The 144,179-nt window shown below is 37.7% G+C and overlaps 4 protein-coding genes across 10 annotated transcripts; 3 read left to right on the top strand and 1 right to left on the bottom strand.

Annotated features, from left to right (window-relative positions):
* Positions 1–2,828: 2,828 nt before the first annotated feature.
* LOC115433897 (G-protein coupled receptor 183-like) lies at positions 2,829–10,264 on the top strand. Its single transcript, XM_030155454.1, has 3 exons — positions 2,829–3,005; positions 8,745–8,932; positions 9,018–10,264. The coding sequence occupies exons 1-3, from the start codon at positions 2,829–2,831 to the stop codon at positions 9,532–9,534; spliced, it is 882 nt and encodes a 293-aa protein (XP_030011314.1). The 3' UTR covers positions 9,535–10,264.
* An 18,139-nt stretch (positions 10,265–28,403) lies between these two features.
* On the top strand, positions 28,404–64,385 carry ppp1r1c (protein phosphatase 1, regulatory (inhibitor) subunit 1C). Of its 2 annotated transcripts, XM_030156217.1 has the most exons (6): positions 28,404–28,562; positions 32,011–32,068; positions 36,164–36,201; positions 45,051–45,105; positions 50,905–51,105; positions 55,633–56,016. In XM_030156217.1, exons 1-6 carry the CDS (start codon positions 28,482–28,484, stop codon positions 55,686–55,688), a joined length of 489 nt encoding a protein of 162 aa, XP_030012077.1. In that variant the 5' UTR covers positions 28,404–28,481; the 3' UTR covers positions 55,689–56,016. The 2 variants fall into 2 exon arrangements, with proteins under 2 accessions (XP_030012077.1, XP_030012078.1); XM_030156218.1 differs by lacking the exons at positions 50,905–51,105; positions 55,633–56,016 and adding an exon at positions 60,909–64,385 and having other exon boundaries at positions 28,405–28,562.
* A 5,244-nt stretch (positions 64,386–69,629) lies between these two features.
* On the bottom strand, positions 69,630–123,711 carry nckap1 (NCK-associated protein 1). Of its 5 annotated transcripts, none has more exons than XM_030155304.1 (33): positions 123,395–123,710; positions 117,666–117,683; positions 113,127–113,147; positions 109,416–109,526; positions 102,411–102,503; positions 102,264–102,320; positions 101,257–101,399; positions 101,060–101,150; positions 98,598–98,735; positions 95,356–95,404; positions 95,109–95,265; positions 94,912–94,968; positions 94,344–94,440; positions 92,980–93,086; positions 92,708–92,840; positions 92,112–92,193; positions 91,388–91,446; positions 89,572–89,717; positions 89,288–89,420; positions 89,041–89,160; positions 87,751–87,890; positions 87,517–87,648; positions 85,723–85,941; positions 81,309–81,439; positions 81,088–81,185; positions 79,556–79,649; positions 79,190–79,272; positions 78,978–79,058; positions 78,395–78,488; positions 78,138–78,254; positions 73,685–73,794; positions 72,737–72,826; positions 69,630–71,310 (listed from the first exon to the last, which is right to left on the bottom strand). In XM_030155304.1, exons 1-33 carry the CDS (start codon positions 123,500–123,502, stop codon positions 71,194–71,196), a joined length of 3,426 nt encoding a protein of 1,141 aa, XP_030011164.1. In that variant the 5' UTR covers positions 123,503–123,710; the 3' UTR covers positions 69,630–71,193. The 5 variants fall into 5 exon arrangements, with proteins under 5 accessions (XP_030011164.1, XP_030011165.1, XP_030011166.1 ...); XM_030155305.1 differs by having other exon boundaries at positions 102,411–102,497; positions 123,395–123,709; XM_030155306.1 differs by lacking the exon at positions 113,127–113,147 and having other exon boundaries at positions 71,194–71,310; positions 123,395–123,502.
* Positions 123,712–124,274: 563 nt separating this feature from the next.
* Positions 124,275–143,713, top strand: LOC115434654 (dual specificity protein phosphatase 19-like). 2 transcript variants are annotated; one of them, XM_030156709.1, is made up of 5 exons: positions 124,275–124,566; positions 124,932–125,162; positions 136,387–136,433; positions 138,944–139,096; positions 143,257–143,713. In XM_030156709.1, the coding sequence occupies exons 2-5, from the start codon at positions 124,934–124,936 to the stop codon at positions 143,437–143,439; spliced, it is 612 nt and encodes a 203-aa protein (XP_030012569.1). In that variant the 5' UTR covers positions 124,275–124,566; positions 124,932–124,933; the 3' UTR covers positions 143,440–143,713. The 2 variants fall into 2 exon arrangements, with proteins under 2 accessions (XP_030012569.1, XP_030012568.1); XM_030156708.1 differs by having other exon boundaries at positions 124,281–124,566; positions 124,908–125,162.
* The last annotated feature ends 466 nt before the right edge of the window (positions 143,714–144,179 follow it).

The following is a 144,179-nucleotide window of genomic DNA, read 5'->3' as shown; positions in this document are numbered from 1 at the left end:
TACGTGTTCTAAGTGTTATGTTGAAACTTCAGAAAAGCTCAACAGAAATCATATATATATATATATATATATATATATATATATATATATATATATATATATATATATATATATATATATATATATATGTCTATATATATATATATGTATAAGGCAGGATTTACAAAAATAGGACATGTAAATGAAAATAAACTATTTACAATGGTGTAATCAGTGTTCTGAGTGTCCCAGCTACGTATGTAGAGGGTGAGAGGGGAACTGTTTATTGTACTTTGAATGGATGAAAATGGTCTTGTACAAAGGTATGTATTCTCATAAATATTGGGCAAATTTGATTGCATTATTTTTAAATAGTTTTGATGCATACGCCGTCATTTTGAAAAATGTGTACAATGTATATATTTTATTTTTGTTTGTTAGAGTTTATAAAAATGAGTAAATAAAATAAGATGGAACACTCAAAATAAGTTTTCTGAGGTTTGAAAGGATTTTCTGCATCTTTTTTACATATACAATTTTGATGGATGCAGGTGTGACATCTCTATATTAAAACAATCTGTGTGAAAAAGATTTTTTTGTGTGTTTTATTACACTTTTTTAAAAGGAATTTATTTACTATGGACGTATTACATATACATGTTATTAAAACTGTGGATATAAGAGTAGTATTGATATATAGCAAATTAAAGTTCTTAAAAAAATGTCTCTACAGCTGTAAAACTGTAAACATTTACTCTGGCGGACTTGTATGGGTCGTATTATTTAAATACTAATACAGTCTAAATCAGCTTCAAGTGAAGACAGGAAAGAAAGGCTTACTTTCCCATTAGAAATTATTAAAAAAAGATGGTCAACTGAAGTAAGGTGCCTCCAACACAGGTCAACACTGAGTGAATTAGAAATTCAGAACAGTTAAGTTGAGCAATTTCCTGCCTGGTTATTGCTGAACAGCAGCAGATAACAGACAGTTTACACAGCATGTTACAGGAAACACTGATACTGAACCACTCAGTTTCATCTTAAGATACCATATTTAATGTAGAGTGGTGTTGCGTTTTTACCCTGGTTTATTCCTGTATTAGCAGTACTGTGGCCTAGATTGGCCAGAGTCATCTGGAGACCTGGCTTGTAACAAAGGGGTCACCGGTTTGATTCCCTGGACTGGCGATAAGTTTTTTGGCAGATGTGCCCTTGAGCAAAGCATTTAACTCACCCTATTTGCTCCCTGGACCCTGATATGGTGAGCCCACTGCTAATAGCATGCAGTTTGTGTGATGCATGATCTAGGGTTAAAGGCAGAAGACAAATTTCAGTGTGTGATACATGTTTACATGTTTGAACACCTACTGACAAAATAAAGATTCTATTCTATTCTGTGAATTAACCTTTTAAGAGAGCAGAGGCTCTCTTAAATTCTCTTAAATTGTCTTACTGCTGTATCTGCCTTTTATCATAAGGCTTTTGGAAGAGGAAGATGACGTTAGAATTAATTTTGATTACTTATTGCTTTTTTTCATTTTGAATATTTTTTTTTCCTTTGTCCTCTTGCCAATGTAGTTCTGTATGTTTCCATCAGGAAATGCATATCATACACATCATAAGTGTAAAGTTAAGCATAAGATGGGTCACTTGTTAATATCAAAGCCAGTGTGACCTTTTGCAACTAAAGTTTAATTTCATTCAGCTTTTATTGAACCAAGAAAGGACTTGTTGATTTGACATGGTTAACTTGCTTTATTATCCCCATAGGGAAAGTCGGCTTCTATATTTTACCCATCCTAATACACACACAGTATGAATCCTTGCATTATCCAGTCTTTTTGACGTTAAAGAAGAGAGAGGATACTTGCTGCATCGGTTAGAGTTAAATAAGTTGTTATAACCGCAACATTATTACTTACTGCAGTAATTGCCAATGGAAGGATCTGAACTATTTGCTTAGTTAAATCCAGGCAGGTACTTTTTTTTGGTCAGGCTATGTATTTAACTCTAACCAATGCAGCAAGTAGCCACTCATTTCTTTAACGTCAAAAAGACTGCACAATGCAAGGATGCAAAATAGATTACACAATGCAAAGATTCATTAGGGTCATCAGGCTTGAGACAGAGTGGTTCAGGGAGCATGAGACACGCAAAAAGATGTTACAGTGAATGTCTCCTGTTATCAAAACTAAAGGGGTTGCAGTGAAATATTGCATGTGTGACAACAACAACAACAACAACAACAACAAAAACAACAACAATAATAATAATAATAATAATAATAATAATAATAATAATAATAGTAATAATAATAATACTACTACTACTACTACTACTACTAATAATAATAATAACATTAGACAGGATTTATTCGTAATCTAAGTAAGAATGTTCATGTCTGCAGATGAGCACAGATAGATTGTTTTCTTTTTTTCTGCTGTCCACTGTAATGTACTTTCCCCATGCTGTGTTTGCTTTTATCTCCTCTGTTGCTCTCTTCCTCAGAAGCAGATGATGCTTATCATTGGGCTAATGATTCCATGTCATTACTCATTGTACATCAAACTGTTTGATGCACAGAGTCAAACATCATCTTTGGTTTTGGTAGGGAGTCATCTAGATTTTGTCTTTAAGGTAAAATGGTTTTTTTGTGCAATATTTACATGTTAAATAATTATGAAAATTGTATCATATATTGTATGTGGGAGTTATAATACCGTCAAAGTAATATACATTTTTTTTATTTTAGAGATGTTTTTAAACAAAGTTATGTACTTTGCAATTATGGGAAAAAACTTTATTTCTTGTAGCCTGCTGTCTCAAAACATCAGATATTACTTTGAAGAATGGAAGATTTCTACATTAACAACACATTTGAAGACTGCAATAATTATAGCTGCCCTACTCAAGGAGTTGAAGTGGTGACGCTAAGCATTGAAACTGCTTACAATATAGTGCAAGGGGTAATCATCTGTGTTGGGCTTCCGTTGACACTAGTGGCCATTCTTCTGCTTTGTTCTTTGGTGAGTACTTTACAAATTAGTCAATGTGTATACTGGATATTGATGTCAGATTACCCTCGATGGATGAGTGCATTTTATGCTCCATCCACACTTTTCTACATGTGAGCCTCTCATCCACACATTAAGAGAAGGATTTTAAAAACTCTGGTTTGTGTGTATCCACGTGGACAGAGATAAGAGAAACACTGGAAAACGAAACGTCCCTAATACCAGTGTAACAAGCCAAAGTATACCCCCAGGCTGGACTATACCTGGGTAGACTATACCTGGGGTATAAACTGGCCTAGGCCGCTTTAACCCAGGGTATATTCCAGTCAGGGGTATACTTTGGCCTACACTGTGATGCAGAGCTGGAGCGGGACAAAAATGCAGCCCTGGACTTTTTGGTCCAGACCGGCCCACCACAACCCGCATTTATCTCACATCATAAACAAATTTTCCATAGTCTTATATAGTTATGTATGTCATTTACACTCTGTTTCTCTAAATCTAAAACTCTTCTGTTTCTATGGATTTTTTTACATATTGCCATATAAGAGTGAACATACAGTAACATGCAAACAGAACTCAACCCAAGCAATATTGGAACCAAAGAAATTTTCTGAATAAATCAGTTGCTGTTGTGAATTCAGTTTTGTACAGCACATAAGAAAAAACAAAGCAAAGTACAGTGAAAAAGTGTGTGTGTGTGTGTGTGTGTGTGTGTGTGTGTGTGTGTGTGTGTGTGTGTGTGTGTGTGTGTGTGTGTTGATGAGGGAGAGCTAGTTGAGTGTGTATTTAGGGTCCATCTCTCCTCCGGGCTGGATCTGGCCGCAATACTTGATCCACATCGCATGCTATATCTTCTCTTGCCAAAAATTGAGGAAAGAACCTTCTTGTGTGGTGTATCCAACCTTGGATAGAGGCAGCATCAGTGTAACCACATGCTTCCTCCATTGCCTGGAGAAGTGGCAGGCAGGCATAGGGACGGCAATCATACACTTTCCAGCGCCATGTTGAAAAGAATTCCTCAATTGGGTTTAGGAAAGGTGAAGATGGAGGCAAGTTTACAACCGGAAAAATTGGATGGTTGACAAACCAATTTTGGACCAGCTGAGAGCGACGAAAGCTTACATTATCCCATATAACCATATATATACCTATTTATAGGCCAGTGTCAGGCAGTGTTTGGTTGGTGTTCAGTAAAGCAATTATTGCTTATACATGTGAGGGCAGAGTCTGAGGCACTAATGAATAAGTGTGGCATTTTGATTGGTTGTGTTTGAAATAGGAAATCAAGTTACTACTTCCTGATTCCTTCCTTTTGTGTGTTAGGTAGAGAATTGTGTGTATTGATATGCAAAAAATTAAAAGCTAAATTGAAAACTGTGTCAAGGCTGAGAATTAGCTTATGGTTTTGCTGATTTGATGTGGAGTTGTGAAGTTTGAGTGAAAGGTTTTAGAAATTGTGTACTACATAAGGGTTTTGTGTGTAAGCAATTGAAAAAAACTGTAAATATGAGTAGAAATTTGCTGAGGTCTTGGAGGGCAGTCTGAGGGAGATCACAGGTTCTGATCATTGGGAAGTTTCTGGGGTCCAGAAATGCCAAGTATACAGGGTGCCATGAGATAGAAGCCTACTGTGGATGACCTCACTTGCTGTGTCCATAAGTGATGTGGCATTCACGAATGAATCGAATCTTTTAACAGCTCTTTGAAATGAACGATGGGAACCAAGTCTTTGTAAAGAGCCGTTCATTTATTTTTATTTATTTTTTTTTTTTAAGGAGGAAGTGTCTGATTGCCTGTCAATTTAGCGTCAATGGGGAGGCATTGGGCAGGAGGAGAATGTTCGAGCAGAAAAAAAGAGTGCTTGTGCATGTCTCATGGCGAGAAGTTAGCAAAAAAACACAACAGTTTGAAGCATGAGGTGAGCATACTGGAGGAGGCGGAGCTGGAAGACTGGTCGAAACCAGAGAAAAGTCTGAGAAAGAGTGAGTGACCACCTGTGAGTAATGAGCCAAAGAAAAATGTTATTTCATAAGAAAATGTTTTATTTTCTTCTTCATTTTTAGGCTACAGACTAGTCCACATAATGTACCGTGATGTTTTTTGTCAAATTCCAGCATTTGCCTAATGCCACCTCTCATGTCATGTATTTAGCCCACACATTTTAGCTAACTATTCTTTTTTACGGTAAGATAATATTTACTACCGCGCCAATTAAACGCCTTTAAAATGTAATGTCAATCATCACATGTAGCCTATTTAGTCATTAAAACATTGGTGTTTCAAAATAATGCAAAAACCATAAAAGAGCCAGTCTTTTGAATGGCTCTTTTCAGTGAACAGCTCCTGATTGATGTTTATGTTTATGTTTATGTTTACGCATTTGGCAGACGCTTTTTTCCAAAGCGACTTACAGGGGATTCCTTCGTTCATTGATTCCTTCAAAAAGCCAAAAGTCCCATCACTAGTGTCCATGATCTGATTATGCACATATACTTCATATGTTCTCTCAGGGTTAGACAGGGTCTCATCATGAGCTATATCTCCAGACATATTTTTTTATCTTTCTACTCTGCTTCAGTGGCGGGGCAACTTTCACTATGATCTCTGTGTCTTTGTCCTGTTCATTGAATCCCTCATTTTCCCATTTCATAAATCCGTCTGCAGCTGCCTTGACTGCCTCAAAGTCTCTTGCCATCCCTTTAAAGCTGTCCTGTGTTGTCACAACCATTCTATGGGTCTGGAGGATGTCCATCCCTTTTGTCTGCAGGTATTTTGACAGTGGTGTTGTATGCTCAAATATCCTGAGAAATAGCTGAGCTGTCAGCATGGTCTCATACCTGACATACCTGGCTTTTATATAGCCTCTGGCTTTGACCCGCACTGTTGACTTCATGGTGTCCTCATCTTCTATGGCTGACAATGTGAGCACCACATCAATGAAGAGAGCTTTTTCAGTGTTGCCAAAGGATCCAAAGAATTTTTTCAGGGCTTCATGCTTCATGCACCACCGTGCCTCTCCAATTGGAGAGAGCCGTCTGTGTCGATAGTCTTGGCTTTCATTCTCCCACAGATTCATCCTTTTGTATGATGGAGGAGAGCAAACAGTGAGCTACTTTTAATTATGGTCTGGGTTGTGTCAACCACCACCAGATTCAGGACATGTGCATAGCAGCATACATGCACTTGGTTTGGGGACTACAACAACTGAGAAGAGAATCCGTTATATGGACCTTGCATATTAGATGCTCCATCTTTTGCATTTCCTATCCACCTTTCACCAATTTCAGTTTGTGAATAACCTATGTCAGCTAATCAACAAAGTAGTGTCCAGTAGACTCCTTGCACACAACAATAAGACTCTCATTATCAACATCAGTGACATATGTCAAAGTAACTGTACATTGATCCTGAGAGATAACATCCTGTGTTGTGTCAATCTGCACTGAGAACATGCCAGCTTCCTTAATGTCACTGGAAATGGATTCTTGATTGAAATTCTTAATTGTATCTATGACAGAATTAACTGTACTTTCAGACATAAATGTGACAAGGGTCCCTCTATCTTTTGCCCCAGACTGATGTATGTGATTGCTTGCTCCGCTCAGTGCAATTAGTCAGATGCTCTTTCAGGATGACATCATATTTGCCAAGGAGAAGAATGAGCTGTAAGAAGTTACCATGGTCTATACTTGTGTCTTCAAGCTTGTATGCAGCCTCATTCTCTACATACCTATAGCTAAGCCCCCCAGATATGCCTCTATTACATGATGGACCTCAATCTGTACAAAGGGGGCGGAGTGGTTATGCCTCTGTTATATGTTAGAACTTACACGGGGTCTTTACACGGGGGTACCACCCCTATTGAGAAACACTGTAATAGTCCAACCGCTTGCATTTTGACATCATGGGAATCTTCTGCATCTCCTTTGTACTAATAGCCAGTGAGTCCATGATTTTTCATGATTTTTTTCCCCTTCCCATCCAGTGTCTGCACCCCCTCAGTTGAGAACCACTGACCAACACCATCACTGTCACCAGCAAATGCAAAGCAGAAATGCAGCTCTGGTGGCACCTCCTCAACAACTGTATCGTCACTGTCTACAATGACCAACTGAGAACCCAGATGACATTAGTGGTTATTTGGATGCTGCCTTTTTTTGGGGGGGTTTCTATGGTTGTGGGTAGTTTTCAGCTAATTGACCTGCCAAGTTCACTAAGTTCCTCTGCTCTCAATAAACATCTTCAGAGGTTCATGAACTCCATCCAGTCATCATTGCTACAATTGTGGGTCCTCGAATCTTCAAGAAGATTGATCATCATTTATTCAAACAACCTTATCATGGTGAACATAATTAATATAGACATTCAGAGACTCGGCTTCACATGCAGAGGCTCTTCCATGCTGGTTCCTCCCATTAACTTCTGATCTCCTATGCTTCTGCATTCATACACTCAGTTTTAAATTGTTGAGGGACCACCTACACCACACTCAGGAATTGAAGTTCCTTCCTATCTTGTTTTTACCTCCGGTGCCCCACATTTATCTAGGTGTCATCAAAAATCTGATCGCTGAGTCACTATCTGTTCCTGCCTGATCTCATCCTCATCTCAGAGGATTGCATGGCATGTTCTCTAAAGTGCAGTGAAACTAACTAAACCAGCAGTACAATTAACCATACTCCCAATTAAATTCTCTCTTAAGTCTTTATGAGCCATTAAGTAAATAATTGTACTGAAACCGCAACATGCACCTCCTGTTGAACATCATCGAATCCAGCCGCATCACCACAAGAATCTGGTTTGTAGCACTTTTTCTTGCTATGTCCAGAATTTCTGCCAACTTCTTCTCCCGTCATTTCTTCCACATCAGAGCAGCAACTGCTTCAAGAAGAGGAGTCTGTCATGCGTCGTCGTTTGTGTTAATTTAGTTCTGGGTTTTTGTTTCTTCCAGTTTTATTTTGGTGATGGTAGTCTCCTTCCTGTTTAGTCTGCACTCTGTCAGTCTTGTCTTGTCTGCTCTTCCCCTTCATTGTCTGCACCTGGTGTCTCCCTCGTTATTGTCCACACCTGTTTTTGATCCCTGCCTCCCTTATATATTCTCCCTGCTCCCTTTGTCTCTTGTCAGTGCGTCGTTTCTGTGATCTTGTGAAGACCAACCTCTGTTAAGTATCTTGAACCTTGAATCTTGACCCTTTTGTTATCTTCCTCAGGCTTTAGTTTATACAGAGTACGTTGTACTTCTCTTTTTAGTTCATTTGGTTTTTTAGAGCACGTTGTGCTTCTCCTTTTGTTAACCTTTTTGTGATTTTGAGATTTTTTTGTAAAATAAATCTTTTTTTTGACCACTGATCCCTTCGTCTCGATGCATTTGGGTCCACACCTTGTGAAGTGTTGTAACAGAGTCCCAGGCCATCAAAACAAGGCTATGGGACGCTGGTCATCACACGCTTACCAGCTTTACATCCATCCCAACCTTCAAGATTTGGACAATGTTCAATCTTCACTATTTCCCTAAGAGTACCTTTAAGCCTTTATGGGGATTAACCAAGCTAACGAGCTACAGGGAACCCCTGAAGAGGCCTTACCCACAGTCGGCATCCTGATTCTTGCCAAAAATGAATACTAATTTCATCCATTTGAGGTTGTGGTCCTTGCTCATGAAGTATGAATTAAAGTTTGGTGATAAACTGCTTGTAATGTCAAAATAGAATAACATAATTTTGACTACATATGTGTGTTTTCCTGCAGGAGAAGAAAAATCACGCTACTCCGATTTATGTCATCAACCTCCTCATCTCTGACCTCCTGCAGCTCTGCAGTCTCATTGTTTGGCTGGTACCGCATGAGAGTGGGAAGCTGAATGATGTCTTCTTTTACGTTTACTTCCTGGGAGAGATGGCCAGTGTCGGCTTCATGGTGTGCGTCGCCTTAGAAAGGTATTTATGTGTCACTCTTTGTAGATACTTTAATGTGTAACCATTACAGTATAATCTAAAGTTTCGTGTCCATTTTGTGTCAAAGGTATTTGGTCATCACCCACCCACTGTGGTACCGCTTCAGCCGATCCATCAAGATTTCTGGAGTGGTTTGTGTTGTGGTCTGGCTCCTTCCTCTTATCTATCTCATTCCTTTCTTTCTTGGTGTTAAGCGTTTGATCAGAGAAATCATCCTCGGAGTCTACCACATGCTCCCACTCCCCCTTTTCATTTTCTTCCTAGGTGGGACACTGAAAGCTCTGCTTGCAGCTAGTCGCATCCCTGCTACTGAAAAACGAAGAATATTAGGAATTCTTGTCTTGGTGCTACTTAATTACTTATTTCTGTTCATGCCCTCTGTCATTTGGTCTCTGATAGAAACAACCAGAAAAAACAAAATTTTCAGCTACACATCTTATGTGTTACTTTACTGCAGTCCTCTTGCAGATGTGTTTCTTTATGTTTTCATAAGGAAAGGGGTTGTAGATAACCTTTTAGCATCTCTCTGTTGTTGCAAAATGGACAATGGCTCTGTAGAGGCAACCTCAGCTGCTACAGTGTGAATAGCTACATTTGCATGCCAACTAATATTCCAATTTGTCCTTAATTCTTGAAAATCAGTGTTCTGAATTAGCTGTTTACCTGGTCAATAATGGCCACTTATATTCTTCCTTACATGCAGCTGTATATATCCCAATAAAAGTGTTTTTCAGTTGTTCCACAGTATCAACTTAGCCTCCCTCTTTTGTTGCTTAAAACGTCCTTTGGAAAAGGTCAGCTTTTTGATATTTGCTCATATCTATGGACCTATTGATATCCTTTGTCATAATGTTTATCTGTAGGTCTGTTTGTCCTTCTGACCAGAATTGTTGACTTTTTTTTTGGAGCATCCATTCTGTACCAGAGAGGATCTTTGTCTTTGCTACAGCTAATCAAAATCAGGAGCTGTGTGATGCGACCTGCAATAAAACACCCAAAGTATAATGTTGAGAGACTCCTATTAATACCAGAATATTGGCTTCACAGGCCAGGAAAAATGTTGTTTACATGACACCTGTTAAATTCTAAAGATTGATAAATGTAAGTTCCAAATGGTGAGAATAATAGTTTGCATGTAAATGTACTTAATCTGCCAGCATGTGGAGATGAAATGTGTAGAGACAGACGAAGGAGAAATGTAGGTAAAAAGAAAGTTAAAAGTGTTCAAAACTTCCATAGAATATGCTTAACTACTGATTAAGAAGCATTTTATTTGGTGACTGCCTCACATATATACAGTCACAGCCTGTTTTTGGATGCTGATTTGAATAATAAAGTAAAGGGCATATTATTCATAGAAGTTTTGTATAAGTTGTCTTTGTGGTGCATGTGTACTGTGTGGGTCAGAACACATGGTTGTGTTTAGCTGGTTGTTTTGGGGCTAGTTTCCTCTGTAGAATACATTTCAGTGTTTGCATTTTTCTTCTGTAGAGAAGTTATAAAGATGTTTTTTTTTCTGTTACTATGAAGAACTAGTACAGCTTCATCTTATTAAGCTTGGAAATTCACTGTCCAATTGTTTTACCAGAAATGTAGTCTTTTAAAATTACACAAATTTTGCATTTTGAATATTTTGTGCTGATTTAATGAAGTTTGTACTAATTGTTTTATATCATCTTATATTGCATTCATTCATTTTCAAAACTCCATTAAAGACTTTACATGAACAGGAAGCCTTGTCTTTGTACTGTTGTTATAAAATGGATTTGTAGTTTTATATGGGGCTGAAATCCAGATAGACCAGTTTAAACTATGTCCCATTTCTGTCCCCTTTTGTCACAAGCACTGAGGTGTTATTGCAATGGCCTCTGTGTGATTCCACTCTGAGGCTATTTGCTGTATGTCATTCCCATTCTCTCTCCCACATTTCCTCTCTCTCTCTCTCCCTCTCCCTCTCTCTCTCTCTCCCTCTCCCTCTCTCTCTCTGCATTATAAATAAAATGTAGTATGCCCTGTGGCAGAAGCATTACCTACAGTAGGATAAAAATCAATCAATCAATCAATCAATCAATCAATCAAATTTTATTTATATAGCGCCAAATCATAACAAAAGTTATCTCAAGACACTTCACATACTGTATAGAGCTGGTCAAAACCAGACTCTTCAGCAAGAAATATGCCATTTCCAGCACTGGAAAGCTACTATGCAAGTGGCTCCTGGCTGATAGGTAAACGATGTTCCTGAGCAGGATTTAATAGGATATTAATTTGTTTTAAGGTAGTGAAATTTGCACTTTTGATTAACAGATTGTACTATTCAAAGTTAACTGATTAACCAAGCTGAAAATCCCCAAGCATCTCAATGACATGGTTCCTGTGCTGTGTGGTGTATTTTGATGGAGAATAACAGCTCCTCCAAGAATATTGTTTTAGTGGAGTCTCCTTGGAGGACCCGCTGTGGTGTCTGCAATCAGAGGAGACAGGTCTGGAGACAACACATGACTTTATAAGTAACTGTGTTCTGGCTAGCACATGGTTTATTATATAATGTGGAGTCCCAAGCCTCACATGAGGTAAGTTTATATTCACTTCAGTAATCATGATGTTGAACCTCAATTTTTAACATCATTGCAGTTGAAGAATTAATTAAATATCACAGTAGTAACAGTGCATCCATTAAACGTTGTACTGGCTGTACAATAGTTAGAATAAAGTGGTGCATACTGCTTTCTTTTAAGAACGATAAATGATTCTCTACATATAGGTTATTAAACTGTGCACTGCCTTGGAAATGGAGGAGATTGGCCACTAGCTCTTCCCATTCATTCAGCAGCAGGCAGTGTGTGATGGAATGGGCTAGTTTCAGATGTCCCTAAGGATCAATTTCCAGGTCACAAGCAAGTACCGGAGGAAACATACAGAGTAATGCATCATTGCTGTTCATAGCAATATACAGTATGTTTCTAGACTAACAAGTGTATAGCAAATGTCTGTTTAAAGTGATCCTTAATGTCTCTTAGTACTTTAAGTGGTTAGTGGGTTGGAAGTTTATGTAAAGTGTGCCACTGAGAGAATAAATGATGATGTAAATCAGATCAGAGTCTCTTGAGTCTCTTAATTGCAAATACATAGGTTATCAGAAGCCAAAAAGGCCACCACTCACAAATGATGAGCTCAGACAGAAAGCCAAACCTTCAGAGAAAACAATACAAAGAGAAATCATGTGGTTACATTAATTAGAACTCAGAGAACAGCTGGTGATGGTGCTGCTATGTCAATACTCCACAACAGATTATAATTCAAGTTACTAGGTTACCACCATCATGATACTCAACCACAATTTATAAATTGTGGTTGAGTATCAAAATATGACCCCTTTAATTAAATTAAATTAAAGGGGTCATATTTAAATTAAATTAAAGGGGTCATATTTTGCTGAACCCAATTTTATTAGTCTGTGGTACATTTATTTGTGTATTCGGAGACCCGAATAGTTAAAAAGGTCTGAATTTGAACCCCCCCTGGTGTTGCATAGCTATCTTTACATTAATTTTGGCAAAAATCAAGAGGATTTCTACAACCCATTTTAAGTCCTGCTTAATTTGTTATGTCTATAACTACTTACATCACAACATTTGTACATATAAGGTCAAGACATTTTTCTGAGTACACCATAATTATTTGTCAACAGCAGCGGTTGTTGTCCATATTGAAAATATGTCCAAACTTCAAGCCGATTACCTAAAATGTTCAGTTGTTGGTTGTATTAATGAACACAAGTGGCTGACTGGGACAGAGCAGTACAGCCAACAACCTGGAGAGGGTGGGGTGTGAAAGTGGCTCATTTGTATTTAAAGGGCCAGCACTCAAAACAACCTTTCGTGTGTCATTACTCAGAAGTAGGGTTGAAGATGGGCCTGTGGAGTTTAATTAATGACGAATTCAGACCCAAGCATAGCATTTTCAGTTTATGTTGACAACAGGGAAATGTTTAGTCACTCCTTTATTCCTACTCCATTCATTTTTAAGCAGTTAGTTTTTAAGATATTTTTGAAAACACATATAAACCACATCGTTCAGAAGCAGATGAGATACTTGTAATGTAACACAAGAATAATTTTCAGAGCAGGAAATGTCTACTTAATAAACCATGTGAGTAACATATTTTATTTTTACTGTAGTATACGAGGGAGCTTCAAAAAGTTTTTGGAAAAAGAACATAACTTTGACATGGTTTAAATCATATGGCCCTCAGTTCTACACAGATGGACTTCAAGGCTGGTATCAAGGCTTGCAGAAGTGTATTGACCAAGATGGAACATAAGTGTAAAAATAAACATCATAACTTAAACTGTTTTTTCCAACTGTCCTTTATCCACAAACTATTTGAAGCCCCCTTGTATTTTTGCATGTTATTTAATTGCAGAACAGATTATATTCCTTTTCATTTTCTCTTTCTCAGCTCTTTCCCTCCCAGCAGTAGATTGTTTTGACACTAGATGTTTTGTTTCTTTGATGCTTATAAGAAAAAGCAAAGTACAAGTTTTAGTGCTATTTTTAACAACTGCTATGTTCTCTTTAGTGTAATCTGCTGGTCATTCTGGTGGACCAACATGCACATTTTCAGGGCCTGATACTACAGCCCCTAAATGGAATGAAGATATTATTATTTTATATCTTCACAAGTTAAAATGTCTACCGTAAAAATGTATTTCCTTTGTTTCTCTTCCCAGCACCAATAAATATTAATCCAACATACAAAGTACTCACACTCCCACCAAGCATATCACTATGGATACAAGTATGAGTCAGAATGCTTTGTGACATTTAAATACATTTATTTTTACATACAAATAATAATAAATAAATAATTAGAAATTCACTTGATACAGTCAGATTTTTCATATTAGTGTCAGTTTCTAGCTAGTGTTACCTGCTTATTACCTTGTTTAAGTAGCAAACATGCTATTTTTTGCTGGAGTAACCATCAGTATGAAGGTATCATTCATACACAAATAATGTATGTGTGATATACATAATAAACAGTTTTATACTTTAGGTACTCATCTCCCCCCAGTTCATTGAATACTTTGCCAACATTTCCTCAGCTATATATCCTTTTATAATGAGAGTGAATTATTAACTGTGGGCTAAAGACCAGCAATGCAGATGAGGCTAATGCACTAATTGTGACCCAACTAGATCAACAAAGAAATGGATGATAATACTGCTTTTGGGAGGCAGTAAATCATACAGATACATTATGGCAGTACAGAGGAATATTTCTTGAACTGTTCCTGGGATATTGCATTTATACACTGTTGCCCAAAAAGTTATCATACATTTTTTTTTACCTCTTCTCATGAAATTATTGTGACAATCTGATTTATTCTTGATAGATGAAGTGTAATTGAGAGTCTGTATGTAATCATTCACCTGGTCAAAGATTATTACTGATGTGTAAAAATGGAAAAATAGGAATGTGTCTGAAAACGAAATTATTATAACTTTGTGGGCAACAGTGTAAATGTAAAGAGGACATGTAGACAAATGTTACAGATGTAACATGAACACAATTGTAAGAACGGATGAGTTGAGTTAACATAAAAAATTTGTAATGAGTAATGAAAACTTGCGTGTATTAAACTTAAATGCTTGATTTGAATGGAATTGCTATTTTAAGTACAACACACTAAATGCCAATTTAATTTCACTTAAAATTTGTTGCAATGTCAATTGCTTTGTACAGTCGTTAGACTTAATATTAGTGATGTGACGTTCATGAACAAATCAAATCTTTTGAACAGCTCTTTGAAATGAACGATGGGAACCGAGTCTTTGTAAAGAGCCGTTCTTTTTTTTAAATTTTTTTTTTTTTAAGGAGGGAGTGCCTGATTGCCTGTCAGTTTAGTGTCACTGGGGTGGCATTGGGCAGGAGGACAATGTTCGAGCAGAAAAAAAAGAGTGCTTGCACACTGCGTATGTCTCATGGCAAGATGGTTAGCAAAAAAACAACAGTTTGAAGCGTGAGGTGAGCATACTCGAGGAGGTGGAGCTGGAAGACTGGTCGAAACCAGAGAAAAGTTTGACAGTGAGTGAGTAATGAGCCAAAGAAAAAGGAATAGTATTTGGATGCACTGTTCAGAAAGAAAAGATGGGCATACAACTTGCAATATTTGCAAAAAAAAAAAAATCTTTCAAGTCTGGGTCAACGAATAATTTGCACCGCCATTTGAAAACTCACATTTATGGTTCTTGTTTTGAGGAGAGTAAAATGTTATTTCATAAGAAAATGTTTTATTTTCTTCTTCATTTTTAGGCTACAGAGTAGTCCACATAATGTACCGTGATGTTTTTTGTCAAATTCCAGCATTTTCCTAATGTCACCTCTCATGTCATGTATTTAGCCCACACATTTTAAATAAGTATTACTTTTTACGGTAAGATAATATTTACTGCTGTGCCAATTAAACACCTTCAAAATGTAATGTCAATCATCACATGTAGCCTATTTAGTCATGAAAACATTGGTGTTTCAAAATAATGCAAAAAACATAAAAGAGCCAATCTTTTGAACGGCTCTTTTCAGTGAACAGCTCTTGATTGAACGGCTCCCTTCAAAATGCCAAAGTCCCATCACCACTTAATATCACCTGTTCCTTGTACCTAATTTTAAGGTGATTGAAATTCAGATATTTCGCAGTATAACTTGCTTCAGCAAAGATCCAACTCACAATGGTACAGTATGGATGGAAGTTTTGCAATAACATAGTTCATCATAATTAGTGAGTACAGTTTAAACTTTTGATATGGCAGAGCTAGACAAAGTACACTGAACTTAGTGTTTGATGAACAGGAAAGCTATTTTTCGCCCTACGGTTCTCACTCATGGTGCAGCTCTACAAAAATACAAAAACAAACACAGAAAGGCCAATTAACATTGCCAGACACACATTAAGTCAAAATTAACACCAACACCACAACCCTGCTGAACCCCTCCACATAAAAATAACACATTTTAAACAACATGCCCAATACCCACAATGCAATGTGGAGATAAAAAGGCGCGGTCATGACTAAAACTTAGTGATTTAAATCCATTCAACTTCAGCTTTTACATACTTTTGACTATGTCTACAAATTAGTAGAATATACTTAACATTTTATAGTAATGCAATAAATCTTAAATCATTTAAGTACATTGTAATTAAAGCATTTTAGTAAATCCAAAGTCTGGACTTACAGTGCAGGTCTGAAAATCTGCAATCTACTTTTGTTATTTTTTCAACATTCCTGGCAACATTATTTTTCTTCCTCTTATTTTATTTTATTTTATTTTATTTTATTTTATTTTATTTTATTTTATTTTATTTTATTTTATTTTCAGAATAGGGAAAACCCCCCCATGTATTTGGTGAGGTAATACTCCTTTTTTGCCAGTAGACAGCAGTATTGGCTAATGATGCAGATAATCAACAGTGCTGCAAGATGCCAATGCTCACTTGTTACAACATTTTTATTATGTTAAAGTGTGCCAACAGCAATAAAAGTGTTTACCTTTCAAGTGTAACATCCAGTGACTGTCTTTTGAGTGATAATGCTCACAAACTGAGTTATGGAACTAATGATGTCTTTGAAGTAAAAGAACAGTCATGAAAATGCGTTTAATGTGTCTATGTCTCTTACTTTCTACAACTTTCTACCTCTGAAAATCTTTCCAGAAACAGAAAATTAGTTGCAGCCTCTAACTATTGACTGCAGTGGCCTCAAGAGAGGTATTCTGTCACTGGTGGTCAACAGCACTGGAAGATGTCCAGAGTGGATAACTTAACCATGGTGCAGGATCAGACACACCCAAGCCATTTTAAAATTTGACAAATGAGGATCAAGCATATCATACATTGCATTCTGTCATTTTCATACCATACTGTATACAATATATCTTTGCTGCCTCCACATAAAACCTGGTTGCTGACTGGAGAAGGGCAGTCCTTTTATCTGGGCTTCTGATGAATCTCACAGACCCCAGCATGGACAGTTCATCTGAAGCCTCCATGATGGCTTCCAGGGTCTTTTCTGAAGACTCTGCAGATACTTGTGCTTAACAAGACTCACACTTATTGAAAATTATTACATGTTATTTCAAACACATGTATTTTTAATGCAAGCCTGGAACTGGTACACCTTACACTTGGAGCTTTCTTGAAAAATAAATAAAATAAAATAAAATAAAATAATGGATGTTCTACTACTCCATAAACCAGGCTGAATATGGCCATGCAGCCCACCATGTTGTATTTTCCTGAATGAAACACCAATACACAGATGAACAAAAGCATGACATTCTGTTTATTATTCAATGTATGTCATATATTATCTAACAAATGTTTCCCTCAAAAGCCCCAGAAACTCTCTTGTGAATTTTTCCTCATCTATAGCCTCCTAGTGGGTACCCTCTGCATCCTGGCAGACAATATCTAATTTAGATCCTGGGTCACATTTTCATCTGACTGCTGTCAATGAACCTGTTTACTTGCACACCAATACTCCGATCATTATTTGATTTCTGAAGTTATCAGATTATTCATGTGACTATGTAAATGGGCTCAATGATAACAGTAATCCAGTTGGCAGGTGAGGAGACATTCTGGACTTTTGCTGAGCTGTAGGAAGAAGAATGGAATAAAGAACACTAATATGGATACAATGGTTTTATTGACACATAGTGAAAAGAATGTCTAAGTTGTAAATGTGAAGAGTCTACACACTCATTATCCTTTAAAATGTGGAAATGCAGGTGAGGATTGAGGAGAAGGTGTGAGTGTGGTAGGGACCATGGTGGGTGCAGTGTTCAACATGAAAGGCATCCATATGAGCATCTGCCACACTGCATAGTCCACACTACCATAGACTGTGTATAAAGATTTCTATAGTGGCCCTGTTTACTCTCACTGCATAAAAACAAAGATAAAATTTTGTGCTTGCAGGAGCTGACATGATGGTTATGTGATGTATTTGGAGCCAGATTCAGTGCAGTGGAGATGTCATGTGCTAGCTGCCTAATTGGTTCCAAGCAGCATGTCAGGACCATGGGATTTGGGACCATAGATAACAAACTGATTGGGAAATTACAGTGTGAACCCAAATCTACCTGTTGAAATTTGGACTAAAATGACTGGATGTGACTCCTTTTCATTGTTATAGTGCATCATGTTGCACTGATGGCTTCATTTTGAAAGCACAATTTATCACCATACTGGTAACATCTAAATGGATGCAGTTAACCCATTGTTAAATTAGCTGTATTTGTATCTCGCTTATCTATTTGGGTGCTTCTATGAAACTGGGTACATTTTGGTACCTGGCACTTTTCCAGCTTTTTAGGCCCAATAATAAAAGAAAAATTTAGACAGATATCCCCCCAGGATGTACCTAATGATGACCTCAGACAAACGCAAAAAAATTTATACTCTTGCTTGGAGCCATCCCAGAATTAATTTTTTGTCAAATATTTGGGGTAAAAATATGACCAAAACTGGGACATGAAAAGCTACCTAGGTGTCAGTGCATTTTATCTTGAAAACATAGATGTAAATGGTCTGATACCACTATAAATAAAGACAGTGTTAAATCTGATGATCTTAGTGGTTTTTCTAATCCAAACATGTGGGTTTTTCATGAATCGCCAGTCTCATTCCAGGTCTTGTATGTAACCCAGTGTATCCACTTGTATTACATGCAGAACCTGCCCAGTTAAACGCATATAAATCGCAAATGATTTTGCAACAGCAGTCATTTTTGTCAAACACTCTTACTTGCATAATTAGTTCAATTCCCCAAACGTACCTGTGAGAGAATACAGAGATTAAAAAAAAAAAAAATTGTAGCCTGTAATTTTTGTGTCCTTTTGACCGTATTACATACAGATTTTTGTATTAAATATAATGTAAAATAAAATAAAAATGTGTTTTACCCGAAAAATACTTTCTCTTTTATCTCAGTAAGTATTTATTTTTAAAATAGACCCAAAGTTCTTCCAAACTTGCTTCATAACATTAGTCTACATCTGGTTTTAATTTTCAGCCCCCATGTCCTGTTTTTAGGGTACAAGTCAGGGCCGGACTGAGACTCATTTTCAGCCCTGGAGTTTCATACCTCAGACTGGTCCACTTTAGATCACGACCGATTATTATTAAAATCATGCAATTATAACCTTACATGTTAGGTCTACACACTGTTCTGCAAAGCCTTGTAATTCAGTGTATTTTCTAAAATATTTCCAATTCAGCGCAAGTAAAGGTTGCTTCACAATGTGGATTTATTTCAAAAGTGAGTGCACATGGACATCTCCAACATTATTATTCGTCACAACACAACAATAACAGAATCTATATTTTTGTTGTTATAAGTGTTAACATTTTTCAAACCTTTAAAATGTTTGAAATGAAATGAAAGTATAAAAATATTAAAAATTAAAAAAAAAAAAATAAAGCTTGCTGCACTTTCTAATAACTATTATTTTTGTGTCCTCTGCAACAAAAGATTTCCATCACAACTTACTTGCGGTTTGTTCCATCGATGCTATTGAAAACTTTTGGTATAGTGATATTAGGGGTTTGATGAGGATGATATGAAAAAAATATGTGTATCCTGAAACTGAGGGTGAGCAAAGCAATCAAAGCTAACAACAGACTCATCTTCATCTGTCTCATTTGTGCCTAGGGGTTCAGGGTTGTGTTGCTGAGCTGCTCCTCTGTCATCAGTAGACTCTGCTCTCCCTTTCACACTTCCTCCAGTTTCCCTAGACTCACCTGCACCTGTATCACAATAAAAAATAATATCTACAGACATTTTGACTTACTTAACCAATTCAGATCTTTACACTGGCTAAATATGCAGGCTTATTTAATATTACTTTATACTATTGCCTTTCAGTTGTGGGCTTTGTGTATTTACTGTCTCACTTTTAATAATAAAAAATAAAATAGGCCAGTATTATCGTTTGGGTCTAGAAAGTGGTTTTATTGGAACTAATGCTTGTTCACACAGTCTGTTCCAACAGCTCACCTTTTCCTTCCATCCTGACAGGAACAATCCCCTCATCACTGCTGGCTCCTGGCTCTGCTTCTGACACTAAAGCACATTTTAAAAATGGTCATAATTCTCAGCGCAAATCTTCTATTTTGCAATTATTCATGTGGTGCTGAATCATGGAGCATCTCAGAGCACCTTTCATATTGAACAGGCCTACACCATACTCTTCATTGTAATCTATTTATTCTAACTAGAAGCACTCGGAGAGCGCAGACCTCCGCCAAGGCTGATCAGTGCCCCCCCCCCCCCCGTGGGCCCCCCCACCCCCGATCACCACCAAAATTTAATCATTTCTTCCTTATCCCATTTCCAACAAACCCTGAAAATTTAATCCAAATCTGTCCATAACTTTTTGAGTTATGTTGCACACTAACGGACAAACAAACAAACAAACAAACAAACAAACCCTGGCAAAAACATAACCTCCTTGGCAGAGGTAATAATCTTCCCTCTCTGAGCAGTCCTACCTGCCCACTCTGGACTTGTGGGCTCATGGCTGGTGTCTGCTGCTAGATCTGCTTTCTGAATCTGAGGAGCTACAAGACAAAGTTTCCCACTTACGTGGCATCACATCATACTATTATTTAAATTACATAACGTTATGTTCCACGTCACAATGCCACATAATTCACTGACTCGATAATTAACTAACTTGAAAGGTGGTTTACCCGGTTCATCGTCCTTATTAGTTGTTTCCAACCGGGAGGTCGTTTTTGTGAAAAAGTTGCAGATTTTGGCACATTTGGCTGCGTTTGCTTCCAGAGCTTTCCTCTTTTTAATTCTTGCCTTCTCCACACCACCCTTGCTCTTTCTATTATCCATGTCTCAAACAGCAAACACAGCTGAGTATCGACATAGCCTACAGAGCAGAGATCGTATATGCTCCACAGCTACAGTACAGAGCTACTAACCGTATGCAAGGAGATGTTACACCAGGTCACGGTGTGTCCGCAAAAAAAACAGGAAGAAAACAGTTTGCTAGTAGAGGGGGTGGGGCCCAGGAACAGCAGCAGCAGATTATGTGGTCAACTCAGTGCTATGACTCAACACCGGCCCCCAAAAAATAAATAAATAAAATATTAAATACATATTTAAAGTGAACTCCGGCCCTCGCGGCCCAAATATTATACCGGCCCACCGGGAATTGTCCCATTCCTCCCGATTAGCCAGTCCGGGCCTGGTACAAGTTTCATAGAAGCACCCATTTCAACATGCATGCAGCTAAGAGATCCTTTCAAACTTTGCCCTGATTTTGTCCTTTATGTTCCAGGTGCTGAATTTCAACATATCATCACTTAAATCCACTATTACAAAATTCGCACTAAGGATAATTGCTTTCTGTTGTTCTGGTTATACAGTACACAGGACACACCCTTTAAAAGAAAATTCAATATGTCTTTTTTTTGTTGTTGGGGGGGGGGCATGTTTAGAGAATCACTTTTTTCACATACTCTATCTACTAATAACCTGACTTTCTCTGAGCCACCAAGTGTCACTGTTGAGTTTTTGATATGGTGTGTCTTGAAGCACCGATAGTGACAGTTAAAGCTATACCGTATGATGTGGCATTTTTACACTTTTCTTTTGTCATCTTAAAATGCTCCTAATAAGCGTGTGTCAAACTAAAATGTAAAAGAAATCCACCAGGTATTGAAACTCAAAAATGTTTAATTCTCATATATTTCCAATAAAAGTCTGACCAATCATTTTAGTCGGTCCGACTGAAGTAATTGGCCGAACCTGACTGAGCCTCCTGTCAATCATCCATTACGGCCGTCCAGCATCCGATCCATTATCGCCGTCTCACATCCGATATGAGTACCACTGAATCTGACGCTTCACTCGCGCTGCTTCTCCTGTCACTGACCACAGTCTACTGTCTAGGATGTGTTTGGATAGAACTGACATGCACATGTGGAAGGGAAAAAACGGATTTATGAACAGAAACGACAACTGAGGGGCACAAACGGGAGTCTGATGAATGAAGGATGGAGATAAAAGTCTGGAAGTCAGCTGTACTGGACTGAACAGGTCTGCATAAAGCTCAGCTTTTATGACGGTGGGACTCATACAGGTACATGTACATGGTGTCACACATGTAAGATGATGTAGGATGATAATTGTATGGACTATGAAACCTCAAAATTCCACGGAAAATTCGCGGAGGCCGCGCGTTCACAGTGCGCGCGCCCATCCCCTGGGCACTGCAGTGAAGACCCTGACCCAGTACTGCACAGACCAGGTCTACTGATGGAACAGGAGCTGCGGGCCCGCGGCAGGTGGATGATGCATCTGATTACTGAGGGAGGGGTCCGCGGACACGCCAAAACGGACCGGACCTCCACCTCTGCTTCCTCCTCTGCTTCCATCACGCATCAGGAGAGGAGGAGAGAGGAGGAGAGAGGAGGAGGGGCCTCAGAGCTCAGGCAGCGGGAAGGGGGCGGGGCTTTGGAGGGAGGCGGGTTGTTCATGTTCAAACTTTTACTCAGTGCTGTGAGAAATGCCACATCGGTAGGTATAGCTTTAAGTGTCAGTTTTGGAGAATGCATTTTTCATTTAAGATTTTGTTTTCATATTACAATGATTCAGTGATTACATTATCATTACTAACATTACTATCTATGTAATAATGGTTATACTGGATATGATTTTGACCTGACACTAAAGGCTAAACAAAGTTGTTTAGCCATTGTTCATCGCTCACCTATAGTGACATTTATTTACTTGACCTGAGACAAGATCATTCACATTGTATCTTTTGTATCACATCTGTGGGATGTGCTGTTGGTCTAAATAACACTATACACCAACATACATCCATTCATTGTTGCAGGGGCAGCAGTTTAGCACCCCTCTACTCTGCTACCACTTTCAGCTCATTTCTGCTGCTTGTGTGTATAATCACATTCTTTAGATGACTATCCATTGCTCATGACCATAGGTGAGGGTGGGAATTGTAGATTGACCAGTGAATTGAGTGCTTCTGCTTTTTGACCTGGCTTCCTTTTCAGGATAACAGACCAGTACAGCATCTGCATCACTGTTGACACCGCACCAATCTTCCTGCTTCATCCTTCCCACTTTCATGAACAAGACCCCAAAATGCAACTCCTCAACCTGGGGCAGTAACTCTTCCTCCAACCCAGAGGGGGCACTCCATCCATATCCATCTAAGAACCATAGCCTCAAACTTTTTATCACTCACCAGACAGTAAACACCACAAAAGGCCAGTATTGCCAAAGGGAAGATGAAGAGCATAACCAGTGGTGACCAATATTATAGGTATTATAATTGTAGCCATTCTGCTGCATCTCATGTGTCTTTCAATGTTGAGGTTAATATCTATATTACATCAGTAATATAATTGCTTAGGGACTGTTATTAGTTGCATGTTGCAAGATAAAAATTCATCTTTGAATACTGTATCTGGACATTTATCTAGAAACTAGAATATGTTTCCTCTCAAACGGAGTCTAATACATACGTTTTTGGCCATACACTGATTTTGTTGTACGACTAAGCCTAACCCTGGTTTAACATTAAGCCTTCTTATTGCTCCTTAAAACATTAAAACATTTACTCCACTGTATCAAGTGTTTAAGGATCCCAAAAAGGTCAACTTCTGTAAATGCAGCTGATATTGTTTTAATTCAGACTCTCCAGGTTGTAAACTGGACACAGACACCCTCATTCAGTGCCTGATAACACTGTGCTTCAAATAATATTAAAATAAAGCAACAAAGCAATCAAGAACAAAATCAGTCTTACAAATATAACCTCTAACCACAGCAGCTGTGCAACAACTCCAGTCCTCTCAGGTGCAGAGGTTACCCCTCCAAAGGGAGGACAGATACCAGCAAACCGAATATGGAATTAAAAGTTTGAACATCTCCAAACCTTCCAAACAGTAGTACAGGGGTAATGGATGAAAACTTTTTTTTTTTTTTTTTTTTTTTTTTCCGATACAACATCTGAATGGAAACATGTATTCTCTGAAGATCAAAGTGTAAGATGTGGGGCAAAGGATCAAAATACTGTGCATTCCCTCATACAGCAGGACATCTTGTCCTTCTAGCCCCACAACAGCCCCCTGTGTTCCACTCCCCTCCTACTCCATACACTCCACACACTCATTGACCCCAGACACATCTGTGTGCACTTCCTCTGCAAACATGCTGGCATTGTTACCAAATGCACTGTGCTGACACATATTGGAATCATTAGAGCAGTGGGCTCAGGTAACAACACCTACTGAGTCATTTTAATATGTGAGAAGCATGATAAAAACTCTGAATACGGGTAATGAGTGTTTGAGATTGCACAATACTTTCTTGTATTTAGCTGTTTTATTTGAATCTTTTCCCTCCCAACTTTCATAAATATTCGTATGTCAGTTTTTCCCATAGAGTTTGCATGTGTTTGTGGCACCCCATTATTACTTAATTGAGGTATTTTTACAGACAGTGTTGCATCATGGGATGGTATTAGCATTCATGTTGCTAGACTAATGAGTGTATTTAAGTTCAGTTTATAGTTTTGTAGTGTGTTAACAGAAACTGTTCTAAATGACTTTAAGTATTGTTACAGAAGTATTACAGCTATAAAGCATGTATGTATGCATTCATAGTTGTCATCACTTTCATCAAGCAGCAGTTTTGTCAGCCATGTGTTATCATACTGGTTCATCTGAACTAATGTAATAATCACAGTAACTGACATAACACTCATGTTTCTGAATGGGGTAATGCTAATAGCTTGACCCTCGCTGTCCAAAAAGCAGATCAGGTTTGGCAGACTCCCACTGAAGGTTAGGTGGGCCACACACAACTTTTTTATACAGATTTTATGATTCAGACTAGGGGTTTCCAAACTTTTTTTACCTTTTCATTTTGGACCCAAAGGAGAACATCTGGTGTCTCCTTGTGACCCAAAATACCATAGATCTACATTTTTACTGACACTACCACTATCAAACATTGATTCTAAAAGCGTCTTTTCATATTGTGTCATCATCTTTTTTTCCCCCATTTTGTTCTTTTTTTTGTCTTTCTTGTTCTTGTTGATTTTTGACTTATTTGTCTATCTCGTTTCATCATTTTCATCTTATTACGTCATTCAGATCATTTTTGGCTTTTCCCAGCCAGCATGTCCATGTGGGCCCTGAGGGTTACAATTGGGCTGCATATAAGGGTCCCATGTGGGTTTGTCCACAGTTTCCATTGTGGCCCCACATGTGTTTGCCCATATCAGAATCAAAATCAGAATCAGAATCTCTTTATTGTCATTGTGCCAAGTACAATGACATTGAGGCAAAGCTCTCAGATTCTGTGCAGGAATTTACAGACAGACAATAAATATCAGTAAAACAACAACACATATCAGCAAAAGGCACAGATATTTACATTAAAAAATAAAAAGTATTGCAAACTAAGATATTTCTAAAACATAGAATTTAAGTAATGAAAATAACATGAGAAGTAGTGCAAATGATGAGAAGGATAAATATCGTGGGATAAATAGTGTGAAGAATAAATAATATGATATTTTCAGATCTCTGATTCTGATTCTGATATGGGCAAACACCTGTGGGGCCACCATGGAAACTGCGGACAAACCCAAATGGGACCCTTAGATGCAGCCCAAATGTAACCCTTCTGGGGCCCACATGGACATGCTAGTTGGGTGTCTCTTACAATTAATGTCTGTCCTCTGGATTTCATGAGTTTGCTGAGGTCATTGTTTCTTCCAATCTTCCAGCAAAAACTTCTGTTTTAATTAGAAAAATCATATCATACTTTTGCTATACATTTTCCTGTGCTGATTTGAGGCCTAAGTGAAACAACTGGCACGTGGAGCCATTCTGAAAGCAAATTTTTGTAAATTTGCAGATTTTTACTTACACCATCCCTGTGGTTCAGTCTTGTAATGTAGTTCACAGCACAAAAAACACATTTTGGTGCTAGTATCTTTTTAAAGTGGATCTCTAGAGGAGCCATTTCTAACCTACTCATTGAATCACTGAACAATTAATTTTAAAGTTCGAGGGGTTTTGAATTACACCAGGGATGACAGTACGTAACTGGCAGTGATTATTGGTTTAACAGACCAATCAGATTGACAAATGAACCACTTCAATAAACTGGACGCTGATTCATCCATCATATTACAGGGGAAAGAAACATTGCTTACTGTAGAGTATCTGCACCTACAAACCTCATGTCATGTCAGAGGAAGCAGATCACTGCAGCCCCTGTTATGTGCAACTACAACAGGTGCTTCTCTGTTTTCTATCTCATTTTCCCTGAACAGAGACTGACAGTTTCCAAATACATGAAAAAAAAAAAAAAAAAAAGAAAAACAAGAGCTTCTTTGTATGATGCAGGCAGTTTGTTCCACCTACAGTAGCTACTAAGCCTCACCAGATGTCTCCACGGGGACAAAGTGTTTCCACTACGATTGCCAACACACTCACATACAGGTTTTTGTGTACTATGAGGAGACTGAAGTACTTTCAGTTACCAAATCCTTATTCTATCATTATAATGTGATACACAGTGGAGGTGGAATTTGGCTTTCAGGACAAGTCTGAAACAAAGCCATGTGAGTGTGAAGCAGTTTTTCAGAAGGGAAAAAATAAGATCTAAGATAATTAGGCAAACATCTTAGGTTATATTGTTCAACTCCTCAGTTTACTGTATGTTTCTGTATGAAATATGTCTCCAAATCTATCTACTGCTTATCTTGATGAATTTATACTATTAACATTGTTGTAATGGATGGAAATGTGCCTAAATTTGCATGTCATTTGCTGATTTCTTTTTTAATTTGGTCAAAATTGAGGCAATATTTATAGGGAAATGCAGTGAAGTGCAGTTACTGTACTTACTATCATCACATACTGTGTCCTTCTCATGCCTTGTGTTCTACAAACAGTGAACATTTTCAGTTATGCAAAACCTCTGTATTATTGTACGCAGCAGCAGAGAAGTATGTGTAGGTAATTCAGAGGTCTGTGATAAAGCATGGAACACACAAAGCGTGATGATGTCATTGATGATGTCATTGACTGGAAAAAGATGCAAGTTTCTGGGTTGGGGGTGGAAAATGCAAATGGTTGTTGTAAAGAGACTAAGGCCCTGTTCAGGCCTGATATCAACACCCATCGTGAGATAGCTGACCGGTCTAAGAGGGTCTGTTCACATCTAGCATCAAAATGTGTCCCCTAGTATGTCACTTTGTGATCACATGCAACTAGATCTGTCTTCCTCACTTTATATGCAAATAAAGTAAATAAATAATCACATATCTGCCTTAACCACAGAGTAATTTCATTTTATTCTCAAGAGATTGGACTTGTAGTGTGTCTCTGTTAATGTGATTCACAGTGCTGTTCCATCTCTATAGCTGTTAGTGGCTGCAGCTATTAAATGAGTGTTTCCTTGGCTGTTACTCATTACATGAGGTAATACTGTGACAGTCATTACACCTTAAATATCAGTACCTAGCTTTTCAAACATCTTTATGAATTCCTAGTAGATCATGTGAAGTATAGGTATTCTATTATCTTGAGGAGTAAAAAGCTGCAGAGGTTCAGAAACACCTAATCCATCTATTTTCAACAGTTTGTCATTCTAATCATTTACCTGAAGCATTGTCTAATCTCAGTCACTGCAAGTGTGTGTGTGTGTGTGTGTGTGTGTGTGTGTGTGTTTTATGTAAAGTGGTGACAAAAAGGCAATGTTTATACAATAAAAGCCCTGTTAAGGAATTAATAGAATCTAAACACTGAAATACCTGAGGGATTTTATTTTGTAATGGTTAAGAAATTATATTTATTTCTATTATATTGTAATGATAAAAAAAGTTTTAATCTACACAAGTGCGTTAAATTTCTTTAAGAATTTTTTTTTTCCACTTTTTGTTTCACTTTTCTCATCAATCACATCACATAACATGACATATATTCCAAAAAGATTCACTTTAAGTCAAACATACTGTATTTATTTGCACAAAAATATCAGGATTTGGACATGAATCAATGCGAAATACCTACATAGCTTTGGTTGCAGCAGAAAAAAATGGTTTGGAGGTTAAGTTACACTTAAATGATGAAGCTATAAACACTTATATGACCTCATCTAAGAAATAATGTCCATATAACTGATATTATGACCCTTTCACCTTCTACACAGAGTATGTTTTGGAAAATGCTGCAGTGGTGAGTCTCACTCTCTCTCTCTCTCTTTCTCTCTCTCTCCCTAAGTCTGTCAATTAGTGATAATGGACCCACTGGGTGAGTGAAAACCGCTCCCTCCCTTTCTACTCCCTCCCTTCTTGACACACACACACACACACACACACACACACACACACACACACACGCTCTGTCTCTCTCTCTTTCCATCTGTCTTTCTTTCTACCTCTCAGTCAGTAATAATGGAGCCCAGCAGTCCGAAGAAGATCCAGTTTGCTGTTCCTCCGTTGCAGGGACAGCTGGACCCACAGGCCGCCGAACATGTGAGTGGATCTGAACCATATGTGTGTGGGTTCATGCATGTCAGATTTGAATAGGGGGCTTTCTATCTGTGATCTTGTAAATCTTGTCAGGAATTTTCTGTGTAGGGGTGCACAGCAGTGAGTGTAAATATGTGTGTGTGCAGCGGTTGCTGCTGTTTGTGCACCAGGCTGACAGAGTGTGTGTTTAATGGAGAAATGAAGCACTTGGGTATTTGGTGTATTTTACAGTTAGTTTTGTTGGTTTACATGTAATTTAGTGCCATAATATTCTTGTTGTTTGTTTAGGTAGCACATGTTTAAAGAAAATGCTACTTTGTAAAGCCCTAAAAACTGTTTTTACATAAAATGCACTTCAATTAAAACCAACTTCTGCATTTGTGAAGTAATTCAAGCATAATCTAGTGTTTAAAATGTTGTAAAATATCATAAAGTTAGTCATTCCTTTTTCCTCTTTCACTAATGATGAATATTTTCACCCGTCCATACTTCCATGTTTACTTGACAAATGGCTTGTCAAATGACGTAATTTGAGCTACTTGTGTCACAGACGATTGACGTTTAAAGTTCACGCCCATCCTCTTGGGGGTGTAAAACGTATTACTGAGAAAGTCTTACATATCAGTGAATAGCTGGGCTTTCTTTTATGAATGTGGAAAGATCAAGACTCATTTCTCTTAATTCCTTAAATGTACAGAACATTTCCTTTACCAGATTCTAAATGCCACCACTGAAAAGAAACAGAAGCTGGTCTTTCACACAAGTTTACAAATTTCAATAAAAGTTTTTACTGCTGCTCAGTTTGACGTCTTTATGAACTGTTTGGTCTTTGGAAAGCGGAAGTCATTTCTCTCCCGGGGAGTCACTAATGAACAGTGACAGATTAGGGCCTCAGTGTGACTGTTTGGGGAGTACTGTTATGGAAAATGTTGGCATTTCCAAGAGTCTGAAATAAATTTCAGTAATGATTTTATGTGATGCCACTTTGTAAACCCAGTGGGAACAGGGTGATAATGAACATTTACATTCCTTCAATGTGGTGAAGAGGTTCCTTTGTTTTGTTTTGTTTTTTAAAGTAATACAATACTTGTTCAGTATGTTAAAGTTTGCCCTCGTGGTTATTTTTAGGAGGAGGTGCAGTGAGATGAAACCTGTGGAAACATAACATGCCACATGCCACCAAGCAATCATTAAAAAGTAGTCCTCTTTCATTCATGTCCTCAAATTCATTGGTTTCCATTACACATGGATTTAAATGTCCAATGTGTGTGATTTAGGGTGATTTAATGGGATCTTACTAGAACTTATGGGAAGTTACGGGAACTTACTAATGTTTCCCAAGAATGAGCCATTTATATTTACAGTGTTGCTACAGTAGGTCAAAATGACAGACTTCTTTTTTTTTTCCATTTTATTGCAGGTGGCATTTGGCATTAGGGCCCATGATCTCTTAAAGCCCAGTTTGAACAAAGCAATACTCGCTCTAACAAGGGCACCTTCAACTCTAGATGCACTAGATGTCACTTAATAAGATAAAGAACAAAAAAACAAAAAACAAACTCTTGGATTCCATTGGATAGCTAGAAAAGCACTCGGAGAGCACAGACCTCTGCCAAGGCAGATCAGTGTCCCTCCCCCTGATCATCACCAAAATTTAATCATTTGTTCCTTTGTGCCAGTATCGACATTTCCTGAAATTTTCATCCAAATCCGTCCATAACTTTTTGAATTATCTTGCACACAGACAGACAGACAGACAGACAGACAGACAGACAGACAAACCAACGCCGGCAAAAACATAACCTCCTTGGTGGAGGTAATTACTGTAGTGATGAATATGTTGTAGCTCAAACAAGTTCTTCAACTCTAACTGATGCAGTGAGTAACTTCCCATTTCTTAAACAACCATCAGATTGATAGAGAGCATAAAGATTGGACTGTTTCAATGGAAAACGGTCCTGTTGTATGATGAGTCCAGATTGACCCTACTCCAGAGTGATGGGTGGATTAGGGTCAGAAGAGAGGTGGATGAAGTGATTACCTATCATGTCTAGTGCCTACAGTGCAAACCTATGGGGACAGTGTTATGATCTGGGGTTTCTTCAGTTGGCCAGGTCTAGGTTCAGTAACGTTAAGTGTTCATAAAATGAGGTCAGCTGAACCTGAATGTAGTGAATGACCAGGTCTGAACATCAATGGATATTTTCTTCCCTGATGACACAGACATATATTTGAAGATGACAAATAAGTATGAATTATTATTATTATTATTATTATTATTATTATTATTATTGTTCAAATCAAATCAAATTTTGTTTATATAGCACCAAATCATTACAAAAGTTATCTCATGACACGTTACATATAGAGCCAGTTGAAACCAGACTCTGAAGTCAATTTACAGAAACCCAGCAGAATCCTCCAGGAGCAAACACTTGTGACGGGTGACAGTGGCGAGGAAAAACTTCCTTTTAACAGGCAGAAACCTCGAGTAGACCCTTACTCCTGGAGAATGGCTGTCTGCCTTGACCAGTTTGGGTTGTTGCTATAATAATAATAATAATAATAATAATAATAATAATTATTATTATTATTATTATTATTATTATTGTATTACTATTTCCACAAATGGATTGGCCAGACCTGAACCCCATTGAAAACCTATGGGATTTGATGGATAAAACTCTATGCAGTGGTCCATCATCAGTACAAGATTTTGGTCAAAAACTATTGTAACTCTTGACAGAAATATTTGTTGTGTCATCCATTGACATTGCTATAAGATTTACATAATGATATCAAAACTGAAGCCCAATGAAATATTGAGTATGTGACTTTCTTTGACTGGGCAGTTTATGACATAATTAAACTTCAAAAATCAAACAACGAACACTGCCCCCCTGGGGCCTCCATGTTTCCTTCTGTATGACAGCACTCTGCAAATTGTGGTCCTTTCTTGCACATTGTTCTTTTGGCTTCAAAGAAATACTAGACGGTACTAGAAGTTTAACACAATGTTATGGAAATTATTGTAACTTAATATCTATGACAGTTATTTCAAGTAGGTGTTTTAAATAAGCTTTTAGTGGTCAGTGATGTTGACTGACGTATCACATTTTTATCATCATGGTGATATAAACATGCGGTATTTGGAGAAAAAAAAATTATTTCACATACATGTATCATGCTTCACGTGCTAAGTGTTAATTTGGTGGAAAATAGGAGGATAGCTTGCTTATTTATTTCAAATCATTGCGTCCTCTAAACAAAGAAATATGCCGTCCTCATGCTGTGTAGGCCCAGTGGACAAGCCCGGTTTCTCATTGTGTTATAATTATTGGGAAATGAAAGTGTTTCCACATCTTTGGTTTCAGATCAGAGGGATGAGGGAAAGTCTAATTCAATGTAACAGGTTAAAAAAAATAACTGTATTTTTATGTATTTATCTCAGATTCGTCGCAGAAGACCAACTCCTGCTACTCTACAGATCTACAGACAACCAGGCGCAGGTAAAGAAACACAGAAACAAAAGTATCTACAATTATGACCACATTTTTAGAAAACCAAATGTATCCACTAGTGTTATGAGAGGTATTTTGTTAAAAAACAAACTTGAAGCTGGTTTAGTTTTTGGCCCCTGAACAAAACCTCTGATCTGCATCCAGCTGTCAAAGCCTTTGTCAACATTTGTTTCTGAAGTTCTTCATAAGACATCATTTCATTGCTGTTTTCATCTAACATGTTATTTCTGGTATTATTTAGTGAATACTGCAATCTATTTATTGGTCCACACATTCACACACTTTTTCAGGATACATCAAATTTTACACCTTCTTCTAAGATAATTTTTTAATTGCAATATTTTACATTTCTTTGCACATTTTTGCTGGTTCCTCTCAGTTTTTTTATGGTCAAATTGAAAATGTGAATAAAACTAGCTGGATGTGAACTCACTACAGAGACAGAGAGACAGAGCTGAGAAGAGGCAGCTATAATGGAAGCTTTATTAGATTTGTGCTGCAGCTTTGGTAAGTGATCTCAGTATTCAGTCTGGACTGATGGATGCTTAACGTGTGTGTGCATGTGCTCTCAGCCCATATAAATCCCTCCACACAGGAAACTGATTGAATAATCGGCCTGATTCAACTGTGTGAGCTCAGCTCAGTCAGTTTGGTTCCAGTGTAACTGTGTAGATCCCTGTGGGCATCTCCTCCTGTGTCTCATACAAACAGTCATTTATGTGTCTTTTTAAGACACATAAATGTTGATAACAAACAGCAGAAAGACTGTGTGCTGTGTGTGTGGTTTTATTTATTTATTTATTTTTTGCAATAAATATTTTGGATGGGGCAATAAGGCCAATTTATATATTTGTTTTTTTTAATCACTTCAAAGCATCATTTTACAGTAATGTTACAAGATTTTTGTGATTTTATGAGGAAAATATTGCAACTTTAATGCTTATGCTGCATACACTATCTTTAATGACACCAAATTAATGAATCCAATTAAAATAAGTGCCATCTGGATTTTGATTCAACTTGTCTTTTCAGCAGTATTAAGGAAAAATCCAAAGGGCTGTGATATAAATGTACTTTGGGATCCTTTCCATGGCTTTAAAGTATGATAACAATGACGATGATGAATAGACCCAGAGCTAGTTTGTATTTAGTTTATTTCTCAAAATAAATAAATAGAAAAATAAGTAGATGGATTATTAAAATGTAACTTTTCTTGATGTCATACAGTCTTTTCCCACAGGAACTGAAGCTTTGAATTGCCCCTAAACATTAACTAAGTACAGTTTTGCAGCCAGTGCTATTCTGTTTGTGTTTTAATGTGTTATTTCAGATACAAACCAAGAAACAAATGTAACTGCAAAATGACCCATTTGAGTGGGGTGTTTCTAAATACTGCAATAAAACAGCTTCATTTTGACTTCTTGGAGAATGAATGTTTGGCAGAATCTGACTGAAGGATGTGTGGACTGAACACCTCTGACTACAGGTGTGTAGTAGTATAGTTTTTTTAATGCAGATTTCAGAACATAGAGTTGAACTAACATGACAAAAAATATGGCTCTGTGTCATGAGATGGCTCACAACAGGTGATGGTGAGTTGAGCTGTTTTTACATGCTGATTCAGATTTTTTACATATTTGTCAGTTTTAATGTGTATTATCACCTGTACTGATATGTTTCATTTCAACTGAGTCATTTAGAAGTTAAAGAAAAAAAAGAAGCTTTATTAGACATATCAGACATATTCATTAGGCATAATAGACATTATATTAAAATCTAAGCCCACCTCTCCATGGTGGTAACATGCCCCACATTGTTGCACATGGACATGCTCTTTGCCCTGCATTTGGTGTGTTAGGATCTGGTCACCCTTTCCAGATCGTTATCTGTGTTAGATGAAAGGTTATGGCTTTTTAAGAATGAGTGTCTTTGTGATAGCTGCAAAGCTCCTCATCAAAGCCAATGTGTGTGCCAAATGCTTAATTTCTCAGTATCATATCACAAACAGAGCCCTGAGAAAAGAACTCAGATGGCAGCTGTGAAAACAAAAAGCGGCCACATGCTCTAAGCTTCAATAAAGGAAACATTTTACTCTCTAGACCAGTGCTTTTGAACCCACATTGTACCCTGGTCGTTAAGTCATGAAACACTTAAGGAGTATAGAAAATATAAATCAAGCTAAGATAATTTTTCAACAACAGGAAAGCAAAAACAGCTCCATATAGTTTTATTCCTGCATTCAGAACGTTTCACTCTGATAATAAACTGAGGAAACATCATATTTGGCTCCTGTACATCAGAACTGTGCAACTGTGTTTGTAAACAAAATATATTAATCTCATAAAATTGCCTATGTTTTTCATGGAGGCTGTTCTGATTCTAAGTGATATTTAAGTTTTGGTGGTTTCATGTGCTTTCACTTCTTTCCAGATCTCACACTGGACTTTCATTGTCAGTGTGTGTGAATACAGATACTAAAACCCCCACAGCCATGGGGAGAACATGCAGACTCAACACTCAAACCTGGGGTCTTGTTGCTCTTGTGGGGTGAAAACCACTGCACCACTACTGTTTGACTATGATACTGTATATAATATACAATAATATTGTATGTTTAGAGTAAACCACTGCGGGCTAAGATGTGAAGTCCTTCTGTTTGTGTCCTATGTGATGTTACTTCTGAAAACGTATATATAGTGTCTACGGCCTCACAACACAGTCAGATTTGTAGTAATATTCAGCTGTTTTAAACACTTTCACTCACGCTTGAAGGACAGGGTGAAATGTGTTGCTTTGACAGCCTTTATGGTGTTAAGAGAGACAGAAATGCAATGATGTTTTATGTCACTACAAAAAACTGTGTCAAATTAAAGACACTTTTGTAAAAATGGAAAATGTCACACGTCATTATTGTCATTAATCAAAAGGGACAAAAATATTTTTCTCATGCCATGGTCTGTTAGACATATTTTTTTTCCAAAAGGGGCCCACTAAAACTACACTTTTCTATTATAGCATTATAATGGGTTATTTCCTGTAAATGCAAATCATCACTGAGATGAGCTGTATTGGTCCTTGTTTTGTGAAGTCTTTGCTATTGGTTCATACACTTTATGGGCAAAAGTATTGGGACAAGTTGAATTCAGGTAATATATACTATAAAGTTGGAATAACATTCCTCTTTTTATTCCTATATTTATACATTTTTGATCAGGTACAATGATTACATAGCTAGTCCCAGTTACATTTTATCTATCAAAAATAAATTACATCATCACAATCAACTATTTCGTGACAAGAGGTAAAACTATTTTATTCCAACTTATATAGATCAATTTTGTTACCTCCACCAGGAGGTATTGTGATCACTTTGCTTTGTGCGTTTATTTGTTTGTTTGTTAGCAAGATAACTCAAAAAGTTATGGATGGATTTTCATGAAATTTTCAGGAAATGTTGGCGGAGGTCTGCGCTCTCCGAGTGCTTTCTTGTTTACTTTGTCATCTAAAACACTTACAACATGCTTCAGAGTTTGGTTTCATTTAATTTTTATTACATTGTTTTAAAAAATTGTTTTAAATCTTTTCCCTCTAGACTTCTGGAATATTTGTCAAGTTCTGACAAAAATCCAAACACAAGTACTTCTGCTCTCACTCAGGATGAGAAGTTAATCTTAAAACATAAGAAAAAAAAAAAGAAAAAAAAAAAAAAAGACTTGATAATTACTGACAGCTGCCATGACCATTTTTATCATGATAAATACTTAAAATCAACAGGAATGGGAAGCTGTAGGTGTGATGCAACTCAAAATTTTAAAACCTGAATATGCAGGAATCCTCAGCTCCTCTTGTTACTACTAAGCCTCTGTTTTAAAAGAATCGCAATCACCTGCAGGTGTTGATACTGTTATTACCCAACAGTGACTATGTTATTTGGCAAATCTTGGAAGTCCTGCAGAAGTGCTACACTTTTTCCATCATGTGCTGTTTTATCCAAGATGTGTTTGGTTCCAGTGCAAAAAAGTGAGTTAGTGATAAATCAGAGGAGAACAAACACTGACTGCTGCTGCGTCATTTCTCTTGCAGATGTTGGAGATCAACACATGGCCAGTGGAGAGACACAGGTTTGTATAAATGCTGTGTACACAAATACAGACATAAACAAATGGAAACACAGCCGCATGTAAATACATATCTATGAAGGGAACTTCCAAGACTGTGCTGTTAGAGTCAGAGAATAAACATCAAGTTTTAGGTCACAGCTACATCTAACCTGATACTATAGAAATAATGCTGCGTTCCAGGCAGCCCGTAACTCGTGTATTTCCAACCTTCTATCGGTGAAAATGCACTGGAATGGCAATCAAACCCGTGACTTCCCACCCATGAACTTGCACTAGATCGATGTACTCCCAGTTCTGAGCTCTGACGTCACGTAGCCTGTGAAACAACAATGGCGGCCCCCATGAATGTGGTGTTTATGCCTAATTGTTTATTAATTAAAATATGGTATTATTCTAACATAATTTATGCGCAAATGTTCTGCATAATCAGCAGCCACTGTAGTGTTAGCTAATTTTGTGTTCATTAAGGACAAGGATAAATTTTTACCAAATACGTATACAAATATACAAATAACACAACATAAAAGTTAGACCAGCTTCTCATGCTTTTAACACCGTTTTCACCCCTTTGTTTCCCTAAAATAAGCAATGAGCAAACACCACTGTGATAGAAATGACTGTAAATGAGCATAAGCCCTGTATGGTCTGCCATGCCAGTTTGTTTACTTATAACTACCACAATTCCTGGTGCTCAGGCAGTTTGGCGTAACTAAACTGAACTAAAACTCATTACTTGTTATTTTGACAGCTCGTCAAAATAATACCATATCTCAGGGGCGATTCTAGGATCAGAGGTTTAGGGGTGCCGAGCACCCAGAGTGCTGGCTGACCAGGCAAGAGAAATTTCACGGTTTTGAACATTTTAACACAATTTCGGACCATCATTCCCACATTTGTGAAAGAAAAGCGAAACATTTTTTGGGTATGAGAAACTCTGTGACCAAACCATCAAATCTGATAAAAGTTATTTAAATGGTGAGCCACAGTAAAAGAGGAATGGACTGGAATCATAAAAGAAATAAACCCTAACCCTAATTTCTGGAGGAAGACAATCCTCCATTTTGATACTGCAACTCCTCAGCATATACTTATAAACAGTATATGTATGTTTCTGGAATGAAATAGCCCCTAAAGCGAGTACCAAAAATACTAAAAATGGACCTTGGACTTATTTTATGTTCTTTTATTTCAAATGCAATGCAGAATTTGTAAAACACATTAACAGAAATTGACTTTCAATGTTCACTGCATTTTTCCTTATTATATTATCCTTATATAATACAAATATATAAATAAAAATAAATAACCTTCAAAAAAAGAAAAGTGCTTGAAATCTACAAAATAATAATAACAAATAATAATAAAATAATAAAAGACAGGCAACCCCTAACTAAGGTACAATGTATGTAATAAACTTTGTATGAACACTGTAGATGATTCCATTTACTTTAATCTGTGTTGCCTCACCTTAAGGGTGTCAAATCTGTTGATTACATTCTGGTGTTCAACTTTCTCAAGCATCTCTTTCTCAACTGACGTCACAGCCAGATGCTGGAGTCTGCTTTGACCCACAGTCCTCCTCAGCCAGGTATGGAGCTGACGCAAGGCACTAAAAGACCTCTCACTCCTACAGCTGCTAAGTGGTACTGTCAAGGCAACCTGAAGAACAGCTGTCAGTGAAGGGAACATCTCATAATCCAGGAGATTGTACACTATCAACATGTCTTGAATGTCACCAGCCTCACTTTTGTGCTTCAGAAAGTTTTTGGCAACCATCACTTCCTCTGATTTAAGGTCAATATGGTAATGCACTGCCAGTGCTGACAAATAAGGCTCAGACAAAAAGTGGTCTGAGGAATGACTGCATGCCTGAATTCCATTAAGCAAGTCCTGATTCACACTAGAAAAATGATTCTCAAGTTCAGAGATCATTCTGTCCAGACAGGAAACAACAATTTCCTTTTGAGTTCTTCTGACTCAGAAGAACCACAGACTTCACTACCTGCCCCACAAGTTGACTCAACAACAAATCCATCCATTCTCTTTGTCTTCTGCCTCTGTCCAGAAGACAGTTCCCAGACTGCTATCTGGTTTGCCTCACATATAGCCTTTGCTCTTGCATGAAGATCTGCAGCAGTGGCATCACTACGTTTCTGCTTCAGAGTCTTAGTCACTGCATCTTTGTATGTTGGAGCTTGGATAATATCTATGGTCTCCTTCTGTAAATATCTGTGCAAACCTGCTGTTACAGACAGGAGATCCTGGAAAACAAACAGCAAATACACAAAGGAGAATTTACTGAGTTTTGCCTTCAATCCCACTGCCACAGGTGTGTTGACAGTGCAGAGGCACTCAATGATGGCAGTGAAATTTTCAAGCACTGCAGTCACTGAACGAAGCTGGCATGCCCAGCGTGTGTTTGACAACTGCACAAGTTCTCTTTGCTCTAATCCTAACTTCTTCTAAATGTCCACGAACTTATGATAGTTCACAAGTGAAACACTGAAGAAAGAATGGACACTTTCCAGCATGTTGAAGAGCTCTGTGGCTTCAGAAACAGCTCTACAGGTATGCCATAGGACTAGATTCAACTCATGTGGATAGCAATGCACATATATCACCTCAGGGTGCTGCTTTTGAAAATGGGCTTGGACTCCTCCAACTGCCCCTCTCATGACAGCTGCCCCATCATAGGTCTGTGCCACACATTTCAACTGATCAATTCCCTTCTCTTGCAGCTGATTCACAATTGCAGCAGTTATTGATGCAGCATCAAACTGTTGCATTTCTGTAAGGGCTAGGAACCTCTCTTTTACTTCACAGACATATACCTCACACACAGTGCCATCTGTTCTGTCTTTCCATCTCTGGCTTCATCAGCCATAATGGCATACATCTTAGATTCCCTCATCTCACTAACAATAGTTGCAGTTACCTCTTGTGAACAACATTCAATCATCTCATTCTGACTGCTACACGAGAGGTACGTGGTGTTTGATGGGAGCATATACTTCTGCAAGAATGGATCAAGCTTTTCCAAAAGTGTCATGCACTCTCGGAAATTCCCTTTATTGTTACGCTCTCCTGTTTCATAATGACCTCAAAATGCTATTCCTTGCTTACCCAAAAAGCAGGTCACTGCTACAATACATTTCAGGTATTCCCGTATTTCACTAATTTCAGTGGCACTTGCTGCCTCTATCTGTTCTACAACATTGCCTTGTGACAGACTTGCTTTGTAGCTCTTCCAACAAACTACACTGTCCTTGTGTGACTGAGTGGTTTCATGTTTTTGAAACTTGCTTAGGGCCTTTTGCCAGTTACCGACTCCATCATTCACTAATGCATCATACTTGAGACTTTTGCCAAAGACCCAACAAGCAAAGCAGAAAGCAGCATTTTTTCTAAAAGAATATTCCAACCATTCAAAGCTTTTGAACCAGTTTTCTTGAAAGGCTCTTTTTTGTGTCCCAAACTGAGTGAGTGGGTACTGGGACAGTTTTAACTGTTTAGGACCAGTAGTCTTATCCCCTAAATCAAAAGAAATATCTTGAGATCCTGCTGCTTTGGCTTGGTGGCTGGTATGCTGCTCTCTCGGTGTCTCTTCATCTCTTTCCCTGGTCTGCTCTCTCGGTGTCTCTTCATCTCTTTCCCTGCTCTGCTCTCTCGGTGTCTCTTCATCTCTTTCCCTGCTCTGCTCTCTCGGTGTCTCTTCATCTCTTTCCCTGGTCTGCTCTCTCTCATCTCCCACAGTCTCTGCCTGTTCTTCTCCTCCTTCATAGGGAAAGCAAACAGTAAAGCATATAGTTAATTAGGAAAATGTAATGAATATGTTCTGTTTAGAATGAAGTCCACTGATAACACTTGTGTATAAGTAAAATGCTTCCAGAATAAAAATAGTGAAATTTAACATGAGTCACCGATAAAGAAATTTCAAGTCAAAAATGCTGGTTGGCTGGGATTTCACAGATACAGTCTTGGGTCAAAATGTAAACATGGTTTTTTCATACATCCTGTGATGATATTTCTTGGGCACATCATCAGTGATAGTACCTGGGGTCACAGGGGGTTTTGGGTCTTTCAACTTCAGACCCCCTCACCAAGGCGACCCGACCGGGAGTGATCAGTTCCCGGCCTGTGCCCAAGAAGCGCTCGCCCACTCCTTGTCCCTCCTGATCCACAGCCATTGTGAGACTCTCTCTGCAGCCTCAGAAGCTGCTCCGATGGCTCTTCTGTTCTGTGCTCCTGTGATGCCCAGGAGGCTGTAGGCTTTGCAGAGTGATTTCCCTGCAAAGCCCCTTCCCCTGACTTTGATGGGCAAGCACCGTGCACGCCACCCCTGCCTGCAGCACTCCTCCACCAGCCCCGCATATTTTTCCCTCTTCCTTTCCCTGGCTTCCTCCATCCTCTCCTCCCAGGGCACCGTCAGCTCCATCAAGATGACCGGCTTGGATGACTCTGAGAACAGGACGATGTCTGGTCTGGAGGCTGGTTTCAGTGATGCTCTCAGGGAACCTTAGTTGCTTTCCCAGGTCCACCCTTAGCTGCCAGTCCTTTGCTGTTCCCAGGAGGCCTGTTTGGGCTTTTGGCCAGGAAGGTGGATGCTCTCCCACTCCCACAAAGGGGATTTCACGCCTCGATGGTAGCAAGCGCTTGTTGTGGTTGATCACACTGTTGATGGACTCAGCAACCGCCTTCAGCACCTGGTCATGGCACCAGCGATAGCAGCCTTCTCCAAGTGCTTTAGGACAGCTGCTGAGGATGTGCTCCAGGTTTCCTCTACCTTGGCACAAGGGACATGCTGGAGTTTCAACCTTGCTCCAACAGAAGAGGTAGAATTAATGAGAGAATGGGTTTAACTCCAAAGGAATATTAGTCTCAGAGCTACCAGATCTACTTCAAACACTGTCTGCACAGGACAATACATTCACTGTACAGGTTCAATCAGTGGAACATTTATAAATCTATTGTATAAATGTACATAAACCAATATATATATGTGTAATGACACTTTATCACATACCTTCAAAACATCAGCAAACCAGCACTTTGCTCATTTGTTTTCCATTTAATCTTATTAATATGCATAACATTTAACACATTTAATCTCTGAGGCTGATAATTTAAAAATAAATTGAAGACCAGTGTATACAGTACAGGCCAAAAGTTTGGACACACCTTCTCATTCTTTGCATTTTCTTTGTTTTCATGACTATTTACATTGTAGATTCTCACTGAAGGCATCAAAACTATGAATGAACGCATGTGGAATTATGTACTTAACAAAAAAGTGTGAAATAACTGAAAACATATCTTATATTCTAGTTTCTTCAAAGTAGCCACCCTTAGCTCTGATGACTGCTTTGCACACTCTTGGCATTCTCTTGATGAGCTTCAAGAGGTAGTCACCTGAAATGGTTTCCTAACAGTCTTGAAGAAGTTCCCAGAGATGCTTAGCACTTGTTAGCCCTTTTGCCTTCACTCTGCGGTCCAGCTCACCCCAAACCATCTCGATTGGGTTCAGGTCCGGTGACTGTGGAGGCCAGGTCATCTGGCGCAGCACTCCATCACTCTCCTTCTTGGTCAAATATCCCTCACACAGCCTGGAGGTGTGTTTGGGGTCATTGTCCTGTTGAAACATAAATGATGGTCCAACTAAACGCAAACCGGATGGAATGGCATGTCACTTCAGGATGCTGTGGTAGCCATGCTGATTCAGGTTGCCTTCAATCTTGAATAAATCCCCAACAGCGTCACCAGCAAAGCACCCCCACACCATCACACCTCCCCCTCCATGCTTCACGGTGGGAACCAGGCATGTAGCATCCATCCGTTCACCTTTTCTGCGTCGCACAAAGACAGGGTGGTTGGATCCAAAGATCTCAAATTGGACTCATCAGACCAAAGCACAGATTTCCACTGGTCTAATGTCCATTCCTTGGGTTTCTTGGCCCAAATAAATCTCTTCTGTTTGTTGCCTCTCCTGAGCAGTGGTTTCCTAGCAGCTATTTGACCATGAAGGCCTGATTCACGCAGATTCCTCTTAACAGTTGTTGTAGAGATGTGTCTGCTGCTAGAGCTCCGTGTGGTATTCATCTGGTCTCTAATCTGAGCTGCTGTTAATTTGCGATTTCTGAGGCTGGTGACTCAGATGAACTTATCTTCAGCATCAGAGGTGACTCTTGGTCTTCCTTTCCTGGGGCGGTCCTCATATGAGCCAGTTTTGTTGGAGCGCTTGATGGTTTTTGCGACTGCACTTGGGGACACATTCAAAGTTTTTGAAATTTTCTAGACTGACTGACCTTCATTTCTTAAAGTAATGATGGCCACTCGTTTGTCTTTACTTAGCTGATTGGTTCTCGCCATAATATGCATTCTAACAGTTGTCCAATAGGGCTGTCAGCTGTGCATCAACCTGACTTCTGCACAACACAACTGATGGTCCCAACCCCATCAATAAGGCAAGAAATTCCACTAAGTAACCCTGACAAGGCACAGCTATGAAGTGAAAACCATTTCAGGTGACTACCTCTTGATGCTCATCAAGAGAATGCCAAGGGTGTGCAAGGCAGTCATCAGAGCTAAGGGTGGCTACTTTGAAGAAACTAGAATATAAGAGATGTTTTCAGTTATTTCACACTTTTTTGTTAAGTACATAATTCCACATGTGTTCATTCATAGTTTTGATGCCTTCAGTGAGAATCTACAATGTAAATAGTCATGAAAATAAAGAAAATGCGAAGAATGAGAAGGTGTGTCCAAACTTTTGACCTGTACTGTATGTTAAATGTCTCTTTGCTCCCCTCCCTCTCTTTCTGCTTTAACCATAAGGCAAATAACCAAACAATGTGTTTTATATCTAATAAGAAATATAAACTGGTACATTTATCCAACTTACAACATCATTGGCTCCACCTGTACTGCTACCTTGTCGTGGTGGGGAGGCTTCAGTGCCTCAAGGACCCTGTAGGCTTTACCGGCGGGGGCTTTTAAAGCCCCTGGCAGGTTCAACCATGCCGGGCAGGTTACAGGTGAGAGGTCAGACAAAAGGCAGTACCTGGCCCTCCAGGTTGGGGGTTAGGCTCAGGGTTGACAGCCCTGTAGAAGCCCAGAGCCCAGTCCTGTAGAAAACTTTTGTCACAGAAACAGCAGCTGCCCTACATGCCGAGACTAGCATTAAGGGCAGTATAGTAAGTAATTAAGTGGTTGAAGTAAACAAATGTGTCATATACAGTATCCTAGTTTAAACCAGGTACTTACATTACTGCTGTATCCCAAGTCTGGAAAGCAGCGCTACCACTCCCTGCTTCACACAGGTAAGAGCACTCTGAGTCTGAGTTGAGGAAAGGGGGGAGAGATGGGGTGGATCAAAGCATTTTTGAGATAAGGTGGTGGTGGTGGTGGTGGGGGGGTGTATTTTTGTTGTTAAAATATTACGTTTCAACCATGTACTGTATAAGGTTTTGACATTTTTCTAGCATGTTAAGAATGTACACAAAATAAACAAGAAACAAACAAACAAAAAAATCAGCAACCTTAAAATATTTTAGGGGTGCTGGGAATCAATTTAGGGGTGCTTCAGCACCCCCAAAAATGGTCTAAAAACGCCCATGCCATATCTTATCATCTTCACGTGCTGCATCAGCTGATAGTTTACATTACAGCTCTGTTAGCTTAGCTTTGTTTTAAGACAGAAAATAACCACCGTAAAAGTACAAATCAGCTCCGATTTCTGGACAGTTTGTGTCATCAATAGCTGCACTAATGATATGTTTGGAATCATCCAAACAAGGCCAGAACTATCATAGTTTAGTCTGAACTGTGGATCAGCAAACAGCAAACATAACAAAGATAATAACATCTCATAATAACTTTATATGTTCATAAGTCTTACAATCAAACTCACCTGTTTAGAAGAAATCTTCAAATTCAGCTGTGTTCAGTGATGAAAACAACAGCAGTGACTCTAGTTTTATCACTTTGTTACTTTCTTTCATTTTATAAGTTGTTTCTTTGTGGTTCTTATCCAATCTCACTTCTTGATGCTTTGGTGAAAGAGCTGTAGCATTAGCTTTCCTCACCATGAAGACTGGCAGATTGACTCTCTCTCTCTCTCTCTCTCTCCCTCTAGTGGTCACAAAAATCATTTGGCCCTTTAGTGTGGACATTCTCAGTGTACAACTCTACAATCCAATCTATTGGCGTCTTTGGCAGAACGTCAGAGCTCTTTATTCTGAACACTATATTAATGATTTTAGGTTATTACCTCCACCAAGGAGGCTATGTTTTTGTTGGCGTTAGTTTGTCTGTCTGTCTGTCCATGTGCAAGATAACTCAAAATGTTACGGATTTGGACGGATTTGGATGAAAATTTCAGGAAATGTTGATACTGGCACAAGGAACAAATGATTAAATTTTGGTGGTGGTGGTGGTGGTGGTGGTGGGGGGGGGGGCGGCGGGGGGGCTTGGGGCCACTGATCTGCCTTGGCGGAGGTCTGCGCTCTCCGAGTGCTTTTCTAGTTTTTTAATTGATTTTTAAAATTTGCCAATTATAAATACAATAAATAGCCTCTTTAATGGAAAGACAATGAATCATTTCACTGATGAGAGTAAGAACACTTTAAAATCTTTATAAAATCAGAAGAGGTGTATTTCATACTGATAATAATACTTCATACTTTAATTTATTTCTATTTTTACCATGTGCTTATAATGTCTTGGCAGAAGATTCTAAATAAGTTGCAAACGTCGCATCAGTGATCAAAATTTAACACAATCACTAAACTGTGGCTTATCCTTTAAATGTGTGGCTGTATGCATTAAGTTCAATGTGTTTTTTTTTCCCATAGGCCTCAGAAGGTTCTCAAAGGAAGCAGAGTGCCTATGCCCCGCCCACCATGAAAGGTAAACATCGGGCAGTTTTAAGCCTCGTGTCTCATTACAGCAAAAAATGTGCACAATGTCCTAACAGTGAAAAGATGCTCTGTGCAAGGATAGGGTTAGAAACGAATGTCCCCTGTAGGGAAATGAATATGTGGAGGATTTAAATCTGGAATTGCTCTGCAATTTGTGTTAACACTTAAGCCTTTGTTAGAATTAATCACTTTAAATTTAACTTAAACTGGAAAACTGGTGGTAAGGGAAATACAATGAGGAGAGCTAATACACATCACCAAACAGTAAATAACACCAATAACAACAATTTAAGTAGCTAAAGAAGACATGAAGCAGCTCAGAGGAGTGTTCATGTCGAGTGCTTTGAGTGCCACTGACTAGTTTGATTTGATTTCATTGGCGTCTGCCGAAACTCAATACTTGACTTTAATGCAGACATGAACAGAATATTTTGTTCCTCAGGAATTAGTCAGCTTCAAAGTCATTTCAGAGCATGACCAGACCAACATAGTCTGTTCAGAAATATTTAGAGAGCTATATGTTAAAGAATCTATGTTAAATTTATGGAGAGGTTCATAGTTCAAGAGTTGCTCCTATGACAAAATTCTATGAAAATTCTTAGATTTCTGCAAATTTCCCCATTTTCCCAAGCTGAGACAAGATCCTGGAAAAGGCAGTTATTATTCACCAAGCATCTTAACCACTGAAGCTCTTAAGGTGAAAAATCCTTCAGGCTTTCGAGTTCATTTAACAGAAGAGAAAGACAAAAAGACAGAAGGAATATTCTTCAGCGAATGACAGTGGGTTAATGAAATGCCATAGATTAAATTGTGCAGTGATAATCTGTTTTATTTCATTATTTGCTCACATTTCACTCCAGCACAATCATCCATAACATGCCAGCAATGAAAATGATCACATGTAGAAAAATGCAAAAGCAAAGATGAGGTGTGTGTGTGTATCACATGAGGAGAGCAAACACACAACTACAGCAGTTGTACAGTTTTATAATGTGATGCTTTTCATATAATTTCTCACAACTTCACAGGTTTGTATTATTAATTTCATTCATATCAAAGAGATCAAGTACTAAAGTTACCAACATGGTATAAAAGTAGAAGCAAATAAATCTAGATAACTACAGAATATACTGTAAGACCAGCTGAAGAAACAGAGGGGAAACTACTTAAGATAACATATTAAACTGAATAGACTCATTTTAATCTGGAAATTAGCTTTTTAAAAGTAGAGGATATCTAGTTATATGTAAAATTGAATTAGTACCCAGACTTCATTATTTTTTTTGGACACTTTTAGTTTTACAAAACAAGAACATGAACGTGAGGTCTAGGGATGACATTTACAACATATACATGCGTATAACATCAGTCATTTTTTTTAAAATTAGTACTGTCACCATTTGTAAAGTCTGTCCATTTCCTCCCACGCCTTTCTCCCAGCTCCTCCTGGAGCTGCAGGGTGAAAGTCATGCTTTCCATCAGTCTAATGTTTTCTACAATAGAAATAAAAAGGCCCATTGTGGGTGTCTCCTTCTGTAGCCAACATTTTGCTATGGCTTTTTTGGCTGATGTCAACAGTATCTTGAGGAGGTAAAACATCACCTGAGTCCAGTTCATCTGGGAAGTAACCAAGATACAATACTGTAAAAGAGCAGCTGATGTTAAAGCCCAGTGTTTTTGTTATTACTTTGGTTACCACTAACCAGAAGGTTTGAATGAGTGGGCACAACCAAAAAATCTGCTCATGATCTGCTGTAGCCTCTCCACACTCTCCGCACTGAATTTTGACTTTTGTTTGTTTGTTTACAGGGTGGGGAAGCAAAATTTACAAGATTTTGAGGCAGGGATTGAAAGACAGTGTATGACCAATTAGTTTATTGAAAGTCATGAGAATTTATTAGCCATAAGAAAATTTACACAATAGAAAATGTTTTTTATTCTATGTGTCCTCCTTCTTTCTCAATAACTGCCTTCACACGCTTCCTGAAACTTGTGCAAGTGTTCCTCAAATATTCAGGTGACAACTTCTCCCATTCTTCTTTAATAGTATCTTTAAGAAAGTCGACATTGCTGTGTGATGTTCTATTGGTAGCATGTTCTAAAACGCCCCAAATAGCATAATCCAGAGGGTTTAGATTTGGGCTAGAAGGCGGCCATAAACATGATTCCCAAAAATTGCTAAAGTTGGATTTGTTGCTGTTGTCAACAAGTGTTTTGGTGTTCTTGTGTAAGATTTTAACTTCAAATCATATTTTACTGCATTTCTAACGGTCTTGTTGTCTACCTCAAGTTCAATTGCCATTCTTCTCATGGATTTGGTTGGATCCTTTAGGATTTTGGATTTGAGAGCTTTAATAAAAGCTTTGGTACGTTTTTTGTTGCTTCCTCCACTTCCAGACTTTCTCGTAATAGTTTTGCTCATAGTCATTCTCTTCTTTACATTATAAACAGTCTTTATGGACACTCCAACTATTTTTGAAATCTCCTTTGGTGTGACGAGTGCATTCAGCAAATCACACACTCTTTGACGTTTGCTTTCCTGATTACTCATATGGGCAAAAGTTTGAAAAGGTATGGATAATAGTGTTAGGTATGATTATGACATCAATATATGTTTGGTTTCAAAACAACTGACATAGTGCCTGCTGAGAAAAAACGACTAAATGTTCATTGTAAATTTTGCTTCCCCACCCTGTATATATACATATATAAATATACAAACAGATTAGGTTTTTCCAACCAAAGTCATGCCATGTATTAAAGTTTGTTGATGAAAAATGTGCTCCCCATGCCTTTGTCTACATGTCCTCTGTGACTACAATTTAGACTTTAGACTAGCAGATTTGTGTTTCTTTAAGCTATTCTCTGAATATTTTAATAAAACAAATGCAAAATTATGCCCAAAAAAGAAAAGAAAAAATCTAGTTTTTTGGACAATAACTAAAAAAAAAACGCATCGCATTAAAGTCAACCTAACTGAGGGAACACTCTGAATTAACTAGTGTTTTTTCATCTTTTACGTTTCAGGTCCTCCTTTCTCTTCAGAAAGATTAAATAGAGAGCAAAATTCATAGAGAAACTGTAAAGTAGTACTGGGTCTTTATGAGTTAGATATTACAGACATAACCTTAAAGTGTGAATAGATACATATTTGCATTTGCTGTATGTTTTTAGACTCTGTAATTGGGTATGACCATCTACATATATATCTATTGTCTCTAATTTCACACATTTGGCTAGTTTGGTTCAGCTGTGTACACATCTGTCTACCTCCTCAGTTTCACATTATCTTTCTGTTTTCTTTAAGAGCCAAAGCTGTGTGTTTTCTTTGACTGCATGCTGTTTGTCTTCTTTTGTCATTTCTGGCTCCATCCCCTCTTCTGTTTTCTTGGTTGTCATTGCTCAGATATGGCAGAGGTGATAAGAGAAGAATATAGTTGTGGTGGTATTTTCTCAAAGTTTGGCTGAGACCTCCTGACTTCTTCCAGTTTGGCAGAACCATTAATGAATAAAATATCATCATTTCAGGAGCTTAGAGGCTCCTGAACTGATCAGTAGCATGAATAAAATAATTTAAAAAAGCAAAACAAAGCATGTTATTTTATCTCTGAGTAGCATCATTGGTAACTCACAGATTAAAATTTTAGTTCAGACGCACTGTATGTTTTGACGATCTATCGAAAGAGTATCTGACTGCTGGCTGACGTCCCTTGAATATTTTGTTGTTGTCATTTTGTGCTGAATAATTTATAAAACTACAGCAGGGCTACAACATAGAGATGAGCCCTTAATGGCAGTGCTGACACTGGATTTCTGTTTAGTGCAACAATTAAAAAGGCTGAATATGAAAGTACCTCATGTCTGGTGCAGCAAAAATGTAAAGTTTTTATGTGAGTGACTGACTTTGCTCTAAAGCATTTAGGAATAAACCAACGACATCTGTGAGGCTCTGCAGGACTCTATCAGTGTGTGCAGCCATGACTTGGTTCCAGGAAGTGGAGACAGTAAAAGCTTTTCTTTATTGATTCAGTCAGAGAGTGTGTGTTGATGTTTGTGTGTTTTTACAGGCTGATTCCCTAATAGCCTTGGGTGTATATACTCATGTAACTGCTTATGATTATATAACACAATAAATACAAAAAGTATTTATTTGAATATGCTTCACCCTAAAACTGTGAATTTTCAGTATTTTATGACTTTAAATAAATAAATAAATGAATGAATAAACACTTCCTTAAACTCTTATGTGTAAAAGCCGCCACACTAAGATACATTAATGTAAACTGCAGTACTAAAAATTGACTAACAATCAAATAATACTTAACTGATGTGTCTAGCAATAATTTGCTAAAGGTGTTCATCTTAACTGAGGCATTATTTTTTGAGTTGCTTTATAGTTTATAAAGATGCTATTATTCAACACAATATACCTTCAATGAAATGGCTCAGTAGTGAAATTCATACTTTCATTATGCATTTACTAATACAAGCTAGTGCCTAAATTTATATGTGTAACCTTAACAAATCTCAAAACCTGATAATAGTAACTTCATTCTTATTATTTTGTTATAGAGATATAAAGCTTTAAATTAATTTCTTTTTATTGCATTATTGCTCATTCTAAGAGTTAAAATGCAGTTGGACAAAAAATGTAGGCATTATGTGATACAAGATGCCAGGGAAAGCTGCTGAGCAGTTTTTGGTTCTTCAGTGAGAATTTGTTTCATCTAGTTGTCATTCAGATCTAGCTGCCAATAAAGTTGGAATAAAATATATATATATATATTTTTACACCTCTTCTCAAGAAATGATTGTAACAATATAATTAATTCTTGAGATATAAATTGTAATTGGAACTCAGTATGTAATCATTGCACCTGATCAAAGGTCATTACTGATGTGTATAATTAGGTAAAAAAAAAAAAGAAAGAAAGAAAGAAAGAAAGAGAAAGAAAGAAAGAAAGAAAGAAAGAAAGAAAGAAGGAAAGGAAGAAAGAAAGAAAGAAAGAAAGAAGAGGATTACACCTGACAACAAAAATATTACAACTCTGTGGGCAACAGAATAATCAACTGTCACTCAGTTTCTTTTCTTTTATTACCCCGATTCCTGAAGGGGAGGCAAGGGGTATTGTTTTTGGTTCGGTTTGTTTGTTTGTTTCTTTGTTTGTTAACACTTGTTAACACAGCAAAACTATTGGTTGTATTCATACCAAATTGGGATTATAGATTGCCAGTGACCTAGAATAGATCTGATGACAGTTTGGGAACAGTAGGTCAAAGTTCAAAAATTTTTTTATGAATTTTTAAAATCTGTTTTCCCCTTTTACTTATAATGGGCAAATTTTCAAATGTCTGTAGCAGCAAAACTATTGTTTGAATTCATACCAAACTGGGTTTATAGATTGCCAGTGACCCAGAACAGACGTAGTTACATTTTGTGAAAAGTAGATCAAAGTTAAAATTTTTATGAATTTTCAAAATCGTTTTTCTCCTTCCATTTACTTATAATGGGCAAAATTTCAAATGTCTATGAAAACATCAATTTTGTTTCAATTTACTTCAAACTTGGCACATATATAGACGCAATCGATATTCTGACATCACTACACACATAGACATGATGACATCAGCTGGATTGATGCCAAAACAAGCAACAATATATGCAAGGGGTGGGGTTTGTTGTGCCTGGCACCACTTGTTTGGTCTTGTTTTTTTTTCAAAATTGTATTATTTGTGATATGTCTGTAGTGCAGCTTTCTCTCCACTAGAGGTGCTCTTCTCTCTTCAGAGTTACAGCTCGGGGTGGAGCAGCACCTTCTAGGGGCAGGGCTCTGTGAGACAGACAGCCAGTTGAGTCCAGTCACAGCACAGCTCTATGCTGCCTCCCTGTGGGCTAATCACAATGGGCCAGAGGAGACCAATGGGAATGAGGCGGGTCTGCTGTTAGCCAATCAAGAGAGAGGACTGGCTGAGAGCAACAGTTCAGGGGGTAAATGTTACATCTAAGTTGCAGTTTAATTACAATACCATATTTCCTCAAATGATGTCTGGGACTTTTTTTGTCCTCAAGTGTAGAACATATCAGGTTCTGACTGGAAGCAGGCTTGTATTGGAGTTAGACACATATTTTAGCATAAGTCTAATTTGTTCTGCTGTGCGCTACCGTTTGCCACTGTTGTTTGCCACTGCTAGTGCTGTTAAAACCTGTAGCCCCTTTTACACAGCACTTCTGTTTCAGGAATATTTCGCCTTTATTCCAGAGCGATGTCTGTGTAAATGAAATGGTGGGATCATCTGGTCCCACCTTTATCACGGCTCTGTAACTCCTCTGGAGGTAGTAACAGAGCCGTGATGAAGGTGGAATCATGATTCCGGAATGCTATGTAAAAGGAACACCTCTTGTTGTGACATTTTGATGACGGTGACCCCGGCACTGGAGAGACAGTGGACGCATATGAAGATGCTGGCATGGATTTGTGCCACTGGTGCCACCGCGGTTGGCCCTTTCGTCAACGGTCGTTATGTTCCAGGTCTCATCTACGCATGCACATTACGTATCTGTCAGACTCGCTTATCTACGCATGCGCATTGCATGCGTACCTGTCAGAATGATGCTTGCGCATTCCATGCGTACCTGTCAGAATAGCGTACGTATGCGTATCCTTTTTTCTGTCACCGGTGGGCTAGCATCAGCAAAATGTTATCCTTGGAAGAATTAATGAAATTGGCACTGAGAAGAATGAAGAATGGAGAATGAAGAATACAGGAAAGTTGACAAGAATGGAGATTTACATAAATCCGTGGTTGAACATTTGCCGGAGGATTCTACCTACGAGAATCTAAACGTGTTCAGGACGGAATCCACTATGAAGCTAACCGCAACAACACGAGACATTTCCAGGACGAGCCTGGATATATGGCTCATTGAATTTCAAACAATTAACAATATGACCCTTTGTTTGGTTAATCGAAAGAAAGAAACAAGGGGCTACATTCTCCAAAACTACTACAGGTAGGTATATTCTTTGTCACATCTTCTCACCTGTCTGTTGAATTATGAATCTGTTATTCATGACAATTTATCAAAACTTATTGTCCTGTTCGAGTTTTTATAAGCTTTAAATTTAAATTCCTAGTATTATTATCATACATATAAAATATTCACTTTTTTTACTTTCATATTCAGAGTTGATAAGAAAATCACAATAGTTATAAACACACAAAAAAAATGTATTTTCCATGTGATTTCCCTTTATGGTATTTCTATTGTATTCCATTTACTTACACTTTAATTCATAGGGTCCTATGTCAGAGAATGTGCTGGTTTGTGGAAAAATGAAAATATCTAAATAAAAAGTTTTAAAAAATAAATAAATAAATTAAGTCAAATACCTTACTCAACATCATTATTATCGCAGAATAAAATTATTTAACAATAAGGACCTACCACAACCCTAGTGAAGATAAAGTGGGTTCAGATGATGAATGAATGAATGAATAAGGGTCCTAGAAAATGTTTGCATATTTTATGCAATTTTTATGTTTTTCTAACAGATGTCAACACAATACACGAAACTGGAGCCCAAGCAAGGACCCTCAAAAAACCCATGCATATTAAACATTTTGCAATACTTGTTAATCGATGCTAAATGACCTGCTTCATCAGTCCTGTGCTGCAGAGTTACAGATGCTGATTGAATTGGGAAAGCCCAGGAAATTCCCTGATTGACATCTACTCCCCCTTGGCTTGACTTGCACTGATTGCTTATATGACAGGCTATATGATCGCTGGGTTCAAAATATTTCAATTGATAAAAGTTATAATATGAAAGAATACAATGAATGTTCACTTACCGCTACTGTTTTCATGAATATATTCCATCCTGTTTGTTTTTTCTGCTTCGTATTAGCCGCCATTCTGACAGGTACGCATGCAATGCAGATGCATAGATAAGCGAGTCTGACAGATACGCAATGCGCATGCGTAGATGAGACCTGGAACAAATGGACCGTTGACAAAAGGGCCAACCACGGTGCCACGGCGGCTATGCCAGGGTACCGCGTCTACATGCCAGGATGCTGTGGTTTTGTGCCAGCTGGTTGCCGCCGCGGCTTCATGCCAGGGGTGCCATGGCTTTGTGCCATTTTCACCGAGGGTGGCTGCCGCAGAATCCATGCCAGTGCCTTCATATGCGTCTGCTGTCTCTGCCATGCCAGGGGGATTTAAAAAATGAGCGCGGGCCGTGTCAGAAAAGATGTTGAACTGGGGATATGCTGAGATTTGCAAGCTGTTGTCACTTTGGGCAGAGGACTCTATCCATACCAGCATTTTGTGGAACGATGAAAGACTCTGGAGACTCATGCTCAAGGTATTTCCAGCGCGCAAGTGATGCATCGGACTATACACTGTGCTGCATCACCACACTTTTGATTCCGGAACACAGGTCCGCTGTGTAAAAGTCCAGCCTGTCTCACCTCTGTTACTCCTTTGGCTTGGCTGTAGAAATTGGCCAGTGGTGGAAAAAAGGTGGGATCACCATCTCTCCTTTTTTCCGGGATCTCTGTGTAAAAGTGGCTCATGACTGTACATAAAGATGGACCAGTGGTGACATTACCTCTCCATGTAAAAACAAAACAAAAAAAAAAGAGTCAGAGTCTGGAGAGTCAAGGCCAGACACACATCTGATGAATTCAAGACTTGTCATTACATTCATCAATCACCCTTTTTTTTTTTTTTTAAACACCAAATAACTGATTAAAATACACTGATCAGAAAGATGGTTGCACCTGATGAAACCTACCTAAAAGAAATCTGAAATTGTCTGCATGTGTTTTTTTTTTTGTTTGTTTTGTTGTTTGGATGTGATTTTCTCATGGCCATGTCTATCTCTGTACATGGTTTAGAGTTAATGCTTCCTGTTATGTATCAATCATGACTTCTGACATTAATTGACTTGCAGTCTTTATTTGAGGAAATATGGTAAATCCTGCTTGCTTGTGATGTGTTATCTTTAATATATAGGAATAGTAAAATTAAATCTTACAGTCACTGCTTCTTCAGTCTCAGTAAAAGTGTCCACCCCAGTGGGAAGATCATGCCAACAATCTTCAAAACAGAAAATAAAACTAAAACTCATACATAAACAGTATATATGAAAAAGCAGCTTGTCTTCATCTTATTAGTAAAAGATGACTAAGGCAGTGCTTTTGTTTGGTCCCACTATACAGGACCGTTACAACCAAGGATTGTTACAGCCCAACAACAAAGGACTGAAAATAGTTGAATTAGACTGACTGACTGATTGATTGATTGATTGACTGATTGATTGATTGTTGATTGATTGATTGATTAAGTTCAGCTTTCATTCATTCCTGTGAACCTCCACACTGGGTATTATTAGACACCCAGCTTATAACTGACTCCCAGTTTTTTAATAATAACTGTAATTGTCCTGTAATCTCCTCTAGTCTGAGGGCCATTACAACCAATCGATAGTGTAATTATTACAGTTATTTCATTTTCTCTTCATCAAAGAGGAGGGAAATAGGGTAAATGTTAATATTTGTGTATTTTTTGTGGAAAAAGTATGACATTAAGGCCTAAAAATGTATTAATTAAATAAGACAAACCTAAAAACACATCAGTAAATTAAAACACAACAAGAACAAAATCTGCAAATACAGATACTGTCCACATTACGAATGATTTATTACACATACTCATATTAACCCTTTCATGTATGAATTATGAGAACCTTAATCAAGATTTTTTTTTTCTGAGTGTTTTCGTTCCTCTTTATGTGTGAAAAAACACAATGTGACTGAAAATTTTCCTATGAACCTATTTTTCATGGAGTTGCAAAAATGTCCATCCAGCTGGGCACCATGCATTTAATTTTTGAAGCAAAGAAACATTTTTATTTTATTTTATTTTTCCTTTAACGTGTATTTACTGGTATATTGGGTGAAAACTATGAAATAAAAACATTTTTAATGCTCCTAATAGGATGTTTTCTCACATTTTAACATACTATAATACTAGTCACTACTGTCTTCATGGAGATAATAGGCAAAAAAACCCTTTGTGTTTAAAAAAAAAACCCTGTTAACTACAGCCTAATAACAATAACAATTAATTGATTTACACTCAAACATGTTAGTGCAGATCAGGTTTATCAAGAACAGCAAAGTTACAATAATTGTATGAATGTCACTGTATGGGGATGATACATAAGTGTCCACTGTGTTGGCTGATATGGGACTAAAGCAACAAAACCCATGAATATACAAGAGAACAGCTGGAGAAGAACTGTCCACTGGAGTGACCACTGTGCATGAAAGGGTTAACAGTGTGTGTATTGTGTGTTACTGTCTTGATGAAAAACTACTAACAATACTAACTCCCTCTCTCTTTTTTCTTCTCTCCTCTTTGGATTTTGTTTACACTTTAACTCCACTTCTATGTTTCCTGTTTTCCTCCTCCACCCTCCCCCTCTTGTCTGCCCATCTTTCTCAGACTTGTCATATGACCACAAAAAGGAAGCATCCAGCCCTGACTCTGTTTCCCGATAGCCATCTTTGGTCGTGTTTAACTCTTTGTTCCCCAACATCTAAACAACTTTTTGGTCCTCTTTCTCACTTTTTCTTCTTCTTCTTCTTCTTCTTCTTCTTCCTCTTCTTCTTCTTCTCATCACACTGCTTTAACTTGTCCTTTAATATACTAACAAATACTGTAGGATTTCAATTTACCTGCTTCTTTCATGCTCTGACACATACACATAGGGATTTTGGTTCAATACACTAAGTAGATTATAATTAAAACACTGAAGGTCATGTTGGTACAAGGTGTTGCCTCTGCAGAAATGGCTGTGAATAAAGATGTATTATATTCAAACATTTACTGAATGTCTGACTGTTGTTTATTGTCCTAGTCTGTGTCAGGTTAACTATGCAGACTGTTTCTAATATTTCAGTCTTTTGTGCATATTAAGAGATTTGTGCATATGGGAAACTGCAGAGAACAAACCCCCTCAAATTATCATGTCTTTAATGAGCAGAGACGCACACTTACAGAGCAACTTTCATGTCTTGTCCTTTTTTGTTTCTGTTCGTTTTATTGTCTAAAGTATAATTATTGATGTCTGTCAAAAGCTATTAATGGGACTCCAGGAGGTCAGAAACATGTTGCATGGGTTAGGGTTAGGCCTTGAATCTTAGGCCCTGTCCACAAACAGATGAAAACAATCCATTCATTTTTCATTTTAAAAATGTTTTCAATAAACACAGCATTGTCACAAGAAATGTGTGTCCACACAAACCACTGAAAATGCTGTAATACATAAGCCAGGCCTGTATGGAAGGAGTGCTGTAACACTGACTGAATTAAAAAACGGAGAAGACTTGAAGCATGAAGATAAAGCTTGTCCAATATACACAAACACAATGGGAAAAGAAATGTCATTGTAGCTGTTGTTGGGTTACATTCAGATTCAGATTTCTTTATTGTCATTTAAACAAAATGAAGTTACGTTGCATTGGCCACAATAAAAACACATAGATGAAACACTAGTAACCAGAGAAAATAATTTGTAGAAAAAAATATTGAAATATTCATAAGTAAATATTGCACATAATAAGATCTGTGATAAAAATTATACTAAGTTCAGTCTTGAATTTTATGTTGCTGTATTGCAATGAGTATGGTACAAATATTGTACAGTCTAGTTTAAAGTCCATATTGCACAATGTTGCTAGGATCCACTCAGCATGTTATTCAGTTATTCACTCAGCAATATTTTAAATTATATATTGTGTTATATGGTGTTTGATTTCTGATGTTTGTTCAGCAGCCTGATGGCAGTTAAAGCAATGGTATCATTGTCTCAGAAAAGATGTGTATGGCTTGTAAACATGAAAATGCAAGGGTCGCAATTTGAAATTTGTTAACTCTGGGATCCGGTTACAAAAATGAGCACACCGAAGCTCCCAAAATGCTGGTTCTTTGTGGACGAATCACCCTTACAATAAAAAAGCTTCTGTGGATATGCCTAAACCTGTCTCTGTGTTGACAGCCCCTTAAAATAAAATAATGTTGTTTGAGTGTCATTGAAACAGAAATGTTAAAACTGATGTTGTGTTTGTTTCTCATCTGCTGAGGCATCAAACATCGGATGAAATATTAAGTGCATCTCCAAACTAAATAAAAAGCTGTGTGCATTTACAGACAGTACAGCAGCGCTAATATAAACATCACATCAGTAATTTGCAAGTAGCTGCAAGTCTGAGATAAGCCACAGACACACCTAATCCTGTCCTAATGCCTTACTGAAGATCTCAGCCTTGGCGTCAAAAACCATTAATATAATGCGATTCAAGCCTCAAAAATTCAGATTTGAAGAAAAAGAGTTAGTGAGTTAAGCTAGAGCTTGTTTTCAATTTATTTCACTTTATGCATGTTCATTACACTATACATATATGCAAGTACTAATTTCCACCAGTATTTTGTGAATTACAGTTCTTGTAAGCTTTTTCAAAGATAGACCAATTTTCACCCAATGTAGGAGTATTCTGTTATTCAATTCCATTCAGATGAAACAGGTGCACCATGATTCTATTTGCTTGTTAATGGTTTTCACATTAGCCCTGTATTTCTACGCTGGGGCAGAACCGTTGGAAGAATTTGAGGATCTGCTCGTTTTTTTGTTTTTTTCATCTTTATGGAATAAAAACACTTAATTGCAATGGCATTAACAATATAATAAGAATAACATAATGACAGCACGTGAGGGTTACTCCTTATACTGAAAAACACAACAAATGAGACATGTAAGCCAAACACGAAGCAGAGCACTGGGGGAACCAATAAGAGATTAAAACATTAATTGAACAAGATTAAAGAAAAAATTGTTTTTTTTTGAAAGAAAATTGTGGTATGTTTTGTGTGACATTTAGGCAGCAAGAAATAGCATTATATGCTTACCTTTGTCACATCTGTGTGACCCCGCTTTTTAGAGATCATTATGTATTAACAGCTAAATTTTATGTGTTTATCAAAGTGGGTGTGGGTGTGGTTGTGTTATCACATGGGGCTGAAAGTTAAAAATATTGATACATGGTATGTACAAGACACAAGAAAATACATGGAGATAGAATTTCAGACGTCTGATGGTACAGTTCCAAAATCTAAGCTAATCTTTATGAAGAATCTTTGTCAGTATATTATACATGTGAACATCTCTACCTTCAACCCATCATTACCTGAACATGTAGAAACCCAACACACACTGCAGACTAGGAGCGGTGGGCTGAACAAATGGTTTAAGTGCCTTGCTTAAGGGCAAATCAGTCAACAATGTTTCCACCAATGCTCTGAACTGATCTGGTCACAAGCTGCTTTTCCAATTTTCTAGGTCACGTCTGCCCCACCATAACCCATCTATTACGTAATATTACTTACAATATTATCTTGTGTATTTTCCCTGATGATGTTTTTAATTTTTCTCTACTCAAGATCAATTTCACTTTTGTAATCTTCTTTAAAGTCTTGTGGGGATTTCTGGTTTCTGTTGCTGCAGTGTTTAACATGCAGTAGGAAACAAAAAGATTTCTTATTACGGTTTTGCTGACAATAATTAATATTGGGTTACTAATGTGGCATTTAAATTTTCCAGCTTTGTTTTTTCATTTGAAAAAGATGTAAATGCATAACACAACACCATACTTAATCAAATATATTTAAATTCTCTTTATAGTTACACGTAAGGTTTCTGTTGTGACTAACTGCTATTACTACTGTCTTCTAAACTTGTACATCTATTCAGTTTTTTGTTTTGTTGTGTTTTTTTTCTTATACTGGCTGTGATGTTATCAAACAGAAAATACAATACGATATTTACAGAAAATCAACAGAAATGCAAACAATTTGTTTCTAAACATGCTAGACTGACATAGGCCTACACTACGTGCAAAAGTACTGGAGCTGACAGGGGGCTGTGGGGGCTACAAAATGATAACGACAAACATAGGTAATTTGCATAGTTAGACTTGCAATAATGAATATTATTGCAATAACTTTTTTGGGGTTAATTTTGTTTGTATTATCATCTACACCTACAAAACACTACGTAGTTAATTTTTACTTTGTACTTTTTCCAATGATACTGATTTGATATTTATTGTGCCTATTACTGACCACTGACATGGACATTTTTATCATGATCAACAGGATGGGAAGTCCTATAAGCTGCAGGGATCCAAATAATTTCATCCATGGAGCGACAGATGTTAATTTAAAAGTTAAATCTTTAGTATTAATGTACACCAATCAGCCATAACATTCTGATCACTGACAGGTAATGTGGTATTAATTTTGATTATCACATTACAGTGTAACCTGTCAGTGGGTGGGATATATGAGCCAATAAGTGAACATTAAATTCGCAAAGTTGATATGCTAGAAATGGAAAAATTGGCAAGAGTAGGGAACTGAGCAACTTTGACAAGGGAGAAATTATGATGGTCAAATAACAGGGTCAGACCATCCTCAGATCCTGTTGGTACTTAGTGCCAAAAGTGGTTTAAGAACAACAACCGGATCTCAATCAATCAAGCATCTATGGGAGCATAACATTATTACCACCTGTCTGGTATTGTGTAGGCTCCTCTTTTTCCACAAAAACAGCACTGACCGTAGGATTAGACTCCACTAGACCTCTGAAGGTGTGCTGTGGTATCTGGAACAAGCCGTTAGCAGCAGATCCCTGAAGCCCTGAAAGTGGAGAGGTGGTATCCAACATCTCCCACAGATGCTCAATTGTCCTGAGATTGGGATGTCCTTCCTTAGTCTATTTTTGGTTGGTACTAACCACTGCAGACCAGGAACACTCAACAAGACCTGCAGTTGTGGAGATGCACTGACCCAGTCATCACCTGTTACAATATGGACCTGGTCAAAGTCACTCAGTTCCTTATGTTATTCATTCTGTTGCCTCAAAACAGCTTCAAGGGCTAAATGTTAACTTATTGCCTAATATACACAACCAAGTGAAAGGTGCCATTGTAAGGAAATAATCTATATTATTTCAACTTCTCCTGTCAGTGGGTAGATGTTATAGCTGATTGGCACATGCTTCTAATTTTGGTGTTTTGGTATTTTCAGATTGGCCTTGTGAAAATCCCTCTACATCACTGACCCATTATACACTGTGGCTCAAGAAAATCTCCTTGTAAACTGCAGTCCACTGATCTTTGATGTGTTATGTAGAAAAAAATGAAAAATTCAACAGGTAGTGAGGAACCTGTTTTACTCTCAGCACTGTGCAAAATGACCAAAAATGTCTTTGTTATTGAATGTAATGTATTATTTTCACTGAATTTTAGGTTTTCTTTCACAATCATTACCTCTGCCAAGAAAGGGCAGCGGTTATGTTTTCATCTGGGTTTGTTTGTCTGTTTGTTTGTTTGTTGGAGGTCTGCGCTCTCCGAGTTCTTTTCTATTTTTTATGTGATCAAGGTGGCAATCATAGAATAGAAAAGGAGATGACATTTAACTGTAGGATCAGCAGAAGTGACCATAAATTCTATAGGCTTTAAAGTAAATCATATGCTGATGTCAAACAATAAAAGAAAAGTACACACAGCTTTTGAGAAGTGTTTGCCAAAGGAGGGAAAAGGATAGTTTATGATTTAATAAAGATAAATACACAGGGTGAATTGTGTCATGTGTTTTACGGACACTGGGTTGGACCAGATGTACCCATGTTGCTATAATTCAAGCTGTGTGTGTTTGTGCAGGTAAGCTGGAAACTTCAGTACCTGAAGAGGATGAAGAAGCCAACTCTCAGGGGGATTGAACATGGGGAAAACATTACCAGTGGCCATATCATCTCTGATATTCTGGACAAACCATGGCAGACTCTGGCATCCATCTAAAGTCAAGCAGCTACACGACAGGACATTGATTCTCCACTCTCGGAGGAGTCTACTTCCGTACAGTTCATTATGAGACTGGGGTCAGCAGTAAACGTTTTAATGGGTTAATGTTGTGACATGTAGAACCAGATTCCTTGATTCAGTTGCCCATTCTCTGGAAACAGGAGTCACTTCAATTTAACATCCTCTTCTGTATTTCACTTTAGAATATTAATCGAATATGTTAAAAACATTTAGGGCTAATTTATGTTCTTGAAGTAATACTGTAATTTTATCAAAAGCACCATAAGCATCATGAACCTCCACAGTCAACATGTTGATATTTGGGGTAGAAAACATACGGAATAGCTTGTTAAATAGCTGTAAACTAACAAATGTCATCATATTTATTTTGTGGTTTCAACATTAACACGCAGATAAAAATGCAGGCTAATTGTAGTTAAGTTGGATCAACCAAGTGCATAATTGTACTGGCTTATTATTATGTTAAACTAATTATTAATAGCTATTAGTTCCTTGTTTCAATCTAATCAATTGCACCTTGTGAAAATTAAATAGAAGTAAAGCTAACATTAGTTAACCTCTTCATAGTATCTGTTAAAAAAACAAAACTAGGTAACTAATGGTACTTTTCCACTAGTGCTATCAGCTCAACTCACCTCAGCTTGGGATAGCTTTTTTTTGTTGCCATTTCCAATGTATGAGAGGACCACCAGGTACTATCACATGATACTTCTAGTATTATCTTTGCAGACAAGCCAAAGCAACACTTAATATGACATAATATACAGATGACAGATTGAGGGACACTCAGCCAACTTGGCAAGAAATCTTTGAAAACATCCAAGCACATTTTCAGCTAGGCTCTATCTGGATCAATGGCAAGTTTTTAAAATTATATTCTCACTTGAAAAAAAAACTTGTCCTCTGTCAAAAATTTAAGATACACTTTTAAGTTTCATCCTCCACCTCCATTCTTGCCTCATTCTACTAGACACAGTATTGAGTGGTATTAGTTTTGATGATTTCATTACAGTGGGACCAGTCAGTGGGTGGGATATATTAGTCAAAAAGTCAACATTTAGCCCTCAAAGTTGATGTGTTAGAAATAGCAAAATGGGCAAAGTCAGTCAGTTCTTACGTTATTCATTCAGTTGCTTCTAACACATCAGCCTCAAGGACTAAATGTTCACATTCTGCCTAATAATTCCAACCCAGTGAAAGGTCCCATTGTAAGGAAATAATCAACAGCATTACCACTTCTCCTGCCAGTGGGTAGATGTTACGGCTGATCAGTGTGACTGCAGTGTCAAATATGTTATGCTGGTGCCACATCTGAGCCTAGTTTTAAGTCAAGGTTGGTTATACTTGATACCTTTAGTGGAAAAGTGTCTTGACTTTCTTGCTACAATCAGCATTGTCATAAGTAAAACTGGTTTTGCAACAGAAGTCCGTCACTCAAGACTGATAATTTGTGAATTAGCATGAGGATTACCACAACTTTGTATCCCTCCCCAAACTCTCAAAATGTTAAAGCAACACCACAGAACTTTTGATCGTGGGGTCCCCCTAAAGTCAAGAAACGGTATTGTCTGTAACAACTGTCGTAAAATTTCTCGCGCATTTGTTGTCAAGCCATTGATGCCAGCAAACTTCCTGAGGCAAGACAGGACACATACTGAAAGAAATTTGTTAGGGACTTCCTCAGTGAGACATGATTAAAACCACCCAATATAAAGTTCAAAGCCTCCGGCAAGATAGTCTGCGATCTCTGTATAACATCAAATACAGAGGCAGAATTGGCATTTCCCTCTCCAAAGTGAAAGTGAAACTTAAGACGTGTCACTAGTTCCTCTACGTCTCCCGCTGTTGTGAAGCTCATTTACCTTTTCCCTACCTCCTGAAACTTTGCAGACTTTAATTTGAGGGGGCAGGACATTTGTTTTTTCCAGTTCTAGGGGGGGCAAACCCCCCTAGAACCGGCTCCGGAGGGAGCTGCCAGTTCAAGGGGGGCAACAACACCAACAAAAGTTCAACGTCGGGTGTTCAGATTTATTCTCTGATAATAACGGAGCTGCAGTATTGTTCATTAATATACACATAGCCCACCTCCCTGTGTTTTGATCATTGTTTCAGTATTGTGGTCCAGCTGGAAAGGGGTACTGAAGCCATCAATGGCGAGATCGGAGTTGTGGTCCTGTTCAGTGAGCCATGTCTCGGTGAAAGCCATGGCACAACAGTCCTTAAAATCCTTTTGGAAGCGAACATTCCCCTGGAACTTGTCTCCTTTATTTCTTAAAAATAAACATAAAAGCTCAAAAGTCGGGACGCCAAACTCCTAACTACCAGTCACTGCCTGCGCATGTACCTGTCAATTATGTTGACGTATGCTGTAAAGCAGTAACATTTTGTTGTTCTTTTTGTGTAGGGGTATGCACCCGAAGACAAAAGTTGCATAGTGCCAGTGCAGGCAAGACAGACACTCTGGAGGGATGACAAAAGTGTAATTAAACCTATTGCGAGTTGTTGTTCCACCAAAATGGCCTTGAAAATATAGTTTGAAGGCTGAAAATGTCTGTTGTGTTGCTTTAATTATGAGAAAAAGAATCATAGTGCAAAAAACTATGTATCAGTCATGTAATGAGTAGCCTATTTTTGTTAAGGTGGCAGTTTACAATTCACCAGCACTGTAGAGGTATTTCATTGTATATGTTTTGAAATGTGTCAAGGAGGTCAGTGTAAATACTACCATATGTGGTAGCAGTGCTAGTAGATCTTCAACCAGACATAAGTCTGTCTAATGCTTTGACTTGTTCTATTAGGAAAAGCTCATTTGTTGTTGATAATATTAATGAGGACTTAGTTCCATTAGACTTTTCCAGAGACATTGGACAAAAGAAAACCCTTTACAGACATACAACTGCCATTTTCTTCTGATGTCATGCTCACGGTAGGAAACTCAGTATGAACTTCACATCCTGAAAATGATATCAGAGGAAATGGAGCCATGTCAATGTGGTCTACCCAACTATTTTTAATATTATTTATACTTCAGTATTTCATACCTTCACAGGTCAAATGTCTATGCTAAAAAAAGGTCCATTGTCACTATAAATGGCTGCCATGTCAATATGGTCAATGTTACTGTTTGTTACACCTCTGCAAGTCACAGTCATTTTGATCCATTGTATAATGTCAGAGATATCTAACTATTTACCGTTAAAACAGTGGAATTTCCAAATGTTACTTTTTTCCCTTTTGGAGAGTTGTACTACTCTATCGAGATACTGCAACTATGCAAATTTTGACTGGTTTTTAAATAAACTGGATGTGGTCTGATTCTTTTTATATGCTTTTATGGGGGGGTTCTTCATAACAATAATATATATGCACTTCATGGGTTTTTCCAGTTGCATGCTGTTAGTGACTATTAGTGACAGCTCACAGCTTCCCTCTTGTGGATGAAGCTTTTAGCTACAGGGCTTTTTGTTTTAGTGCCCAACGCTGTAGATTATCAGATGAAAACTTCACTGTAAACTATTTCCAGAGTCGGGGCATGAGGGCTTTCATGGAGAGCTGTGCAGGTATTTCTGTTTTGTATTACTATACCTTCATTATCATGCTTTGGTCTGGTCAGGATGTTGCAATATAAGGTCAGACTGAATTATACCATATGAAAAATGGTGTTTTACAAGCAAAAAACCAAATGTACAAACTCATATTTTAAGGCAAAATTTCTGCTTTCAAATATGAAAAAATATACTTCTCATAGAATGGATTAGACTAGTAGATTCTGCTAGATATCGCCTCATTCTGCCCTTTCTACAGACAGCGTTGCTACATGTCATCACTTTAAATTTTAGGGGCTAGATTTACTAACACTTTGCACCAGGTCAAATCCTTGTTATCCATTAAAAAGTACTGTTGATATTCACTAAAGAGATGCAGCAGTAAATCTTTATATTTAGTCTTAAGACAGGCCCATAAATGTATTTGTTGTTCTTTTACTTTGGGGAAGAGAGAATTCAGAGGCACACAACATGATTTAAGTATTCAAATGTCAACTGACTGCTAGTTGCACCATTATTTAACACAAAAAAAATATTAACCCATTTGTGCCTAGTATGACTGTGGCATTTATATACAAAGGAGGGGCCGCTGAGAACAGAGAACCAGAGGCAGAAGTCAATTTAATGCACTCATATTAATTTATTTGGAAATGACAGAGGACGGCCAAATCAGAACACATAAATTACAAAATAATTTCCACCTGCATTATTCCTCATTCGAAATCATGATTGTTAAGTGTGCACTGATGCACAGTATGTATAATTTTACTGATTAGCAATAAATAATTGTCCAGGAGGGTCAACAATGCAGAGGCATATTCCTGCCATGTCAGAAAATAAAAATATGATCACCATCTTTTCACAATAAGAAAAGTTTCACATTATAAAACTTCACTGATCGTCAGTCATTCAGTGTATTCAGGTTCAGCTGACCTGATTTTATGGACACATAACATTACTGAACCTAGACCTGACCAACTGAAACAACCTAAGATTATAACACTGCCCCTACAAACTTGTACTGTAGGCACTAGGCATGCTGGGTCATCGCTTTATCCACCTCTCATTCTGGACTCATACACGTGTGTGTGTGTGTATAGTGTCATCTATATATATGTCAGTGTAGCTTAACTTACATCTTAGGTGGTGATTTCATTAAAGATGAGCTTGATTTACCATTTTTACCCAGCACCATATAAATGTTTCTTGCTAGTGTCAAACTTACTCTGTGAATCAAATCAAATGACTGTAGAAAGTTTCATTCTTATTATATAGAGCAAACACGGTGTGGTTGTTGCATGTACCAACAGGTTGGTCATGAAGGTGATTCTTTTACCCTGTACATGTGTTTCAGATTAGTGCTCTTTGGGGTACCTCTGGTGGCATTTGTTGGTGCGACTATTAGACCGAGATGAAAATTTCATCACTGCTGCAGATGTCATATTGTTGAAGTGTAACTAGATGAGCCATGGCTAGATATAGAGCAAGCACTGTGTAATGATCTAGTAATCTCTGACTTACCATTCATTAGTTCAACTATTAAGCATCATAAATGTTATAAAAGTGTGAACATCAGCTCCACTCTGACAGCCTGGTGGGAATTTCTTAAAATAAACAAATGTTCACTCATTCCATGTAAGCGGACACCCATCTGGAACAACCCTGACATCCTGCAAAATAAAAGAATGATAAACTTTACTCAATGGAAGAACAGAGGAATGACACATTTAGAAACGAGAAAAGCACTCGGAGAGCGCAGACATCCACCAAGACAGATCTGCCTCCCTCCGCCCCCGATCACCACCAAAATTTAATCATTTCTTCCTTGTGCCAGTATCAACATTTCCTGAAAATTTCATGAAAATCTGTCCATAACTTTTTGAGTTATCTTGCTAACAAACAAACACGCATGCAAACACACAAAGCAAAGCGATCACAATACCTCCTGGCGGAGGTAAATATAGTGGATGGAAACTATGTACCATTTGACATGCTCACTTCGCAACACGGGATTAGCAGCACCAAAGTTTTAGAATATCACTGGGTTCCCGGGGCGCTTGGCCGTGGCATCGCGGTGCACACTGGTCCACAGCGGGTGGCTGTCTGGGCCGGCCTGGCTGCCCGGTGTGCTGGGTGGGACCCCTGCCCGGGGGGACGGGTGGCTCCTGGCCTCGTGGGGCTTGGGGACTGGCTTCTTGCTTGCCCCTGGGTGGCCACCCCCCGGTGGGGGTGTGGCGGCTGGCATCCCTGGGGCCTGTGCTCTGCTGCTGTGGGGCCTCTGGCGGGGGCCTCCTTTGACCATCTTCGGGGTGGGCGCACTGTCACCTCTCAGGTGGGTGGGCTGGATCCCCCCTCTCTGTGGTGTCTGCTGGTTGGCCCCTGGTCCTTGGAGGGAGTGCGGTTGCATGTCTGTTCTGCACCTCAGTCTCTTTGCTTTACTCTGATGCAGTCACTCTGTCACAGCAGATTCATGTGAACAACTGATGTTGTATGGATTTGTTACTGGTATTATTTGGGCGGATGTGGTGTATGATATTCTGTTCATGCTTTCTTTTCTTATATCAATCATTTAATTGGTCTTATGTATTTAATTTTATGGTAGGTTTTTTTTCTCTCTCCCTCTTCTGCCCAATTTACTCAGATCTGGTTGTAGTTATTTCCATTATAATTATCACCATGGTTGTTACCGTTTGTATTGTTCATACTTTCTTGTGAAGGTCTTCGCCACCTTCTTCTTTCTTGCCCCCCCCCCCCCCCCCCGGTCAAATCCGGCATCCGGCTTCTCCCAGTTTACTCAGTTCTGGTTGTAGTTATTGTCACCATTATAATTGTCTCCAGGGTTGTTACTGTTTGTATTGTTGATACTTTCTTGAGAGGGTCTTCACCATCTTCTTCTCTCTTGTTCTCTCCCCTTCTTCTACCCCCCACCCCCCATGTCAGGTCCGGCATCGAAATGTGGTTCAACAAAACTCATAATAAAGACAGTAGAATACCAAGGGGAGCTTCATATACTTTATGAAGTTTCCCTTGGCGAAGAAAATTTGTTCAGCACCAAAAGGAACCAGACTACCATTGTGCTGTTATGATACTGGACAAGACAAGTTAGGGGAAAAAAAAAAAAAAAAAAGTGTAATTTGTGAAGATGCATTTTATATATTTATATTGTTGGCGATAATCAATTCTGAATATGCACAGTGCACCAAGAGCTCATTTTTGTTTAGCTCAGTGAAGTCTAATAATTCACAGGAGAAAGGTTCATGGTAATATTGAAGTTTAAAAAGGTCTTTAAGTTTTTAAAAGTGCATGGTGACCAAATTTGAATACAAAATGTGCATTTGAGGGGGAAATGTTACGTGGCCCCTATGAGAAAAGACACCAAGTATTTTACCTTAGGATCAAAATACTAAAATATGCTTGTCATCTCTGTTCTATTTTCCCCACATACTTTATCAAAACAGGACTTCGTGGTTTTCACCACATCACAGCTTATGTCTGACACAGCCCTAAAGTTTATTTTATTCATGTCATTTAAGTTACATGGTGGAATCAAACACAAAAAAAAAAAGTTAGAAAGAAAACAACCATTCCACATTAAATGGTCAAATGTTTCCACATTTCTGTCCCAGCAGGCCTATAATGCATACTACTAATTTACACAGTAGTAGATCTGTCATCTACTGTCAATGCTTCATCTGCTAGATTTTAGTATCCTCCTGCTACATGTTGTAAATGCAACTCATCTAGTTATTCAGTGTAAGTGTTTTCTCTGTTAACAGTACAATGCTGAGTAGTATGCAGTACAGCCTTTCAGAGTCCTGGTATTAAGAATACATTAACTTAGCAGAGGGCTGGCATTAGGGGAGCATGGTTTATGTCTCTCTATATGTAGCCCTTGCAATGCCTTAGATAGAGGAAAAAACTAAGAAAAAAAGGTTGGACTGCATTTTCTAAAAGTCTGCCTGGAGCCTGTCTTGTGTTAAAAAAATGGAAAATCCAGTAGCTTCCCCACTAACTGCAGATTTAAACCATATATAATCACCCTTAAGACTGTAGACATTTCTTCTCTTTTCACTTGTAGCTCTAAGTTTTCAGGCTCTCCCCAGACTTTGCGTTGTTTGACACTCATTAGGAAATGACCATTTCATCCGGTGACCAGTTTCCTCTGATAGCTCGCCTAGGGCAGGAAGGGTTCACGTCATGGAAAAACAAGGAACATGACAAACTGTCATATCACTGCTTACCAATTCATTAGCAACTGAAAAGACAACATATAGTGAAAATCTACAACCCCATTGGCACATTAAATAACACATTTTAGAACCATTAAGTACAGTCAGACAACATGTGTTTCTTTTCAACCATTTTTTTTTAGCTAATATTACCATAAATTATTTATGAGCATCTACATATCAATTCAAGTCTTAAAGTTAAGCACTTTGAATGTAATCAAATCTGGTATGAATTCCAGTCTTGTAGTCTTTTCACTTCACAAATTTTCTTCACTTAAGCAATTTTGTGTGAGATAATTGGAATGGATATTTCTGTATAGAGCACGAAACCATTTAGCCAAGTAAAACTGTAGCAAAACATATATTTCTTTATTAATTTACACTCCTGTTATTGCTACACGTAACATAATGGTTGCATAATGGTTAAATAATGTTGGCAAGGAACTTATGGAATGCTAACATTAGCATGTCTTACACAAAAATGTTCATGAATCAGGTGAAAAGACAGGAAGACACTTAAATTTACACCAAGAGTTTGATCCCATCCACTGTGTTTTGCTTTAAGTCTTAGATAAACATATACATATATACTTAAGAATCAATTCATGCCCTCCGTATGATATAATTTCTCAGTATCAGACAGTAATGTGAGCTAGGGATAATCTGAATGCTAATGTTGAATCTCAAATATGTTTTATAAGACCAGATGTCCGCCTGGATTTTCACTGTCCACTGTCTTTTCAGTTGCTAATCAACAATATGGACATGAGGACCTCCTGTATTTATATAACTTTAACACAGTGATATGACATTATCCTATGTACTGTATTTCCCCTCCTGAGCATGATGTCCGAGGAAAATTGCAGCTGAATAAATTTGGTCTATTTGTTAAATTTGCTATTTGCTATTTAAGTAAGAGCAAGCTCTTCTAATCACAGAGTGTAGACGGTGATAAGATGGACTGTTAACTCTCCAGCTGCTTCAGTAAGGCCTAATGTAAAAAAAAAAAGTTAAAATGACGACAATAAGGAAAAAGAAGTGCTGAAAACAAGCAAAACCGACCTCAATACAAGCTGGAAAGTTGCACTTCATATAAAATGCACAATATACTGGCTTGATTGGTTTACTTTACAAGACTGGAGAAAAACAGCAGCAACTACTGGACCTTTAATTGACTGAAGAACTAAAACTAGAGCTGAAGTGTATTCAGGTGTAGTTAAGATTTCTTTTTAAAAGTTGTTCCCACTGTAGAGGTTTTTCCTTTCTCTTAAGAGAGCTGCCATAGAGTCAGACAAATCATTTTTAGGAATTGTCCAAACCCATCCAAACACTTAAAGCGGCGTTTCACCCTTTAATACCCAAACACTCCACTTCTAAGCCCTGATACACAATGTTTTTGTTTTTAGTGTCAATACATTTGGCAAATCATCGTCGTCATAAAAATAACAAAACATAAACATTAAAAACAGACGAGTTCAGTTCACATCAAAGCAGAATACAGATATTATATCTTTACCCACAAAAAGTTCATGTTACGACTAGCTAGAAAAAAAGAAAGAAAACATCACCATGTTATACAAGTGTGTGTTTGTGTGGCTTCACTATGAAATGTTGCAACATTAGTGTGTATGTAGTTATATATCTGCTTGGGATGTCTGTTACTGTGTGTATATATGCATAAACGTACATTAACAAGCAACACGTCTTTCAGTATCAACACAGGAATCATCAGCCACTGTCCTCAGTGAAATCAAAAACCCACATCACATCATTTGCATTCCCAAAGAAAATCATCCAAATTCATCACCACATACAAGTTGTCAGCTGGCCACTAAAAATCTCAAATCTTTCATCAAAAGGAAAAAAAAAGGAAAAAGAATATTTTAGTGTCAACTATATATATACTATATATTTATATTTTTGTTCTTTTATACCAACCAAACATATGGTATATTGTGTGTTGCTATGGTTATGGTCCCTGGCAACATCATGAAAAAGTACAATGATTTAAATAAAGACACTGATCCCCCAACATCATCCAGCTAGTGTGTGTTTCTGTACAGGCTGTTCACGTTTGTCTAATTTCAGTGTGGTTTTATTTGGTTATTTTTGAGCATGGAATTTTTGTATTCTGTATTCTTTTAGGCGTTCAGTGTGTTTGTTCAGTTTGAATGCTACGTGTTTAGTGTGTTACAGTTGTGTGCATCATTATGTTGAGGCTTTGTAGGCATAGTTTTAGTGTATTAACTTTGTATTTAGTGTATGCTGTTAGTGTGTAATCGTGTCTATGTACGAGCAAAGACGCTCTTGATGGTAAACAGACTTGGCCTCGTGTTACTGTGTGTATGTTTAGGCGTTAGCGCTGATGCTCTGTTTATAGACAGCGTGGTAGGCGTTTCGCAGCAGGACGTATGGGAAACAAGACTCCAGCAGGTCCATGGTCAGGAATGGAGACTCCTGCACAATCTGGAACATAGGGCACAAATGTGTTTATAGTATTACCATACTCAGAAGAAGTACAAACACCGCCACGAGAATACAAATACTTCTTTACTGTGCTAAAAGTATAGAAGTATGAGCAGTAAGACGTACTCAAAATAAATAAGCCTTTGATATACCTCAAATCATATTAACGCAAAGTGAAAATTGGTACAAAATTCTAACAAAAATAAAATAAAAAAATGCTACTCCGACCGAGTCTTCCGTGTTGCAGTCCGATACATTACTGAGTGACCTAAATGTTCGCTGTGTCTCAGTCTGACCTATTCGCTATCTGATTGCCTTGGTAGTTTTTTGGGATGTACGTTACCAGTCTAGACATGATATAACAAGGGTGCTGATTGGATCTGTGGTAACAGACAAACCGATATTTTGTGCCACAGTACTGTATCAATAGCCACTTCAATCAAAAATACAATAGACTGAAAACTGATGTGCACATTCGAGTGAAGTTCACATCCATCATTTTCAAAGTCTGCTACAAAACTTGAAACATTATGGTGCATTTCTCTAAGGTCTTGTTTAAATCTGGCTACTATATTTTCTTTTTGATGAATATGACCTGAGACTGCACTGTATGCAAGGATTCAAGAATACTGAATCAAAATAATAATAATTAACATCAAACAAAATGCACAAAACTGTGTCATTTTCATCATCATCACATCCGTTATGTCCTTTTCATCTCAGTGCAACTTTTACATCGTTTTCACCTTGTTTTGTCTTTGGCGTTTACATCTTATTTCATAATTCATGTCTTCCTCATATTGTTATTTTGAACGTTATCACCTGGTTTGTGTTCTACGTCATTTAGCATCTTGTTTCCTATCTCTTTTTCATCTCATCACGTGACATATGACATTCAGTGATGATACATGAAGTACTCATCTTTTCTATGTGTTATTTCATCCATTTGGATCAAAAATGGTCTTAATGATCGGAAAGTTCACAGTTATATCTAATAATAATAATAATAATAATAATAATAATAATAATAAGAAGAAGAAGAAGAAGAAGAAGAAGAAGAACTTCTCAAATGCACTGAATATAAAATCACAAGTCTATTTTGAAAATGTATGGAGATATTTATCTTAAAATGCAAGGAGTAAAAGGAAAAAAGTTGCAAATTGCATTTGTTCTTGGCTACTCCCTACTTTATATAGATGCTTTTTACTCTTTATTGCAAGTCCTGTTAGACAAGAGAGTCAGGGGAGAGAGTGCGGATGACATGCTGAGTAAAATGATTAAGTTGTTTTTAGGAGTAAATAAAGCTGATAAATAATCATGTAAATGTGAATTTGACAAAACAGCACTGTATCTGAATCTAAATGAATATCAATGTGTGACTGGTTAACATAGATATTAAGTGGAAAGGCAATGTGTTCTTCCTCACCATGTCCAGCAGTAGGTAGACAGATTCTCTGTTACGCGTTGTCATTTTGTCCGTCTCCTGGCCAATCTTCAGCAGACTAGATGAGGCCAGCTACATACATGAACAAAAAAAACAAGTTTTTTCATTTAGTCTTAAGGTAAGCCATAAATGTCAGCAGAATTAAATTCAAATCAGTTTTTACCCAAATATCCACTTTTTATGCAAACGTATTCAAAAAGATGCAACAAGATTATATAAGCAGCAGTAACTCTGATACATCATGGCTGGCATTTCTTTGCTACTTCCCCCTAAGAGGGCATTTGTGCATTATGTTTTACCCAGTGGGGGTTTTTAAGCAGCTACTATGGTGAAAGAGTGAAGTGAAGACCTTTAAAACTGGAACAAGACCTCTGAATTGTTTTCGATGATACTGTGCTCTTCAGATGAATAGATTGGATACTGTGGTCACCACACTACCGCTGCCTTTACTTTTTTGAAGGTAAAACATTATATAGGTCAGTGTGGCACTTTTGATATTTTGTTTGGGCCTCAAAACAAAAGCTGGGTGGAAATGCAACCAATAGAGTAGAGTGACCAGATCCAAACCAATCGAATGTGGGGCAATGAATGTGTTTGCGACAGTATGTTTCCATTGCTAAAAGGTAAATTAAAGTTTTGGCCCAATGCTTTTTTTAACTGAAATTTTGTTTATTTTAATCGGTTTATTTACCAGGGACACTGTACATTAATTCACGTTGCTGTAAATGCACCAGAGTTAGTACAACAACTATTTTTCATCTATGGCTATTTTTAACTGAAAGATGAACCTAAATCAGACTATGCTGATTACAGGCCAAGTCTATAACATATGAAGGATGCAACAAATACATTTACTTGAATAACACATTTTCCAAACGTTCCGGCCATCACCAGCCCAAACAAAAAGCAGCTATTACGAAAGGATCTTACTGCCAGGAACTCTTTGAGGCGGTCCTCTATGCTCCCCTTATGGATGGTGAAGAGAGCAGCTGCGATCTGGTTGATGGCTTTGGCCAGGCAGTGGATGTTGTTACAGTGGCCTGTAGGGGGCAGCAAACATACACCATTAAGAGCAACACCACAAGACATGAGAAAAATCAATTAACTTGGGTTTAATGTCCGACATGCGTGCAGTGGAGAAATCCTCTCATCTCAGGGAAGGAACACATTAAATGACAACATGTGGATTTTATTTTCATGCAGACAAGAGCCATTATCTGTATGAGACACACATGAGAAGTATTTGAATTTCACATGTGTGGAATTGTTAAGTTCATGAAAAGGTTGATGTGTCTGTGGCGGTGTCATGTATTGAGATGTGCTGTCTGAAAACCAATTGCCGGCCAATATGCAGTCTGCATACTAACAATGGGAGAGCCATTACAGCTCATTATCCTTTTCAAATGTCCCTTATTAACAATGGCGCCTTTCATTTCAAGGTTGTTAAGAGGCAGTGTCTTGATAATTCATCCTTGAGTGACCAGTCTCTAATACCATATCAATAGACTCTGTGTATCTGTAGTTCACCAACACATCAAGAAGATCTAACTGAATAAAAACCAAAAATGTTCAAACAAATAGGTTCAAAAGGTCCCAGTGTATAAACCAACCTTCAAAAATGACAGAAAGACATAATGAGGATGATGACGCGCATATGAGCTAATCAATCTAAGGCTCAAGGGTCGGCCTCATTTACATGCAGTGCCTGTTCCATAGCATCAATGCAGTAAATTTATGTTCTCCGGTATGTACTCTTTCTTCCCGCAACGCTCTCTGGCTCTGCACTGTTGCCCCTGCCTCAGCACACGGGGGCTCTTTATTTTCATTTTACATTTTAAAGTTCAGGTCACTACAAGTACGGATGGGAAAAAGATTTATGAAGACATCTTAATGAAAATCTGATTTACCATTTGATACACAAACTATCCCGTGGACTCCACAGCTCTATTGTGTTCTCACTTCTCTGTATGTAAACAGTCAAATACGAATCATTTGGATTTCTTTTTTGTTGTTTTTTAGTGTTGTCAAAAACATTTGCAATTCATTTGAAACATCACATTTCCTAAAACAGCTTCCAGGCTCTTTATTTCTCTCACCTCAAGAAGATACCAGGCCTTTATTTGAAGGAGGCTTCCATCAGTGGCATGTCTTAATTTTTAATTTCCTCTGTGTAATAAGTAGAAATGCTGTATATAGTGAGAAACCTTGTTTTGACCAGTTCATGTTTGTGATGCTTTTATTCGTTTGTATTAACCTTGAAACTGGCGAAATTGTAAACCCAGCTTGTAACTGATTTGTGGTTTTATTTTGAGGCAACAATATGGAACTTAACTTTTTTGCTTGGTTTGATACACCAATTTTTACATTTTCCCAAGCATAAAAAACTTGTGACAATATTTTGAGTTCTATGTGGAGTTGGAATGTTCTCCCTCTGGGTGGGTTCCCTATGGTTCTCATCCAAAGACATGCACCTTAATAGGTTAGTTGGTCGATATAAGCTGCCCGTTGGTGTGAACAGGAGTGAATGGTTGTTCATTTGTATGTCAACCCTGTGATGAACTGGTGACACGTCCAGTGTACTCTGCCTTCACCTGTTGGTAGCTGGGAAAGGAGTAAACACCCCCGCAACCCTCTTGAGGATTAAGCAGATCACAAAATGAATAAGCTGAAACAATTAAGCCATTAATCGACTCAAATGAATCCACGGTTGTGTTTCACACGGATGCTTGTTGTGATGCACACGACACCAGGTTCAACACAAAGTTGTATGCTAGTTCCATCTTAAGTTGTTAGTAAGTTGTATGCAAATTTGTTGAAGACTGCAGTGCACATATTGCTTGTAGATGTCATTTGACTTGTTTGTTGTTTATATATGCTGATATTTTTATTTATACTTTTGTGCCCTTGTTGTTGCTATTTCTATTTACAGATATTTTCATATATCTTTTAACTTTTATACTTTTTGTGGTTGTTGCTTCAGCTGGTTCTGTAATAAAGGACAAGGTGTCATTTTCAGACATTTTTCTGTTCAAATGGTTGTTCAGTTGAATCAAAGAAAATAATTTAAAAATTAATCGATTGTTAAAATAATCAATAGCTGCAGCTCTAAAATGAATGAATGAATGACTGATTCATTCAGGGGTTTTTGTAATGCACAAATTGGAAATGCAAACCATAACAGCTGGATGGAAATGCACCTATGGATGTAGGCAACAATTAGAAATGCAGTAAGCTACTGTCAGCAGAAAACAGACTCTCACAAATTTCACATAAGCACGAAGGCACCCATGAAAGCCCTATGTATTGTGGAGCTGTTGATTACAGTTTCTCAGTCCCTTTGGTACATTTCTCGTATCATCCTTGACATTTGCAAAACCGAAAGTGCATTTCTCAAAACAATTCGTACAAACAGCAAAACACCATGTATTGCAAAAGCCAGTCTCTTACTTAAAATCCTTAATTCATCCCTAAAAAGTAAATATCTGTGTCAATGAACATATCAGTGCCATCAGAATGACAAGTCCTTGTGTTATTGTGCACGGATAAGACAGTCCAACTGCTTAGTCATGTTGTCAATGTAACAGTGCAGTGTTTTTCAACCTTGGGGTTGGGACCCCATGTGGGGTCGCCTGAAATTTCTTGTAATAGATAAAAAAAAACAAAACAACAAACTTACTAATTAAAAATATATGGTGAGTTGATAGAGACAATCACAATACATAAAAGACATGACAAACTCTGAAGCTGAAACTGAAGCACTGTGGTCGTGTTTATCTTTCAAATGTTCACTGTGGTCGGTTTCAGATGCTGCAGCTCTTTCATAATTCATAGTTTGAGTTCTTGTTTGTTCAGTATTAATTGGCAGCCTTGTAAATCTAAGCTGGACTGACTGTACAGTACATATCCTGACCAAGGAAAATAAAATTCTCACTTTGTGCAGTAATCTACACCTGGCTTTTCTGCCTCTGAGCATAATAGTATAATTATATAGTTTAATAAAAATGTTTATTTGCAACATAGTATACCAAACTATTACATGATCAAAAATTAATTTTAGCAAAAAAAAAAAAATCTCTGTTTTGAATGTATGGGGTCACCACAAATTTGTGATGTTAAAATGGGGTCATGAGCCAAAAAAGGCTGGGAACCACTGTAAGTGTATTCTGAAGGGATGTTCTGACGTAAACTATGGCTAAAGTTTTAATCACTATTGTAAACTGTAAGTTACACCTTGGTGTATGTGGGAGATCGATTTCAAGAGACTGGACAAGATTCACATTTACGCTCTTACTGTTTGTACTGTAATTTGTTGACAGACCATGACATTGCGATACAGAAAGGAAAAGATAGTACTGCATAGCACAAAGAAAAAAACAAAAGTAGAAATGTGAACATAGGACAATCTCCTTAGGGAAAACTGTACATGCAGTGCTGTAGGAATTACAGTGGAGTCTTTCTACACCTCCTGATGTTCCTGTCTGTTGGGCCACAAATTCTCATCCACATTACAACAAATATCTTCTCTTGTAATGCAGTGTGGAAAGATCTTTTAGAAAACTGGCTGATCATTGGTTGATCTAATGCTTCACACATTTCCCTTCGTTAGAGAAAGTCAAGATTCACCAGGGAGCGATTTACCAATTCAGGACAGATTTAGAAAAAAAGCCTAATGGAAATGTATAGAAATATGCTTGACATATTACCACAACGTGAATGTAAAGACTTCTGCAATGAACTACTGCCTAAATGTTGTGGGGGATGAGACTATTCAACAGAGACTATTATAATACATTTTGATCAACATGACATAAGCAACTGATAATGTAGGAAACAGCAGAGAATTGTACATAATCATTTGTATGGATGTATCAAAGCATTTGCAATTTGTTCAAAGAAATGAGAAACTGCTTTTTTGATATGCACAAGTGACACAATGATGCGAGGATTCAAAAGTAGTTTTGAAAATTTCAATTCTGATCTGAGAAATGTTCCAAAGCGACTGAGAAACACTGCAACGTTGAAGATAAGACTCACCATTTTATTTTAATTTAATGTTAATACATTATAATGCTGAATAACAGAGCCTGAAGATAAAATGTGCAACTAGCCAAATACTTATACCTGAGTTGTAAATCTTTTTCTTCTTGACTTTAGTTTGCAAATTAAATTACAGCAGAAAAGTGAGGACAGGTACAGAATGAAACAAAAGATGCTGAAACCAATCAGTCATTGAACTTTTCTAAAATATCTGCTTTAGGACATTTATTTGACAGTGGGCAGAAGGAAACAGGTTAAGGGATTAAATGAAACCCAGGAATCCTTAGGTTCATCATATTATCAGGTGTTTACACACAGACGACAACAGACTGGCATGTCATCTTACCTTCAATGGCAGGGCTGTACTGTGACATCACGTTGCTGGCCAGTGTTGGCAAAGAGACTGCCACAAACACCATGAGCAGGCAGGCGATCTTGTACTCCTCCTCTGGACTGATGTTTTCTGCACACACACACACACACACACACACACACACACACACACACATACACACATATATATATATATACACACAAGGTGATGAGACTGAGGAACGGGGTTGGGTTTGTGTTGGATGATGTGTGTATGTTAGCATGTCTCACCGCTCTTTTGTGAGGACAGGGCGACCACCAGAGCTGGGTCGATCTCACAGGGTAAACCTGCTGCTGAGGACAGCTCATACACATTCATGGCCACCTGTACAAAAGACAGAAGAATAGGGAGAGAGAAAGCACACATTTAAAGTTAGTTTATAATTTGTCACCTAACCTTCCAGTTTGTGGGTGAGCATACTATGCACACTTGGCACTTCATGTTTATAACACATAAAGGTCATATTATTTAGCACAACTTGTGTTAAAATTGAATTCAAACATTTTCAAAACTTTATTGCATGATTTTTTAAAATTATGATGATCACTAAAATCTGCACATTGTAAACAATGGAGAATTACTATACTAGCACCCTTCACCAAAGTGAGTAAAAAACATTCATTTACACATTTTAGTACTTAATATTTGACCAAAAAAAAAAAGCTCTATATTAACCAATGTTGCTGTTAATCCAATTAACAGCTATTGAAAACATTACTTTTATATACTCCTTTTCAAGCCATATTTTCAGATGTTATAATGTTACAATGTATATTGTTATACTCTGCATTATAAGGTGAGACTGCTTCTTACCTTCATGTCTGTCTCTCTGGGGATGTGGTCCTTAAAATCCTCCACTGAACTAACCAGGAAAGGAATATGACAGGACAACACCTGTGCACAAAAACACAGAAAAACAGAGATTTAGTGTTGCTGCATGAAGGTAAATCTTGCAGAGATACTATGCAACATCTTTAAAATGGCTTTTCTTTTTTCACCACAAGATACCAATGTGTTCATCTTACATCTCTCAGAGCTTCCTGAGCCAAGGAGCGGAAGGACAATATAACCCCGATGATGGTCATTCTCTTCAAAACACTGTCCACAGCTACAAAAACAAAACAAAACAAAAAAAAAAACAATCATTACTTCAGTTCAGCAAATACATGCATGTTGAACTAATCTTTAATAAAAGACACGCACAGTTTGAATCAGCACATAAACATGAGACATCAGAAACACAAGAAAGAGAATCCATTTTAAGGAAATAGATTAAGTTGACCTGAATAAATATGAGGCACGTTCAGGTCTGAGTTCAATCTACTTCAGATATGGAATCTCTTCAGTTTCTTTACACATGTATGTGTTGTAGAGACAGTGTTAATTATTACAGGTGAGTTTCTTGAAGAGGGCGGCCATGTGATCGGGTTTGTCGAAACTTGTCCTCATCTGTGTCAGCACTTCCATGTTCTCCACAACCAGTTTCTATAAAACACAAAAAATGTTTAATGTGCATGTATTTTCTCATACTCAAGGATATCTACAGATTTCCAGTTTTCCTTTCTTGTCTGAATTACAGCGTCTAAGGACAGAGGGGGTCATATACTGTAGCATCTGTAAAGACCTGATTTGTAAAATGCGATTCAACACTAAAAATGAAAATATTAATTGAAACCTTATTGTCAGCATGAATGCAAGCAAACTGATGCTGTGCAGTGATTGTTTGTACCTCAAGAAAAGTAAGTACATTTCTAACTTTGAATCAAAACCTTAACATTAACTGACATGGTCTTACAATGAACCGTTGTTAACAGTAAACCACGTTGCTAAAAAAACAAATTAATGAGGACAAACTTGGATCATGGTGTTAGCATTACAATGTACAACCATGAAAATGAACTAATAACAAACAACACTGTAAAATGTATAATTGAACCAGACTCTAAAGCAACAGCCTTCACAGCTGCAACAGAGAAAGGAACCCAGCTCTGAGAAAAGATGAACTTTAATGTTAACGGCAACATTACTGTCTTTTGTCATTTATTTGTTAACTGTATTATTGTATGTCAGTATCTTATATTTAGTTTTACAGTGAACAGCGCAGCTTCTGGACAGCTAGCAAACATCCGGTAATAAAAGAAATGTTCAATGGTTATAAAGCGTAAACACAAATCCAAAAATCTGACATCAGATAACCAGCAAACAACTTATATGACCAAGATGCTCTGCATTAATGAGAATCTGAATATAATAAAAATCCCCATAGAGTTTCTTCAATAAACGCAACAACGTTCATTTTCTCAAAGGGGGGACACAACTTCAGGGCTTCAGCAAAAAATTAATGTAAGAATTAAAATATAAATAAACAAGTGAAAAAGTAATCAGAGCTTACTAATACCCCTGTCCTGCCGCACAACTTTGCCCCTCCTTCTCACTGATACCCTGACTACCCAGGGATTAATTTTGAATTTTAAATTAAAGATAACTGTAAACTAGATTAAACTGAATAACTGTCTTTTTTGGGTAGTTCCGTCAAACCAAGACAAACATTATTCGGCCCAAGTCTTAGCTTACAATCTGATAGCACTTTGTCTGCTGAACTGAGTGAATAGTCTTTGAAAAATAATTGGTTGGACAAATTTTCTAAATTCATATTTTCAGAAATGTTTAAAAAAAAAAAAAAATTCCAAAAGGTGAAATTCAGCTGTCTAACTGTCCTCCTAGTGGTAAAAAAAGAGTGTCAAATTTGGAAAGAATTGGGTAAAAAGTGTTTGAGAAATTGGATGGACAAAAATCTCAGACGGATGAAAAAAATTCCTGCTAATACTATGTAGATATATAGCAAAAGTAAAAGTCAAATGTTAAATTAATGGTCTTATAGAGAGTGAAAGTCTGGTTTAAAAGGGCATGTATGTGTGTTTACCTTCAGCTCAGCAACCTGCGATGAGATGTGCCACATCAGACTTTCACTGAGGAACTTCATACCGTAGGGCCCCAACAGCTCAGACAGAGAACGCATCTCTGCAAAAAGACACACAAATCAAGTCCAAAGCAAACACAGTGGGGTCCAGTCTTGTCAGATTTATTAATTTTATCCTGAGACAGCGAGTATTCATGCATGTTTATACATCCGTGCGCTTGTACCCGAGATGTCAGAATATTCCTCAGCGTTGAAAGTCAGCTCATTTTCTGTAGGCAGGTTGACAAAGGCTTTCATGGCAGGGAAGTAGGCGATGTGTCCATTACTGACCTGACGCAGCAAAGTCTCCAAGTACCTGCAGTCAAACACAGTACATATGTTAAAACCACAATGGTGAATTTCATAATGAGGTTTGATTCTACACTATATAACAAGGTGACTAATGCCAGTGAGAGCCTGTTCAATACAACATGTGCTTTTCAAAATCATCTTTAATGGAATCTAAAAATAACTTCCATCAGCTACTGTGACAAAAAAAGAATAACTTAAATGTGCACTTAGGGGCTTAAAGGCAAAGTAGAACAGTCCTGCCATTTCCCAAGTAAACCCTGTCTAGCGATGAATGACAATACGAAAACCGATTGTTACGTCTGACACATGGGAAATGGAAAGGCTCTCTGCATTTCAGAAGCTGCACAATAACAGCAGCTGGATTTGTTATGTGCAGAATGCACTAAAAGGATGCCTGAAACACATTCACAGGGTTTTTCCTGCAGAGAAAATGGTGAAGCGGCCACCTCGGTCAAATGTATTGGAATCGACACAGCAAAAGATTCTGCCAAAACAGCCAAAGACAAATAAAAGATCTGCAACTGTCCTCAAGTAATTTCCTTCTAAGAGCATCCATTTGTTCATGGATGTATTAAAAGAACACACAAAGCGCTAAATCAATATATTTTTCTCCCCACCTACAATACAAATGTGTCTGGTAGCAATCTCATATTTCTGCTCCCACAGGTGAATAATCATAATGTTGTCAAATGCCAGTATAACCTCAAGTTAGTTAAACCTGCATCATCAGCTAAAATGGAAAAACAATCTTTGTATGGCAGCCTTAAAAAGCACATAAAGCCTGGCCAAAAGAGAAAAGTCTACACCAGGATTTAAGTCAGCAAATAGTTCTGATTCTTTATTGAATAAGTACTGCACTGATTAATGCTCCAGCTACAGCAGGTTTTTAACTCTGAGGCAGTAAACAGCTTCTCAATTCTTAAAAAAACATTGGTTTGATAGAGAGCATAAAGATTGGACTGAAGTGGAAAAAGGTCAAGTGGTCTGATGAGTCCAGACTGACTGTCCAGAGTGACAGGGACATTAAGATGATGAAGCAATTACCCATCATGCCTAGTGCCTCCAGTACAAGCCTGAGGGGGCTGTATTATGATATGGGGTTGCATCAGATGGTCAGATCAAGGTTCAGGAACGTTATGAGTCTAAAAATGATTGAAATAAATGCGGGGTCCTTGCATAAGCGTATCCAAATGGTGCATGCTGTAATAAAAGATAAAGGTGGTCCAAGGTCCAACTTTTTTTTGCTCGTTTGTTGTTCACATTTAAGGCATCTATAGTAGGGATGTGAACCCCCACCACTGAGGCCGATACAACGATAGAGTGAAGCCCATTAGATTTGTTTTTAATCTCGTTCTCAACTTATACAACACATTTATTTAGGAAATTTCTTTTTAGCCTCTTAATAAAAAAATATAAAAAAAAGTGGTGCCAGGCACAACAAACCCCACCCCTCGCACATATTGTAGCTTATTTTGGCATCGATCATGTCTATAGAGGGTATACACGTGAAGTCACCGCAGTTATGCCCACTGAGTGGCAGAAAGAGGGAGATGAGTAGCGGCTTTGGCTTGAATACTGCGAAAACTTTAGAACAATCTAAAAAAATTGGGAAGAGCTGTTGTTCCATTGATTGCACAAATAGTTTTAAAAAGCACTCGGAGCTATCGTTTTAACGGCTACCTAAAGCCAAAGACAGAAGAAGCAGATGGATCGGTGCAATTCGTAGAAATCACTGGAATCCAGGCAACAAAACCTGGATTTGTGGTTGCCATTTCGTGTCAGGTAATGTTAATTTATGCTGTATTCTTGTGTAAAATCATACCTTAAATTACATATCGTTTTGGCTAACGTTACTTCTTAGTAAAGCTCTTAATGTTAGCATCTGTCATTTAGTTATTATTACTTATTATTATTATATTATTTATTTCATAAGTGAAACGTTTTTGTCTTCAATTGTATGATTATGAACCTTGTGCTCTACATAATTTGTAAACTAGCTTAAACTGAGGCTAACCTAGTTTTCCAAATGAGGGGGTACTCTAGCACAAAGTTGTTGTAGCCGAGTTGTATCAAGTATTTGATGTTAACTATACTTAAAAAATCAAAAGTACCAGTAGATCATACACTCACTTGGGTCAATACTAAGGGTTAAACTCCAGTAAATCAGTACCGAACTGTGAGCACTACTGCTGGGCCTTTAGCTTGGCAATCACCACCAAGAAAATACGTCTTCACTGACATAAAACCTCAAAAACAATAGTATGTTGAATTGAAAGCACTCACTGGCTGTAATCCTCTAATTAACGCTGACGAGGATGTCAACAACTCTTTGGCTTTTGTATATTTTCAGGCTTTGCATTGTGTATTTTCCCAGCATTGAAATCAGGTTCATATAAATGTCAGGATACGTGATTTCCGGCCACATATCAATGTTCGTAGACCACTTGTTGTTTGGTAGTTGTATGGATCCATGTCGAGTCCAATTGTCTTTAATTTCATGTTATATTCCACATTTTTCCTGGTCTCGCTGTAGTTACTGCTATGCTCCGCCATGTTGAGCCAGTTTGTTTTTGCCACTCGGTCTGACTTAGAGGGGCGTGGCCCGGGGGGAAGTGACGTATGTGCATTCCCTCTATGTGTCCTGATGTCAGCATAGACATATTTTGGCCATTATCAAGTATATGAGAACAAAAAAAAAAAAAAAAAAAAAAAAAAAAAAAAGATTTCAAAAATTCATAAAATTTGAACTTTGACCTACTTTTCCCAAAATATAATCACATTTATTCTGGGTCACTGGCAATCTATAAACCCAATTTGGTATGAATTCAACCAATAGTTTTGCTGCTAGAATGTTAACAAACAGAGAAACACACAAACAAACTGAACCAAAAACAATACCCCTTGCCTCCCCTGCAGGGAGCGGGGTACAAACACATGGGCCATTCACAAACAGTCCTTTTACTAATAGCGTTCTCTGTCTGTAATTTTACAATATCTTACAAAATACTTATAAACCCAAACTAATAAGCATTTCCCAGCATCAACAAGCAATGGCAGTGGAAGATCCCCCTGATTTTTCCACCACTAGAACACATCACCATTCAGAGCTAAACAATCCCTCCCCCTGTACTTGCAAATCACAAAACTTTTGACTTGTGTGTCTTCAGAGGTACGCTGAATATCTCTTCTTCACCTTTTGTCTTGCCTCCCTCCATGTTTGCTGCTTACTAATGGCAGCTGTGCCACCCGGCTCCCATGTTTTAATGACAAAACGCCAAAAGACAGTGATGGTGCGTTCAAGGTGCCTTGAAAACACAGGTGCAGAAGAGATAAACTAGGTAATAATTGATGTAACCAAGGGTTTTACTGATGCAGACAAGGTAAGAAAGATGCCTTGTGCATTTGTATTTGGCAGTTGTATCTGATGCACATTGAAGCTACCGGTGCAATCATATCATAAACGTGTGTCTCGCACCACCGATTCAAACCTGTGAATCTCTCCATCCCTAATCTACAGAGCCATATCAATATTAGCAATACTGATGAAGTTTTATAAAATGTAAGTAAAATATTCACTTTCTCTCTCAACCTCTGCAGCACATGTTTGATCTTCTAATCACAACTTTCATAAAAAAAAGCTCTAGACACATACAGTGTGACTAAATGTTTACCTACTCATAGTGTTCATGGGAGGTTTTAGAGCAGTTTTTGTTAGTTTGTTATATTGTGGACAAACCCAATTGATTAACTGTATCAATAACAGCAAAAAGGGCAGCTTTAGCCAAGATGGCTAGTATCCTGCTGTAGACTCTGGCCTGATGACAATAGGTACCCTAAAAAAACCAATATATTACAACACATTGATTAAAAAGAGTTAAGACAGCTAAGAGACAAGATAAATCGATAAAGAGAAAAAAGATAAAAGAGAACAGTGAAGCATCAGTACAATCATACAGAGACAGTACATACAAGTTTTCTCCTTTGGCTAAAAGCAACAGTTGTCAAGCTGAGGATGTTTCACAATCACAGTAAATTGACGTTTCCTTCAGCCTCCTCTATATTATTTGAGGAAGCAGAGAAGGTAAGTAGTTGAAGTAAGAACAGGACCATATTATTATAAAATACAGTGCGAAAAATGGGCTTTGTCAGGTTTTTCATTTTGCCTCACAAACAATGGAAGTGCTCAAGTCAAACTGATTTGACAGATATTATATAGAATGATACACCCACATTGCTGCTGTGGCAAAAGTCAACCTAACTTTCTCATAAAGATGAAGCCAAACGTACCAGTTTGTGTACAGACTGGTAATGGTGGGCTCCCCATGGCTGTCCAGGTGCTGTGTCTGCTGCAGGAGGACATTGTTAAAGACCCGGGTGATGTCAATAGTGACGTAGTTCTCTATGGACTGCAGCACAGTCATGTAGGCCCGGACGCTTGTCAGCAGCTCACTGGGCTTGGCTATCTCCTGGGTAGCCTGGTTATACATGGTCATTCCCACTATAGACCTGTAAAAAAGGAGGAGACATTTAAGAAAACGTGACAGAAAAAAAAAAATCCAACATTCCCAAAAATATCTGAATCCAAATACAACAGTACTCTCTCTTTTTAGTCTGACAAATGTACTATATGCAACGTCAATGCACTGCTTATATTCTTCCCTTACTAATTGTAGCTGTTGGGAAAATTATCTACCAATTAATTTGAGTACTAAGCATTTCAAACACTGGAATTCAATTGTAGAAAGAAACATAACGTGCTGTGCGCTTTTAATACCCCTCAGCCAAATATAGTGTAAGATTCTGTTGAAAGTTACTGCCTTACAATTTAGATTAGATTGTCTTTGTGTAAAACTTATTACATACATATTTATTGACCGCTGCCACATGATGTCAGGGGTCATGTGATTATGTTTACGCAGCCATATTGGAAGGCAATCCACAGACTAGAAAGAGGAGTGCCAGGCTTGTTAGAGATATAATTGTACTTAATAATTGTAGTCATGGTTAACTTTTGCGCAGTAATAGGCTGCTCAAACAGAGTGGGACATGGGGAAAAGAAGTCTTTCGAAAGGATCCCCTCTGTTTTAACTAACCAGGGAGAAAAACATAAGGAACTCAGTGCCCAGAGACAGAGTACCGAGTATGGTAGTAGACATACGGTCACTTGTCGGCTGTATATTATGTATAACAATTTAAAGTGGTGAACAATAGGGATTGTCAGGTCATCCATGGTTTGGTACATATTGCGATTCTTGGGTTGCAGTTCTGGTGCGAGGGCCGACTGGGATCAGACTCGGAGCCCAATCTGTGTGCCGAGCCCCGGAGCTCAAGCAGGGCTGGGTGCAGCGCACAGCCCCGGTCGGCATCCTGGCTTGAGAGGACACAGCATCGGCTGGCCTCTGCGTCTGGGCAGTGCCATGAACCATGACTCAAGAGCTGCAACAGGGGACCATGGGTCTACTCTGTGTAGTGGTTGTGATATGTTATTAATTTTAGGTGTTCCTGCTCCCACTCAGCACATGTCTTTGTAAGGGTCAAACCCATCAATCACAGCCAGTATCTCAGCATACCATTGCTTTTCAGCAGGGTTCAGAGTTTGAAAATCATCTACCATATATAAATGATAAACTGTCACTAATAACCTGCACTAATAATCCATTTAAGATATCTTATCACTGATAAAGCAGCTGCTTAACACAAAGTCTGTCACTCTGTTGCCTAAACTCTTGTCTTCCAATGTGGCGGCGTATCTGTTTACTTCTGGTATTGATGACTTAAATGGCAGCAGTCTATATTTGAAAGTAGTCAGATATTACAACTGCACATGTCATTTGACCTTGAAAAATTAGGTCAAGGTGACCTATTTTCAATAGGCTTCTGCTTCATGACAAGATGCATCCACAGTATAAATTTGGTGCAGATATCTCAATGCATTCTCCAGATAGTCCAATTATATTGTTGCACAGACAGACAGACAGACACACAAAAAGACGACCTCAGCCAAGGGGTAAATACAACCAAGGTATGAACTAGAAAAAAAAAAAAAAAGCTTCCTGCATGTCTCTTTGAATTAACATTTACTTGGTAAATCGGATCTCCAGGTGTGAGGTGAGGTACTCTCTCGGTGTGAACGTGTGCTCCCAGACCACTAAGTTGGGTACATAGTTGATGGAAAAGCAGAGTTCAGATAGTGCTGTGTGGAGTTTATCCAGACTGAAAAAGAAGAAAAACAGAGAAAGAGAAAAAAAAAATCAGCACTGCAAAAATTATGAACAGAACAAGACCCTTATTGTCTATTTTTCTTGATGCACTAACTTGGTGACCAGTAGTCTGTTCTTCCTCATGCTCTCCACTCCTGGTTTCTCCCTCTCTGGTTCGCCTTTCTTCCCTGTCGCCTTCTTGCTCTTCTTGTTCACGGCTTGGCTGATGGTTTTCGCACAGTGCTTAGGAAGCAGCTGGAGCAGGATAAGCAGAGAAGACAGACAGGAGCAGAGAAAAAAAAAACAAAGATGAGATGGAAAAATACTGATTATTCATGACCTGGAAGATTTTCTTTTCTTCTTTTAAGTAAGAAGTGAATATGCAGACAGATAAACTTAAGAAGCTTTTAAAAGGCGCACATCAGCAAAGGCATCACATTATTAATGTGACAGCATGTAATATTATGCAGTAGATAAAAATGGCTGGATGCAATCCCACACATTAGTTTTTATCTGTGCATGAGCACTACTGAAGAAAAGAGTAAAGTTTGAAATTGTATTTGGCTGTCACCATTTTGGGTTCTTTTGGAGTCGGAAGTGAGTATATCCAAACAAGAGGGTAGAGCTGGAAGGCACAAAGCATGGCTGCTGCTAAATTACCCATAGCTAACAATATTTAACCAACTTGGTGAAAACAGTGACCACAATAGGAAATATTATGCCACGTTTCCACTAAGTGGAACCGGCTCGACTCGACTCGGGTACCAGGTACTATTCCTGGAGACCGTTTCCATTACAGGATACTACCGACTTTAGTGTACCTGGACGTCATAGTGATGCAGCGCATTACTTCCATGTCGTCTGCTCAAAGAGTTGCTAATAAACTTGCTCATTGTATGTTGTCTCGTCAAGCTCAGGCTGAATTTTTACATCTGAACCTCTTCGGCAAACCATGGTGTAGTTTTGTGGGCTGTCATCATGTGGATTAAGCTACCGCTATATTTACTGTAAACTTCCGCATCTGTTTTTTGTAAAATGGCAGGTCACAGAGACAATGCTCTGACCAATCAGGGGTCTGCAATGCTTACATGTCACATTTTAGTATCTGTTCCCCAGTCTTGGAACCTCAGCAGAGGTGATACCAAAAAACTAGTACCGGGTACCAGATTCCAGATCCTTTTTTGTAATGGAAACGCAAAAAATCTGAGTCAAGTCAAGTTGAGCCGGTACCACGTAGTGGAAACATGGCATTATATTAAATCCCACTAGTTTGTAATGAGGACTTGTAAGAAAATAAAAAACTTGGCCACACTTATGTTAAGGTCATTTAATGTTAATTGTTTCACTGTGTTACTTAACTGTACAATTGTAAGATAAGTCAGCATGTGTTTGTGTGTGTTCCTACCTGGTCGCTGAGTGTACACTGCTCGGTACAGATGTCAGTTATCAGATTTCTGGCCTGTTTAGCCATCTCATCCAGAAACATATTGCACAACGACAGGCTTCGATCACCTATGTGGTGACGCTGTTGGGAAAGAAAAATAAAAGATATACACACTAAAAACCATATTAAGACCCAACATTTAGGTTTTACGTATTTTGCTGTGGTATTTGTTATCTGTATGGTGCGTATATGTATTGTGTATCACCACCTCCTCAGGACAGAGCTCATGTGTACAGGACATGAAGTGTGTGCAGAGCAGTGGGAAGCAGATTGAGTGTCGGCTCTGGGAGGGAAGCTCCAAACACTGCTGGAACATTTTCTCAAATGCACGGCTGTAGAAGCTGCAACCAGAAAAACACAAGCAAAGACATATAAAGAATGAAATATATCAAAGACTGCAAATAAACTCCTAGGTGGTTTCAGTTGATCCTTCATTTGCGTGTGATTTGGTTCTGGTTTGCATGCACAGACTAGAGTGTGTTAATGTCTGACCAGAAAATGGACAGGTCTGATGTTTCTACCAGCATTTCCACCAGCGAGTCCACCATCTTGGTGTGGAAGATGATGGTGTTCATCATTTTACCAAGCTCCTTGTGGTCAGCTATACCGAGACTGGCTTTAGAGACACTCGTGTAAGCCTAGGGAACGAGAAAAAGGCACAGATACACAGAGAACAAGCAGAATAACACATCAGCCCATTGTATTTTGTGTGTTGGAGTGTTTTTTGTGCTACGAGCAATTTGACATTAGTTTACTCCATTTCTAAACTAAAATCAACTATGTTGCACACTGTTGCAGCTGTAGAGGATGCAGTGTTTCCTAATCATTACATTGACTGTGAGAGCCCAGTGGTTTGTGGGAATATGTATGTCTCATAACAGTGTGACAACTTGTATCACAACTGAGCCTTAATTTTGACGAGTGAGCAAAGCGTCACTTCATTCTCAAACTATCTGTGATCACAAAAATCTTACCTTTGACATTCGTGCCAAACCAATGACTTAATACCATGTCTTGGTATCACCAACTCAAGAGAAACATAAACTCCTAACATAGTAAGGTAAACATGATAGAAAACAACATAGAAAAACAAAATCTAAAATAAATGGAAATGTCCATTTCACAAATTGGGAACAAGTTTCCCATGAGACAGAAGCTGAATGCTGACGTCATGGCATTCAAGTGTCAGTATTGCATGTAACACGAAGTACTTTTAAATTTTAAGTGGATTAACTCTTTAAGTGCCAGACAGTTAAGGGGCTAATAAGCCTTAAAAGTGCCACAGAATTTGGCCGTTTTTCAGTATTTTGCGTCGTTTTTATAATATTTGAAGAATCCTGCAGGAAACCGCTCGGTAACATCCGACCGATTGCTGATTAGATTCAAAACGCACCGGACGCAGCCGATTCATTATTGATCGTAATTTGCATACTTTATAATAATAATCTTTATTTATATAGCACTTTTCATACATTAAAATCTGTAGCACAAAGTGCTTTACATATCAGTTTAAAGATCAGTACCGCCCCCCACCCACACCCACCCACTCACCCGCACACGCACACACACACACACATATACATGCAAACCCACAAGCTCACACATACTTAAGAAGACTGACTGAGCACGGGTAGACCAGAACAAAAATGTACAAGTAAAAGTAAAACATCAGTTTAGGAGGCGCTGTCTCAGGGAACCATCCGCACCAGGATGCAGCCGCCGACCCCAGCGACCAGGCACCAGCAACACAGCCCCGCATCCCAACTAGTGGGAGAGGGCCAACTGGGACCCCCACCCACCAGAAAGGAGCGGACTCCAGTGAGAGAAGGCGCCACAGCCCCCGGAGTCCACAGCCGCCCCCCGGCATGAAGGGCTCCCTCTGATGAAACACCGGAGAATAAGAAACATTAAAAAGATATAAAAATATTATTCGGTCGCGTGACCTCAAATTCCCGTCTGCTTGGTCTCAAAAGGGGGACAAAGAAAGAACATCATCGAAATGTGAGAAAGAAATGGGGGTGGATGGTTTGTTTGTACACAAATGTGGCGTGTTCTCCAAAGCCGATCTGATCGGCCCGTGGCACTTTACAGGTTGTTTTCGTAAAGCCGATTTAATCGGCCCATGGCACTGAAAGTGTCAAGCACTTGTTGTGTGGAACAGACCTGTAGATAGTTGTTAGCTTACAGTATGAACAAATGACACTCCTGCCACAAAATAGACTGACATAAACTTCACATAAGCAAAAACAACTTTACATATTGAACCTTCCAAGTCACATATTCCAATACATCTGTTGAGTGTACATACCTGCAATCTGAACCAGTCAAGTCTCATGCCTCTGAAATCAAACACCTCTCCATCCTCCACTGAAAAACATCAAAAATAACATGGTTTCTGAGCCTGTTGTTTACATCTTTCATTTTTACAGGTAACTTTTGGGCAGGGGTGGGCAATCTGGGCAGATGCTCATATGACAAACAGAAATACAAGCCACAGGCACCTCTAGTCTAGTCCCCAAAAGTAACAAACAAGGGGTTCCTCATATTTCTGGAGAATTTCCGCATAGTGATAACACTTTTGTTTTAATTTTACTAAAAATTAAACGTAAACATTGTACATTTTGAAAATAAAAAGAAGTGTTACTGTTGTCACAATTACTTACTCTGACCTTTTTCTTTTCTATTTCTTCAGTGACCGCAAAATAACACATCAAACTCCTGCAGATTAAGAGTGCACAAACAGCACACTTCTAATGCTGACAGATTATAAAGTATAGAAACTTGAAATATAAACTTCAGTAGAGTTTAATGCACGTCCTTGCCTACCAACATTAATCCTGAATGACCTGTGAGTCTTTCTCTGTAAAACAATATTATACCCATTTAAAATTATTAATGGTAGGTAGAGGCTATTCTTTGTTTAATGAGTAGATCTGTATAATTCCTCTGACTAGTACTTAGTGTCTTGTACCTGCTATGGAACATTAATATTGCCCCCTCTTAGTGTTGTTAATACATTTAACTCAGTTTACCTTGTTTGACACTGAGGGAAGTCATAGTGTTGACAAAAGAAGACATAATTATAGATTCATCCTCTGGACACACAGATAGATTCTGCCAAACAAAGAGAGAATTAAAATATATGTTGTTAAGGTATTCAAATCAAAAAGCTCAAAGAACAATCTCATCTGACTGAAATGCCATCTACAAACTTTAACCATCACCACCACCAACTCAACTGTGACAATGAGCTACTTTCAGAAAGATTTGTTTTTTTAAGATTTGGTGTAATAAAGAAACAAATGCTTCTGAAAACAGCAGCCACTAAGCACCTTTTAGATGAATAGTATACAAACAATTAGATTTTTCTGCTTAAAAAAAAAAAAAAAAAAAAAAAAAAAGGGAAGAAACTAAGAATTCACATTTTTAATCTTTCATAAACACAGAAATCTCAACTTACATTGCATTTGACCTTAGGAGTTGTTAATATATGTGATGTTAGCAAATTAAGAGACTACATAATAATACAACTTGAATATTTAATAAATATGATTTGATTTTGTTCAACAGTTAAATTAATATTTTTGTTTTATTTCTGTATACATGTACAATGCTTTTGTGTTCTTACCTGCACCAGTTCATTGAGCACGACCGCATCAAACCCAGACAGGTACTGGACGTAGTACCTCTGCATCACAGGACCATACTTCCTGACATGAGCTCTGAGCTCCTCCATGTAGAAGATCAACTCTGCTATGTGTCTACAAAAACACACACAAATACACACTGCAACTACACTGAGACGAGAGCAGCAAAGTCATCCAAGTAGAAAATAACACAAGTACAGAGCAGAATGTATGAATATATTTGTGTGTGTTCAGGCAGGGTGTGTGTGCATACTTGTCAATGAAGTCGTCTGTGCTTTTCTTCTGGATGTTGTCTGCATGTCGAAGCAACCAGATGATTTCATCACGGGCGAATGATAACGCCATGAACACAAATAATGCCTAGAAGAATGGAAAGAAACAGTAATGGGAACAAATACAGAAAGAAAGAGGCAGCCAGGAAATACCAAACTAGTCCCTTATAATTTAAAAAATGATTCAGTTTTAAAGCCATCTTTAGAAATGACCTGATTTAATGAATTTCACCATGCAAATATCTGTAAGGGGCGAAATAAAATACTAATACACATTATTTTATGTGCAAACATACATAGCAACCTCTGGCCACTACATAGCTGTGTTAAAATCATCATCAGTGTCATTATATTGTACATTTATGTTTTTGTACTAAAAATTAACCAAGATCAGGATTTATTGAAAGATGAGATCTTCCTGTGTATCTTCCGATAAAATGTTACTTCTTCATAACCGTCACCACAGTAAGCATGAATATAATGGTGTGTTCTTTGTAACATAACAGTGTAAAGACTAGAACTTTAAAATATATATAGGGAAGAAATACAGTAAAATATGGAAATAATATGATGGCAGTGGTTCTCAAATTTTATCAGCTCAAGACCCTAAACATTCATTTCATTTCTCCTCAGAACCTGTTTCTTTTTTTTTTTTTTTTTTTACGACATTTTCATCTTATGGTATTTTCATTTTGTTGCATCTTTTGTATCAGTTTCATCTTTTCATCATTTTGTGTCTATTACAAATGATAGCACTCCTATATACTATACATCGCTTTGGTCAAGATTTATAAACTCTTCAAGGAAATATTCCTGTTTTATTTGGGGAAATAAAAGTGACAAATTAGCTTATTGTTGCATATTTTACTTCAATAATTAGTGACCCACAAAAGCTCTGGCACCCATTTTGGATCCTCAATCTAAGTTCCGGAATAGCAGGCTTACAGTATCGCAACATCACAATATACTGAAAAGTGATCACTATATCTTGATACATAGCATATCACCAGATTCTTGTCAATATAGAGCTATACCATCCCTCTATGGCAGGGGTGTCAAACTCAGATCCTCAAGAGCTGGTATCCTGCATGTTTTAGATGTTTCCCTCTTCCAACACACCTGATTCAAATGATAAGCCTATCATCCAACTCTGCAGAAGCCTAATAACGACCGTCAGGTGAGCTGGAAGAGGGAAACATCTAAAACATGCAGGATACCGGCCCTCGAGGACCGGAGTTTGACACCTGTGCTCTATGGTATTACTGATACAGGTTTGTCATTTTAGGGTACATCATTTAAGTCAATCTAACACAGGAATTTATTAAACTTTTTCTTTTTTAAATACCTTAGGACCTAGTAGGCCCGGCTGGTCAGCCAAGACGGTGGCTAACTCCTTTAAAGCTGATCGGAGGAACTTGCGTCTCTCTCTGTGCATGGAGCCTCTGCAGAGACAGACAGGCAGAAAAAAGTCCGCAAAGAGCATGAAACCCAGAAGCATCATGACTAAATGGTATTTTGACACTTTCAGGACAATCCTGCGACAGGACAAAAGTAAGTCGATGACAGTGATGGCAGAAGAATGAGAATGAAGATGAAAGGGGAAGCCAGAATAAGTAATGAGGATAAAAGCTGAGACGAGACAGAGTGGGAGACAAAGAAGAGAGGAAAAAAAATGAATGAAGGATAAAGGCAAAGAAGGTGATCTGCCTGTGTCAAGACTCCCTGAGAGACACACAAAAGGCTTGGAGCAGAGCTAAAATTATGGTTAAAGATGGGAAGCACAGAAGGAATTTAAAATGATAAAAATGTAGATGTAAAAGTTACTAAATGTAATTTTTTGGACATGTGAGGAAGCAAATCTTCATACATTCTGGTTGGAATTTGACTAAGGTTAAATGAGGTTTTATACATACGCGTGAGACAGAGCCTGTTCTTTGCACTCTCTGATGTCATTGATGCGTTTGTTGTACCTGGAAAACAAGCATGAAAAGATGGTTTGTTAATATAAGAAAACTTAATTACAGTATTAGTGTATGAGTTCCAAATCTCATTATCTGTGAGTTCATGGCAGAAATAAGGCTTGAAAAGTGTGTCTTGTGTCCATTCCTACCCTCTGATGTTGACAAAGAGATCCTCTGCAGCCTTGTGGATGTGGAAGACTTCATCCCTGAACAGACAGAGGCAGGTGGAGCTCTGCAGAGCCAGCTTCCACAGAGACAGAGCTGCAGCATCACTGTTCAGCACTGCATGGCACAGGATGAAACCAACTACAGGGAAAAACAGAGAAATATATGACTATGTACAATAAAACAAATATAGAAACTATACAGTAATCAATTAGTTTGTAAACTACTTACAAACAATCCATTTCTCCATTGTGTCCAGTGATAGGTATTCACATGGCATCTGAAGAAAGACACACAAGTAGTAAGAGTCTAGGATCCCATTATCAAAATATACTTTTGTAGACACCTTTTGGTTTAACCAAAGGGATAATAATATGCATCACAGAGACTTAAAACTGAGGACACAATAATTCTAGTTCGATCTTAAATATTTTAAGACTAAGGGGAAACAACCACATCTTGAAAGTGAAGGCAGAACAGAAGTACAGGGTGTCCCAAAAATTTGACATAATTTCATCACCTAATAATTTGTTCAAAATTTGTTCTTTTTGCTCAAAAAAGTGGTTTCATTTTTATTGTTCTGTTTTCAGGAATAGACATGCCATTTACTGCAACAGAAAAGGCGTTCTGTGTATTGAAGTACGCCCACACTCAGTCAAATGTGAATGCACAACGTGAATTTGTTAGAAAGTTTCATAAACAAGTGCCAACAGGACAGCACATTTGGATGTGGCATAAGAAGGTTCAAGAGGAAGGCTGTTTGTGTCGGAAAGGAACTCCACAACCGACTTGATGTGTTCCACGTCACAAGCGGTGCACACATTGAACATCTGTAATAACTTTGGAACATCATAAAATTACTATCTCCCAGAATTTTCCATTTGAAATTTGTAGAATAAAACATTTTATTTCCAAAATCAATCCTAGTAAGTAATATTTCCCCTGATCATGTAGTCACTCCGATATGGACATCTCCAATGATGTCAATTTTTTGGGACACCCTGTATATTCAAGTGTAATAATACTGATGGCCACTGGTTCCAAATCCACTTGGTTCCACTGAACTTCTCTTTAGAAATACCAGTCAATACAGTTTTTCCCAGGAGTAATTCTGGTCTCTTTGTATAGACTTGGACCCTTTAATAAGTGTACTGGTGGTGATAAATTACTGTTGTTAATGAGATTTCAGTACTTATAGCAGACTCTAATATCTGCTGTGTGGCTTCTGTCGTTATTGAGTAAAACTTGATTTTTCCTGAACAGACACCTCAACTTTCATTTTGGTTAATAAGATATGTATTAAAGATTATGTTTGATGACTGTTTTACCATGCTTGTAATCTAGCGTTTAGCATGAGCTCAGCCTCAATGAGCAATTCAATTCAATGTAAGGCAGGCATGATGACAGACCATATAATCCAATATCAGATTAATGCAAACATTAGCTAATGTACAGGCTGGGTGTTGTAATCAAGAATGGAAAACTTAATGACACATTCGTGTGATATAATCCTTTGACCCTTTTATGGTGTTTCTAGTGTAACTTAGGAGGCTACAATAGAACACTCCGTCAGGAAAAACAAAGCACTCTGTTAGCCCTCAAGTCATATTAATGAAGCCATAATTTACAAAAAGGACCACGAGTACTCTACAATTTAGGCCAGAAAAGTGGATCACATTTGTCCAACTTTGAGGTCCTTACACTGGCTGCCTGTCTGTCAGAGGATAGATTTTAAAGTTCTGTTGCTGGTCTATAAAGCTCTGAATGGTTTAGGACCAAAATACATCAGTGACCTCCTGACCCAGTATGAACCCACCAGACCCCTCAGGTCATCTAGATCTGGTCTATTGTCAGTTCCCAGAGTCAGAACCAGACATGGAGGAGCTGCATTCAGCTTCTATGCTCCACGTCTGGAATAAACTCTCAGAAAACCTCAGATCAGCTGAAACTCAGTTTATTTAAATCCAGGTTAAAGACCCACCTGTTCTCAGCTGCATTTGAATAGAGTTTTTATTCATCAGTTCAGATCTGCACTATTCCTTTTAAGCTAAAAGTTTTTATCCATTTTATCTGCTTGTCTCTTTTATCTGTTTTATCTATTTAACTGATTTTTGTTTGTTTTTCTCATGCCTTCTGCTGTAATGCTTTTCATGTTTTATGTAAAGCACTTTGAACTGTCTTGTACATGAAATGTGCTACATAAATAACGCTGCCTTGCCTTGCCTTGTGTTTGACTCACCACGGTGAAGCTTGGTTTGACTGAGCAAACTGCATTACCATAATTTCTTAAATAATTTCTGAAATAAAATGTTAAGATTTGGTGATGAGTTTAGAGTTAAGTTGAAAATGTGTTCCAATGTTTTCAAAACATGTCCTGCTAGCTTAGTTTCACATTGTGAATTGATGACACGCATAGTGATGTAATGATTACCAGTATGACGATAAACCACGGTACAATTCCTGTCAGTTAGTATTACCATTTAAATTCTAATTAAAAATGGAAAATGGTCAAACAAGCTCCACTATGACCTGTCCAACTACCGTACTTTTTTACCCCCTCAAAAAACCACTCAGGAATCGAAACGAGAATTGATGAGGAATTGGATTGGTAACCAGAATGGACATTGGCATTGATACTGATAAAATCCTACCAATTCCCACTCCTTGTGCAGATATCTTTTATGGCTATAAGGTGCCATCTTTAATGCACATTTGTATGTTTGACGTTTACATGTTAATATTTTAATGTTTCTGCCAAAAGAAAGTACATTGTGCATGTTATTTAATTTTTTTTTTTTTCTTTTCTCCAAAATACAACTTGGTTAAATAATTTCAGTGTGTCTATAAGTATTTTTTTTTAACATTTTGAGCACATTTCAAACATACCATGATAATAATGATAACCGTGATAATTTTGATCACAATAATCGTGATATGAAATTTTCATATTGTTACACCTCTACATCCATACATATGTATTAATATAGCAATGACTCTGTATCGATCAATCTGTAATCTGCTATTAACTGCAAGAAACAATTGGTTACCTAGCACCTCGGCAAAGGTCATAGTAGCTGGTGGAGTACAGTGGAAAAACCAAAAAATGTCAGTGGAAAAGAAGCATTAGAGGTCCTACATCTATGGACTGAGATCACAGTGACTCTAAGCATGAGCGTTAACTGCAGCCTGGACTTTTGAAGCCAGCAACTAACACTCATCAGCAGTTACACTTGAAGATACCACCCCATTGGTTTTAGCTTCCAGGCCATGGCTGTTGCTCCTTAGCTTGGAAAAAATCTAAAGCAAGTCAACTATTTGTATGTGTAAGAACTTACTGATTCTTGGTTGTTTCATGTTATATCAAATGGACAAAACAAACAAGATTCTGAGACACTAAATTGAAAACATTCTTTCATTGGCATTATAATTAACAATAATGGTAACATGGGACTACGCAATTTCCCCCCACTAACAGTGTCTGACTGAGCAGGGTTGAGCATGGTGGAGGGGGCAGAGATGAGAGACAGCAGTTGGGCATTCCTCCATTGGTCAGCAGACAGATTCCTCCTGGGATAGACCATCTGAAGGCTGATCAACGCATCGGACAGAGACTGAAGGAGACAAGGAAAGAGACATCACCATTACTAACTTTGCACCCTATCCATATATGACCTCACCTTTCTGACTGTTTGCATTACAGAGATATGTTTTACACATGTATCCCTTCCTGCCATGTAACAACATTGGGATTTTTATAAATACAAGAATTACATTACTTATAAATACAAGAATTTAGACATGCTGTTTTAATTTCTATACTTCTCTCACTTTTTGTATCTATCATATTTCCTCGAAAAAAAAAAAAAAAAAAAAAAAAAAAAAAAAGTGGAAATCCACTAGAAACCTGACCAAATAAAAAGGTCCTGGGTCAAAAATAAGGCTTGAGAATCCTGTGGTACTTGTCAAATCACTTTAATTGAATGAAGTTAACAATGTAAAAAGCCCCGTTAAAAAAAATCTTTCCTTTAATCTGAAACAGCTAAGACAGTGTTGAGTTTGTTCTAACAACGCTATGTGGTATCATCAGAGGCACAAAAGAGAGTGGGCTTCAACCTGAGGCTTCATACTAAAATATGTCTAATTCTGCCTCTCAAATAGAGGGAATTACATAAAGCCCTGCCTCTATAACAAGCCAACTTAAATAAAGGCCTGGTACCTTCTGCCCAAAACAAGCACCTTCACATATAAAACTCGTAGACTTAAGGCACCTCCCTAAGATGAACAAATTAGGAAACCCCCACTGAGAGAACAAAAAAGCCTAATTAGCCAAAACAACGCAAATGGTGTAAATTCTTAATCACGATGTAGATCACTAATGTAATGTAGATTTTTATTTTGTATTCCGAATTTAAGTAAGATATTTTTAAAATCCCAAATGTTGCAGTGTTTTGTTCTACAGGGTGTCCCATAAGTCTCCATACATAGGAGACATAATACATTCCATACATATATGGTTCTAACATGTATTTCTTTATATTTCAGATAACCCAAAGAATGCATTTGAATAAAGAGCAACGAATTGAAATCATCCTGATGGCTGGTTCAGCAAGCAGTCGTATGGTTGCAAGCACATTTAACAGAAAACATGGGACGAGTATCACACACGACACTGTGGCAAACTTATTATCAAGTTCAAAAAAACAGGAAGTGTTTTGGATCAATTTGTTCCCGACAAAATGGCAGTCATATAGAGCATATTATATAAATAAAAATGGTTTATGTCAAGAAATGTTTATTTTTCCTATGTATGGAGACTTATGGGACACCCTGTATTTAATTTAACTTTTTTCTTTTGTCTTAAAAAATATTGACAAAGATTTGTATCATTGTAATTGCTTTCAATGTTCTATTCCTGTATTAGTCATATTAGTCATAATAGTCCTGTCATGAACATCAAGAAGAATCTAGAACCAGATAACCACTGTTTTCTTAAATTTTCACGAATGCCAAAAATCATACTTTAAACCGAAAACAAATCATCAGACTTTCATTGTGATAATTATTGATATTTAATATGATAAGAACATTATTTGCTCATATCAGCCAGCCTTTCCTATTAGAGGGCATTAGACAGTACTGAACACATTCAAAAATATATTTTCTCTTACTCAAAGTCAAACGAATATGAAATTTGAGGCAATTTTAGTGCTAATGCAGCTCCCATGAAAATTCTCTGTATCAATGTACTGTGGTTGACATGAAATGTATGTGTAGGTAAGGGAAACAACGGAGTGCAGGCATTGTAATACGGGTCAAAAAATAATGTCAAAAGAAGTGTAGATGTGTCATTGAAAATGGGTTTTTGTTTTTCTGGAAATAAGCTACTTAAATGTCCAGGGCTGAGTTTATAACATTTTTCGTTAATCTACCATTACATTTTATGCAAGTAAAGCATGTACGCAATTTACATCATGTAGCAGACAGAGGTAAGGAGAGTCATGCATTGTAGCCTTTGTAAGCATAAAATAGGTAAGTAATAATAATAATGGATTGGACTTCTATACAGAATTTCAAGGCACTCAAAGCACTTCATATTGAATTCATTATTCATTCACTCCACAGTTACATACTGCTCAAGTCATTGAATGTTTGCTGTTCTTCTAGAAGTAAGCTTTAAAAAATGGAGATCTACTATTTCAAAAATTGGATGCTTAATGCAGTTTCATCAGATCTGATCAGCTCTTACACTAAGGTCAGCATTAAGCAGAAATGCATTGTTTTAAATCAAATAATAGCAAAAAGCCATCACAGCATCTATCCTTCGCACACATAGTGAATGCCCTGAAAAAGGATAGGGTTAGGGTTAACAGAAAGAGAACAATGATGAGAACAATGATCCCAAGAAAATTTCTACAACATGCATGTGTGCACTGACCTTGCCATGTGGGACAAACTCCTCCATCATCTTCTTCAAAGGGTTCTCGTAATCCACAATCATCTGGCCCAACCTGGGATACTCACGGTCACTGTGACAAAGGCGGCACCACAGTTACCATGGAGACCACAGGCATGGCTTTGCTTTTAAACAGATAACGAAAAGATGGCCATTTCACGGTTGACACTCAATGTTACCTAGCTCCATGTGTCATCTCATGGGCGTAGTTGTACAGCCCGATGATGGCTTTTCTCTCCTCTATGCGAGACAGTATTATCATCAGAGTAGTGTATGTCACCACCAAGTCCAGGTAGTTCCTGGTCAGGTCAAAGTTTACCGTCTGAAGAAAAAATTTTAGTTAGTCCAGCAGCGTGAAATGCATTGTGTTGTTTAGTAAGTAAGTAAGTAGTGGAGCTTACTAATACCCCAGCCTGGTCGCACAACACTCTGCCCCTCCTCCTCACCAATACCCTGCCTACCCCAGGGCTATATTTTGAAGTTGAAATTAAAGATAATTGTAAACTAGATTAGACTAAATAACTGTCCTTTTTGGGTAGTTCAGTCAAACCACGACAAAAAATCTGCCCAAGTCTTGACTTTCAATCTTTTCAAAAATTTATAAAAAATTGCAAAAAACTGAAATTCAGCCACTGCACCTCTCATATTGGTAAAGAACATGTGTCAAATTTGAAAAGAATTGGGTGAATAGCCTTTGAGAAATAGGTCGGACAATAATCTCAGACGGAATTTCTGCTATATCTATATACCCCCATGTTCAAATTCATGGGACCTCACACAAAAAATAAAATATAACTTGAATTCCTTTTAATAGCTGTTGTTGAAAGTTTACAGTAATCAAATGAATTAAACTAGATGATTTTTTTTTTTTTTTTTTTTTACGTCAATGTAGTACCTAAAAGTTATCTCCACTACTATTCAATCTCTAGCAATCAAAATTGAACTGTGTAATAACACTGCAGTTTAATAAGACCTGACAGTTATTTTGTTCAGAATAAAAAAAAGATCGTGGCACACAAATTTCTAAAAATAGCTGCTGAGCTGAAAGTTATTTTGACTGTATATTCTACCCAGAAAGATCATTTGAGTTAGCTTGAAAATTTGTGGCAAAGGCTTTCATTATTTAATATTATTTGAAACACCTGAATGCACTTATTGACTGACAACTACTGGTAGATATACTCACAATATCAAAAAAGACCTGGCAGGCGTCAATAGTGTTCAGCAGCTCACACACATGGTCCTATTGGTCAAGTAGTCAATGTAAGAAATATGGTTAATGTCAGAATCAACCAATGACCCTTGTGTATTCATCTATGTGTGTGTTTCCTACCTTGAACTCCATAACATCTACAAAGGTAAAATAGTACAGAGCCAGGTTCTTCAGAATCTCTGACTTCTCCTTTTGCAGCTGAGCCAGCTGTTGCTGTAAAACCATATCACACAAAGTTAAACAAATCTCTCTCTCTCTCTCTCTAAATTCTGTCTATACTCGGACACTATCAGGTTGTGACTATTAATATTAAAATATTTACTTGTCTCTCTTCATAAGTAGTAACTTTCTTTAAACTATTTGTAATATACATCGTTCACCAACATCTCATAGAAAACTGCGTTCATTTTTGTGTCTTTCCTCAACTTAGAATTCCCTAAGCTGCTAATAAAAACAACTTATTCATCTTTAATTAAAAAAAAGTAAATTAGTTTTTGATAAGTTTAATTGTAAGTACAAGTATATCTGAGAAAGTTCAACTTAAGCCTTTCTTCTATAATTTAACAAAGAGAAACACTGTTAAGTAGAAATACAGCTACCTTAAACTACAGCACATCAGATAACCCATAACACCTCAAACTACTTTACTTTGGTCAAACATTTCTTCACTTTGGGTGTCTAGAAAAGCGCTATATAAATCCAATCCATTATTATTATTATTATTATTATCATTATTATTATTATTATTATTATTATTATTATTATTATCATTATCATCATTATTATTATTATTATTATTATTATTATTATTATTATTATTGTGATTTCTATTCAGTGCGTTACAGTAACAGTATTAACTTTGTGGAACTGATTTGTTTTCTTTTATGTGCATTTCTTTCAACTGCCTTCAAGTTGTAAAGCTAAGAAAAACTGAAGAAAATGTGTGACCAAAGTAAAACTATAGAGCAAAGCTAGATGACTGCATCTTGACTTTTTGCAGAAATCAGTCAAGTTTAGTCAGAGGGAAGATGGAAGATTTGATCAGCAAGCAAAACCCAAAAAATGAAAACCTCTGGAAAGCATTTCAGCTGAAAAATTTTTGCTTGTTTTTTGTCCCCCCCAAGACATTTGAAAAAAAAACAAAAAACTGCATGTTTAAAGCAATCTGTCAGTCTCCATCTTTCTTTCTCAGTATTTAGATAACATATTGTATGTAAATTGAACCAAGCCAAGTGTGTTTGAGGTCTAAACTGCAGAAATCAAGTACAGTGTAAAAAGTAAGAAAAGGAGAAGTGTAGGATGTGATCTGCACTGCAGCTGCACCAAGGAGTGATGTCAAATTATTAAAACCTTGTTACACATTTACATACAACTTCCTTTCTTCAATATTCAATCCAGACCTAAAACCTGTGTCTGAAAAATAGAGGGTATGAAAATGATGTCATACATGGCAGAAGTCACTGAACATTGCCACCACTGAGAGAGCAGAGCTCAGCTTGAATAAATACGAATACTGGGGCTGGAGAACCAAAGGGTCCAATCCAGCCCGTGGGATGAAATTGTGAAATGCAAAAATTACACTAAAGATATGAACAATCAAAGAAGTCAAAATCATTTTAGGTCAGGGGCAATACACAGACCAGTTTGGTCTCAAGTGGGTCAGGTCTGTAAAATACTAATAAACTCTGAGTTTTTCTTTTTGTTTTAGTGTAAGAAAGTAAAATTACATGAACATGTTTACATTTACAAACTATCATTTTACAAAAAATGTGAATAACCCCCAAAAATATGAACAATCTGAAATGTCTCAAGAAAAATAAGTGTAATTTTAACAATATTCTGCCTGTTACTAAATGCTTTGTGTATTTGTAGATCCACTGTGATCTGTAAGTTGTAATGGAAATGTGTAAATGATAAGATGAGGCAGAATATTGTTAAAATTGCAAATATTTTTCAGCTTATGCTATTCATAGTTTGTAGATGTAAATATTTTCATAACGTAATTTCACTTTTTCATTCTAAAACATAGAGAAATGCCGTTATTTAGGTCATTATGTTATTTTACTGGTCTGGCCCACTTGAGATCATATTGAGCTGTATGTGGTCCCTAAACTAAAATTAGTTTGACACACCTGCTGTAATGGATTGTGAACAATGGCTAGTAATTTGAACTATTAATCGGCTTTAAAAAAACAAAAAACAAAACAAAAAAAAAAAAAAACACAGCATCAAATATAACTGATTTTAAAGATGACCATTTGAACAAAGATCTGCCCAATTAAATCTTAGTAAAAGTGAATAAAATAACCTTTAAAAAATGTATTGGATGCATATTTTGAGTTTTTCGTTTAGCTCAAGTCCCACTGCATAATATATAGGAAGTGTGATTTATGAACTGTGCTTCTGGAAGGATGGAGATGTTTTGGAGTCAATTTTGAGGGACTGCCATTGTGTCCATCTTTGTACACTCAAAAGGCAACAGAGACATTTCAGAGCAATGCTGGTGAGTTATGTGAGATTCTGCACATTGCTACTAACACTACAATTGTCCCGTGCAGTTTATCACTTGTCTGATATTACCGTCACATATTCATTTTAATGTAACACTTTATACAAACACTAATTTGCACTGGTAGGCTAAAGCTGAGAGCCAGCTGCATACATTAGCTAATGTTCAGAGGTGGGAACATTTAGCAAATATACTATTTAATTTAATTTTCCTCCTGATAAAAATGGTATTGTGCTTTTAGCTGATTATAAGCAAAGTGTAGCTTGTTGCCTTTCTAATGACAGTCTTCTTAACCATGAACTTAACATTTGTCTTAACTTGTCATGTGTTATGACACCAACTGTTCAGTTAATCTGAAAATAACTGACAACAACTGTCAAGGCTTGCATGACTTAGCATTGCTTTTCCCTTGTATTGAAATTGGGTAGCTGACATATACAGATCATTAAACTTGATTCCTGCCTTTGGTAAAGCTAAAAGTATCACTGTTGAGTGTAGGGAATTTGTTTCATCCATAGATTTTTCTCTATTAAATGCAGCATTGTTGTAACGTGTTTTGCCACTTAGTAGGATTGACAGGGCTTGTTCTGGTGGGAAAATGCCATGTGTACCCTCTACAACAGAAATTCACCCAAAAAATAAATGTAGTCATCAAGAACACTCCTTAGTGCAGACAGCTAGCCAAGTCATTCAAATATCCAACCATCTTTCATTTATCTAGTTAGCCAGAAGCAGTTAAACCAGGCACGCAGTCACTCAAGTTGATGGAGAAGAAAGTAAAAACGCTGCCAGCGGAGAGGATAGAAAGCAGAGCAAAGCAAAAGTGATGCCAACACAGCTTCAAAATAGGTACAAAAATTACAGTTCTACGAAACTTAAGTACATGAACTAAAATACAAAATTTACAGAAACTTAGATACAAAAACTTACCAAAAAGCACAAGTCCGGTATAAGCCAAGTTTAGCATGCAGAACACAAACAAACACAGAAACAAAGCAGAAATCAACGTATGAGACAATATTTGCACAGTTATACTGAATAAAGCAGTTAGCTTGACATAAATACACACATCCTCATATGCGCAAACACACACACACACTTTTGTGCTAAAGGACAGTTATATCACACAAACACATACCACCAGAAGCTACAAGCTAAGCTAACAAGTAAAGCTGAAAAAAACAAAGAAATAAAAAAATAAATAAAATAAAAAAAAAAACATTTGATGAGTAATGACTCCATTAGGATCACAGCACACTCATACTGAAACATCACTCTGGACCTGCAGACATCTTTTAACAAATCATTAACAGAGGGATGGCAAATGGTTAAGTGTATGGATGAACCACTGCATAAAACAAAGAGACATCTGGAAATGTATATATGTTATAACAGCTATTAAACTGACATGGGTTGGATTTTCACATTCACTCAAATTCTCCAATGCTTCTCTTCTGCTCCTCTCCAGCTGAAGCAGCATAGTAAAAGCATTAGCCAGCATAACAAACTGACCAATTCCCACACAGGCTTCAGGTAAGCAAGTCGATACAGATCCTTAAAAAGCTCATTTTACATGAGAAAATGTCCCTAGAATAAGGACATGTAACGTAACAGGGATTCACTTGGTTATGTGTCCATCTGAGTATAGAAGCCAAAAGTGTTTAGTATATAACAATCAGTGATATTTAAGACCTTTACACACCAGTGCAATTCATTTTCATGACAATATTTTATGTAATACCATTTTCCCCCTTTATCATAAATGTGCATTTTTATGCAATACAAATATAGGCTTATTACAAAACATAAAAATATGGTGAATAAAAATGTATTACATTTAATATTTTACAAATGAAATGATAGCAATATTCATTCCTCAATACTCAATGGTATCTATAGTGTTGAAGTTTAGTACTCGGCCCTATTTCACAATCAACACAGATGGGCGGAAAAGCTTTTTTTCCCCCCGCTTTGAGTGAGGTTGATGTTTCTGACCTCACACACATAAAGACTTTAACCAATCATGCTGTCTGGAAAAGACCTCATGTCAAATCAAGGATGGGTAACCTGATGACAGGCTGCAACAAATGAGACTGAAAAGATACGACAATGATCTGACCTGGAGTAGCATCACCAAATTATTAGACTATCAGAACAGTGAGGAGCTACTGTAAAATTAGCATCATGTGAATTAAAGCAAGTCTGGACTGGGTGGGTGACTTTATGAGAGCTCTACATGACATTTAATCCCCCACCCCCCACCCCAAGAATGCCATGGTGTGAATCTATTCAGGTCACCAGTATGAATGGTTCTGATGTGAAATAATTCACAGTTGATGATTTGTCATATCCTGATGTGTAAAGGCCTTTATTCAACACAATGACCATCATCCCAAATATGACAATAAAAAACAGTTTTGCAAAAACAACAATATATTGTAAAAATCTGAATTTCCTGACTTTTCAGGCATCATTTTATATGTCGCCCACTCAACCTTGAACAAAACACTAGAACTAATGAATGACAATAAAAATCATTTGCACATTTTAGTGTCATTGAATATACACAGGTTAAATCAAACAAACTGCCAAAAATTCCTGTATGTTGAGAAAATATCAAAATAGGACAATGTGTGCATTTTACCCATGGTGCATTTATCCTTTGAATTTTATTGATTCTGCTTACCAATTACAGCTCCTGCCTCAATTCCAAAATAGTAAAATCTTAGTTTTCTCTTTAGTGTTCACTGAACAAGGTACTGTATAACATCAAAAAACAAAGGGTGACCTGCTGACTTCTGCATTAAAAAAATCTGCAAAAATAGTAAAGGTCAGTCTAAAGAAGTTGTTTTTTGGAGAGACTATTTTAGTATTCTAGCAAAACACTGCAGCCAATATTAACATCTGGCAAATTATATTTGATTAAGATTTTATTATTTAAAACATGCCCATTAGCCTCATAATGTTTAAATCATTTTTCTTCTCAACTGCATTGAGCTACATTAACTTGACACTTGGTAGGCAAGTCGTTATAACTGTAATGCTGCCGACGTGAGGACAGTGGAGGCACTGTTGAACTTACATTTCCTACTTTTGCCATCCATTCGCTGGATCAACAAGATCCACAAATGTTTATTCTGATACTCACTATGTTCATCACGGCACAAAACAAGCAACTGACATAGAACTAACTAGCTCCACATACACTGCACTTCGTCTTGTAGCTGTTTTCTAAAGTGAAGTTACACTTACATGTGTTTCCTGCGGACCACTTTTCCACACCATTATGATAGTAGCCATGCATGCAAGCTCTGGCTAGATCACTACATGTGTGTATATATATATATATATATATATATATATATATATATATATACATACATACATACATACACACACACACACACACACACACACACACACACAGGGTGGGGAAGCAAAATTTACTATGAACATTTAGTTGTTTTTTCTCAGCAGGCACTACGTCAATTGTTTTGAAACCAAACATATATTGATGTCATAATCATACCTAACACTATTATCCATACCTTTTCAGAAACTTTTGCCCATATGAGTAATCAGGAAAGCAAACATCAAAGAGTGTGTGATTTGCGGAATGCACTCATCACACCAATGGAGATTTCAAAAATAGTTGGAGTGTCCATAAAGACTGTTTATAATGTAAAGAAGAGAATGACTATGAGCAAAACTATTACGAGAAAGTCTGGAAGATACTATTAAAGAAGAATGGGAGAAGTTGTCACCCGAATATTTGAGGAACACTTGCGCAAGTTTCAGGAAGCGTGTGAAGGCAGTTATTGAGAAAGAAGGAGGACACATAGAATTTTCTATTATGTCAATTTTCTTGTGGCAAATAAATTCTCATGACTTTCAATAACCTAATTGGTCATACACTGTCTTTCAATCCCTGCCTCAAAATATTGTAAATTTTGCTTCCCCACCCTGTATACATATACATACATCTATCTATCTATCTATCTATCTATATATATATATATATATATATATATATATATATATATATACACATACATACATACATACATATTTTATATATATATATATATATATATATATATATATATATATATATATACACATACATACATACACACACACATATTTATATATATATATATATATATATGAACTGATAAGCGGAACAGAAATTCACATTCCTTTCCAACTTGTTCAAACTTTGTTTAAAGCAGTGGTTCTCAACTTTTTTTGAACAAACAGCCCCCTCGCCTCATCATGAGGTGGAGGATATGGAGGATAGTGGATCGAATCCCGGTCGAGGCAGTAAATTTTTTTTTTCTGCAAGTAAATCCGCCATTGGATATAGATACTTGTACACTGTGATGAATAACAGTGACTAACTCCCCATATTTGTGCCTGAACATCCCCCTCTCAGCTTTCTCGTTCAAAATGCCCCCAAACACTGTCCAAACGCCCCTGAGGGGGCAGTACCGCTATCATTGAGAAACCCTAGTTAATAGTTTTGGTTACCAACCTTGATAAACGCAATCAAAATGGTGTACAGACACTTCTCTCGCTCACATAAAACACGTAGACTTCGATGGAAGTGTACTTACATTGTTATTCCGTGTCTCCACAGCAGGAAACTTCCGAACAATAAATTTTACAGCTGACTCCAAGTTCTTATCAACAAGATAGGATGGCTTAGCCTTGGGATCCCCGCACGCCTGGAAAACAGAAGACAAGGGAGGTGATGATGGGGAGATACAACAAAACATTTGGCATGTATTCTGTCCTCCAGCAGTTCTGCCTGATTTCATTTGTGTTACTCTGCCATTTTGTTTACATCAGGCATGTCAGACAAGTGGTCATCACCGGGAAAACATTTAGTGCTTACAGTGAAAACTGGTTTATCTCAGCCCGGGAAATGGCGAGGATTCAGGTGAATGAAACACTGACATTAAGTGAAAATTCAGACCACACGCATATTCAAAACATGAAAACGAAGACACAAACTTGACCTGTGCAATCTCATATGTCATTGAGATGCAAGGGTCAACAGAGAGAATCCAGTAGGAGGAGATTTTCCACTTTTGATGAATTTTAGATTCTTCGCAAAAGTGGAAAGTTGGACAGTTTGTAAGTTTTCATGTTTGGATAAACCAGATTTAACTGTTGTAAAAGCTTGAGCAAAATGCCAGAACAGATCAGTGGCTTCTGCCCTTGTGGTCTGTAAAGACCTCAGAGAGCTCACTGCACATGACTTCGAGAAAATTTTAAGCCAAATTGGAAACATTCAACTTTTTTTTTTTTTTTTTTTTTAAATAACATCAGCCATCTGAGGACATGGACTGTACAGAAAGGCTGAGAACCACCGAGTGTGTCCCAGGTAATGAAGTGTTTCAGTTTCAAACAATGTCTGCGAGCCTTCACTGTTAGTACCACTGCATGACAAGCAGCGTGATCTGATGGACGGGGCAGTGTGAATGCAACAGGTGAAAGAAAGTGAGAGAAACAAACAAAAGAGGAGAAAGTGACAGAGAGAACGAAAGGAGACAAAGAGAGGTCAAGTGAGAAATGTCAGAGAAAATGATGTGACGGAGGAAAGACAGATTAAGTGTTAAGCGAGAGAAAGCCACTTTTTAGGAATGTTTTCTGTGATCAAAATAATGTCACAACTTACATTTGTTCTGTTATAATTTTACTCATACTAGGTTTGGGCAATATATCAATTTAATGCTATTAATCATTTTATTGATTTTTAACTGATGTGAAAGATGCTGATAAGCTCAATTCCTTTCTTGCTTAACAATAATTAAAAATGTATCCCATTTGCCTGTTCCAACCATCAATTAATCTCACAACTATTTTCCTCAATAATTAAGAACTTGCTTGGCCAGTTAATTGCTGCAAAACTGCAGAAATGTGTTTCAAGAAGCCAAAATAAACAACCTCAAACATTTTGATCCACAACCCAAGGCATTTCTGTTACTCTTACTGTTATAAAAGGAACACAACTTAATATAAAATAAATTTAAAGTTCAATATATGATCATGAATGTTTTTGAAATCACTGCCTACAAGTCATACTTTATGTTTGTTTTAGATTATTTTTTATATTTAACAATAATGCATATTAAGAATAAGTGCTGTTTTTGTTATTTGGTGATAGTGCCCATATATGGTGTACAAAACAAAAACACTTTTGATTCAAGTTCATGTGGGCAGAAAAATAAATCATCCACTACACCAAAAAATGTCTTACAAAAATCACCCAGCCCTAACTCATACACTCTTTGTCATGTGTTGCTGTGTCAGCCCAACTTTGGCAGGAAGCAACATTGCTCATGCATTATGGGTAGTGTAGTAGTGGATGGTGAGGTAGATGTGGTCCATGCACAGGCCATAAACGGAGCAAGTGTGTAAACTTTGCTGTCAAAGCAGAGGAACAATCCCAGAAGGGGTCAGTGCCTTTAATCATTCAGTTCCTTGTGGTTAAGTTTAGAAAGTGGAAGCATGTTTAGAAAAGCCATAGCAGGCAACATGGAAATATCAAAAATGTCAACGACTATGCTCTGTAATCTCTCTGATTCAGAATAACACACCACAGCTAATGAGTCAACAACCATCAAGTGGAGTTTCAGTTTGTGTGGCCATGATTTTCCAGACTTGGCCGAGACAAAATGAAAACACCAACAGCAACATACATGCTAATTCACACGGGAATAGTAGGTCAACTAACAACCCAGGTTTTAAAGAGTGATGAAGCTCAAGTTAACACAGTGTGATCCGTGAGGTCAGTGCAGTTTAGCCCTGTGGTAACATAGGATATCAGAGTTGGGCGGTGGTTCCTGACTGCTTTTTGACAGCTGGGTGTGGTCAGGGCTACAGATTCAAACCTCACAAATATCTCACTGCTGTCCCCACTTGATCTGATCCAGAAACCCTATTTGTTATACACGTGTGAAATCAAGCTACATCCTGTCACCAGCCTTTCAAAGCAATTTGCATCAGTATCTGGGGTTGGAAGAATGTAATGTATAATCTTTGGTTTGATTTGACAAGCTATGAAAAAGAAAAATAGTGTCTCCAATTAACAAAGACTGATTCACAGAATCAGTGTCATATGATATACAGCTTTTGAAATAACAATGGGAACACTGCTACTAATAAAGTAAAACAAAAAAAACAGAAACTATTGTATTCAAATTAATGAGGACAAAGAAGTGCAAGAAAATAATAAACAAAGGTAATTTTTAAAAGCTACTGGAATAAATTTGTTAGAGATCTTCATTAAACGGAAAAACAAAATCACAGGTGGTCTAATAATCATTTCTAAAGCTGTATGTCATCATTTGCACAACCCTAGAATTTAATATGAAAAATCTAATTCCGATATTTCATTACGCATATTTAAACTCAGTTCCAGGATCTTAAGTAAATAGCTTTGAAATATTAATGATATGAAGTAGCCACATTTTCACATGTACGTAGAAACAACTGGGTCTCCACTATTATGCAGAAAATGTGTAGACCCTTGGCATTTCATCACCCTTTAAACTCACACCAGGAACACGAGCTAGCTCCAAATCTACATTAAAACCACAAAATTGGATTGGCACTGCAAGGTAAGAAACACTGTCTAGGTGTCATTTTGCATCTGCTTTAACTTGAGATGCAAAATGGGTATGGTTCCCTGGTTAAAAAAAAAACATGACAGAAAATACTTTAATTTACCTCACAAGTGACAGCAACCAAACTCTTATTAGGACAGCTACCTAACCAACTGCTACTAAAAACAAATTACTTGCAATGTTTGAAAAAAACAGACACATTAAAAAAATCATGCTGAGCTCTTCAGAGCTAGATCTGAAACCCACCCTCTACTGCAGGGCCTCAAACAGAACATTTGGACACTTGGGGGTTTGACACAGAAAGAAAAAAAAAAACAAAAACAACAATGCACACACACACACACACACACAACACCAACATGGCTTTGGAACCGAGAAATGAGTCAGACTGGACTTTAAGTCGCAGCTTGTTCCTCTGTGCCCACTTCTCTCACACCTGACCAGATTTCCAACATTGCCACTGAGGGAAATTTTGCTTAGGTGTGGAAAAAGTTTTTTTGTTTTGTTTTTTTTAAATCAAATAAAGGAACAAAGAATCAAGATGTGACTGCTGAAATCCATGCACCTGCCAAAGCACAAGCCTTGTTGTTTAGCTAATGCAATGCTCCTCTAACAACACACAACCAGCTTCACCCTAAAGAAAAAAAATCTGCTGCAGACTCGTCTCTAGGCTGGCCACTAAAATGTAGTTACCCTTTGACTCACACTGGGAAACTGCAGAATAAAAAACAAAAACACTGTCAAGTTACAAGAGATCATTATTATGTCAATGAAAAAAGGACTGCACTGGTGTTTTCCATGTTTTAGCCCAAACGTATAGCGCTCACATGCACTACAATGGCTTTCCAACAGACATACATCAAGGCTGGTCAGGAATGTGGACATGACATTGCGTCTTAAATCTTCATGTCCAGACAGGTCTGCTGTGATGATAGGTGTGTTCTGTGTATTTGTGTATCCGTATCTCAGTTTTTTGTCAGGCTTTCAGGAGTCAGGGCTGGTGTTGAATAATAAACTGCTTCATTAATGTTGCATTTGTTGTGTTCACAGGGTGTCTACAGGTATCAAAAACTTGAACATAATGCTCTTTACCACTTTTTTGGAGATCATTTTAACTATGAAACAGTGTATAAGATTTAAGAAGATTTAGTAGGATCTTATTGCATAAAAGAATAAAATGACAGCTGCTGTTTTTGTTACTTTGGGATGAGCCATTTAGATCAGAGGATTGAATATCTACAGTAGCTGAAGAGGACTTTCTTTGTATCGTTTGGATGGCATCAGAGTTAAGATCTGTTATCGCCCATGTGTTTACTGCAGTCCCCTCAACTAAAAAGCAACAAATGACTATCAAGGGACTTATGTGCTTTTTTTTCTCCTCCCTCTGTAAGTTAGTCACTCACAAACTGCAGCTTCACCACTAGATGTTACTAAATATTACACACTGAACCTTTAAGCTTTAGACAAATCTTTTGTGTCATAGTCAAGCAATGCAGGTAAATCCAAACTTAATTCATGTATGTGGTCCCAAGCAGAGATAGGTTTTATGTATGAATATGATTATTAAAGTGAGTTACCTATTTTGAAAACAAGTATAAAGTAGTTTTACCAAGCTTTGAAATATCACCAATGTGAACTTTGCACAAAATAGCTTGACTGAAGTTGACAAACAAACAAAAAAAAGACGGATGAAAGGAATCAAATACAAATTGTCAAAGCAAATCCAAGACTATTGACTTTTAAAGCAAAAAAAAAAAAATTAGAAAATTTTACTTGAGATATTTTTAGATGTCTCCTGCAAACACCCTGGCTTAAAGCAGTGCATTACTTTATCACAAATTTTTCTTCAAATTTGTAAAACCCCAGTGATAGCCCATTTATCACTAATCCATAAGTCCTTCTGTGCTAATGCACCTGAATCACTTGCCTCACAGTGAACAACTTCGAAGATGACTCTATCAAAAGCCGTCTGTTTGTTTACATAACAAATCAAAACCAAACCGTTACTTGGGCCTTTTCGGAATTCCACGCAGCCACAGCACCAAGAAGCAACGTTTCCATGTTTGTTGCTGCTGCAGCCATACTGCGGCTGTGTGGAATTTTGAAAAGGACCAAGTGACAGTTTGATTTTGGTAGGGAAGTGACTTAGGTGCGTTAGCATGGAAAGACTAATGGATTAGTGATAAGGAGGCTATCACTCGAGTTTTACAAATTCAAAGAAAAAATAGTGATGAAAGTCATATGCTCCTTTAAACCTTCGTGGAAGTTTTGACGCCGATCTGGAGGGTCAGCTACTCACAGCGACCAGTGTAAAGTATGACACTAATTGCTTCTATTGTCAGTCTTCTTCATCTGACTTTCTACTCCAGATCTGACAGATGTGGCACTGTTTGGAAGCTGACACTTAGATGTTGAAATCTTGGAAGCAGCAAAATGCAGTAATTTACAGTCTGTTCTGCATTACAGGTGACAATGACATGGTTTTAACGATGTCAATTAACAACAGTGGCAAACATTCAGCAGTGTAAACTGTGCGTGTTTGGCAGAGATATTCATAACACATGGGTTGCAGTTAATGGGCTAAAACATGCAAAACTTCAGAAAGCACCCTATAATGTGATGTTTCACACTAGAGTCTTTTGTTTTTAAACATGTCGCCACACCATCAAAATCTAATCAGATAATTTAGGTGTAATACACTTATTCAGTACTTACAGAAGAATACAACAATTGAATACTCTTTGTTAAGCATCACAAACTACAAATAGGTCTTTTTCATGGAGTGGCATTGCCCATTAGTGCTTTTGGTGGCTAGTGCAATAAGCTGACTGGCTGGGTTTGGGTGGGGTGGGGGCTGATGGAGGAATGGATGGAAGGAGGGGGTGCAGTGAATGACGGACTGGGCATGGGAGTAAGCTGACAATCAGAAGTGGTCAGGGAGGAGTAAGGGTGCTGTTGCCTGGATACCAGAACAGACCTTAGTCTCGCCTCCTCCATCGTTTCTCCACTCCAGGTAGCAATTAGCTTCTGAGCTTCTCAAAAGGGACCCCCATATTGACAGGCATATGGCAGGGGACCCTAGAACAGATAGGACTGGGCCAGGGAAACCTCAGTCTGAAAACTAATTCTGTCTGCTAATTACTGAATGAAATATTCAAGCAGCTCGTGAGACCCCTTTTCACTATCCATCAGAGTCCTTGTAAACCTCTTTGACCAGTGAGACAACGAAAAAACAAACTTGTCCTCGCCGAGATGAATTCGTTTTTGTCTCCATCAGTTCCTCACAGTTAGTGCTTTCATTTAACAGATTAAGTACTGGGAACAGAAGAAGAGCTGTAAAGAATGGATGGTCTCATGTGATTTGAAACAGAACTGCTACAGACTGTTAAGTACTGGCTGGTGGCCTAGACTGCCTTCTGAAGATAATCTTCCCTCATCTTTTTACATTTCTCAGCATTGCATGACTTGTTCTCTAACAGGATATTTGGTTTTAATTGGGTAAACGTGCAATTTTTCTGGATTTAACAATCACATAAACTGTAATAATGATTTGGGGGGGGGGGGGGGGGCATTGACATTAACATTAAAAAACCTGCACACTGTCCACCTAAATAAAACACACCCTACAAATATATATTATATATATTAATGTATATATTTAGATCAGTGTAATGTAATATGTGTAGTAAAATGATAAATACAGAACCACATGGATGTTCTACTGTCCTAACTTACTCATAGAGCAGCGCCTTGATGAAAACTAGGATTTAAAGAAAATGTGCTTCTCTGATAATGATCAGGGGACATGGTCAAAATGAACAAATAAAGGCCAGACCCCACATGTTTTTTGTGTTAGCCAAATCATGGCTCAACAAAAAGGACTGCCTGACTGCCAGAGCAAATTAAAATGTTGTGGGTCTATAGGTCTGAAGACTCCCTTACCAAACAGCCAACGGGTAAGAAAGAATTAATCTTAATAGTTGTGTATTCTTAAAGAAAATGTAAATTATGACTCCATACTTTCTTTAGTCCATACTTTCTGTTGTTACTAGAAGCCATGATTTGGTACTTTATGTGACATCTGAGAAGGAGCTGGGGATCAGTCCAAGTTTGGTAATCAGTCATGGGAGAGTAAAAGCTTTGAGAAACTGCAGATGGGTTATTTTTTTTTAAAAATGTTGTTGTTTCCATTTACACATTTTCAATTGCAGAGTTTCAAAATACACAATTAATACATTTCTGAAAACTAACCCACTGTCTGACAGTTTTTTTTGCCCTGAAGTGACAAGTAAAATAGGTAATGAGAGAACTACCTCGCTTGACTTACACTTCGCTTCTCATCTCTAGTACAAGTTGAACAGCTGAAGAACCCATTGAGTGCTCTCACAAAATGGAGGTGGGTAAAGGCACTTAAAGAATTTCAATTACATTGGACAAAGCAGTTTAGTTTGGTTGTATAGAGAGTGTAGGAGTTTTACATTATGATTATAGCTTAGAGAGCTATTAATTTGTAATGAATACAAGAAGTGAGTTTATATTAATGTGTCATAAACAGGGCAAATTGGAGCAGAACACATTAAAATATGACCAGTTCGACTAATCAAACAGAGGGGATCTCCACAGAAATAAAAGCCTCAGTCACTATTTGAGGAACTATTATGTTTCCAAATTGTCAGTGTTATTTTACCATCCTTTATCATGTCCTATTATCAGTCTTGTTTCTGTGTTATTATTGAAGGTGTCCTATGTTGAACACATTGTAAATTCTCGAGCTTAACTTGTGAATCACAGTACTGTGCTATATAAATAAAACATACAAAATAGTAAGAAAAAATATTATTAATTACCTATAAATGAATAAATCTTACCACCATTTGTTTCTGGTATTGGACTGCTAAAAAGTACTTTTGGTCAAACTTTTACAAAGACATGTTAACTGGCTTTGCAGTCATTAAACATACATGAAACACAAGTGGGTGAGAATGCTATATCATATGATGAATTACACAGATTTTCTACTGTGGTTTAGGGAAACTGACAGTGAATGGAGCCCAGCCTTACTCTCAGCATTAACAGAGTCAAACATGAAGAGGAGTGAGGCACAAAGGAGAGGACCAACAGATCAGTACGGGTAGCCAGGAGGAAGAGGACGGGGAAGACGAGGAAAAGGGGGAGGAGGAAGGGTGAAGAGGGAGGGGGTTTTGTCAGTGGAAGGTGATAAACTTTGCAAACCTTCCAAACTTGTCCTTGCTGCATAGGAGAGGGGGGAAGCATTGGAACGGAGAGAAGAAGAGAAGAAATCAAAAACAAAGAGCCCACCCAGACACAACTGCTGGATCACTGGTCCACACATACATACATGATTTCACACATTCATACATACATATACATCTTAAAATAGCTGCTGTCATTCAGGTGTTTTCTGCATATCAGCGTTTATTTAGGAATTGCCCCTCAGGCATTTCTCATTGGTATAACACATAGGAAGCACCATGCTATGCCAACATGTGATTGTTTTAACAGTTATTTTAACACTTGCTGTTTCTAACACACAAAGTGGAGCTTCCCTACCAACGCACTCAGACAAAGCGACAGAAACACATCCATTTTAAGAGGGTGGGAAAGATAAGAATATCCATAATGGTGTGAAAGAAAAAGTTTGCCCCTGCAGTTTGCAATGGCCGCACTGTTTGTACCACATTTTTTGCTTCATTGCTGTTGCTTAGTAACTGACAAGGCCGTACTCCACAATCTGTGAAGCATGTAGCATTTCATGGATCGTGATGCTCTGATACATGTTGGATCATTTTCTATTATTTGACTCATAATGCACTAACTCCCATCCTGGACACAATTAGTTCAGGATTTGGCCTGCTTGCTGCTGCACCAAATGTAATCCAAAAATTACATGTAAGCTTTTAGGCTGTTAGACTGGCTGTATATCTCTCATCAAACAACCAGCTCTGCTCAAAACAAAAATGAAAAACTTAATCAAATACAGAGAAACTTTTGTTCTGTAGCCTAATACATTGTACTAAAAATCCATGGATAAACTCTACATTAAGATGTATTTAGAGCTTTAACTGCTTGATGAGTACCCACAACAGGGAGAAAAGGGAAACCTGCAGGAAAAATTTTGACTGCTGCACATATTTGCATATTTAGAAAACTGTGGTCTATATTATATACATATGGGTGACAAATGAAATGAAAACCCTGATGAGAGTGACCATTTTCAGGAAGACAATGCCCCTATCCATAAAATGTAAGGGATTCACTAAATGGTTTGATGGATATGAAAATTAAGTAAATCTTATGCTATGGCCTTTGTAGTTACTGGGTATCAACACAACAGACCACCTATGGGAGATCTGTGGCTGGCATGTGACAGTGTTCTCCACCTCAATGATCAAAACATTAACGGAGGAAACACTGAAATTAAGCAGCAATGGTTTTTAATTCCCTATGAAACATGTGATGAGTGTTATTTCCTTTTATTCATGAGTTACCTGTAAATACAGGAATTTAGTGAAGCCCCTCACCGCCAAAAGCCCTGTCTGTTCTGATTGGTAAACTCCACTTGAGAAGTATAAGCCACTGACCCATAAGTTAAGGCTAGCTCAAAGATCCTCTACAGGGCGTTTCACTGGATACAATATTACTATACATTTGTTTTTCCACAAAATGTCAAACATACCAATAAAACACACCTACAAAACAGCTTTTTTGTTATAGTGGAATAAGTTGATGGTGTACAGGTTATGTGCAGCACATGATGTATAGAAAAACACTTTAATGTTGAATTTCATTTCAAGGAGACTAGAGAATGCTACAGTGACCAGAAATGGATCTGCCCATAGCAGTGTGGATAAGACAGTTAAGCAGACTGGGAATGCCCATGTCTGACAACACCACTCACTAAGTACACAATAATACCACACTAACTTCCTGCAATTTCTTGCTAACAAAGCATTTGTCTAGATAAGCTGATAGGACTAGTAATTTAGACATGAAAAATAAATGTAAGGCTGTAAAATTATTGAGAATAGGTCTGTCCCTCTTGCCTCTACCTTGTGTAATAGTGACTACAGAAAACCTGGACTTGCTGTAGAAGAAGTGCAGGTTACTATGGATGATCAATCTAACACATACGCAGAACAGATTTATTTCCGGTCACTTTAGCAGTGCTTCATACCTTTGCTGCTTAAATCATTATCATTATGTGAAGCTGTTTCTAGAAGCTTGTGGTGGAACAACACCTTACAAAGACATTCATTTGTCACCTGTCTGTACGTGCACTAAAACTATAGCTGTACTGTATGACAATCTGCAGTTTTACTTTCAGTCTAAGCACTACACTAGTTTAACTACCAAGATTCTCCAACTGACTTTGTCTCTTGAAAATAGTGGGGTAAAAATCAAGTCCGTAGTACATTTACTTCAGGGGAACAATTTGCAATCCATGAAATTTATGTGGGCTTAGGCAAACTGCCCTTCATACTCACAAAAATGGCCTTGAAAAAGAGGGTTAAAATGCCCCTGGTAATCAGAGATGGCCTTCGTTAAATGTCAACTGGCACAATTTTTTTTAGGGTTTTTTTTTTTTTTCTTCAAGTAATTATTCATGTGACAGCATCTTCTGTCCCCTCTGGGCTACTAAAAGTAAGTCAACGAGCAGGCAACACTTTCCTGCAAAAATTATTTTCAAAAAGCTCTGTCAATTAGGAAAAACAAAGATAATTATATCACATGCAGCAGTAGAAAATGTTGGCGCCATGCAGCCAGTGGTAGAAAAAACAAAAACTACTGACCCCCCGACAAACCGCTGCATCATAAAAACAAAAACATGAGTACTACTAAAAAACATCAGAGGACACTACACTAGTTGGAAACAAAAAGGGGAAAGCTCTTCTCTAATGTCTCTAATACAAGAAGTATGGTATACAGGTTTAAACTTCAAAATTCATCTTTGAAATACTGACAGCTGAAACATTGTGGCATTTCAGAAACACCAGAATGTGATGCAGATTGAATTATTATTCTTACTATTACTACTATTATTTCTATTCTTGGTCACAGGGGTGCCACAGCCTATCTCAGCAACCAATGGGCAAAGGCAGGGTATACCCAGGACATATCGCCATCTCTTCACAGGGCTAGATTCAGATTTATTTATGTGTTTATTACTTTGATTTAATGAGAGGCTTTTTTTTTTTTTTAAATTAAAGCAGTCCGTTGTCAAATGTGTTGTCAAAGTCAAATATTTTTGAGGGGGAGGGGGCAGTCAAGCCTGGATGATACTAGCAGATTAATCAGCTATCTGCTTTTTCCTTCTTACAGCAGCCTTTAAAAAAGGTTCTGAGTATTAACAGTGTGCTGCAGTAATTGTAACACTGCAAATACATACAGATCATAATGAAGCATTTTACTAAATACAACCAATTCTAATGATGATACAGACAAAATTAGAAATAAAGCACCGTTTCTACTACAAGGCCCGGTCCCTTCTGCAACGGAGGTAAATAAAGGCTCTGGGGCACTCTGAGGAAATAAAGTATATATATATATATATATATATATTTGGTAACTGTGGACTGTTTTCAGAAAACAAATCCTTATGTGTGTTTTGGGCAAGTCAGATAATGATGTTAGAATGCCCACTGGTTATAAGATAAGCATAGCAAATAAAATCAATTTAGCCAAGAATAAATTAGGTGACCATTAAGGAAACTTTCATGCTTCCTTTTACTTGTCAATGACACGTGACTGGTGAATGGAATATAGGCGTTATTTTCGTTGCTACTGTTTCTGTTAGTGAGCATGATGTACCGTCTCCCAAAGGTAGAAATCAGGTTACCAAGTCAGCATATGAGTTTTCAGTAAGAAACTTAAGTTACTTTACTGATGATGAATTTTACAACTCTAACAGTAAGTCTGTAGCATTTGTAATACTGTCTCTGTAATTCAATAGTGTGATTTAAGAACTAGGCTAGTGATGAATTAATGTATTAATGGATATTAAATGTATTAATCTTAGGTTTCAGACTTATCCATGTGAGTGCTAATCAGTTTCCCATTGTCAGTAAAAGTGTTAAGTCCGGTGACTCTATCCCAGATTACTTTCCTAGTTCTTTAGTTTCTAGATTTGGGGTGGAATTGTAAACAGATGCTGGGGAATTTCCTGTTATTTCAAAAAAGGATAGGAATTAAATTAAATTAAATCTAAGGCATTTCGAAGTATATTTAGAGGCCCTGTGGGTGGCAGATCTGGAGAGATATGAAGATGATGGGACAGACAGAAAGAAAAAGGAAGGAAAGAAGGAAGGAAGGAGGGAAGAAAGGAGGGGATTTCAATCAGCAGCAAAAATCTCAGTGTCTGACTGTTCATACTGCTTTCTACTAGCTGCACCAAGGTGATATAGTACAAAGTTGAATTCTTCACTGATTATGTGTTTGCTAATATTTTGTTTGAGAATCAAATTATTTAAAGATGTCAGACCACCAACTTGGCACTTTGGAAATAACTAAACATTAAAGGGCAACCCAAATGCCAACAAATAGAAAACAGTATTGTTTTTCAGAAGGTTTGACTTCTACTCCATACTCCTAAAGACTTTGGTAAGATATAACTGAGCTCTGTCTTGCCCTCCCTCTTTTTTAGTCATCATACAAGCACAAACGCTCATCCCACACAAACAGACCCACTACTCTTTTAGTCCCACACACAAACCATTGGTGTGATTTCTCAAGTAACACAGTGCATATACAGTAACACTGACAAAATGTTTCATCTTTGTGTGCCTGTTGCACTGTATCTGGCAATTTAGGAACAGATGACTGGCAAAACAAACTTATGTCAAATGTAGGCAGTTCATTCACCACAGAAAATAAGGCTTAAAATAACAAATACCATACGTGTACTGACAAAGCTAACATCCAATTCAGTATCTTCAGATTTGTCATTTGAATAAAACAAATCAATAACTATTTAGCAAGCGTGAATAAAATAAAAAGTAAACAGAGCTACATGTTCTATTGTTGTTATTTTGTATCAGAAAACCACTAAAACTTTCAAGGGTTCCACTTGTAGGCCATTTGAAAAGTGCCTGTTTTAGTCATAATATTAAATTATAAGTGTGGGCATTTTATTGTGTTTATTTTAGCTAACATTAGCTGTCACCTGAATTTTATAATCTAGTACTTTCGCTTTTCTTCTCACATTTATTTATTGTGAAGCTAAACACCGCTCTCAGCTTGGAAAAAATACCATCTTAGTGACAGAAAAAAGGTGGTTTGAGGTCCCCTAAGCATCAAACCAGCTTTCTTTGGATTTGGGTATTTTGAGGCTGCCGGTTTCAACGAGCAGAGACGACGCCCGACTGCTAGCGGTGGTTAGCTTAGACAGCAGCCGCCGCCATTAACTACCTAGCCGATGTTAGCTAGCCATCTAACGCTACCGCAGGCCTACTGATTTACTGACATTACCTCGGGGACTACATTTCACCAATTGTGTTGTTTTCTGCTTTCTTTTTGGAGGAGAACATTTAATGTAAACAACATTTAATGTATACATGTAACTCTAATCCACCCAAATATCAATTTCTATCGTAAAACGAACGGACAACTTTACCGCAAGCTAACGCTAACGTTACAGATTTTTGGCTAGCAGCATCCGTTGCTTGCGTCCAGGAAAACTAAAGAGGCGCATTTAGGCTAGTGTAAATGTCTATTTTCTTTTTAACCCATTTTATACATTATGAACAGTAATATACACATCATGAGAGACATCAACGTATATAGTGCTTACATTAGTGTGACAGTGCTAGCTAGTCGGGCATTCATACTGTCAAACATTGACGTGAATACGGGCAATCGTTTAAGGTGCAGATACAGCTGATATAATCACGATGTTTTAATATACCTATGTGGTTGATGCATATTATAACCGTGTGTGTGCGAACCTTTTTGATATTGTAAACACGGGTCAACATCCCGATGCCTCGGTCGTTGAGGATGGTGAGTTTTTCTGCCAGCTTCTGCTGGCTGGGCTGGATCACTCCCCGAGACATCTTCTTGCGGTTAAATCTCCGACTCAGTCCAGAAAAATATCACAAATTTCCGAAGCCTATGGTCCGCAAAGGAAGAAAAAAATCAGTGATTAATGCAGCTAGTGGATGTCGCCCATGTTCAGATATTCGGGGACAGCAGCTTCCTGTACTCCACCCCACCGTCTCCCTGCCTGTTTTTTTTTTTTTTTTTTTTCGGTCACAGGGATGAGGAGCTGTCCTGATTTTCACAACGAGGCTGGCTTATGGTGCGTTCACGGGTCCTTCGTTGTTACGTTGAAATTGCGTTAAATCGTTATTGTAACACAGTGTGGTATCCCAATGTTATTTGAAGATATGGTGACCAGACATAAACTAACTAAATGCGAAGAGTATTAATCCTAACGTAATCAAATGTAATGAGCTACATCACACTGCTAAAGTAGTTAAAATACTTAACATGTTACATTTCGAAAGGAACGTTCAGATCTGCTCCAAATATTCACATGATAGTAGTTGGTGTAAACGTGCATAAATTCACGTTTTTTGTTTTTTGTTTTTTTTGGTTTGTTTTTTTTTTTTTTGCAGATTTTCTAAACATTAATTAGAAATAATTGTAATATATTATGACGAAAACCTGATTTTAATCAAAATCTGGGACACTGTCCTCATGTTGTATGTGGGACAACAGATCAAAATGTCCCTGAGTCTCGTCACTGTGTATGTATGCATGTGTAGCATAATATTATCATTTTTAAATAAGTGTTTATTGTTACGTTCGAAGTATCTTTGATAACAGTCACAGCGATTTTCGCAAGACAGCAACGACTCTTAAGCCACCAATTCATTTAAGCAAAACAATATCGTTTGCTCTTTTACTCTGCGTACCCGAATGCATCATGACGTTGACGTACTTCCGGTTTATCTGTCAGTTCAGTAAACGCTGTTTCTGGAACATTAGCTTATTTTTCACACTCTCAGACTTTTTCTTTCTACAATATGACCTGAGATGATACAAGTCCGTGTTTGCAGAGGCAAAGATATGACTCTCTGATACCTTGTGTCTTAAATCAAATCATTTAGAACAGGTAGGTGTAAAAGGCAGAAAAAAATATATTTGTGTTATTATAAACGCATTTATAAGGCTACCTTTGAAGCACAGGACATCACCTATGGAGTAACTGTGAAGAGAACACCCTGAAATTTCATTTATTTGCTTTTGCACTCTTTGAAACAGGCTAGAAGAACAACAAGTGCTGATTTTCACTCATGTTAGCCCTGTAGATTTAATAGAGTTTTACGTTGGAACAAATGTGTGGGTTAATAAAATTTCCAGCACTTTTTATTCTATCACTGTTAATCACATTATTGAATATAAATTCACTATGTTGGTAACAGTCACTACCTTTTAAATGTACTTTTTTTTCAGTTGGGTACTGTTTGGTCCTCAAGGTGATGCATTCACTTGCTCAGGAGATTCAGGGCTTCTCCAAAAACTGCCTGAAGAAACAGTGCACGCATGTGACTACTGTGACTGGAAGGAAGCTGCTGGAAAGGAGGACTGATGAAGGAGACAGCAATGTGGAGCAAGTTGAAGAGCTGGACAAGGGCAGTGGATTTGGATTTGTGGAAGATAACAGTTTGGACCTTCAAGTTGGAGTTGTCCGACCGTATCTGCTGCTGGGTAATGTATTCTTACTTTGCTGTTAAAACATTGTTTTGGCCTTAATTTTTACTGGGTCAGTTTGCTAAGTACATTGTCTGTAGAGGTTACCCCTCCACTCACTTAAAGTGAAACTAGGCAACATTTTTACCTTAATTAGAATAGAATAGAAATAGAATAGAAAGCCTTTTATTGTCGTTATACAAGTACAACGAGATGTCAAGCTACACCATCATGTGCACATAAAAGTAAGCAAGTAGCAATATATACAATAAGACTAATATACAAACAATAAAATAAACACTAAAGACTACAAGAATTTACATAAACTGTACAGTAAAACTAATATAAACTACTGGCTATTAAACTCACATAAATAAATTGTGCCTCAGGCATGTGCAAACCCTGAAGGTGGATAGGCACAGCAGCAGGTATGGGCAATTAAACAGTTTCAAAGTAATTGTGATGGCTAAGTGGCTTGTCAGGGGGAGAATGGGAGCCCTCCGCCTTCCCACTTGCACCTCTAGGGCTGAATATGCCACTTGCAACTTCTCAATGCTGTTCCTGTAACCTAGATCTTGTCTCGGTGGTCCAAGATCTTGTCAGAAGTTGGTGGCAGAAGTTGCCACAAACCCTCTGCATCCAACTTCCACTGGTCGGACTTCCGTGTTCTAGCCATGATGTTGTGCTTCAGTGGCTAGTTCAGCATAGCACAGTTGTTTCCATTCATATGCCTCATCTAGGGAATCCTCCCAGGGTACAGTGAGCTCAAGGATGTAGACCTGCTTTAGGGAGGGGGACCAGAGCACCAGATCAGGTCTTAAGGTGGTAGTGGAAATCTCTGGAGTAAACACCAGTTGTTGGCCAATATCCACCAGCATTTTCCAATCATATGCGAAGCGCAGCTGGCCTCTCTCTGGCAGTGCAGAGCTGCTCCTGGTTGGTTTAGCCCCTTCGCAGACAAAGGCAGTTGTCCATGGGGGATTGGACACTGGCAGTGGTAGCGAGTTGATGGCAGGTCGTTTAGTTTCCAGGGTGGCTGCAAGGCTCTTTAGGACTCGGTTATGGCGCCAAGTGTACTGTCCTTGGGTGAGACAGGTCTTACACCCTGTTAGAATGTGCAGGAGGGAGGCTGGTCTGGAGCAAATGGTACAAGCTGGGTTCTTCTGAATCTATCTATCTATCTATCTATCTATCTATCTATCTATCTATCTATCTATCTATCTATCTATCTATCTATCTATCTATCTATCTATCTATCTATCTATCTGTCTGTCTGTCTGTCTGTCTGTCTGTCTGTCTGTCTGTCTTTTTATAGCACTTTTCATATAGTGACATGTAGCACAAAGTGCTTTACATATAAAATCAGTACACCCCCCATGGATTGGCGGTGTTGGAAAAACATCATAAGTAGCCCTGATGGTAAAGCTCAGGCTTTGCAATACCCTGGCCCACATATTGCTCCAGCTGAGCTGCCTACTCTCCACATTGTCCCACCATGTCCATTGTCCCTGTTTGTCCCACCTTGCAGCCTTCTCCTGATGGCATGTTTCTTCCACCACCATCTTCCTCCATGTTGGTGCAGTAGCCTTGCTCCATGTTGGATGGCTAGTTTTTAGGCCAAGGCCTCCTCTTCCATGCTGAACATTCCCCACAACATCAGCATGTGTGAGAGCTGATGTTTCCTCCTCCACTGCTGCTGCTGGAGGGGGGCCCACAGGGGGGCCCACTGATCTGCCTTGGTGGAGGTCTGCGCTCTCCGAGTGCTTTTCTAGTTTTATCTTCTATTTGATTTATAGCAGCAGAATTATATTATTCCTGTTTTTCTACATTCTATTGTCTCCAAAAATTGGGGGAAAATTTTTTAAAAATTCATAAATGCATTAAAGACATTTTGAGGGGTTTTCTTTCTTCCCGTACCGAACCGAAAAAAAAATGAACTGTGGCTTTCAAAACCGAAAACGTACCAAACTGAAAATTTTGTGTACCGTTACAGGCCTAGTGAATATGTATTCTGAAACTGTAGGGGGAGCTCCACAAAGAAAAATGCTACAAAAACAGCAAAGAAGAACCAAAGCAGTAAAATGTTGCCTAGTTCCACTTTAATATATTAAGATAGTCATCTTCTGAACCGCTTTACCTATGGGCGAAGGCGGGGTACACCCTGGACGTCTCGCTAATTCGTCACAGGGTGGACATATAGAGACAAACAACCTATAACTCTCACTTTGACACCTATGGGCAATTTCAGTTTGACCAATTAACCTACTAAACGCATGTCTTTGGATGGTGGGAAGAAGCCTGAGTATCTGGAGAGAACCCATGCAAACACGGGGAGAACATGCAAACTCCACACAAAAAGATCTTGGTCTTGGAATCAAACCCAGGACCTCCTTCCTATGAGTTGACCACATGCCGCTCCTTAACACTATTCATATAACTGTATTTTATAAACCTCATATGGAGCCTGTTGGTTTATAATGTTGCAGAGAAGCAATAATTTCTCTGCAGCTGCAACTACTTCATCCTCCTCAACTTTTCTAGTACATTACAACAACCATTACCATTGTTACAGTAATTATTAGCTAGGGATGGGTTCCAATGTTACTTTTATGACACTAACTGAATCCCAAAGGTATTTCTGAGTAATTAAAATGTCTTGTGGTTTGATACCATATTTGCATATCTCATCAGTGTCAGTGCATGCAGGTAAATATTTTTATGTTCTAAAACTGCTTTGAGTGTATCATAAATGCTGATTAGCTGAAAAATAAACTAAAGTCATTCTTGTAATTTCCTGAAAACTGGTATTGATATCCAGTGTTGTTATTAGATTGTTGACTTATTCTGCAATGACTATGATAAGCATTTTCAAGCACTGAGGCTGAGGGTATGGTATCATTCAAAGTTTAGCCATTTCACATTATGGGCAAATTTAGCAGAGCTTGAATGATACCAGATTTTTGGACTCTATCTATCTATCTATCTATCTATCTATCTATCTATCTATCTATCTATCTATCTATCTATCTATCTATCTATCTATCTATCTATATATATATATATATATATATATATATATATATATGTACACATATGTATATATGTATGTATTATTGCCTCTAGTTCCCTGATCACTACTGGCACCACTGTTGCCTTCAGACCCCACATTTTCCTGTACACTATGCCTGCTACCTGGTTATGCCACTCCATGTATGCCTTGCCTGCCAGCATCTTGCACTCTACTGTGATGTGCTGGACTGTTTCAGGGGCTTTGCTACACAGCCTACACCTGGGGTCTTGTCTGGTGTGGTAGACCCTGGCCTCCATTGCTCTTGTGTTCAGGGCCTGTTCTTGTGGAGCCATGAGTAGTGCCTCTGTGCTGTCTTTCAATCCAGCCTTTTCCAGCCACTGGTTTGTTTTCTCAAAATCAGCCACTTCCCTAATTTGCTGGTGGTACATGCGATCCTGGGGCTTGTCCTTCCATGATAGCCCCTCTGGCTCCTCCTCACTGGGGTTTTGTTGCCTGAGGCATTCACTTAGCAATTGGTCATTGGGGGCTATCTTCTTAATATATTCCTCGAGGCTTGTTGTTTCTTGCTGGACAATAGCTCTGACACTTACTAGTCCTCGGCCGGCTCCTTTTGCTTTGTGTACAGCCTCAGGATGCTGGACCTAGGGTGAAACCCTCCATGCATGGTTAGGAGCTTCCTCGTCTTGATATCAGTGGCTTGTATCTCTTCCAGTGGCCAGGATATTATGCCAGCAGGGTATCTGATCACTGGCAGGGCATAAGTGTTAATGGTCTAGATCTTATTCTTGCCATTCAGCTGACTTTTCAGGACCTGTCATATCCTCTGTAGGTATTTGGCTGTGGCTGACCTCCGAGCTGTCTCCTTGTGATTGCCATTTGCCTGCGGGATTCCCAGATATTTGTAACTGTCCTGCACATCTGCAATTTTACCTTCAGGTAGTTCAAACCCTTCACTTGTGATCACCTTTCCTCTTCTAGATACCATTTGCCCACATTTATCTTGTCTAAAAGAGATCTCGATGTCTTTGCTGTAGATCCGAGTGAGGTGAATCAGGGAGTCAATGTCATGCTCATTCTTGGCGTACAGGTTGATGTCATCCATGTAGAGGAGGTGGCTGATGGTTGTTCCACTTTGGAACTGGTACCCAAAGGCGTTCTTTGCGATGACCTGGCTGAGGGTTTAAGGCCTATGCAGAACAGCAGGGGAGACAGAGCATCTCCTTGGGATTTGCTGCATTTGATGCTCACCTGTGCAACTGGCTTTGAGTTGGCTTCCACAGTCGTGTTCCATAGCCTCATTGAGTTCTGGATGAACTCTCTTAGTGTCCTGTTGATGTTATACAGCTTTTGGCACTCTAGTATCCATGTGTGTGGCATTGAATCATAGGCTTTCTGCTAGTCAAATCCAGGCAGTGCAAAGGTTGGTGCTGGTCTTACAGTCTTGGCCGATTGCCGTGTCAACCATTAGCTGGTGCGTCGCTCCTCTGGTGTTATTGCCAATTCCTTTCTGTGCTCTGCTCATGTATTTTTCCATGTGCCTACTCATCTTAGCCACTATGATGCCTGAAAACAGCTTTTCACCGAATCTTTTGCTGCATACTTTACTGTAGTTACTGTTGTATGCACAGCAGTAAAAACAAAAATTTCAGTGAAAAACACAACTTCTATTAACTAGGGATGTAAACAATTAATCGACTATTGATTAATTGTCAATAAGAATTTGCTTGAATTGTCGGTTAATTCCCCTTGTCCACACCTGTCTGAAAGCTGCCAGTTTGTCTGTGCTGTGATGCCACGGCTGGGATAGCTGGTCATTGAACCGGATCATGGCGTTGATGAGTTAGAATCACTTTATGGACATGGTGGAGCCAAACACAGACCGGCCCGTCTGTTTGTGGAAGCGGTGCACCCCTGCCTAAATACACACACAAATGCGGGGTCAGTATTGGATCGGAGCGTTTTCCCTGGAGGTTGGTCTAGTCCACGGTCACTGAGACAGAAGCTGAAAACATCCTCCAGGCTCCAGATCCAGGCCACAGGTATGTGAAGCTTCAGGAGGTAGGGAAAAGATAAATGAGCAAAAAGTTTCACTTTTGCTTCTGCGGGGGCATGGACTGCACCACCCCGTACCCCTATAGTATTATAAGTTGGACGGAAAGTGACGCACACACGCGCACAGTTACCAACCAACACGCACACATCCCCTGGGCGAACTGCGCGAGCGGCCAAGTAACCCCCCACCGACGAAACGCACGCGTGTGCACCACCCACCCACCGATGAAACACATGTGCGCGTGTACCCCCCCATTACACACCGCTACATCAATAGATGAATTCCACAGGAAACACTGACTGTATCCAATGGTACAATAAATCAATCATTAAGGAATATGACATGCTTTTTTCATGAAGTGTATAATCAATATTTAGCTTTTATTCTTATGGACCATATTGAAAGAGAAATTCAGGCTCTCAGGAAAATTGCCGCTTATCAATTCATCGTTAATCGATCGATAAGGTCAACCAACTAATAATTAATGGATTAATCGATAATTTGCATCCCTACTATAAGCCAAAGTGGTTATATTTAGTGTGACCTTCCTTTTACATGTAGCATGTCTCCTTTTGTTCAGACAAAATTAAATTTTTGATGTTCACTTTCTGATTGTTTTATTCCAGGTTTCATTCAGCACATGCCGGATGTTTCTAAAAGTTTTTGGTGCTTGTTTTTATTATGGGGCCAGGGGTCACACTAAATACTGACTTTCTAGGCTGTGCACATATGTCTTGTATTTTCTTATAGTATTGGAAGAAAAGAGACTGAGAAATAAATATGCATATTCATTTCAAGGCTGCAAAAACATAACATCTGAAGGCTGCCTAACCATACATACATACCTCCATGATTATTTATTATTGAAATTTGATGGCAAAAGATTATGGTTTCTTTACCATACATGAAATATACATATGAAATTTAGGTGGCAACCTTCAGCTCCAAGATAAAATCAATACACAAGTGGCAAAACCTGAGCTTGTGTTTATTGAATAAATAAACACTGGGGCCTGTGACCCATGGGTCTGAGCCAGAAGTGGCTTTTTATCTTCTCTCCCTCTGGCTTTGTCAAAATGGTACATAGGCTAATAAATAATAGTAATATAAAATAATTCATTAACCTCATAGCATGATTGCCTAAGTCATAATTTTGGTCAAATTCTCTCTGTAACTTTACTCTTCTAACTCTGCTGCTTCATTTTGCATCATTGGCTATGTCCTGAAAAAAATGTGATGTAGGCAATTATGCTATGAGACTAACAAATTGTTTTTTGCATTTTCTTATTGATGTAGGTGCTGCCTCAGCTTTTAGGTTTTAGGCTTTGTGAAACCAGAAGTTCCCATGTTTGGACGAAAGATAAGTGGAAGTAGAACAACTGGTGAGCTAATTCTAAATTCTAGCTTACTTACTGAGCAAAATGGGGAACTTCATCAAGCATTGAGTAACCAATTCTTTTAACATCATGTTAGTGAAATCTATTTACAACAATTACAGGGGAGCTGTCAAGAAAAAAAAAAGCATTTTATCAAATGAACCAAAAATCCAGCTTGACAGGGGAGTTAGCTGTCATATTGACTCGTCAATCAAAATCTTGTGAAATCAAAACCATGGAAGACACCAAAGTTTCAATTTGGCCTAGAGATGTAATGATATGAAAATTTCATATCACGGTTATTGTGACCAAAATTATCATGGTTATCATTTTTATCCATTTATTTATTATTGTTGATAAGTGTTCAAAACGTTCAAAAAGTGCTTATACACTCACTGAAATAATTTAACCAAGTTTTATTTCAAACAAAAAAAACAAACAAATAAAATAACACGCACAATGTACTTTCTCACAAATGCACAAATGGAACAAAATATACAACTCAGATTAAGAAAATAATGATAATGTCCTGCATTATATATTCTGTAAAACAATGATTTCAGAATTGTAGGAAAACATATTTGCCATTAGTAAAACATCTATGACAGACCCACAGTCAGCCAAATGGCTGTAATTTATTACTTATTTGAAATCCTCACTAGAGTTGAATGACTGAGATACTGGTTCATTGGTCCCTGTTAAATTAAACGAATGAATTCCCAGCAACAGTTAAATCAGATTCATTCATCTTAAATCCATCTGAGGGAGCACAGTGATCCACCCTCCAGCTGGAGGATGCTGGATGACACCCACATTTGTCAGCATGTATCCGTCCTGCTGAAGTGTCCTTGAGCCTGATATTGAATCCCCTACCAGCTCTGGGGTGCAGTTCTGCTCTGTAGCACACGTCGAGCTTTGACCTCACAGCAGGAGAGAATCAAAAAGAGTATTTCTCAGCAGGGATCAATAAAATATTACATCTGTTAGGTTTTACAGAGGTGACTCTTACCTGTACAGTGTCTCACCATGAACAGCATTAAACTACTGTTCATTTCAACAACAAGAGCTCAGCAGTCACACCATCCATGTAAAGACATATGTCAGAGATCAGCTCCATGAAAGGTTTGCAGGAAACCATCTTTTTAAACTTCAGATAAACTCCAACAGTGTTGTCAGGAGTCAAACATTTCATCTGATCCTTTTCTCAATTAATCAGTTAGTAGTTCATTAACCATGTACTAATGTGCTAGAGCACATTAGTACTGATCTAGTACTAGATCTAGTACTAGACTGTCACTTAAGGCTGACAAAATCTTGTTCTTTCTTTGGTGAGGTCTTCATCACTGGTGTGAGTGTGCCTACTCGCTTTCCCTGAAGGTGTTTAGGATTAAACTCCTGGCTTTTCTGTCAGCTAGATGGTGTGGAAGTCATTCATAGCCTTCTCCAAGGAGTTGTTGGACATCCTTTCAGAGGGTCTGTATGATGTTGATATGGGGACGACCTACACCACAATGGCTATGAGTGGGTGGTAGTAGTTCCAATAGATGTCTTAGGAGATGGGATATGTCCATTCACACAACATGACCAAGAAAGCACATCCAGCTGAGAAACAGTCTTGTGCAGAGCTGAGGGCAGTCAGTCTGGAACCTTATATCCTTGCTTGAAACATGGTCTTGCTATGTCACTTTCTGAATTCTCTGAAGATATGCACATTGGAAACTTTCCAAATACTGAAGTTGTTGTTCTTTCAGGGCCCAGATGGAGGAGCCGTACAATAGTACTGATGGCACACCGCATTCTAAGATCTTGATCTTTGTGCCAAGTGTGATTCCCCAATTCTTCCAGATGTCGTTTAATTTTTCCAGATGTTGTTTAAAGCAAAGTGACCAAATCTTTTCATTTAAGAAGCTGCAATTAAAACATGTTCAGTGATTTTGCAGGGAAAAATTGCTTAAAAGTTGAATCAATTATCAAAACAATCAAGTGGTTTTTTTTAGATGATGAACTAATCAGCTTTGTGACTGCTTTGGTTTTTGGGGGGTTTAGTTTCTTCCCCTACTTCTTTACCAGGTGTCTGGTTGTCTACAGAATAATCAGGTGTACAAACTTTCTCAGGCCAATAGAGACTTACCACCTCAGACAACAGGTTTATATATATATATATATATATATATATATATATACACACACACACACACACACACACACACATACATATATATACATATGTGTGTGTGTGTATGTATATATATATATATATATATAGATAGATAGATAGATAGATATAGATATATACACACACTTATTATTATTTTTATATTGTGATAATTAGCTCAGCTCAGTTAAAAAGTGTGTCAGCTTTGTTATTGCTGTTTTATTATATATATTTATGAAATGTTCTGCTATTTGATAAGGTTTTCATTATTTTGATCTTATGTGTTAGACCTTGTTTTTACTGTACTGTACTGTTTTGTGTCAGTTTCATCACATTCTTTTTACATTATGTTGATAATAACAGTAATATATATATACTTGAACAAAATAAAGAATACACACAATAATACTGATTACAAATTGAAAACTGGTCTGAAGAGCTGAGTTCTGAGAGGTGATTTGAATTATTTCCATTGTGGATCAACAATTACTATTAAAACTTGACAGAAATTATGATTTGACTTTTGTCATGACAGTTACTGATATTTATTTTTCTGTAAATGTTGTCCAGCTCCAATTATAACTGGGTGCTACAGGCAACAATTTTAACATGATTAAGAATATTTATATCGGTAATTATTCCAATAAATGTCGTCAGTATGTTGAAATCAGTCTTAATGTTGGGAAGGCTTACAAACAAAACAAAATCATTAATTCTGCTGAAATACAAAACTGAAATAAGAAACCTGATTGAAAATGTAAGCAGTAGGAAGTACAAGTATTTATGAGTGTCATAAAAATTACTATTCAAGTAAAATACAGCTACTTGAAAACTCTGCTGAAGTACAGTTACGTCAGCAACTACGGATGTAAAAAGCAACCATTAAACAACCATCCTTCAATCCTTCTTAAAGTTTAAACCTTTTTTAAACCTAAACTGAAAGTAGTTTTATTTCTAAATGAAATTTCCTGAACAACTGCAAGAAAAGATGACTGAGCCATGCCTTCAGCAGATTGAATTTGGTCCCCTGACACGCTTAAAAATCCTGGCATTGGTGCATCTTTCCACAGATGTGTCAATTTAAATCTTTCCGTCTGCACTGATGAGACATATGGGCCAGAGCTGGCATATTTCCAAAGGCACTCCATCCATTGGATTTAGATTTACTGCTCAACACCATGAATTTGGCATCAAGTGAAAGTGTCTTAGCTGATGCAAAAAGTGCAAATGTTGACACTTTGAAGGCATATGCAGTAAGCTGATGCAGCTGCATAGAATGGACTGGAGAAAGCCTAAAAGTAGCCATTTTTTTGTCAGTGTTTCTACACATAGAGGAATTATCCAGCTCCTGCTATTGCAGATGACCACCTCTGTTTTCTCGATGAACTGTCAGATTGAAAGAGGCTCTTCATTGCATGTCTTGTTTTTTCAGCTGAATGACTTTTTTTCATCTTTTGCCTCTTGTATTTTCTTTCATGGTAATGCTTCCCTAAGTGTTTGACCTGTTTCCTCTCTTGGATTAGTCATTCAGACTCTTGCTGTTATGAAAATGCCTCCTCTCCTTTTTCATAACAATCATAAACTTCTTTCTCTGCAGGTGTGGGTAATGCTGAGTGTTTATTTCAGCAGTTTTTTAAGCCTAGTCTGTTGCCACTGTACAAATCATCTGATTCCTTTTTCAGTGTTTTTCTGTTGCTCTAAGCCATTTTACGGTGGTTTTCTGCTGACTGATACCTTCTCTCCCTGTTTTTTTCAGCTGTTAAAGGGGCTTTTCTGTGTGAATGTTTTCCTACTAAGAGATATAAATCCTGATATCCTGTAGCCTTTATGATGTGCTGGTGAATATTCACACTGTTGACTGTTCTTTGAATTTATTTGCGGTCAGAATGTCCTTTCGTAATGTACTCATTTTGTTGGTTTTCAGGGGCCGCAATCTACACTTTTCTAATTTTCATTTACTTGGCAGAGTGATCAGTTGGTCCTTAAAGTCTCCAAAAACTGCAAAAATCTCTAAATTATTGAATTGACCATTTTAAGAAAATGAACCTATAAAACACATTTTTCTTTTTGCAACATTTCAAAAGTTCGCTTTAAACTCACCTTTATGGAAATGCAGCTAATATCTTGTTACTTTACTCTGAATTTCTCCATATTTTAATGCTGAACAAACCCTTTCATTATTAGAATTCTTTCAGATCCTCTAGATTTTCATTTCCCAAATGTTTCAAGTGTTTCTCATGCTCTGACCACAAAGGAAAGTTAATAACATCTACTTTCTTCAACTTTCTTTCAGGACCATATTTTATTTTTCACCTGTCAAGAAATAATGATTTGGTATTTATCATTATAATTGTTAATTTTGTTTGAAACAAATAATCTTTTAGTATTTAACATGATGGCCATACGTTTGGCCAGCCCCATCTCCAACACTAAAAATACAGACAACAGACACTAAATTCAGTTTCTTTTTTAATTTTTCCTAGTGTTTTTTCACTAAAATTAAAAAACAGGAGACTGATAAATATTCATTCATAGCAATAAAAAGACACATTTGATCATTTTTTGTCTCAGTAATTAGGGCCATGGCCTTGGTTTGGTCTTCTCATCGAGTTGTCTCTCCCTTTCAGCCTCTCAGGATGCAGCCCACGACATTGACACCCTGCTGAGATATAAGGTCAGTACAAAGGGATCAATAGAATGGGCATGCCCTTGCCTTGTTGTAATAGCATGTGTGGCGACATGAGATTAGAGGCAGCCATGTAGGTGTTGCTTTCCTGCGGGTCAGCAACAATCGAGCCGGCAGCCAGAGGAGCCTCATGACTCATGCAGTGACACATTAGCTCAGTAGAGGGAGTAAATGATTACAGTGGAGTCTGAGCGCTGCCCCTATGCTTCAGAGGGAAGCCACTGCTCCTGTCTCTGCAGTGGCTGCTCCCAGACACAGCGCTGCCTGTGCAGTCTCAGGATGATGAATCACACAGATTACACATACCTTCACTTCTTGTTTCAGGGATGAAACCTTGACTGTTTAATAACTTAAGCATGGATTTCCAGATGGATTTTAAAGCCCAGGAGCTGAAAGACACCCCATAAAGCTTCTTACCATTAGACCATTCAAAGGTACAATACGTAACATTTCCACATTAAACACCTGAAAATACTAAACCTGTGTTATACATGTGGCTGACCTGTGTACATTCTGTACACCATAATCAGATTTTTCCCTCATTGTTCAAATGCAGTGAAATATGTGATTTTATACAGTGTAACTGCCCTTTTTATTTAGTCGCCAGTCAGTGGTATCATGTCACTTTGACAGTTCAGTTGAAACATATGGAATAAATTATTCAATGTCATAGATATACTTACAAATACAGCAGTATTTCAGCCACAACAAAGTTAGTGCAGTTTTGAAATTTTTCAGCAGCTTCTTGTAGTATTTATTCCAGTTTGATGTTTGATTTCAGTTTATTTTTTCAGGTATGTGGGATTTTTAGGAGCTGAATGAGGTAGGATGAAAGAAAGCAGGGCATCAAATATGGTTTTCAAAACCTTTTTTTTTTAATTAAAAGTATCTTACTGTGGAATACTGTGGACCATTAACATTGTTTAACCCACAGCGTAATTAAGCAACAAACGATAATTACCAACTGCAACTAAATCAGAAGAATTTAATTAACATAAAACAAAATTTAGTTTTTGTGAACTGAAATTGCCATACTGCATTATATGATGCCATTTTGCAGCAGAGTCATTGGACAAAGAGATCATTTAATGGCATATTTACATCTTAATCTGGTTTACTATGATGTATTGTATCAAAATGTAATGTTAGCCAACAAATGTGGCTAGGTCTGGCCTTGTGAAATGAGTTCAATGTTGCTGGATAATGTTAATGGTGTGACATTTTTTGCACTTGTGTTAGTTGGTTTTTCAAAAAACAGGGAAACACTCTTAAATACATTCTGGTGTAGCAAGCATTTGACCCATGTGACTGATCAGCTGACTTATCCCCGGCATCTTGTTGTATATTCCCATGAAATGCTACAGCATGTCTGGTAGTAACAACAAGCTGTGTGAACTGATGAGGAGACCAAATTATTCTTTTGTCTCATCCGTGAAAAAGCATCTCGGCCATTTCATACAAAACAACACAGCAGAATGCTGTACTTGTTCTGCTCTTCATTGCAACATATGATGTAGCCTTTTGCACCACCTTCTGATGGCAGTTTGGAAAAACACACATCTTTTACATTTTCTTTGTTTTTCTTTTTTATTTAAATTAGTGACCATGTGTGCAGGGTAAACCATCCAAGTTTTTATCACTGTCCAGGAAATGACAAAATACCATTAAAAGTCCCTATAATCTAGCTTTTTATTTTTTATTCTGTTTGTATTCTAGCATTTAGGTGATGTTAAGTGCAAAACATATGACAGAAACAGGAAATTAGAAATAACTACATCATACAAAGTCACCATTTTTTTTTACTAAATGAATGAAAAGATTAGTCAAGTTTGATCATTCTGTAATATGTTTCACTTTAATATGATCATGTATTAAATAGCATTTACTGGTAATGTCAATGTCAAATCTCTCTTAAAGACATAAAAGAATAACTTGTCTTTCAGGTTTATTGTGTTTCGATGGGCTCTGGTCTCTATCAGTTCTGAACGTTGTGGGAAAACAAAGGAGCTGTGTGGCACAAATAAATAATTTACATCCAACTGGATACAAGACTGTACTTCATCATCGAGACAGCATTGTCAGTTGCAGTCATTTTCAGATAAGATAGCACTTTGTGTAATTTTATGAATAAAAGTAAAATGCAGGATCTCATCTGTCCGCTTCTTTACTTATGGAAAAGGATGTTTGATGTTACAAAAACACTTTAAAGGCAGGACACATGCTGAGATGTAAAGCACAGATTTATCACTCTGAGCTAAGCTAAATCTATGTGTGAGTAGGCAGATACTGCAGAATCAGAGCCATCATACTTCTGTGTACCCTTCCTTTTCTGTCTCCCCCCTTGTCGTTCCCCCCACACACACACACTCAGGTTGTCATATCATCAATATGGCAGACAGAACACCTATTTTTCTCTCTTGCCAAAACAAATACTGCTACAGGGGTAGTAGTCTCAAGGAGTTTCATTTCTAAACACTATCCATCCTTCTCTTTCTTAGGTGTCTCATGTGCTAAATGTGGCCTATGGGGTTACTAACCTGTTCCAGGATCGGCTGGTGTACAAGACGCTGCAGATCCTGGATCTCCCAGACACTGACATCACCTCCTACTTTAAGGAATGCAGCTCCTTTATAGATGAGGCCAAAGAAAAGGTACACAGACCCTCACACAAATCCTCTAAGCACCCACCTGAATGAAACACATAGATTTAAGGTGGACAGAGTGCACACTTACTCAACATTTGTATTTTTTTTCTTGTAAAATTATCATTTTCAAAAAGAAGAAGGGTTAGATATAAAGCAAATACAGCAGTTAAAGGTATTGTGGCTCCAACTAAAACAGTGCCAGAATGGCTAAATGACTAAATATTGGAAAAACTATTGACTGTTAAAATATTCTGCTGTTCTTCATCAGGAAAGATCATAGCATATGATTGCTGGTTAAATAAAACTACAATATTTAAATACATGTCCTTGGACTCATTTATCCAATGTTCCAGCAGCATCAGGAGCAATCCATAATTTATTAGTTTTTATGGAGTGACTTTATTTTTATTATTGTAGTCACATGTTGATGGTGTCATGTCCCCCTTCATAAGCTAACATTAACGCAACTTTGATGTGTTTGTTCAGTCACAGTTTATTTGTTTGATTTGCTGATTAATTGGTGCATTATCAAATGCTAGACATTTTACACACATTTTTTCTATCATGAAAAAACCTCAGCTGCATCTCTAAATATATGGTACTGAAAAATTAAGACAACATAGTTCTCTAGTCTGCAGTACCTTAAATGGCCACTTGAGACTCATTCCAAAAGTGAGTCAATCTGCATAGACTCTCATGATAAAATATCCAATTTTAGAAACAAACATTTTCACAGACTGGTACAAAAGTTTCACCCCCTAATTTCACCCCTCGCACCAATGGTACATAAGACTTTTTTTATGCAATTTACCTGTTTACAGTATATTTAGGTTTAAAATTCTGAATAATTGAGGTTGGTGAAGTTAATTTCTGCTGTAATCAGATGTTTATATTTATTTTATTGTTGTTACCCTACTGTGGTTGCGGGTGTCAACTTGAGGTTTGTGTTTATACCAACAAGACTGTCAGGTCATACCTAATACCTGTGTGAACCCTTGTTAGCATAATTTAGCTACATTGCTATTATTTCTGTATGGATATAGTCTTTCAGCTAACCTGCCTTACAAACACAACTACACAACTTAATCTATTAACATGTATTAAGATATGTATTAACTGTTGGTGTTAGTCAAAGTGTGACCAATGTATTATCTTGCCAAGTTTGACCTCTAACATTTTCCCTGCTCCACCTTCCAAATACGGCCAAAATGTCAAACTCTGGCCTCCAAAACAACAGTAGCCAACTAACAGGTCACTTCACAGTGGCTACATCCACATCTTTCGAACAGGCTCTATTCTAAACATATTAAGAATAATAAAGTAATAGTTTAGCACTCAAAAGGCCCACTGTACCTAAACAGTCTTTTTAGATTTTACAGATTTGGCCCATTTTGCAGAAAAGACATAAAATGTGTTTTTCAATAATCAGTATTGCTACTTTGGCTATTGTTCTGAATGCTTCTTCCAACACTGATAAATGCAGACATATATTCTCAGGGCAAAGACTCAGAGTCAGATGTTTCTGCAGGTAACGCTTACATCAAATCCATTTATCTACTTTCCTTCAGGAGGCCAGTGTAGCCTAAAAATGCCTTCTTTAATATCTGCAGGCCAATTTAACATGTCAGTGTGCACACACAGCTGTTCTGCTACCACACTGTGTTGCATTTCAACACATCTATAATGGTCGGTTATCTGTAAGTCAGCACAAAGGTTAGGCGGGTGGTCAGAATAATGATTAAAGGACCATGGTGGTGTCATTTAGGAAGTCAACATTGCCTCTGCTCACACTTTCGTCATTCGGTCCACATTGTCTGTGTAATACTTTATAGCCATTTGTTTCCAGGCAGAGAGCTGCATTTCTTCTAGAATGTAATGTGATGGGAGTACTGATATGAAAACACTCAACTCTAGCACAATGAAATCACAGAAAAACAAGAAATGCTGACAAAACCAAATTAAGTCTCCATGTTCACTGTGATGGATTATATAGCTCAGGCAATTTTCAGTCTGTTGAAGTTTGCTGTTGTTTTTGTTTTTACTTTTTTTTTAATAGAGGGGAAACAAGACCTGATATGTGTAACTAACTGACTCCAGGCTCAAATAAAACAAAGGAACAGAGCAACCTCTTTTGATTGATAGGAACTTATGAAGACTGATATAATTCTTTTGGAGCCAGATGTCCTGTATCCGCTTCATTTGATTGTACTTTACCCAGAGGAGCAGTTTAACTGGGTTATGTTTTAAAGAAAGGCACAGATAAAAATGATACCATGTCAATTAAAGATACCAAAGCGCTTTACACATGTGTATCCAAAGCTAATTTCAATCTTCTATCATTCAGTATGCAGTGATTGACATTTAAAATCAAAACTGAGCTTGCAGTTTTTGTTCCGCTCCAGCTGAGCCAGAAAAGAGACTTTATTCTGCGACAAGAGGCTCCGTGTCGAATAAAAGAGACAAATGTGTCAATACAGCTCAGAACTGAGCCGTGGGCCTGCACGCATTGTCTAAAGATGTGGCTGGAATTTTAAAAATTCATTTCCAGCCAGGCACTCTAGGCTGTAAAATAATTACATCAACATTAATATTAATCACACTGCAAATTTTGATACATGCACTCTGGCGTGTGCACATGCTCACACAACTGCAAACCCAGATTTATTCCGTCTTAACTTGCTCTCCATGCTCTGGCTTCTGGAGAAGTTAGAAAGTTTAATCTTACACTAAGAAAAGAAACTCTGAAATGAATTTCCGAAAATTCAGCAAAGAGATGTCATGTTTATATAGCCCAATACTGTTACACAATACACACACAATAAAAAGGTCATAATATGTCTTAAATTCATTCAATATCTTAAATGCTTCGTAAATTTACTGTAGTTACTGTATGACCAAAAGACTGGTAGAACAACGCAAGTTTGATTAATTTTGTTAATCAGTTTCAAAAAGTTGAGGGTTCATGCGTCTTGATCAGCATCATTATCTGTTTTTATAACCACTGACAACTGTTGTGTGAATTTTTTAAGAGTTGGTTCAACATTTTTTAGCCTGTATATAATTTGTGGGTGAAGGAACTGTGATTTCAGTCATTGTTTTTTGAAGCCAGTAGATTGGAATTTGCCCGTTGATGTTTTGGAGCCAGAATTGACTGTACTTGGACAACAGGGGCAGAACTATGGAAACCTGAGAGGTCAAAGGTGGCCTAATGCTAAGCAGTGGCTTAGTCACTGGATGAAACAGTAATCCTCATCTAGCAGTGTAATTTCATAGTCCCATGCAACCTATTAACCACAACTACAGTAGAGTTTTCTGTCAGGGGAAAAAAAGTGTTTTATCAATTAAACCAAAACTTTGAAAGTCTGACTCAGGATATGAGAAAACTGTCATACAGATCTGTCGATCAAAGCCTGACACAGCACCCATCAAAATATCTATTTATCCTGGGCTGGAGCCAATGCCAGCGGCCATCATCAATATTACGACTTTTAGATACTTGCACTTTGGATTCTCTAAACTAATGGGATAGTATAGAAATGGCAAATGGCAAAACTGCTAGCTTTGGGTTTGCAGCAATGAATAAGGACCAAGGACTGAAAATGAAGATAATATGGAAGTATCCTAAAGTGTAATATCACTGATGGCCATTAAATACTGGCTCCAAAAAGCCCTGGTTGCCACAGACTTACACTGAAATTCTCTGAAAAAAAATACAAAGTTTCACTTGTTTCATTTGGACCCTCTATTAAGCGTTCTGGTGGTCTATCTTTAAATTATTGCTTAAAGCTTCCATGTCTGCTGTGTTGTGCTGTGATTGACAGATGTAAGTGACAAATCATTAGCAGCTTGTCCTCCTTCCCTCCACTTTTCTTTCCCTTCCTTTCCTTCTTTTTCACTTCCTTCTGCATTGCTAACATACTGCTATGTTGTATGGGTCAAACCCATTTTTGAATAGCTTGGACCTCTTTCATGGAGGCTTAACTAACAGAAATCATTGCAACATTGTTTGGGTCTGAATGGTTTTTATTTATTGAGATCTTAAAAACCATAAACTTGACTTCTGTAACATACTTTACAGATTTGAAAATCATTAAATCCAGTACACCAGGGTTTCATTTTCTCTAATTAAATTTCATTTTCATTCATTTCCTCTTGTGTTTCCTCAGAGTGGTGTGGTGCTCGTCCACTGTAACGCCGGTGTGTCACGCTCGTCCTCCATTGTGATTGGCTACCTGATGCTACAGGAGGGCCTATCATTTGATGATGCATTCAATCAGGTCAAGACAGCAAGGTCCTCAATCCGCCCTAACCCTGGGTTCTACCAGCAGCTACAGAGTTACAAACCCTGAGGCAGGATGGCGTTGGTCCATTTGAGGCCAGAACACAGACACTGACTTTTTTTGTCCTCCAGATCAGAATCAAGATGTAGAAATCAAAAAGTACTCACTTTGTATTGTCTTTTTCTATCTTAGCAAACTCATTCTACTACCTGTTCTAACTTCATTCTAAGCAGCCACAGTGTACAGTGGGTTTTTATAGCTTGTATAAAGATGCTAATGTGCTCCACAAATCCAGCAACAGATGTCTTTTTCTACAAGGTAATAATAAACAAAAATGTTGGTATATGCAGCTACAAAACTCTTCTTCTTTACAGACTTAAAAAACCACAACAGAGAGATTGTTTTGCTTTATTATCCAATTCCTTCTTGCTGTCTTCCTTCTTCCCATTCTTTAATTTTTTCTTCTCCTCAATTTCTTCATTTTTTCCTTCTGTCCTTCTTACCTTCTTCTTTCTTCTCAGTAATACAGTATGCCTCCTCTAGTTTAGTTTGTCCTTTTTTTTTTTTTTTTTTTTTTTTTTTTTTTTTTTTTTACAAGCAATTAAAATTAGTGAGAAACTGTTTGCTTTTCCATTTCAAGTTTCCATTTCAAGTCTTGTCTTCTCATTAGATTTTTGGGCTTTACGCTAGTTGTAGTATGGATTGTTTTCTAATTAAAGATGTACCTGAGTAGCAACTAGGTTTCCTTCTCAACTATAGACAAGTACTCTGTCAATTTTAATGATTGCCCTCACTGATTCCTTGTCTGT

The sequence above is a fragment of the Sphaeramia orbicularis genome, chromosome 15 (genome assembly GCF_902148855.1).
Source record: "Sphaeramia orbicularis chromosome 15, fSphaOr1.1, whole genome shotgun sequence".
Lineage (NCBI taxonomy): Eukaryota > Metazoa > Chordata > Actinopteri > Kurtiformes > Apogonidae > Sphaeramia > Sphaeramia orbicularis.
The sequence above is the reverse complement of the archived record's forward strand: the minus strand, read 5'-3'. Positions and strand labels throughout refer to the sequence as shown.

Coding starts and splice junctions, on each gene's coding strand:
- LOC115433897 (XM_030155454.1), top strand. CDS start 2,829: ATGGAAGATTTCTACATTAACAACACATTTGAAGACTGCAATAATTAT. Junction 3,006..8,744: donor TTCTTCTGCTTTGTTCTTTG/GTGAGTACTTTA, acceptor GTTTTCCTGCAG/GAGAAGAAAAATCACGCTAC. Junction 8,933..9,017: donor GTGTGCGTCGCCTTAGAAAG/GTATTTATGTGT, acceptor TTTGTGTCAAAG/GTATTTGGTCATCACCCACC.
- ppp1r1c (XM_030156217.1), top strand. CDS start 28,482: ATGGAGCCCAGCAGTCCGAAGAAGATCCAGTTTGCTGTTCCTCCGTTG. Junction 45,106..50,904: donor TGCCCCGCCCACCATGAAAG/GTAAACATCGGG, acceptor TTCTCTCTTCAG/AGTTACAGCTCGGGGTGGAG. Junction 51,106..55,632: donor TGAGAGCAACAGTTCAGGGG/GTAAATGTTACA, acceptor CATCTTTCTCAG/ACTTGTCATATGACCACAAA.
- nckap1 (XM_030155304.1), bottom strand. CDS start 123,502: ATGTCTCGGGGAGTGATCCAGCCCAGCCAGCAGAAGCTGGCAGAAAAA. Junction 94,969..95,108: donor CTCTTTGTCAACATCAGAGG/GTAGGAATGGAC, acceptor CTTGTTTTCCAG/GTACAACAAACGCATCAATG. Junction 72,827..73,684: donor GCCTCAAAGAGTTCCTGGCA/GTAAGATCCTTT, acceptor TCATGTATGTAG/CTGGCCTCATCTAGTCTGCT.
- LOC115434654 (XM_030156709.1), top strand. CDS start 124,934: ATGCATTCACTTGCTCAGGAGATTCAGGGCTTCTCCAAAAACTGCCTG. Junction 125,163..136,386: donor CCGACCGTATCTGCTGCTGG/GTAATGTATTCT, acceptor TCTCCCTTTCAG/CCTCTCAGGATGCAGCCCAC. Junction 139,097..143,256: donor TAGATGAGGCCAAAGAAAAG/GTACACAGACCC, acceptor GTGTTTCCTCAG/AGTGGTGTGGTGCTCGTCCA.